This window comes from Lactuca sativa, chromosome 8, assembly GCF_002870075.4.
Source record: "Lactuca sativa cultivar Salinas chromosome 8, Lsat_Salinas_v11, whole genome shotgun sequence".
Taxonomy (NCBI): Eukaryota; Viridiplantae; Streptophyta; class Magnoliopsida; order Asterales; family Asteraceae; genus Lactuca; species Lactuca sativa.
In genome coordinates, this window is record NC_056630.2 from 19,995,862 (window position 1) to 20,140,040 (window position 144,179).

Below are 144,179 nucleotides of genomic sequence, written 5' to 3' on the forward strand. Positions count from 1 at the left end.
TGAAGAACCCAGTCAACAGCCAGCTCCTCACAGACAACAGATCGCAACATTCTTAACATATCAATGTGTGACTTTATCTCTAGGATGTGTGCACACACTGACTTTCCTTCTTCATGTTTACTTGCCAAAAGGGCTTGAGTGAGTTTGAAATTTTCAATCTTTTGAACTCGTGGTTTAGGGAGAATAATAGGAGGAGGTGGAGGAAGTGAAGCATGATCTCGTGTTCCTCGATCAAATCGTGGAATATCATCTTCATGTGAAAAACTTGTTCCATGGGATTTGGGAAGACCATAGTTGTCATACTTTGACATCTACAAGATGGGAGAAAAATTAAATTCAAGTTAGTTGATTGATTGAGTCCTTAATAAATCACCCAAATGAGATATCAAGGCTAGGACCCAACACAATACTCTACAACCTAGAAAAGGGATGCCGTAATCTAGTTGCATAATATTTGAAGGTAAGTGAATGACGATTTACTAATTTCCACCTTAAAAAACAAAAATGAAATTTAAGTTTTAAATCTATTGAAAATTCCTAGATCTTTTGAGATTCATTGAACTTTTCAATGGCATGTTTAAATCTCGATATGCCCCTCTAGTTTGTGATTGGGATACCGAGGATCACAAAGCGGCTGTGAATAACCATGCAGACTTACATGGTGCCCCCACATATTACAGTCACCTATTCGATGTGCCGGTTAACCACACACGCTCCACCGAACTATGACAAACATTGAGTCACCCTTTGCTACCTTTGCTTAGAACCATTTAGTGTGCCGGTTAACCACACATGCTCCACTAACGTCTTCGCAAGGGCACAAAGTGTAATTTCATGGAATTGCATCAATTCACTTTTGCCTAAAGTGACTAAGATTGAGAATTTGTAAAAGCATTTAGTTACTTTTATACTTCATTATACTTATACTGTAAGGTTTCTGTCCCATCCTACCCGTTCGGCTAACGACCCTCCACTAGTCAAGAGTGCGGTGGGTAAGAGTGGATACCCATTCAATCGCCATTTTATAGGCAATTTCCTTAAACACCCCTTATAGACCAGCTTCGTGAATGAGGCCTACTAACGGTAAGACTGACTTTTTACTCATACATATATAATATTAGACTTTTAATGATATATATATATATATATATATATATATATATATATATATATATATAATATAAGGTGTATTTTACACTTTTAAAATATTAGGTGGTCTAGTTTAATAAATTATACTTTTAATTTAACTAAATGTGAGCCAAAACTTTATGGATTTATTAAATCTCTTTTAATTATACACCTTAATTAATTAATAAAACCATACGGGTGTGATTTGAACTTTTCAAAACAATACTAGGGCTTTAGAATTTAACATTTCTAAATTAAACTTTTAATCAACTTTTAAATTCCAAAACTTGAGGGCAAGTTTTGAAACATTTCAAAACATCAAGGATCAAATAGCAAATAATTTAAATTAAAAAATTAATTTAATGATTATCTAAATTTGACCTAATTTCAATTTCTTGCAAGATAAGTTACCCAATTAATACAAATAATCAATCTTTAATCATATAAGGAAGTTATTATCTAATCAATTGGTAATTATCTTTTGTTTAATCAAGGATATGCTCAAATATAAGATAAAATTCGAATATTAAAGACCCAAAACAATTAAGGCAACTATCCTCAAGCAAAACAACAAGAAATCCCGAAATCTGCTCTTACTGACGCTCGAACTCGCCGAGTTCCTCTATGGACTCGCCGAGTTGGAGCAACTCCCCAAGTCCACATTGGAACTCGCCGAGTTTATCAGTCAGGGAGCCAAAAAATCGATTTTGAAGCTTGAACAAATAACCAAGGCATCAATACAATAGAAACCAATTAAGGCTCTGATACCACTGATGGATTTTGGCCATAAAAACATCCTATGTGCTCATGCAAACCCTAATGCTTGGATCTAGGTTTCTATATTGTACATGCAATTCATCCAAGACTTTAAACCCTAGTTCTAGCATACAATTAGTCATATTAATATGTGAAAGGGTTTTTAGATCTTACCTTGATTGTTATGTAGCAATAACAATCTCGAATCCTACTTGTAATGACTTTAGAAAGCTTAGAGTTACAAGTGTCACTCCTCTAATGGCTCACAAACACCAAGAGCAAGAGGATGAAGAATAAGGAGAGAGGAGGCTGCCCAAAACGTCTAGAAACCCTAGTGGAACTCTTAGCCACGTTTTTGGGGCTTAAGGGGACTATATATACATGTAGGCTATTAGGGTTTTCAACTAAGAAACCCTAATCTGACTGCTTAAGCCCTAAGCAGCCCATGGACCCTTTTAGAATATCCCTTGGACGGTTTCTAGTGGGTTTCCCCATAGAATTCGTCCAACTTATTATTCCAAGGTAATCCATAGCTCAAATGCAATTATCTTATAATTACAGTTCCAGTCCCTTAAGTTTAATTAATCTCTTTTAGCCACAAAATTAATTATCAATTAATTCTTGACTAATATTAATTAAACAATATGATTTCTCCTTTAATATATCATTCTCATAATATATTAATAAATCATAATTAATCCTTTCTCTTCATAATTCATCCTATCAAGTTGCTTTGGTGAAGGCAACCCAAAAGGACCATGCACCATTGGGTCAAGTACATACCAAAATAGTTATGGACTTAGACACTAATCCAACAAAATTGCCACCCCTAAGTTTAATTGCCTTTACACTCTTAATAACCCTTTCTTAATTAGTTTAACACAATGACTTAAGACTCCAAGCTTTAACATTATCTTTCAACATTTCCCACCTCTTAGTAGAATTTGCAAAAATGGTATCAATGCGTTGGATGAGTCCAAAAAAGCTCTTTCCTTTAACACACATGTTATCCATATCACATAATGTTAGATTAAGAGAATGACAACCGCAAGGAGTGTAAAATACTCTAGGATTTAGATCTAAAAATCTTTTTTTTGCACTCCTTGGTGTTTTCCTTTCATATTTGCTCCATTATCATGGTCTTGACCATGCATATCATCAACTTCAAGACCAAGAGACTTTAACTCAAGTGTAATATTAAATAGTCATTTTTCCAGCAGTATCATCAACATTCAAAAACCTTAAAAAGGACTCATCAACAATAACATAATTAGATGAGAACTTTAAATACCTCACTATTATACTCATTTGTTCTTGGTGAACTGAATCGGGAGTACAATCAAGTATGATTGAGTGGTACTTTGTTTCCTTTATCATTCTTGATAAACTTTTTTTTTTAATTTCTTGAGGTATCAAAAGTATTAGTTCATTTTTGATTGTATGCCCAATATAATGCACATGAAGTCAGTCACTTGTGATCCGCCGCCCATACTCTTTGATAACCGGGCCTGTCACAACTAGCATTTTAGGGCTAGTTCTTTGTGTAACTATGTAGCACTATGTTTAAATGAGAACCAAAATTCAATGCTATATCGGTTTATACATCCAAAACTTGAATCGAGTCGAAACTTCCTCATCAAAGCTCTAAACCTAATCCAATAAGCTATATTCACTCAACTTTGGGGTTTGGCCTTGGTTTCTCGGTTCAAACCTCTTAATGGACCAAAACTTCCCTATTGGGCCCTAATGGGCTGATAACCTCTCAACTTGGTTCTTTTGGGCCGAGAATCCACATTTGGGCCGAAATTAATTATGTAATAGTATTTTGGGCCATAAGACTCTTCTTGGGCCTTATTGGGCCGTAAACATCTTCCTTAGACTAAAGTGGGCCGAATACGTCCATGGGGTATTATGTCGGGCCGAAAACCCCTTTAATGGGCCTTCAAAGGCCGAAAACCCTTAATGGACCCCTATTTGGGCCAAGAACTCTTTCATTTAACCTTTTAGGCCGGAAACCTTACCATTTAGCATCATTGGGCCGCAAACCCATAAACGGGCCTTCATGGGCCAAAACCCTTATTGGGCCAATTAGTTCTCGGTTACACTTCAAACCTAAGCTCAACATTCTTTTCTTTCTTCCCTCTCCAAAAAAATCCGATCGGTTATATAAAAAAAGAAAAAAAGAAAAGATGATATTAATTTAAATTGTGACACCTCAAGTTTACATAACATACTTCTATGTTATATCCAACATGTATCAATGAAGGGGTTTGTTGTCCACCATGCATCCAAGACACTCTCTTTCTCTCCTCTCTTCCTCTTAGGCTATGTTTGGCGTACTAGCTGAAAAGCTAGTTGTTAAATAAAAAGCTAGTTGATAGCTGAAAAGCTAGCTGATAAAAAATGACATTTGGTAAGACTAGCTGAAAAGCTAGCTGAAATATATAAAATTACAAAAAAGGACATGTGAGAGTATGTGTTTTTATAATTAATTAAGGGGTGTATTTGGAAAATTTAAAAAAAAGCTCCTAAAAAGCTAGTCTAAGTAGCTTTTCAAAAAGCTAGTTTATAAGCTACTTTTTGGCTTACCAAACACGACAACATAAAAAAACTCGAAAAATAAGCTAGTTGTGGCGCGCCAAACACAACCTTAATCTGTCGATGCCAACTCCCCCATCACCACTTTTATTGCGAAAAAAATTCATCCTTACCTCACTTCCCTCTTTAACTCGAGGAAAACTCTCATTTTTCTTCTTCAATTTTCGTGGGTTGTGTGTGCATTCAAGAAGATCTTCTCAAACCTTCATAAACTTGGTAAGCTATTATCACCCTCAAGATGTTTTGTTTCCATCTTACACTAAGATCATTCATCATACAACTCCATTTTTCATGTTTTGCTTCCTAGAACCATCTCAACATCGAAAAATCTCTTCAAGAAGCTAGCTAAGGCCGAAAATTTCATTTTCCTCTTCAAAACCGATCAAACCTCAAGGTGAGCTTCATACCCCTTGTTTTCGTGATTTACTACCTTTTTTTTTTTGGGGGGGGGGGGGAGGGGGAATAAAGCTAGTTTTGTGTAAAATCTTAGTATGTATGCTTGTATGTGTATGTTTTGTATGATATATGTGTTGATATGTTGTGAAATTATGCTAATAGCTCCATAATTTTGAGATTTCCCAAGTCTTGAGTTGTTGGAATAACTTACCTTATGTAACTTTTGTGTTTGGTTAAAAATGCTAAGTATGCTTAAGCTCACTATGAAACTAAAGAAAGTATACAAAAGGGGTCATGTTTGACAATAAAGATAAAAATGGGCTTTTATTGATGTTCTCGGTATTAATGGGCAAAAAGTGACATTTTTGATAAAAATGAGCTTTTATTGACAATCTCGGTAATAATGGGCCAAAAGTGTCATTTTTTATAAATATGGGCTTTTATTGACAATCTCGGTAATAATAGGCCAAAAGTGTCATTTTTGATAAAAATGAGCTTTTATTGACATTCTCAGTATTAATGAGCCTAAAGTGTCATATTTGATGAAAATGGGCTTTTATGTCATTTTCGGTATTGTTGGGCTAAAATGGTTATTTTTAACAAAAATGGGCCATTTATGATATTTTAAATTAAAATGGGCCGAAAGTGTGTGAATTAAAAAATATGGGCCATTTTTGCATACTTAAGTAAAAATGGGCCTTATATGACAAACTTGACATTATTTGTGCCTTGGTGTAAATATTATGTGAATTGAGCCTCTCGTGAAAATATTGTTAACAATAGACGGTTTTGATAACAACAGTTAAATCACAAGTCATTCCGACACTCTCGATAAAATTGATTATATTTGTCATCAATGAGTTATAGTCAAAGGTATACACTCGTAACATTATTTTAACGTTAAATAATGAAACACACTGTTCGCGTAAATTTCGTTAAGGCTCTTGTGAGACACTCCTTCACTCGTACCTAACCAGAGTACATAGAAAGTCCTGTAGTTATAACCAGAGTCTCCTGGAGGGAGAGCGGTAATTTGAGTATAGATCTATATGGGGTTGACTCCCCACACCTAAGCTGCTCGCTACAGCTAGACAGGTGAGTCTAGGGTGACAAATGTCTTCTTAGAAATCGACGCCTGAAGAACGTCAAGACAGGCACTCCGTCATATTAGTATGGTTACAACGACTCACATAGAGAATAACAACACAATAAATTTACGAAATACACATACTCTACTCATGTTACAAAGTACAAACCATACATTCACTATTTTACGTTTAATTCTACCACTCGGGTCTCAGGGGTAAGACCACATTTTATTATATAAATCAGAAAATACAGGATTTTCTGGGAGACACCCTCTATACTCTATCAACAATGATACACATGCTATAATACAAGATTTGAAAGAAAACTCACAAACTATTTATTTTAGAAAATATCAGATTTTCTGGAGTTTACAAACCAATGCAAAGTTTTCATATAAACATGCTTATGAACTCACCAACATTTTATATGTTGACACTTTTCAAAATAACTTGTATTCTGGGGAACTCACTAAACAGGTTGGCAGCTTTGGACATTTGGGAATTTGCTGTAATTTGTTTTCACCATACACTTGTTAATTTTTGGGATGTAATTTATGAATGGTCACAAAGATGCAAACAATGTATGTTGTTATATTTTATGTATGGTGATGATGATTGTCTATGTTTCATTTATATACACTTGTTATGATATTATAAGATGAATTAAGGATGAGAGTGAGTCCAAGCCCGAGCCGGTAGACCCTAACCTGAAAAACCCGAGAACTGGTTAACGGGATTTTGTAGGACCGTAAATCGAACCGGTATATAGGAACCGATTCCAATTCAGCTTCGAGTAAGGTACCGGGTAATGGGGGTCTAGAATTGGAAAACCCGAAAACATTAAAGTGGGTCTGGTGGAACCGGGTAAAGTGGGTCTAGAACCGAAAAACCTAGGAAATCCGGAATTTTTTGGTAATTACTTAGTAGTTGAACTTTGAGAAATTTCAACTTTGATATCCCAACTTCGGGGGATTGTAAGTCATTGAATATTAAACAAAAAATGACAAAATTATAGTCTAAAATCATATACGGACTCTAAACTACATGTTTCAAAAAACCTCTTGTTAATCCGACTTCAAACGAATTAAATATGCATTTTTAAAATTTCACAATATATAAAAATAAAGCTGAAAAACAGAAAATTCACAACATTGATATCCCAACTTTGGCGAACTATAAGTCAATGAATATGAAACAAAAAATTACAAAATTATAGTCTAAATCATGTACAAACTCTAAGTTACATGTTTCAAAAAACCTCATGATGATCCGACTTCAAACGAATTAGATATGCATTTTTAAAATTTCAAAAAATATAAAAATAAAGCTGAAGCTTTGATATCCTGACTTTGGGGGACTGTAAGTCAATGAATATGAAACCAAAAATGACAAAATTATAGTCTAAAATCATATACAAACTCTAAACTATGCTTTGGAAAAAACTGCATGCTATTCTGACTTCAAACGAATTAGATATGCATGTTCTAAAACATTCACATAATACAAAAAAATATCTGAAAAACATAAAATGTCCAACTTTGATATCCCGACTTTAAAGAACTGTAAGTCAATGAATATTAAGTCAAAAATGACAAAATTATAGTCTAAAATTATATACAAACTATAAACTACATTCTAAAAAAAATCTCATGCCAATCCGACTTCATACGAATGATATATGCATGTTTTAAACTTTTCATAGAAACTAGTTCCAGCACCTAAAACCGGTTTCAATTCCTAACACGATCCCGGTTCTTAAACCCGGTTTACCCAGACCCGAAGGACCCGATATCCAAACTACCCGAAACCTGGATAAAGCCATTCTTTAAACCCGAAACCTGGACCGGTTCTACATATTATGGTTCTAACGGATTCGGTTTCGGTCCGATTCCGGTTCCGGTCCAAATTTTCAGTTCTAAATCTCATCCCTAATGTGAATAGTCCAAATGGAAAAATAACACATGGATAGTCATAATCAAGGTTGTAAAAGTCACTATGCGGTGGTCGGGCGTTCGACTAGGCTTAAGGGGACTAATCGGTTTAGGCGGTGATTAATCAGTGCCTAGGCAGAGACCCTTAATTGTAATCTAATTTATTTTTTAAAAATTAAATATTACCTGTATCCTAACAAAATAAGTAAATAACCATAAAACTTTGGCATATTGAGTCGTCTAAATATTTAAATCATCGTATATAAGATGTTTAGATTAATCAAGGATCTTTTTAACAATTTTAGTCATCAATCATCAAAATTTAGTCACCCGATATCATAAATTTGACTAATTAGAGATTTTTTTTTGAAAATTTTGACTGTCTGGTTTTTTTACCGTCTAAACCGCCTAGGACTGCCCAGGACCATCTAGGGCCGCCCAAGACCGACTCCGCCTAATTAGACTGACTAGAATTAATCTTAGATGGTAAGATGCCACCTAGTGCCTAGGCACCGCCTAGACCGATTTTTACAACACTAATCGGATAAAAAAAAAACAACACAAAAATAGTTCGTACGAAAAAAATAAAAAATGGATAATCTGACCTAAAAAACAATGCATAGCTAGTTGGAACGATCACAATAATATGAGGATAATCTGAACGAAAGAATAATAGATGGATAGTCCGAACGAAAAAATAATACAATACTAAATGAAAAAATAACACAAAAAAGTCCGAACGATTTTTTTTTAATGTTAATAATAATAATAATAATAATAATAATAATAATAATAATAATAATAATAATAATAATAATAATAATATGTATTAATTAAAAATATTAGAACAAAAAAAAACACAAAAATAAAAACAAAAAATAAAATAAAATAAAAAAGACAACATAAAGACAAAACCCCATTTTAGGGGTAAAGAAGCAATGAGAGGGGGGGGGGGGGGGGGGAGGGGGGTTGGAGTTTATGTGAAGAAAAGGGTAACTCTATACATACCTCCAATTGTTTTGTGTACCCACCAATGTGAGTGTAATAGTACTTGTGTGTCCCCACATGATGTGACGACTTACATGTGTGAGGGGATATATATAGTAGTAGGGGTGAGCATTTGGATCGGACCGAACCAGGCCGAACCGGCTCTTGGATCGGACAAGTTTCGAAGAATATTGTGGACCGTGTACCGGACTGGATGAGACTTACCGAGTCCAGGTCCATGTCCAGGTCCAAGTCTGATTTTCCGGTTCTTGGACCCATTTGGACCGGTACAACTTTACATGCATACGGTAAACTTGTTAAAACATGTTTTTGGGTCTAATAGAACTTGTTAAAATGAATATGTTGCTGGGTTTTATACATTACAACTCATTAAAATGAATATTTTTTTGGGTTTGATACATCACAACTCGTAAAAATGAATATGTTTCTGTTTCTTGTGCCATTTGGACCGGCCAAAGTTTGATTGTTTATACTTTATACCATTTGTTTAAAAGGTTGTAACTCATTGAATATAAAACCAAAAACAACAAAAATTATACTCTAAACTCATCTACAAACTCTAAATTAAACGTTGGAAAAAGCGGCATGTCAATTCGACTTAAAAAAAGATATGCTTGTTTAAAGAATTTCTCAAAATAAAAAATTTAAATTTCTTGCTAAAATGCTGAAATGTTTCAGCTTTGATATCTAATCATCTTTGAATGATTATAACTCATCGAATATAACATTAAAAATAACAAAGTTATAGTCTAAAATCATCTACAAACTCTAAATTACATGTCCATACAAAACACCGGAGAGTGCATGTCGCGCCATCATGCCGAGCCCTTGCCCTTAGGTTCTGAAGTACCTAAAACAACTAACAAACAGTAAGCTAATGTATAGTGAGTTCCCTAGAGCATACCCCACACAACCCAGATAATTATATAATCAATATTAGCTATATCAGCTACATAAACCACATAAGCCATGCATATAAACATATAAGGATGCCCTGGAAACCCTCCAGGGTGTTACTCTGGGTGCCATGGGATCCTCCACATGGTCTTAGTCCAATGCCTCGGGAAGCTCCCGATGTTTTGACTAAGGATGCCCAGGAAACCCTCCAGGGTCTTATACCCTAATGCCTTAGGAATCCCCCGAGGTGTTTACCTAGGATGCCGTGGAAACCCTCCAAGTTCTTACACCTAAATGCCTCGGGGACCCCGAAGGTCTTTACCTAGGATGCCATGGAAACCCTCCAAGGTCTTACACCTACGTGCCCCGGGAACCCCCTGAGGTCTTCCGTGCAAGTATCATAATGATAACTATCATATCACATATCACACAATCAACTAACTGAAACATCCTAAAAATACAACCCAAAAATTTCGTTCTTAAAACATCATTAAAACCACCATTTCATCACCTAAGTATAAAATCAACAACTAAGTGTTTCAAAATTTCACAATATCTATCACATATCAAATCTCATGTCAAATGTCATATCAAATATCAGAGTAAGAATCCCAGGCTGAAGACTATGGTGTGTGTCATGCGATCATCCTGAGCCTTTCCCTTTGCTAGTGGAAGTACCTGAAACCACAACTGAAAACTGTAAGCACGAAGCTTAGTGAGCTCCCCCAAACTACCATATACCATACAATAATATATATATATATATATATATATATATATATATATATATATATATATATATATATATATATATATATATATAAAGCAAATATTGGGCCTTGCCCACTGCATCGGACTAAAGTCCAGACTAACTAGGGCCTCACCCACTGCATCAGACCGATGTCCGGAATAACTTAGGGCCTTGCCCGCTGCATCAGACCGTAGTCCGGAATAAACTGAACATAGCATAAGATGATTATAACATATAACATAATCACATACACATGCATGAATCACAAAGACATCAAGCATTCAAACTACTTCTCGGGACTACCCCGACATCGGACCTAAGTCCAGAAACATATAGACTGTATCGGGCTAACCCCGGTATACTACCAATATATAAGCGGACCGGAATTGGTGCCTTAGACCCGTTCCTATTGGAGGAAAACTCACCTCACGTAGCTGACTGCTGAAATACTGAGCGGGAAATGTCTGACTGTAACATCCTGAAATTTAGGTATATCTCTTTAATCCTTCTTCTTTTCCAAGTTGTCAATTTAGCCCAAAATAGAAAATGGTGGCGAGTGGGTACGCTGGGCGTACCCATGGGCGTGCCTTTGACGCAGACTCTACCCAGGTATGCTGGGCGTACCTTAGCTTACGTTGGGCGTAATGGGCCCAGATTCAAAACCCTAAATGAAACATGAGCACTGTAAAAGGAATGTTATTGCCCCCATCCTAGCCACCATTTTATAGAGAGTGAAACCCTAAGAGAGCCAAACCTTCGTTCTAAGCTTGTGTGTGTGTGTTTTGAGGTTGAAAGTATCATTGTGTGCTTGTGAAGAAGAAGAGAGGGCCATTGTGGAAGCTAGAGTTGGAGTGCAACCTTTGGATCTGAGCTTTTCAGAGGTTGGGGCACCACTTGGAGGTAAAAAGCTCAAAGCTTTCTTCATCATTTTGGATTTGTGCTTTATGGACCAATTTTTAGGGTTTTTGTCCCAATATGGAGACATTATGAGTAAATGGTCTCCATAAGCCTTGATCTGCCCCATTTCAGTATAAAATGTGTTGTAGATCCATAAAAATCCAATATTGATCGTTTATATTGAGTCATGTATGAGATAAGGACTTAATGAGGAGAGAGGATAAGAGTTTGGAGTGATTGGTGACCTTTACAGCCATGCAAAGGCTTAAAGGTTTTGACTTTATGGGTTAAGAGGCATTGGAAGGACTAGATCTGGAATACGAGCTTGTATCTTAACCGAATCAGACCAAAAACATTGAGTATGAAAACTGATACTTAAGCTAGGCGTAAATCTCAGAACGTGCTGTGTAGGGGTTGAGATCCCCGATTCTGGATAAGCCAGGGTACGCCCCGCGTACTGCCCTCTGTTGACTTTCGTTGACTTTTAGGGTTTGGTCAACAATTGGACATTTGGACCATTGGAGGGGTAAAATGGTCTTTTCATCTTCTGAGAGAATATAGGAAGGGACTAGTCTAGCCTTTGAGAGTCGTTATTAATTAGAGGAATTTATTTTATGTGATTAGGCGGAGGCTAGATCAGTATTTCGAGTTCGAGATTATCCGAGTTTACCCGAGGTGAGTTTTCTCACTATACATTACTTGGAGTGGTATCTATGTGCAGACCGGAGGGTCTTATATGTATGTTTATATTGATATTTATGTTTATTGTGTTATATGTATGCGATGTGTTTTATAGACCAGACCAGAGGGTGCAACGACTCATGAGGCCAGAGGGTCCTCGATCAGACCGGACCGGAGGGTCCAACGATTTAGACCGGATCGGAGGGTCATACGAGCTACGGGACTGGAGGGTCCCGCTGAGACACATTGACTGGAGGGTCATACCGAGTTATAGCCTTGAGTGGCTTATGTGCTGTATGTGGTATTTTGGGGAACTCACGAAGCTTTGTGCTTACCATTTTATGTGTTATGTGTTTCAGGTTCTTCTCAGGATCGCGGGAAGGCGGTGGCTCGATTGTACACACTAGAGAAAAGAGTTATGAATGAGGATTATGGATTTGATAATTTTTTAAAACTTTGTTGAGTATTAAATGGTGTTTATTTAAAATGACATGTGTTTTATGAAATTAAAATTGAAAATTTTGGTTTGAAAATTCTCGGTGTTACAAGTTGGTATCAGAGCCTTGGTTTGAGGGATTCGGATACACCTTCGGGCATATCTGGACTCAAACTGAGGACTTGAGAAAAGTTTTAAAAAAGAAACGATTTTTCCAAAACGAGTAAAAGATTTCAAGAGGAAGCGGAAAAGAGCAGTGTGTACAATCAGCCATCGCCCGAACGGTAATTTTCCAAAATACCCTTAAGTTATGTGTTATGATATATTATGCATGCTAGAGTAGGCTAGGTATTCATATTTAGGACTAGAGTGGTATGATTTGTGATGCTTAGCCTAGGAGTTGCTGCTATCTGTGATGCGCTTTCGAGTATGTGCTGAGTGAGAATATCTAGCAACAATCGTTTTAGAGAGGGATTTGAGTAGAGGAGTAATCTTGGAGAGATACCTAGATGAGCATTTGTGGAGCCTATCGAGAGAGTAGTTAGACACCCGCAAGGGGTGGAGTTGCAGGGTTCGGTGATATCTTCTGAGTATGAGTAGAGCAAGTGGAGTTATCACCTAGATTGGGTTTTACGTGTTTATTTGATGCCTGAATGTTGCTTGCTTCATGCTTTGTGAAACTCTCGATGATGGGAGTCAGCTACCAAGTGAATGTGACGATATTCAGGAGGTAGATGACTGGCATCATAAGGAGTTTCTCAGCAGCTGATGGCGGAGAAGTATGAGAACCTAGGAAGAGCCTAGGAAGTGACCGTAGTCAGATGAGTACGCTGACAGGGTAGAGCATTTCGCTGGTAAGCGAGAACACATGTTGGGATTGGGGATTGAGAAGGTTGAGCAGCTACTTAGGGACTCTGGGATGGTACGTGTGGGGAGTATGGGTAAATGTGGCAGGTAGTATGGGCCCGTACTACTGAAAGCAAAGGACCCATACTCGATGAAGGGAGTATTTTGTAGAATCTAAGTAGCAGATCAAGAGGTGATGTCATGGTTCGAGTACCATGATAAGTAGCAGATCGAGATGTGATGTCATGGTTCGAGTACCATGATAAGTAGCAGGTCGAGAGGTGATGTCATGGTTCGAGGATAAGTAGTAGATCGAGAGGTGATGTCATGGTTCAAGTACCATGATTTGAGGCGGATTGAGAAGAGAGAACATGGTTCGAGTACCAAGATTTGTAGCAGATTAAGGGGAGATAACATGGCTCGAGTATCATGATGCATAGCAGACCGAGAGATGGTCACATGGGTTGAGTACCAAGACTTGTGAGGGTTAGTGCTTCTGGTTTACTAGTTATCCTGATGTGGTAGGTTAGACTGAGATCAGATATGAAAGAGTATGGGGACAGAGGGCCATGTTGAATGAGTTTCGGTGGAGCATCCCTTGAGAGGGAAATCGAGTTAGCTCCGAGGGATTGCTTGTGAGACGCCAATGAAGTCGCAAGACTCAAAGATGAGTAGGGACGGTGCGTTATGGGAGAATACAGTTTGGGCTGAGCGACCGGCCGATAATGGAGATGTCACTCTTTGTGACCTGAAAGGTTCTTTTATTAGTAGTTTCCGGTGGCTAAAAAGGACTATATCGGGGCAGTGGCCCTCGTGGTCTACATTGTGGATCGACAATGAGAATGAGGTATGTGTTTTATGGTTATTCCCGTTTTGGGAGGCAGGTAGAGGAGTTAGAGTGGAAGTGCGTGAAAGTGCACTATTTGCGGATTAGAGACAGATTGGATTCAGAGCTGTGGGGTTTCCGACGGTGTGTCAGTCTGAGGCCTCAAGGTGACCAAAGGCAGTCATGTGGGGAGGATTACGAGATTTTGTCAGGGACGAGATATTTGGAGATTGTATGGTTCCCTTTGGGAAGGCCCGGGGATGATTGTGTAATACGTTCAAGAGTCAAGAGTGACATGACTGATGAAACGGTCTAATGGTAGATTGTTGATGTGCCAATTGGTGATTGTTCGAACCCTGAGTGGGGGAGAACTGGTTTTCCAGTAAGGGGATCCGTGATCCATTCATGGGTGATCAGAGAAATGGTTATGGAAATATACGGTGCAGAGGCGTGAGCCCTAAGTTAGTGGAGGATGAGGCGAGGTGCCAAACGGGAAAATGTATGAGATTGTGTTTAAGAAAGGATGAGTGGATCTATGGTAGGTGGTCGTAGATTGGAGAATTGATGGTGACCTGGGATTTTCGGGGCTGGAATATGTTGAGTTCGAGTGTGATCAGGGTCGATATGAGTAGTTTCGTATGGGTATTGATTAAAAGAGGGGGAGCTTCGGGTTTTTGTCAACGTGTTTTGAGCCATTGACGATGCCTCCGTGTTTCCAATTGGGAGATGGAATAATCTGAGATTCGAGTGGTGCGAGAGGAAGATCGGTTGTGAGATTCTGAAGGAGCAATGTGGTATCTGAGTATGGTACCGTAAGTAGGAGATCTGTGGTTTGGGTAAAACATCATGAGATTCTGTGATAGTATACTGAGGTATCCGGGTATGATGTCCTTAGTTCCAGATTATCTTGAGTTCTGAGTTAAGAGATGGAAAGCGGTGTAGAAAGTATCTATGGTTCCAACGGGAGCTCTTCGACTGGTTGATGTCAAAAGAGATTATATAAGAATGAGAATTGCAGAGAGAAAAGAAGTTCTGTCATGACGGTTGCCGTCAGGAGTAGTGATACTTACTTTTGGATGGTGTGTGCATCTATCTATGTTGGGTCGCGGATCATGGGTTATCGGATGCAGAGTATGGCGTCGACTAAAGGATGAGACTGTGGGATGGTAAGAGAAAGTACTATAAGGCTACAGGGAGCTGCAGCATCCATGAGTTAGTGCGAGAGGAGGGTGTTGTGATACTACGGGGAGCCGTAGTACTCACTTGTCAGCGGAAGGGTGTTGTGATACTACGGGGAGCCGTAGTACTCACTTGTCAGCGGAAGGGTGTTGTGATTGCTATGGGGAGCCATAGTACTCACTTGTCAACGAGAGGGGAGTGTTGTGATGCTACGGGGAGCCGTAGTACTCATTAGTCAGAGAGAAGGTGTTGTGATACTACGGGTAGCCGTAGTACTCACTTGTCAGCGGAAGGGTGTTCTGATACTACGGGGAGCCATAGTACTCACTTGTCAGCGGAAGGGTGTTGTGATTGCTATGGGGAGCTGTAGTACTCATTAGTTAGCAAGAGGGTGTTATGATGCTACGGGGAGCCGTAGCATTCACTAGTCAGAGTATGGAGCAGGGGAGTTCTTAGGCTTGGGTAGCCTTACCGTTTGAGTCTTCGGGAGTCTGGTTGCCGAACCAGGGGCGAGACGGGGGTCTCCGTGTCAGTGAGAGTTGATATATCCCAAGATGAGTGGGGATTGTCGTAATTGGAAGGGATTGGGGAGAAGGTGTGTGCTTAAATTTGCGAATCTTAGGTCATGAACTGAGTACCATATTGGAATTGAGTGGTTCCAAGCCTGCTGTTGAATCAGAATCTTGAGCTTGAGTCTGGATTCGTTCGTGTGTTGAGTAGGCGAGATGAAGTTTCGGTTTTGTAGATGGGTTTCATTTTGAGGGATATTGCTCTTCATCTGATTTATTTGACCGAAGTGGGTCAGTTTCGTTGGTATTAGAATACTTGCAAAGCGCATGGAACCAATGGGTGGAAGATGATCGAGGGTCGGAAGCGAGACGATTTCAGATGAGTTGTAGCAATCGCTTGGGATAAAGCGAACTTCGTTACTTGTGTGTCGCGATGAGCCGAGATAGTCATCGTGAGAAGGAAGTCGGTGAGATGTTTTGGTCTGCGATGAGTAACCTTTGGAGGTTCATTTATTGGGTCGGGAGCTGACCTGGCACTCAGTATTGAAAGGGGAATCTGAGAGGAAACTGGGGCTTATGTCTATGGGAGTCAGAGAATACTTCCAGGTGAGTGTGGTCTTTTCCTGTGTTTGAAGTCAGATTTTTAGGATTTATTCTTTCCGATAAGTTCTGATAGTTGTTCAGGCGGTGGGTCATTAGTGGGTTATGACCTTTCTATTCCTCTTGAGTTCAACCAGGATCGATTAAAGAATCAAAGTTCATAGAGTATTCTTAAAGTCTGTTAATTGATGAGAGATTAACATGATATTTTGCGAGGGTGGTTTGGCAGGGAGATAGACCACTGGAGTTTTCAAGTTCGGAAAGAGACAGATCGAGTACCGCAACGGCATTCGGGGTTGTCTTTCTTCGAGGTCAGGAGTTCCTATTGGGATCAGGTGTCCTTGGAAGAGATTGTTGCATGATAAGAGGTCCTTTCGGTGGAGCTTTTCGGACTATCAGTTCGATCTATGTGTTGATAAGGAGCGATTTTGAGGGCGAAATCTAACTCAAGTGGGGGAGAATTGTAACATCCTGGAATTTAGGTATATCTCTTTAATCCTTCTTCTTTTCCAAGTTGTCAATTTAGCCCAAAATAGAAAATGGTGGCGAGTGGGTATGCTGGGTGTACTGAAGAGTACGCTGCGTGTACCCATGGGCGTGCCTTTGACGCGGACTCTACCCAGGTATGTTGGGCGTACCTTAGCTTACGATGGGCGTAATGGGCCCAGATTCAAAACCCTAAATGAAACATGAGCACTATAAAAGGAATGCTATAGCCCCCATCTCAGCCACCATTATACAGAGAGTGAAACCCTAAGAGAGCCAAACCTTCGTTCTAAGCTTATGTGTGTGTGTTTTGAGGTTGAAAGTATCATTGTGTGCTTGTGAAGAAGAAGAGAGGGCCATTGTGGAAGATAGAGTTGGAGTGCAAGCTTTGGATCTGAGCTTTTCAGAGGTTGGGGCACCACTTGGAGGTAAAAAGCTCAAAGCTTTCTTCATCATTTTGGATTTGTGCTTTATGGACAAATTTTTAGGGTTTTTGTCCCAAGATGGAGACTTTATGAGTAAATGGTCTCCATAAGCCTTGATCTGCCCTATTTCAGTATAAAATGTGTTGTAGATCCATAGAAATCAAATCTTGATCGTTTATACTGAGTCATGCATGAGATAAGGACTTAATAAGGAGAGAGGATAAGACTTTGGAGTGATTGGTGGCCTTTACAGCCATGCAAAGGCTTAAATGTTTTGACTTTATGGGTTAAGAGGCATCGGAAGGACTAGATCTGGAATACGAGCTTGTATCTTAACCGAATCAGACCAAAAACATTAAGAGTATGAAAACTGAGAGTTACACTGGGCGTAAATCTTAGAACGCGCCGCGTAGGGGTTGAGATCCCCGATTATGGATAAGCCGGGGTATGCCTCGCGTACAGAGTTGGTACGCCCCATGTACTACCCTCTGTTGACTTTCGTTGACTTTTAGGGTTTGGTCAACAATTGGACATTTGGACCATTGGAGGGGTAAAATGGTCTTTTCCCTTTCTGAGAGAATATAGGAAGGGACTAGTCTTGCCTTTGAGAGCCGTTATTAATTAGAGGTATTTATTTTATGTGATTAGGCAGAGGCTAGATCAGTATTTCGAGTTCGAGATTATCCGAGTTTACCCGAGGTGAGTCTTCTCACTATACATTAGCTAGAGTGGTATCTATGTGCAGACCGGAGGGTCTTATGTGTATGTGTATATTGAGATTTATGTGCATTGTGTTATATGTATGCAATGTGTTATATAGACCGAACTAGAGGGTACAACGACTCATGAGGCCAGAGGGTGCTCGATCAGACCGGACCGGAGGGTCCAACGAGTCAGACCGGACCAGAGGGTCATACGAGCTACGGGACTGGAGGGTCTCGCTGAGACACATTGACCGGAGGGTCATACCGAGTTATAGCCTCGAGTGGCTTATGTGTTGTATGTGGTATCTTGGGGAACTCACGAAGCTTCGTGCTTACCGTGTTATGTGTTATGTGTTTCAGGTTCTTCTCAGGATCGCGGGAAGGCGGCGGCTCGATTGTACATGCTAGAGAAAAGAGTTATGAATGAGGATTCTGGATTTGATAATTTTTTGAAAACTTTGTTGAGTATTAAATGGTGTTTATTTAAAATGACATGTGTTTTATGCAATTTAAAATGAAAATTTTGTTTTGAAAATTCTCGGTGTTACACTGACTGCTGCTCCGACGACTCCCCGGCTATAATTGCCACAATGACACTTAGTCAAAACACTGATAACTATTGTCAGGGTAAAATGACCATTTTACCCTTGGCTAGAGTCAACATCCTGGTCAAAGTAAACTTCCAGTTGACCTGACTCGCCGAGTTGGCCCTCCAACTCGTCGAGTCTCCTAGTCCTTCATTTGTGCTCAACCCGATTCTGCTCGCCGAGTTTAGCAAGAACTCGACGATTACTCCTTTATTCATGATATCGGGACAACCTTTAACCGACTCGCTAATTTGTATAAACAACTTGTCGAGTCTATCTTCATCATATGAACATGTCCAGTCTGTGACTCGCCGAGTTGTATGAACAACTCGTCGAGTCTATCTTCATGGGTTGGGAGATTGCCTTGGACTCGCCGAGTGTGTTCTTCCAATCGTCGAGTCCCATGGTTTCTAGGCCATGGCTATGTCCTAATACATTGAGTCTCTCCTCCCAAGCTGATTTGGGGAATCAACACATGACTCGTCGGGTCCCAAAACGAACTCATTGAGTCTACTAATGACCAATTCCATAAGTCGATTTTTGATGTACAAAACTTAACCAAAAGGTCGATCTGGGCCCCTAAGGCCGATATATCACGTAAAGTCATAAACTTTACGTGCTTGCATGAAGCTTTCGAGCTTAAAGAGTCAAAATGGGGGTTAATAGCATGCATGAGGGTTCTTATGGCCATAAAGATGGCACCTTTATGCCATGAGGACCCTTCAAGGTCCAGATCTGAAGGTGTATCAACTTGGGACGTCTAAATCCCAAGACTCAAGGTTCAAAACCCAAAATAGCCATAAGAAGATCTAGGAAATTATAAGTCAAGTGTGAAGCTTTATTACCAGAAAATGAGGAGAAGATGGTGCTGATTCTGGATCTGAAATCTCCTATTGAATTCCTCCTTCTTCCTCTTCTTCACCCAAACTTCAAACACACAAGGTAGCTCAAGAAATGACACACAAATACTCACAAGACTCAAAGGTGGCGGTTTAGGGTTTTCTGGACGTTGAGGGAGTGATAAGAGAGGTCATAGGGGAATTATGTTCTTTAAATAGGGAGACAAACCCTTGAAATTAGGGTTTTCATCAGACAGTGCCTACTCGCCGAGTCGGTCTTCCGACTCGTAGAGTAGACTACTTAGTTCCCGACCCAGATTCGATCTTACTCGACGAGTTGGGCCTTCAACTCGTCGAGTCCAAGGGTAAAATTATAAAATTGACTTAATTAAATGCATACCTGGAACCGGGTGTTAAACAAACATTCCATATAACATATAATGTGCCGACCTTGGTGCCTTCGACCCATTGGTATGGTGAGGAGACTCACATATCAAGAAATGATGAACCGATAAGATCAATCCCAATCCACAACTCCAACTCAACCGCCTACAATCACCAAGTGACTTATTTGTCAAAATCCCGAAACACCAAAATACTCTTAGAGGGTGTTTGTCATTGCTTTTAGAATAGCTTTTTAACTTTTAACTTTTTAAAAAAGTCAAAAAAGCAAAAGTTGTTTGGATAATAAAAAAGTTCTTTTAAAATGACTTTTTGCAATGAGGAAAAATAGGGGTTTCAAAAAGTCACATTTTGTGACTTTACATATAAAAGTTAGACCAAAAGTTATTTTATTAATCCAAACATATTTTAAATATCATCTTTTGCATAAAGTCCTATAAAAAGTCCTTCTACCAAAAGAACTTTTGATGTTCAAAAGCAATCCCAAACACCCCCTTAAATTCAAACCTAGTCAACCATGGTCAAAATCCAAGTCAACATTCAAGGTCAATAACCCATGTTGACCTCAACTCGTTGAGTGCATCTAGCAACTCGTCGAGTTTCTTCAATGTTCAGAAAACCGGGAAAAACCCTAACTAACTCATCGAGTTATCTCATCAACTTGTCGGTTTTATCTAGGATTCAAAATGCGGGAAAACCTGACTCGACTCATCGAGTTGGCTAAGCAACTCGTCGAGTTCCATCACCTATTTCATATTAAGTCCTTTCCAGTCGAATTAAAAGCTCCAAACAACAGATCCAGCCCCGTAGGGTGTAGTTACCACGTAAAGTTGCCAACTTTATGTGCATGCAAGGCCTCAAGAGTCTAAAACACTCAAAACTAAGCTTAGGAAGATGTTTAGGGCATGGAGAAGGGCCAAGACTAGATAAAGTCGACAATTTATGTCCATGGGGCCTAAAGGAGTCCAGATTTGAGACCATGTCTTCATGACAAGCTCAAACCCGAGAGTGACTCCACATTGCACTATAAATGACCATATTCTTGCATAAGGGAAGATCTAAGAAATAGAAAGCCAAGATAAAGACTTTTTACCTGCAAATGGTTGCTAACACATAGTAGATGTCGGATATACAACCTCTCCCTTTGCTCTAACCTCTTCAAGCTCCAAATTCCTTCACCACCACACCAAAATCACTCTTTTAGGCTCTCACACACACTTAAGAAGTTAGAAGGCTCGAATTAGGGTTTCTTTGGGCTATAAAGACGATGAGGGAGGCCACAAATGAGCCATAAGTTCTTTATATAGGGTGCAAATCCCGAAAAATTAGGGTTTTCCTTTCTAGCTTCTATTCGTCGAGTTAGGGCCTTCCAACTCGTCAAGTAGACCATTCATCCCGCGTCCAAAATGATCCCTACTCGACGAGTTGAAGCTTCCCAACTCGTTGAGTCCCAATCCAAAACCCTAAAATGCTAGAGGAATACATGATACCTGAATCAAGTGTTACAAACCACATGTCAATCCGACTTAAAACGAATGACATATTCTTGTTTAAAGAATTTCCTAGAATACAAAAGTTTAAATTTCTTGCTAAAAAGCTAAAATATTTCAGCTTTAATATCTCATCTTTGAAGGATTGTAACTCATCGAATATAACATTAAAAACAAAAAATTATAGTCTAAAATTATCTACAAACTCTAAATTACACAATGGAAAAAACCGCATGTCTATCCGACTTAAAACAAATGAGATATGATTGTTTAAATAATATCATAAAATACAAAAGTTTAAATTTTTGTTGAAAAGTTGAATTATTTCCGGTTTGATATCTCATCTTTGAAGGATTGTAACTCATCGAATATACCACCAAAATCAACAAAATTATAGTCTAAAATCATCTACAAACTCTAAATTACACGTTGAAAAAAAACCGCATGTGAGTCCGACTTAAAACGAATGAGATATGTTTGTTTAAAGAATTTTACAAATTATAACTTTTTTTTTAAATAAGTCGGTCCAAAACCGGTTTTTACCCAGAATTGGCCGAACCGGACCGGTAAAAAGACCGGACCGGTTTTGCTCAAATCCAAGAACCGAGACCCAGCCCGAGGATCCAAAAAAACGGTCTGATCCGGTCCGGACCATAGGTCCAAATGCTCACCCCTATATAGTAGCACCAGAAGAAAACCCTTATGTTTATTTATTTTCTAAAATGAGTGAAATCATCTCCACCGCTAGACAAAGACTAACAATTTCAGACCATCAATCTTCGACGATGGTCCTTCTTCTAATATGTCAAGAAATCGAACAAGTATTTTGTCTCATCCCATCCTTAAACTTGATTATTCTAAAAAGCAAAAAAAAAAAAAAAAAAAAACAGTTTCGTCACATGGATGAAATCCAACAAGATTTTTTCGGTATCCCATACATGAAAAAACGTTTTTTTCTTAGTTTATCCTGCCTCTCTTCACTCGTCACAAACCGCTTTCTAGATCCGATCGCTGAATCCTAGCTACATTTATGTGCAGTGGCGAGTCTAGAATAGAAAATATAGTTCGCTAACCGAGTTTAACCGGGACGGTTTAAGAGAAAACCGGGTCAGTTCAACTAAAAAAATAACTAGTTCCGCATGAATAAAAATTGGTGAAGAAAGGACTTAGCCAAAATTGGTTTTTCCTTTTTATTTTATAACAAAAACCAGACTAGACATCGAGAAGCTTATGATGTAAAAATATGTAAATGTAAGCATTTATTTATAATAGAAAACCTTTAGTAATCTTCTTACGGCCTCCAATGTGGTTATGTGGGACTCTTTAACGCCAAAAATATAATGTTTTCTATTATCTATAGTTTATATCTTTTTTCTTTCCTTTTTTTCCAAACATATTAGCTAGGTCCACCAAAATAATTAAGATAGGTCCTAAATACTTTTTATATATAAATTCTTGTTAACTTGTTAATTTTAGGTGGGTCAAGTGATCCACATTTGAATTATATAGGCTCACCACTACTTACAGGTCCGATTATGAGGATTCAAATGCCTAAGACGAGCCGGTAAAAAAAAGGCCCTTAAGGCCTAACGTGTAACGAATTAAATTATGTAAACTAAAGTTTTTTTAAAATGATGATAAACTTTATAGCATAACATGTCAAAATCATAGTATTTTAATGAGTAATTGCATATTGTAACAACTATAACAGCTAACCCAAAACCATAGTCACATAGTTCGCGGTACGCTTCGGTACAGGAACGCGGTTCACTAGGGTGGACGTATCTCGTACGGTGGAGGGTAGGTTCATTTTGGTACATCCGCTACTTCCTTGTATGGTGTACTATAGAATCTGGTACGGTGTACCCCTTTTGAAAACATAATTCCAACAACAATTGACTTAGTTTGTCACACTAATACTTCAACTCAAATTGTAACATTCTAGAAACTGAAACTTCAAATCAAATTGTAATTAAAAACCAAATAGTTGACAAAATGTAAAAAACCAAAAATTACATTGAGAGTCTATATACACTAATCCCATAAGTAATTAACATACACTACACTAATCTAACAAGTAATTACTAACTAGCACAAGTAATATAGGTTTTCTCAACATTCAATTAGAGTTAAGGGGTGTTTGGTACAGAGAATTAGGGGCAGAAAAATGGAATGTATTCACTTCTTTTGTTTGGTTAGTACTTAAAAAGGAGAGAATGAGAAATAATTTATTTCCATTTCCACCTAATTAATTCTCTATATTTTATAGAGAAAATGGGAGAAACAACTCTTGGAAAAAAAAGCGGAGAATTGATCTCACGCTTCTATGTGTCAATAGGGTATCACGTTCGAATCTTCTCGTCAACAATTACGTTTCAATATAAGTCGATCTATTCCCTCACTTTCATAAATCTTCACGATAAACCCTACTGCTGTGTTACTTCTACCCCCCATCACGTCCCATTCTTGTCGATCAAACGCTACTCCTATTTCTACTATTTCTCAATTGATGGTGTGGTTTTTTTTATTTCTTTTTCATCCATACAATTACTCGTGTGTACTTTTATTTGGTTGACGCCTGTGTTTTTTTTTTTTTTATTATTTTTTTTTATTTTGTTTCCAATTTGCTTTTTGGAAAAGCCATTGCTCATAGGAATACTTTTTTTATTAATGGTTTGCATATATACTTTTTTATGGTACATAAGATTTCACATGGTTGTTTTAATATTGCAATAATTTGGAATTACAATGATTTCGACAGAGGTGTTTTAGTATGCATTAATTTTCAAATTTATATGTGCACTTTTATACGAATACCTATAAGTAATTTAGGTTTTCAACTTTTCATATTTCATTCAATAATAATACATATATGGCAAATGACATCACTTTTTTGTTAGGATTGTTGTCTTTTGTATTCATTATTTGGTGTGACAATATTATGTTTAGTGGTTGAATTACTATTTCAAGCATCTACTGTAAATTTTTTTGTAGGCATGGGCGAAGCAAACACACATGGACCACGGAAGAAGATGCAAAGTTGATTGAAGCATTGCTAGAGTTACATGTATCCGGAAAGTATGGTGATGCTGACAACGGATTCAAACCTGTTTATTTGAAGGCAGTGCAACAATTACTAGATGTAAGTCTCCCTAACTCAGGTTTGAAAGCAGAGCCTCATATTAAATCAAGGATGAAGACATGGAAAAACCATTTCAACATCGTACACGATATGGTATATGGAACAAACACGAGTGGATTAGGCTGGGATACGGATAAATGTTGTGTTACAGCCGATGCTGAAGTTTGGGATGAGTACATAAAGGTACTATAATGATTATGTTTGTAGTATTTTTAGCATCATTAATATAGATTGGAAAGTTATACTAACCAATTAATTTTTTATATTTCTTGTAGAGTCATAAAGGTGTTGCATGTTTTCGCGATAAACCATTTCCCTAATTCGATAACCTCTGTAAAATCTTTGGTAAGGATAAAGCTACTGGTAATGGAGCTACTGATCTTGGAGACGAAGATGTGACTGAAGAGACACAAAGAAACTCACCTGTTGATGTGGAAGGGTTGGAAGATATTGTTGAAGAGACACAACAAACTGATCGTGTCAATAGTAAACGCAAAAGGCCTCCATCTGATGACACCAATAGCTCTTATAAGGAAGTAGCGAAAGAAATGAAAGATACTTTCAAGGAGGTTGGTGAGAAACTTACTGAAACAATATACAATATAGGAAGACAAGAAAATAAGGAAGCATATGATATGATACATAAAGTTATCGAAGATATACAACACATCCCAAATATCAATGTCAAACCACGAATTAAGGCGATTAAATATTTAGTAAAGATCAATTCCGCGCCCGATCATTTTTTATCATGACGGAAAAAGAAAAGATTTGTTACATGAAAATGATTGCGGATGACTCAATATCATGATTAGACTATTTTAAGTTATGTTTTTTTTAAACTTTTTTTACGAATATTGAAGTTGACCCTTTGCACATTCTATATTAGATATAATTATCTTTTTTTAGTTGTTAGGAATATTGAATTTTACTTTTCTGCATATCATATGTTGGACATAGTTTTTGAATAGTATGATTTTCATATTTCTCTAAAATCTAGTTGTAAGTTATTTATTTATATTAGAAATATGTTTTCCAATATAAGATGTATATAAAATAATATTAATTGATTAGAAAATAAATTATTTGGTAGCAATTAATGTTAAAATGAAAAATTAAAATCATAAAAGATGCATATTTTGACTGATTAAGATGTAAATCATAATCATTTTTTACAAAAAATGTTGTTTGAAAATGAATAAACAAGGTAAAAAAACTCATTCCCATTTCATTACTTAATACAACCAAACAAGAGAAATGATTCTCAAAAACATTTCTCTAGTGGACTTTCAGTTCTACCAAACATGAGTGTCAATCCTATTTCTCTAGCTTAATTATCTTTCTCTGTATTTCCATTCTCTGCTACAATTCCATTTGTCTGTACCAAATGCACACTTAAAAGCTAATTAAATTAACCATAGGCTTATATCAAGTTTAGTTTTATTAATAAGCAGAAATGGAAAAATTGTATTAGTGTTGACTAATTACTCAAATTTGAAGCTAAACTTGTGCAACCTGACATAAATATAGCTTTATGATCAAATTCAAGAACGTGGGGGTAATATGTGTTCTTGGTACAAGATATATATTAAATTATATATGCCTGCTTTACATGCTATTTTAATACATTTTGTACCTTTTAAGTGTTGGTTTTAAGTTTAAATAGAACTTTAAAATTTGGTAGGTCTAACTGCAAGACTGCATACTTCATTCGTATTCTGTTTATTGTCGATACATACTATTTATTCATCCCTTTAAAGACACTAAATAAATTCACATTATATTTTACACATACGACGCCTAAAACCTAATTATCATAGAATACGATGAACAAAATTTCTGAAGAAATCAAATAATCTATCAATTTGGTCTATGGAAGTGTGGAATAACAGAACATATACTTGAGAACGAATTTATTGATTCTATTCAATTGATTTACATGCCTTATATAGACCGAATACACAGTTGAATACAAGTTATTCTATAGGAGTACATATAGGAACTATATTGACTATATAATTGAATATACAACTGAATAACAACGGGAAAATGCTTGTGCACGTGTTGTATTCATGAGTTGGACTGTTGTGTATTATCACTGGGCTCTATATCCTTAATACGCCCCCGCAAGATGGAGGATCCATCGAATACTCCAATCTTGGATCTGTTACGTAGAAATGGTGCTCGAGTGAGAGGCTTGGTTAACATATCTGCAAGTTGGTCTTGAGAATGGACATGAAGAACTGTGAGAAGACCAACAACAATTTGTTCTCTAACAAAGTGATAATCAAGGGCCACATGTTTCATTCGAGAGTGATACACATGATTAGCACATAGGTAAGTATCTCTAGCCTTGTCGCGGAACAACGTTGGAGTAGTGGTTGTAGGTACCCCTAATTCAGTTAATAAGTTTTTGAGCCAAATGAGTTCAGCTGATACATTTGCAAGCGCCTTGTATTCAGCTTCCATGGATGAGCGAGAAACAGACTTTTTCCTTGTTGATTTCCAGGAAACTATATTGGTACCAAGATATAGTAAATAAGTTGTAGTTGATCTTCCCGCACTATGAATACCACCCCAATCAGAATCTGAAAAGACCGATAGTGTTGAAGAAGAGTTTCTATTAAGGAGAAGCCCATGATGAATGGTGCCTTTAAGATAACGAAGTAACCATTTGAGGGCTTGCCAATGAGTTTGTCGGGGATTATGCATGAACTGTGAGAGTTTGTTTATGGCAAATGAAATGTCGGGGCGGGTGAAGGCTAAGTACTGTAGAGAGCCTACAATTTTTCGGTATGGAGTAGCATAAACTGTGGGTGATTGATCTACAAGAGACAAAGGTTCAGTAGCACTTAAGGGTGTGGTCACGTCTTTAGCTCCGTCCATATGATACTGGAGTAGAATGTCTCAGATATGTCTGTGTTGGGAAAGGAAGAGGTCTGTAGGAGTAGGAATGACTTCTACTCCTAAAAATTGATGGATCATTCCAAGATCTTGGAGAGAGAATTTTGTGCTTAAGGCTTGAATGAAGGAGTCAATAAATTTTGAGTTGTTTCCTGTGATAAATATGTCATCGACATAGACCATAAAATAGCAAGTGACTCCTTGATTATGATAGATGAATAAGGAAACATCGGCTAGGGATTTTTTTGAAGCCGAAATGAAGAAGAAAGGTAGTAAGTTCGATATACCATGCACGTGGGGCCTGCTTTAAACCATAGATAGATTGTTTTAGTTTGCAAATATGGTTCAGATATTGAGGGTGGCTATATCCAGGTGGTTGGGACATGAACACTTCTTCATGAAGTGTGCCGTGAAGAAAGGCATTATTTACGTCCAATTGACGTAAGGGCCAGTTGTTTACAAGTGCTATAGAGAGAATAGTTCGAATGGTGACAGGTTTGGTAACAGGGCTAAATGTGTCAAAGTAATCCTTTCCATGTTGTTGAAGATAGCCCTTGGCGACAAGACGGTCCTTGTATTTAGAAACAGATCCATCTAGATTTCTTTTGATTCGAAAGATCCACTTACATCCGATAGGTGTATGATTGGAAGAGGGAACGAGAACCCATGTCTGATTCTGAGGTAGTGCATTGTATTCTAGGTTCATAGCATGTCGCCACTTAGGATCTTTAAGCACTTGGTTGTGAGTAGAAGGCTCAAGGGAGGAGGGTATTGGATGTAGGGTAGTAGTGTTAATGAGACTGGCATTAAAGTATTTTGGGTTGCGTTTTCTGTTTCGAATTGGGTGAGCAAATATAGTTGCAGCTGGTGGGGATGTTGGAGGAGCCATGCGAACAGGTGGTGGTAAGGGGGATGCGGGTTGAGGAGATGACGAATGTGGCGGTGATGATGGAAGTGATGAGTTATCATCATCTGTGGTAGTGGAGTTGGTTGGTAAAGTAGTGATGGGTATGGTGTTAGTGATAGAAGATGGAGGACAACAAGGTGGATTTGTGGAGGTAGGAGTCACATCAGACTCGATATAAGATGTAGAGCAAAAATTATCAGCAGTGGGTAGCGAGAAGGAGGTTTCAGTTTGGCACAGATAGATATGCTCAATAAACTTAACATGGCGAGAGTGATATAAGCGATGCGAGGTAGGTTCATAAAATTTATAGGCTGATTTGGAGGAAGAATAACAAAGAAAGATGCATTTCTTGGATCTTGGATGGAGTTTGGAGGAAGAATAAGGTTTCAACCATGGGTAACATAAGCAACCAAAGGGTTTTAGCTTTTGATATGTGGGAGATGTGTTGTGTAGTTTTTCATAGGGTGATTGAAAAGCAAGAACTGGTGCGGGTAGTCAGTTGATAAGATGAACAACTGTTTGGAACGCATGGGTCCAGAATGTGAGAGGGAGATTAGCATGATGTAACAGGGAGAGTCCAGTTTCAACTATCTGTCTATGGCGTTTCTCAGCTATGCCATTTTGTTCTGGCGTGTGAGGAGTAGTAAAGTGAGATATACCATGTTGCTGGAGGTATGAGGCGAGTTTAATGAATTCTCCTCCATTATCAGTGAATAAAGAGACAAAAGGGGTATTATAATATTTTTCAACAAGCGTTCGAAATTGTGGGAACCAAGTGGAGACATCAGACTTGTTTTTCATTGGGTACAACCAAATATAACGGGAGTAGAAATCAAAAAATGTGACATAGTAAGTGTAGCCATCATTCGAAGGTTGTACTGGACCCCACACATCTGAATAAACAAGTTCCAGTGGTTTAGATACTTTGAAAGAGTTTGTACCAAAAGGTAATTTGTGGCTTTTATTGATAGAGCATGAATCATAATGAAACGAAATTGATGATACTTTATTACATGATAATCCTAAAAGACTTAAAAGAAACTTCAAAACTTTGATAGACGGGTGACCAAGCTTGTGATGCCAGGAAAGGATTGATTTATTTGAGATGACCATTGAGTTTATTTGTGGTAGCTTGCGAAGGGAACAGATGGCTGCATAGTATACATCATTGACGTTCACTCTCCGCATGAGTATTGTTCCCGTGCGCAGGTCCTTGACATGAAAGAAAGTGGAGAAAAATTCAACAAAAACATGGTTAGATTTACATAGTTTAGCTACTGAGATGAGATTATTTCTTAACTTAGGAACAAATAAAACATTGTGAAGATTTAGAGGACGGGAGGAAGTTGGAAGAGTGGAATGACCAGTGTGAGAGATAGATAGGGCTTTACCATTACCCAACACAATTTCATCGGGTCCTCCATATTCTGATAATGTGTGGAACGATGCGGGATTAGATGCTACATGATTAGATGCATCATTGTCAAACATGCATGGCGGTGGAGACGAAGAGGAGTTTCTTGAAGTGGTGTTGACCACTGGACTTGATGAAGAGCTCATGTTGATTGTAATGTTGTTTTATTTGAGAAATCGTGCAAGCTTCCTACAATCTTTAGTTTCGTGCCCATGTATATTGCAAGATTGACAGTAGCTAGTATTGCGGTTACTTCTTTGATAGTTGTTTCTTCCATTGTGTTGAACAGGAGGGCGATATGATCTTTCACTTGAGTTATTGTACCTGTTTGAGTTTCGGTTGTCATAGTTGAGTCTAGGTGAATATTTGTTAGAGTACTTTTGAGTGTTGTTGACAGTGGTAATGACCGGTGTTGGTTGAGTGTCTTTTAGGTGGCGTTCATGATCTACTAGTTTATTAAAGAGATCAGGAAAAGTGATGGGTGTGTCTATGATTTTAAGAGCAGAGGAGATATGTGTATAGTCTTCAACTAGTTGTCCCAGTATGTGGACAATTAGGTCTTCATCATCAACAGGACTTTGAGCTAAAGCAAGATCATCTGCTATGTTCTTCATATCAAGAAGAAATTCAGTGATGGAGCGAGTACCTTTGGGATTGTTTTCCAATCTGGACTTCAATGAGATTATACAAGACCTGGAGACGCTTGCATAACTTTCAGTGAGGCGTTTAAATGCTTGTTGTGCAGTCTCAACAGATGAAACAATTGGTTGGATAGTTTATGAACAACTTCCAAGTAGAGCACCAAGAATAATTTGATCTTGGCGGAACCAGAGGAGATAAGTTGGGTTTGATTTTGTGTTGTCGGTGGATAGAACTTTTGGTGGCGGTAAGTTTGATTCAGTAGAGTCTTTTATATAGTCGTCAAGTCCAAGACCGATTAGGGTTGCGACCACTTGCTTTCGCCAGACAGGAAAATTGGAGGCTGTGAGTTTGATTGGGAAGTGGGTATGAGTGGTGACTTCAACAATCGACGTCATATTGCTTTTGATTTGAGTGGAAGTTTTGAAGGATCGAGATTTTGGGAAGACTCGAAGGAGCTATATGAGCTCTGATACCATAACAGAACATATACTTAAGAATGAATTTATTGATTCTATTCAATTGATTTACATACCTTATATAGGCTGAATACACAGTTGAATACAAGTTATTCTATAGGAGTACATATAGGAACTATATTGACTATATAATTGAATATACAACTGAATAACAACTGGACAATGCTTGTGCACGTGTTGTATTCATGAGCTGGGCTGTTGTGTATTATCACTGGGCTCTGTATCTTTGGGCTCTATGTCCTTAATATGGAATAAATATAAAACTATAAATTGATTACCTGATTAGCACGACTGCAGTAGTGGGCGATCGAATGATCGAGTGATTTCCGTAATCGATTAATCTAAGTAATCGACCCTTCTGAATGATCGCTTTGCTGCCTTCGTGTGTGGACTACGAGTGTACGATTGATCTCGATTAGAGGATTGGTCTGGAAAAGCTTTGCATTTGGGCCTAAAAACTGACTATAATATAAAAATAAAAAAATTGGTCCCTTTAAAATGGTGGGCCCTGTGCATATGCTCACCTTGCCCATGGTGATAACCGGGGCTGACTACTTATGTTCATGTTTAGGCTTCACAGTGGGTTCAGCGAGGAACTCGATGAGTCCTACGTGTGCTCGGCGAACACCGAGCCGTCCACTCGACTAGCCGAGCTCGAAAGGGCAACTCGGCGGTGGCATGCCGAGTTTGTTTCTTCTTCCTCCTTCTTCTCTCCTTCCTTCTCTCCCATTCGGCAACCATACCCTCCTCTCTCTTCTTTGATTATTCTTTTCTTAGCTGGAGCTGAGGTGGAGCTCGGTGCACTCAGCACCACTCCCCTCAGCCTTATTCTTATCTACAACCTTCTATGAAAAACAGAAAACTATGCCTTTAAGTTTCCCTAAAAATTTTGTATTTCGTAAATGAGAACAATTCATTACATTGGGATTGTCGCCAACAACGACGGAGAGGAAGTGCTCCAACGCCCACCTAATTCAACGTCCACCTAATTCCACACATGACATGAGTTCTTATTTTGTGATTTTCTATTGAATTTCACAAATAACTCGCATTCAATATAGTAAAAACAAAACAACCGCATTTATTAGCCTATATCATGTAGGTTATTTTTGTGATTATTCTTTTTCATTTCAAATGTAAGCTCTAGTTATTAGCCTTCCTAACCTCTCGTTTTTTTACCCATTATGTTTGGTTATTTTTGTGATTATTCTTTTTCATATCAAACGTAAGCTTTAGTTATTAGCCTTCCAAACCTCTCATTTTGCCATTTTTGGTTTAAGTTTTGCCAATTTTGCCATATTTGGTTTTAAGTTTTGCCATATTTTCTTTTTAATGTTTAGGTGAGTATAATATTTCACTGTAAATTCATATGTAGTTTGTTTTAGTTTATTCTTACCAACCTTCTATTATACACTTACTTTGTAATTGCATAAAAGAACTATTTAATTGTAGAACTTCTTAAAAACAGGTCTCGACGGCCCACTACAACTCTCCGCTTTGGGAGGATATGGGGATAGGGCTCGTGCTTGGCCATGATATTAAGCAACTTCTTTTCAGAACGGCTTCGCATACCCTATCCCCATATCCACCAAGGTACGGGTTAATTTATAGAACTTATTAATAACACTAATGAATAAATATCAAAATAAATTAATGCCTAAATTACAAAAATTGTCAATGTACTTGCACACAAGTTATGAATATTAGTTTATAGTTCGAAGCGTTTGGACAATTCGTCCCTAAATGACTTTTCCATAAGACTTTTATTCTCTCGGGCGTTTGAACGAATCCATTGATGAAATCAAAATTCTTTAATAGGAAGGATGTTTCTAGGGGTGATATTCATGTCATGTTCGGGTTGACGGGTCGAAATGTATCAACCCGTACACGACCCATATAATTATTTGTGTCACGCTCGGACCATAGTTGTCAATAGCGAAGCGACCATAGCGGTTGCTATAGCGAATAGCGTAGCGTATGGGTATATGGTCGCTACTGAGTGCTTAGCGATAGATAGCAGGGTAAATAGCGACATTAGGGTTTTTTTTTTCTCCTTTTTTAAGGGATAAATCAGAATAAAAGAGATAAGGGTTGAAGTTTTGAACGTTTTTATCTAGCTTAATGGTTGGTTTCCTTATTTATTGATTATAAATTTATAATAACTATAGTATTTGAACATAATAAATATTTTTAATATTTTTATGCCTATCGCTAAATATGAAATAGCGTTTGCTATTTTATCGCTATCGCTACATAGCTTATAAGTAGCTCGTCGCTATTTACCGCTATTCGCTATCGATAACTATGACTCGGATACGACCCATCTAACCTGTTTAATTATATGGTTTGTGGGTCAGATTCAGGTAATAGGATGGCAGGTTGACCCGTTAACATAAATACTAAATATTATTTTTAAATCTAATATAATATAGTTAAATCTAAAACGGACATATCATAACGGACAAAACAAACATATCATAATAAGACATAAGTATATAAACATTAAACATAATTTTTAAATCAAATATACTATACGGGTTGGCGGGTTAACCCGAAAACCCAAATACTAACCAGAACACGACCCATTTATTTGGCGGGTCAACCCAAACCCCTTTATTTAGATATCATGTTCACCCCTAGATTTTCCTACCACTAAATAGTGAGTATGGCATGTTTGTCAAAACTAATTGCTAGTTGTTTCATAGCCGAAAACTGGAACATGGATAACATCATAACAAAACAAAGCTAACAATTAATGTAATGATATCAACGTATCTCTATAGCATTTATGTTAAGAATTCAACAAACACCAACATAAAATGATCCTCAATCAAAATGAGGGAACTTTTCAAAAAATAAAATTAAAAGAATGATAAAGTTTTTACTCAACTTACAGAATTAACAACAAGCCATGCTATTTGCAAAACAATGTCTCTCGTGTATCATTGCCTGTTACAGAATTCACCCTGAAAATACAGAAGCAGTGAATCATTTTTAGAACTCCATACAAAAACATACTCAAACAAATGACAATTAAATACATTACCCATCTGCAATTTTACAAAGATATTCCTTTTGATCTTCTCTTAGAGGGACATCAGTGAAATCTGTCCAGAATAACAATTTTTTTATAAAACTGAAATAAAAAACAATCTTTTTTTACTGAATGCAATTGTAATTTAACCTGCGCCTGTTATGATTGATCCTTTGAATGATGTGTTCCCTGTAACCAGTGCTCCTTCCAAGTTAGCATTTGTCAAATTCGCCTGTCAAAATTAGAGAAAAAGGGCGTGAATTGAATTCGTTTTTAATAATCATGTAGTGATTGATAATTTGAAGGATTTTCTCACCTTTGCTACGTTTGCTAATGAGAAATCTGCGCCTCTAAGATCTGCATCTGAAAGATCAGCTCCTGAAATCATGAAACAGATCATCACTTTCAAAATCCCAAATTGACATGGTGTTTGTTAATGAATTGAAGATTAATAAAAAGGATGAAACACCTGTTAAATCCGAATCAAAGAAGCTAGCTCCAAGTAACTTTGCACCCTTGAAATTAGCTTGTCTCAAAATCGACTGGATCAAAAGGGGGGAGGGGGAGAGAAAAGTTAGAACAAAAAACTTTTTGAACAGATTCTAGATCATATAATTAACAATTTGTGTTTGTGAACCCGAATACAATGAACTAGAATTATAATTGAAGCTTATTAATTTCGAGTTTTGTAAGGAATTTGATGCGATTTCAATTGCGAAACTCGAATTTTTCATATCATGATACCGTTTTGAAATCCTGCTTGATCAAAGTCCTGCCGCTAAAGTCCTTTCCTGTAAGATCCTGGCCTCTCGTCACTTCAGAACCATATGGTCCTCCACCCTTAATAATAACATGTTTGTAACAATCAGAAGTTCAAATCCCAAAACTCAATTTCATGATTTCAAAAAATTATGTCACAATTAATAGAAGAGATGAAGTAACCTTGAATGCAAGAGCAGGATCAGCAGCGAAGAAGAGGGAAGCAGAGACTAGAGCTGTTATGCATACTTTGGACATGGATTCCGAAAAACTAATGGGGGAGTCATCAGTGATTTTGTATTGGGTTCGTACCTGTTCAAGTAATTTACTTGTTTCATGGATGTTAGGAAGAAGATTAAACATGAAATTAAGTGATAAAAAAGAAAGAGAATTAAACTGTACCTGTGGAGAAGAAGGGATTTGAAGAATTGGAGAAGAGGGTTTGGAAGGAGGGAGACAGTGAAGTTTGGAGCAACAGAAGGTGAAGTTGAGAACCGCCATTGTCAAGTTTGTGGGGGAGAAATCATATGAATAGATAATCCGTACATGACTAGGCACTAGGCAGGGTTACTTTTGATTTATTTATTTCTTTATATAAAAAATAACGTATATGTATGATTGTATGTATAGGTACAGACTACAAATAATTTGAAGCATAAACCTCAAATACAATATGTAATATAAAAGCAAAAAATGCAAACTTATGTTATGTGAATAAGGTAGCCAAAGTATGAAAATTGATTCCTACAGGTATAATGGCATATAAACAAAGTAAATATGCTTTAAAAGTAGTACTTTGGTCAACAAGTCCCAAACAAAGTAGAATGTTATTAATGGATTTGAAAAACTCAAAATGATAAGAAATGTTGTAAGAATTCTAATTCACTACAACATCACTCAAATCTCGCAAGAACACTATTAGAAGACGTATGACGCAGGAAAGTAATATGAGGCACCACGTGACATGGTTGTGAGATGGTCAGCCGTGAGAAACTCGTATTATGGACAGTGGCGGAGACAATGAGACGGCTGTCGGATGCCGGATGCCCTGCCCCCTCCAATCTTTTATAAAATGAGTCCATTAATTAAATATTTAGCCCACATTGTTTATTACTAATATGCAACCCCCTCCAATTTCTTTAAAAATCAATTATTATAATGAAAAAACAATTAGGGTAATAGGGTATAAGAGTTACAACCAAAATTGAGCCCATATAATCACATCACCTCCATCCGATTTATTTTTATTTTAATTGCTGATTTATATCCCATGTATATTAATTCATCAAATCTTGTTCATATTTATTTAATTTGACGATGACGAAGATAATCCATTACGGTTTTTATTCGTCGACGACTATATCGGTAAACCACTGCAATTTTAACTTTATAATCAATAAGCAGGTGAATTTTAATTTTGTATTACAAATTTTATTTTCTGTAACTTGTAATTAAAAGTTAATTATGAATGATAATTTGGTTTATTATAATAATAGCATAAAAAACCATCGATATTTTTCAAACAAATAAAAGATGTATATGACCTATAATTGCACCCGGTTGATGATAATACTAACGACGATGTTCACAATATACACCGACAAGCCAAAAGGAATTATACTACGGAAGAGCTGGTTAATATGGAACCTGAAAATAATGATGTGCCAAAATTTGGAGAAGTAACCAGAGAATGACTTTTAATTTTAAGATATTCAAGTCATCAACGTGATGATATTAGATAATTATCTATTAAACTTGGACCACACCAACTTTAAAAATCGAAGTATCACTCCAGTCGGTCCAAACGGTCATTATGTAATTTTCAACAAGCTTGTTTTAAAAACTATTGATAGATAGAAGCCCCCCTATACTAAAATTATGGCTCTGCCCCTGATTATGGACGTATTTGGCAAAATTAGTTGATAGCTGATAACTAAAAGCTGAAAACTATTGTTTTTATTTGTGTAGAAGTCTTCGACAATCTAGTTGTGTAACTTTTGAAAAATGTAAAAAAAACATTAAAACTAAAAGGTAAAAGTTCAGAAAAGCTAATGTAACGCCCTGTTCTGAATTGTTACTCATTTGGAGGTGGATGATGTAATTTAGATGATCCGGGTGTTCGGTTTGTGTTTTGGAGCCAAATAGTATTTTGGTAATATGCTAGCTCGGGTTTTTATGGAAATTGGGTTATTATTCGGGAAAATTAAGGCAAGTATGAGTTGATTAAAGCGTAGAGTTCCTCGTTACCTATTCGTGGATATAAGGATAGTCAAGATCGGGCTTAAAATGAAGAAGTTATGGCCTCTGGAAGGAATTAGGGTTTAAGGAAATACCCTAGCATGTGGGGCGTACTAGTGTAAGAGTTATTACGCGGGGGCGTTGTAACACCCAAAGTTTTGAAGGCCAAGAAAGGAAAGAAAACCTTGATTTTAAGGGGCGACTCGGCGAGTTCAAGGAGGAACTCGGCGAGTCCGAGCGGGATCCGGGTCGAGGAGTAAGTGACCGACTCGGTGAGTCGGCCAAGGTGACTCGGCGAGTCTGGTCTGTGCATGGAAAACCCTAAATTCGGGACTTGGAGCCTATATAAACGTCTTAATCTTCTTCCTAGGGTTCCTTACTGCCTCTTTAGCCCTGGATACCAAACCCTAGCCGTCATATCCTTTGATTGAGCCATTTGTTGCCTTGGAAGGTGCATTAAAGCTTGGAGAAGGAAGAAGGAACTTGGAGGAGCAAGAAGGGACTGTAGATCTGGGATTGTGAGTTCATTCTGAGCATTTGGAGGTAATAAACTAGTTCCTGGACCCTTTTTGCACCTAGATCTATGTGTGGTTGTCGGGGCTTTTTAGCCATAATGTTATTATTTTGAGTTAGAAGCCAGATCTGAAGTTGCTACTTCAGATCTAAGCATAATATGGTCTTGAGAAGCATAAAGTAGCAGCCCTTGAGTTGATTATGGAGCCTCCTTGCCTTAAACCCTAGTTTATGGTGTATTTTGCTTAGATCTTGTAACGTCCCAAAATTCAAGACTAAAAATTTCTTTTAATAAAACATTACGTTAAACAAATTCATCATTTCAAAACATAAACAAGGTATTAGTTTCCAAATTACATATTCGTTATCAAAGTAAGCATTCCCAGGTTGTCTAAACTATGGTGTGTGCCATGCGATCACCCCGAGCTCTTCCCTCCGCTACCGGAAGTACCTGAAACCAAAACTGAAAACCGTAAGCACGAAGCTTAGTGAGTTCCCCACCCTACCATATACCATGCATAACCACATACTGCACATACTGGGCCACACCCACTATCCTGGGCCTCGCCCCCTACCTCGGGCCTCACCCGCTACAACGGCCCCGCCTGGCTTCGAGCCCCGCTCGGATACAAATCTGTTTCACTTAGGCCTCGCCTGTCACAGGGCCTCGCCCACTAACATATCATATCACATCACATAAGCTAAACACATACTAACGGATCTGGTCCTAAGGCCTCGCCTATCTCTGGGCCCCGCCCTTGTCCTGCTACTGATGAGTCATGGAACCCCGTCCATATTCCTGCTGATAGTAAGGTACGGGCCCAGCCCACCCTCACTCCTTCCCTAACTTGGGCCTAGCCCCTGATCTGCTGCTATTGATATGTGGAACACCATCCACACTCTGCTATTGGTGAGATACGGGACCTCGCCCACACTCACCTCCCTACCAGGCACATACAAGTATCACACAGACAACAAGCATAAGCTATCACATAAACCATTCCTTGGGCACCCGCCCTCTATCATTGGACCTCGTCCTGAATATCATACTAGCATACTGCGCCTAGGGCTAACCCCTAGGTCTTCTACTCATAACTACATGGGCCGGCATTGTGGCCGTAGACCCATTCATACAAAGGGAAACTCACCTGCACTGGCTGATGAACCCACTAGCTGCTGCCCGGCAACTCTCTGAACTCCTGCTCTACTAGCTTCCCGAGCTATCAATATCAATGCAGCACTTAGTATAACTGACCCTCGACAGTTAAAGTCCTGGTCTAAGTCAAAGTCCTGGTCAAAGTCAACCTTTCCAGGTCAACCCTACTCGCCGAGTCCACTTACTGACTCGCCGAGTTCACATACTCAGGGTCCTTCCATTCGCGACATGACTCGCCGAGCCAGCCCCTGACTCGCCGAGTCTACTGATTCCCGATTCCTGTCCTATCCAACTCACTGAGTCCTTGCTCGACTCGCTGACTCGAGTCTTAACTCGAGGGGTTTGGGACTACGCGACCTGACTCGTCGAGTCCAAGAGCAGACTCGCCGAGCACAAGGAAATCTTCATCCTACTCGTCGAGTTGTTCATCCAACTCGTCGAGTTCATGCCCATCTTCATCCGACTCGACGAGCTGTTCATCCCACTCGTCGAGTTCCTCCTCATCTTCAAGCTACTCGTCGAGTCCATTTAGATCTACATACATGCAGAGGAATTTTGAGTCATGCATGGACTCCAAACTGTAGATCTACCCTTCCCAAGCATATTCCCCACGTAAAGTTGCAAACTTTACGTGTAGAGAGGGAGATCTAGGCAAAAAGCATCATAAACTAGGGTTTAAGGCCAAGGGGCTTCAAAATCGACTCAAGGGTTGATACTTTATGCTTCTCCAGACCATAATACACTTGGATCTGAAGTAACAAATCTAGATCCGGCTTCTAACTCAAAATAATATCATTATGGCTAAAGAGCCCCAACAACCACACATAGATCTAGGTGCAAAAAGGGTCCAGGAACTAGTTTATACCTCCAAAAGCTCAGAAATGTCTTCCCAATCCCGGATCTACAGCCCCCTTCTTGCACTCTCAAGATTCTCCTTCTTTCTCCAAGCTTAATGCACTCTTGAAGGCAATAAATGGCTCAATCAATGGATATAACGGCTAGGGTTTGGTATCCAGGGCTAAAGAGGCAGTAAGGAACCCTAGGAGGAAGATTAAGACGTTTATATAGGCTCCAAGTCCCGCATTTAGGGTTTTCCACGCATAGACCAGACTCGCCGAGTCACCTTGGCCGACTCGCCGAGTCGGTCACTTACTCCTCGACCCAGATCCCGCTCTGACTCGCCGAGTTCCTCCTTGGACTCGCCGAGTCGCCCCTTAACATTAAGGTTTTCCTTCCTTTCTTGACCTTCAAAACTTTGGGTGTTACAATCTCCTTCTCTACACGTAAAGTTTGCAACTTTACGTGACGAATAGGCTTGGGAATGATAGATCTACATATTTGAGTCCCTGCATGACTCAAAAGTTCTCTGCATGTATGAAGGACCAGATGGACTCGGCGAGTCCTTTGAGTGGACTCGGCGAGTAGCTTGAAGATGAGGAGGAACTCGACGAGTGGGACGAACAGCTCGTCGAGTCGAATGAACTTGGCCATTGAACTCGGCGAGTTGGAAGAACAACTCGGCGAGTTGGATGAAGATTGTCTTGGACTCGGCGAGCCTGTTTTTGGACTCGATGAGTCAGGTCGCGAAACCCCAAACCCTTCGAGTTGAGACTCGAAATAGTGAGTCGAATGGAGACTCGTTGAGTTGGACAGGTCAGGACTCGGTAATCGGTAGACTCGGCGAGTCATGGACTGACTCGGCGAGTGAGTTGCTAAGAGGAGGACTCTGAACATATGAACTTGGCGAGTCAATAGGGTGACTCGGCGAGTAGGGATGACCTGGAAGGTTGACTTTGACCAGGACTTTGACCTTGACCAGAGTTGACTTAGTTGACTTTCGGGGGATAGTTAGACTAAGTGTTGCATTGATATTGGTAGCTCGGGGAGCTAGTGGAGCAGGAGTTCAGAGAGTTGTCGGTCAGCAGCCAGAGGATTATCAACAGAGTTCAGCAGTGCGAGGTGAGTCTCCTCACTGTTTGTATGGGTCTAAGGCACCAATGCCGGCCCATTTAGAATATGCATGAAAGACCAGGGGGCGGCTCCTGGCACACAATATGTTATTATGGATGATAGGAAGACCCGGGGGTTAGCCCTAGGCAATATGTATGAAAGACCGGGAGGTGGCTCCTGGCGCATTGTATGCTATTATGTATGAAAGACCAGGAGGTGGCTCCTGGCGCATTGTATGCTATTATATATGAAAGACCAGGAGGTGGCTTCTGGCACACTGTATGCTGTTTAGCTAAGTAGAGTAGTATGTACAGTTGTCTTTGTGATACTTGCATAAAAGACCAGGGGGTGACCCTTGGCACATGTCTGTAAGACCAGGGTGTGGCCCTTGGTACTTGTCTGTAAGACCCAGGGAGCGGCCCGGGCTTGAGCAGGAAGACCACGCGCGGCCCGTGGCATAATGGCAAGACTATGTTTGGCACATAGCACCTTACTTGATTATGGATAAGTCGGTTATGTATGGTTCTTGGCTATGAATGGTTGTATGGTATGTGGTATCTGGGGAACTCACTAAGCTTCGTGCTTACGGTTTTCAGTTTTGGTTTCAGGTGCTTCCGGTAGCGGATGATGGAGCTCGGGATGATCACATGGCACACACCATAGATTAGTCAGCCTGAGAATGTTTTACTTTAATAACGAACATGTGTTTTGAAAACTAATACTCTGTTTATGTGCCTTATGTGCCTATTATATGTGTTTGAGCTGCATGATAGTGCTGGCTAGACAGTAGCAGGATAGCTTGTTTATGTTATGCCTGAGTTTATGAGTTTGTGTTGCATGCTAGTTCAGATTCTTGCTATTTGGATATGATTGCTTGAGTATGTTGTGGTTAGATTTCCCCCTTGTCCGAATGCTGCTTGCTTTGTGCATCATGGGATTTTGAGTGATGAGAGTTAGCCATTAGGTTGATACGTCACGTCACATGTGATCAGGGTTAAATAATCTCAGAGTACTGGATTTGGCCCTATTGCGCAGCTCTTGTCTGAGTCCAACCGTTGTAGGGACGAGTCTCTTACTCGAAGGATTATCTGAGCCTCGTCACATGTGATGGTATCCAGGTAATGGCTAATTGGCATCACAAGGAGACCTTCAGCAGCTGAGGACTGGTTTGAGCTGAGTTAGAGGTTTCCCTAGGGTAAGCCTAGGATGAGGTAGTGCTAGAAGCAGAAGTAGTAGAAAGGGACCTGGTGGAGTCGAAGCAGTTCCTGAGGAAAGTACGGATAGATTTGGAAGGTAGTATGGACCCGTACTACTGAAAGCAAAGGATCCATACTCGATTCGGGAAGGGCCGAGACAAGACCGGGAACCTGGTAGTGCGTGTGTTTGATCTTGCAGCAGTGATCCATATTCTGATAGTGGTTGCGTCATATTTTCAGCACGGTGACGTTGCGAGAGAGACCAGTGGGCGGGTCAAGATCCAGTTCAGGATCAGGTTCGGTCGTGGGATCCGAACCAGTTGATGATGGGTTGCACGAGTTCATCACATCTGAGATTACGAGAGGCATCCTTGAGGCGACCCCGGTCATTTTCGGGTCGATCAAGGAGGGGATCATTGAGCTGATGGAGGATCGCCTCCGAGCTTTCAGGAGTGATTTGGTGTCTGGCCAGGCAAGTATGCGCACGCTGTCCTTCAAGGACTTCAGAGGGTGTGGTGCGCCGGATTTTCACGGGGTGAAGAACCCCATTGCTGCCAGGAGATGGATCGCAGACATTGAGTCTGCACAGTTTACGAGCTTCTGCCCGGATGGGTCGAAGGTCCGCTTTGCGGCGGCATGTTTGAGAGACAGAGCTAGAGATTGGTGGGAGTCAGTTGAAGACTCATTGGGAGCCTCGGTCGTCGAGGCTATGACCTGGTCAGACTTCGTGACCAGGTTTAGGGCGGAGTTTGCGCCGGCAGTGGAGCTTCAGCAGCTGACCAGAGAATTCCTAGACATGAGACAGACGACAGAGTCGGTGGCGGAGATTACCGCCAAGTTTCGGGAGAGGGCCCTATTAGTTCCTCAGTATGCAGGGGATGATGAGATGCAGAGGACCCGCTATCATGACATGTTGAGAGCGGAGATTCGGGAGAATGTCAGCTTCTCGGCATGCCCGACCCTGGACTCTATGATTGCCAGAGCTAGGGAGAGGGAGATCAATCTGGAACACATTGCGAAGAGGAAGTCAGATCAGGCATTCACTTTGGAGGGTCCCGGGAAGAGACCCAAGACTTCATATCAGCAATTAGTGGGTCGGCAGGGCCGAAGTCAGTGCAGCACGTGCGGGAAACCACACGAGGGAGTGTGTCGTTCCAGGGGTTCCGGCTGCTACAAGTGTGGCAGTGATGGTCACGTCAGCAGGGACTGCCCACGGGGGGCAAGCCCATTATGTTTTCACTGCAATCAGGTGGGCCACAAGAGGACCGACTGCCCGACGATGAGGGGGGAGCAGGGAGTGCGCCTGCCCCAACGACTATGAGGTTTACGGATGGGCGAGAGGGTAGTGCCATGCAGTGATAGATGCGGAAGATCTGGATTATAGAAAGGAATGTTGCAGGTACGTATTTATGGCTATTTTCATTCGTAAGTGAGTTAGGGAAGTTTTTACCCTGGACTCAGGCGATTTTATGTATGATTTGTCTCTCTGCTCGTATTTGGATTGTATTTTGGAATTGTCACATGCCAATTGCATACCAGGAGCTATTAGTAGCTAGTGTAGGTCGTCTTTCACTTCGGGCTCGAAGTGTCCAGTATCATCTCAGTTACGGTTGAAAATGATTCGGGAGTGGTCAGCCACCATCATCAGGGTTTGATGGTTCTAATCGGGGCGTTCGAGATGAATTTCGGAAGCATCAAGGAAAGTGGCTTATCACCAAGGAGTCTGTGCCCAGTTATTTGGACTATAAGGACAGTAGTAAGAGCTTAGAGGATTTTTTTTAGCATCAGGGATGCGGGAGGTGTTCATCTAGTATTCGGTAATCATACAGTAGTTGGAGTGGGCTAGAGACAGATCGCTAGCAAGGATAGGGCGATGGTGGTTAGCATGCCTATCGAGTAAGGAAGGAAGGAATGTAAATCTTCGGGTTTTCTCAGGCAGTAAGGACTTAGCTGAGGCTAAGTGGGGGAGAAACAATCAGGTTATGGGAGTAGAAGGGGTTTTGAAACTAGGATAAGTTTCGCTCTCCTGTTAGGAAGAAAGATGGCTCAGGTGACTGTATGATTGGAGGATAGTGTAAATTGGAAGTTGGGAAAACTTGCCAATTGTGAGACCTCATTCTCGAAATTTTTGGTCGCGGATTACATAGGAATCGGTTGGGAGTTCCATTTGGGACATGAGTACCACTTGGGAGTACTCGATTGTGCTGTATGATCAACTATGGGTGATATGTGTATTTTTATATATATTTTTATGCACTTTATCTTAATATTTTGGCCTTATTTACTCTATTTTAGAACTAAAAAGTACTCATAATACTTTAAATTATGTTTTGCAGCTATTTGTTGTCGATAAAGCACAAAAGAAAAGACTGAAGTGGAAACCGGGCTTAGAAGCTAAAAGAAAGAAAAGAATGCTGAGGTAGCGAGTACGCCCCGCGTACCTTAAGGTTACGCCCCGCGTACCTGCTTGTGCCAGATATACTTGATCGCGTGATTATCTTGAGTACGCGCTGCGTAATCCTAAGTACGCCCAGCGTACTTAGGTCGGCCACAAAGATTATAAATATCGATTTTTAGCTAACCAGGAAGGGGATTCGACTTCTAACCTAATTTAGTCGACAATTAACTTCTGTTAAGCTGTTTTGAGGGTCTAGAAGGCGGCTGGAAGGCCGTTAAGCTAACGGGAGCGGAGATCGGAAGGATTGGAGAGCGGATACATGTCGATTATCATATGGATTGCTAACGTGACCATGTTTAACATTCCACTGTGGTACTTTTCTGTATTTAGTTTCTGATTTGGGTGTAAAAACCTTTTACTTTGTGTTTATGATTGAATGAAGCTTTGATTATTAGACTAATTGCTATATTAAATAGTTTATTTGTGTTTAATTTATCTTGCCAAGCTTGTTTAAAGATCCTCATGTGTTAATGATGATTATTTTCTGTTAATTGTTAAGTGAATTGAGTTGCTTGAACATCTGCTCGATTGCTTGTCTCTTATGATTTTTGATGACCATCGAGATTATAAGACTAGAAATAACGAATGTGAAACTAGGATTAACTGGAGAATAGGTAAGTTAATGTGTGAGCCTTGTTTGATGACCATCAACAAGAGGTTAATTAAATGTCTACATTGATTAACTATATTTACAAGTCTTGCTTGATACGAACTGAACACTAGGAAGCATGTTAGTTTAATCAACTGATCACTGTTTGAATTGACTTGTTTGCTAAAGGATTAGTTATAGTGAACATGAATCTAATCATTTTAGGAATCGGTGAACATGAATAAATGAATTTGTGTAAGCAATTGTCTAAGTTTTTAAGGTGTAATTTGTTTAAACCAAAGTACCTGAAGAGATGTGCTTTCCTGTTAGTTTATCGAGAGTTGTTAATTGTTAATTTGAGATTTACTAAACCATTTTCTTTATTATTTTCGTGTGATCTATAACCTATAATCAAATATATTAAATTAATCCACCGTTCCCTGTGATCGACACCCGACTTACCTAAGCTATACTGTAATCTGACTAGGTACACTGCCTATAAGTGCATAGATAGTCTAAGTTTGTTAGGTTATAAATATTAAAATTAGTGGGTACTTTTGTGCACATCAAGTTTTTGGCGCCGTTGCCGGGGAACGGCTTGTCATTAATTTATTTTATTTGATTATTTGTTATTTGTTTTTAGTTAGTTTTTAGTTAGTTTTAATTTTTAGTTTGATTTTCGATGATATCATTTCACTTGTCGGGAAGGTTCTTGTTTTTATTTTGCAGGAATTTGGGATTGTACACATTGCTTGACTTTACTTTTGGCATGGGTTTCGGGAATGAAAGCGACTAGGGAATTCTTGACCTGCTTAGCCTACTACTTTGTTGATTTGTCCTACTCAATCCATGAGGCGTAGTATAGCAAGGCGTATTGTGGTGGTTAAGTGGAAGACCGAGCTCTTGCTGTTCTTGACTAGTTAGGTCACTTCTTGTTCTGCTTTTAGTTAAAGGTGCAAGGAAAACAAGGGAAATATTCTAACGGGTCCCGAAAGCGGGTATTTTCGTAACCAATTCTTGCATGCAAAGGTTTTTTGATCAACCGTTGTCGTTTGATCTCGACAAAGATAAGTGGTTATGATGTCTCACATTTTTAATTTTTTTATCACTCATCGTGAAGTCATCATTAGCTGAAGAAATTAAAAAAAAATAAATAAATAAATAAGTTTTAAGTCCCCTAGATTAAATAATTAAAAAGAAAAGGAAGTTAAATTAAAGAAAAAGGAAGGAAGAAAATTAAACGTACGCCCCGCGTAAGTTATATTACGCCATGCGTAATGAGCCCCGAATCGCGGATGAACATTTCAGGGGGATTGAGGTACGCCCCGCGTATCCTTTTGTTACGCCCCGCGTAAAACGACGACCAGGTAAATATATCTTGACCCTTTGACTTCGCTGTTATTTTCAAACCCAATTTCTTTTCTCGCATAAGCTGTGAACGGCAACTCCCTTCCAATAATCTCGATTCTTTATCGTTTCTTGTCAAATCCAACACGCAAGTAAGCTTCTCGGTTACTCAATATCATGTATTTGTGTTTCAATCGGTGGAATAAGTTGCATTTAACTTTTGCTTGAAATCTAGGGTTTATATATTTCTTGAATAAGGACCGATTTCGCAAATGTATGTGTTGATTAGGGCTTGAATGGACCGATTTCGGTTAATACACTAAACCCTTGGACCTAATTGCGTCTTAATTCCGCCCCACACCATCGATTTGAGCTTGGGGTCGTACGCCTTGCGTACCCCTGTGACTTCGAGTTCTTGACTAGGCTTCAATTCTTGACTGCTACACATGGTTCCCTGTCAAGTATTGTCACTAGACACCAGATAATGGGGATTGATTCCTATTATTGGTCAGATTTTAAGGGTGGTCCTATTTTTTTTCTACTGCCTTTGGACCACTCGATTTGGACTTGTATGTTGCCCCTGCTGTTGTTATTTTGATGTGGGTTATGATTTTTTGCACAAGTAAAGGAACCGACACAGATTCGTGCATCTGGACGTACGCCCAGCGTACGCTGGACGTACGCCCAGCGTAATGCCCTATCCAACTCCATTTTTTTTGGTTTAAAAATCTATTAATGCTGTGATATTTGGTTTGGTTTTGTGTTTTTTTTTTTTTTTTTTAATATGTGCAGATTATGGCTCGAAGGACACAAAGAACCAACCCTCCCGAGGATGTGACTGATCATCGCTTTTTACAATTTCCGCAAACGCTGAACGATGCTACCCGGGCGCGTTATGTCACCAACTTGAGCTTGCTTCTCACAAAGGAGATTGATATTGCACCCTCATTCGACTGGGAGTTGGCTACCAGGACTGGACTTGCTGCATTGATCCAGGAATTTTTGCAATACACACACTCGGACGCGAGTGGTGTGGAATTGTTTGTGTGTCAGGGATGGGCGCGTTTGTTCAGGATCCAGGAGCCTGTGTATCGGGAATTTTTGCTGGAGTTCTACGCTACAGTTTCCTATGATCCTAGGAAGCCACTCGATGACAGGACAGCCTTTGCTTTCAGACTGGGAGGAGTGAGCAGGGAATGCAGCGTGATAGAGCTTGCGACTCGGGTGGGTATTTACACAGCCGACGAGACGAGGAGTGTCCATTTCCTGACATTCCTTGCTGACTGTATCACGGAACGGCCAGCGGACTATAATGAGAACACCTTTTGGGCCGAGATTACGGGAGGAGTTTATACACCATCTACCGCTCGAGGGGGGATGATTCGGTCCACTACATACCGAATGTTGCACCGGTTGATTTCTATGTCTCTCACGCATCACAAGAATAGTGAGAGAGTGCCTTCAACGGACTTGTATTTCCTATGGGCACTAGTTACTCCCGGGAGGCACCTGAACCTTCCAGTTGCTTTAGCTGCATACTTGGGACGGAGGGCCAGGGGACTTCGGGGAGATAGCCCGATATGCGGAGGGCATTTTATCACACGGTTAGCTCGATCATACCAGTTGATGACACGTGAGATCACGAGATCGATGGTGTTTCACGACATGAGGCCGATGAGTCTTCAGCTACTGGAGTCGATGCGCGTATTGGAGCGGGGTGGTGATGGTGTTTTGAGGGTTCGAGCAGATGATGAGGCAGAAGAGGAGGGTGCTGCCGAGCCACAGCCGAGACGGGTCCAGCGGCGTCGACCTGCTCCTCGGGGAGCGCAGCAGGGACCTGAGCGGGAGATTGATATGCGCTATCTGGCTCAGGGCATTGATCGTCTTAGCGAGTATGTTGCACATGTGGACATGCAACAGCGGTGGCAAGGGAATGCGTTGAACGCATTCTTTGCCCATCAGGGATTTCAGTATTCGGTTCCCTTTCCACCACCATTCCGGTCACGATTTGATGGGGCCGGTACTTCTGGGACACAGCCACATGATGATGAAGATGACGAGTGATCCTTTTTATTTTGTTTTATTTGTTTTGTGTTATTTTTAGTTTAGTTTAGTTTTTAGTATTTGGTATGTAATTAAACTTTGATTTAGTTTGATTTAGTTTGTTTTCCATGTTGATGCTCTTTGGTTGTTTAGATTTCTGCAGAATTTTCGCCTTTAGGAAGCTGGCAGTAAGTTCAGCAGCTAGGTCCGACTGTTGATAGAGAGAGCGGTATGAGAGTTGAAGGTTATAGTCGAGACCCACAATTTGTCATAAGTGTGGGGTGCATATTTATTTCGTGAGCGATCGTTTTGAAGATTGGCATTGTTACGATATTTTGACTCTTATGATATGGATGAGCAGTTCCCATACCATAGAGTTTTATTTCGATGCGAGGAAGAAGTATCGTCCCGGCTGCCATGACATGGTTGACACTTTCCTATGTTATGGGGGATTTTTCATCGCGAGTAGAGGATGTCATTCTTGACGAGACGACGTGGTCGACACTTTCCCACGTCATGGTTACTATGCTTTGCATTATTTGCACCACATTTTTGAAGACGGCGGTTTTGATTTTATTTTTCAGCAAATTCAGAGGCAGCAGTTCCAGTTTTCAGTCTTTCAGTGATATTTGAAGCAACTTGTAGCAGCCCCATTCGATCTCGCCACAACTACCCAGGGGAGTCTGTTCCTTTTTCTCCCTTTTTATGTTCTTAATTTGTTTTAGCATACAATGAGGGCATTGTATGAAATAAGTGTGGGGTAGGGGATCGGTAAAAGTAAATTAAAATTAAGAAAAAATGAAATTGCTAGAATTTACAAAATTTAAAAATTTGAAAAAACTTGAAATAATAGTTTAATTTAGAAAAATCTAGTGATAATTTAAAATTTGCTGATATTGTATGAAATGATCCGATGAGAACTCAAATGTTTAGTTGAGCCAATATACGTTATAGTGCATTTGTGGCCTCCCTTATTTTAGTGAAATCATGGAACAAAAACATAACCCCGCTTGGTTTGAGGGATGCAATATGTTTAGCAGCCTAAACCTGAAATGTATCCAGGAAAATTATTATCATTAACCAATAAAGGTTGAGGTTGAGCGCCTCTGCTTAAGCATGTAGGGTTTTGAGTGAAAAAAAAGTGAGTTACATGTGAAAAAAAAAGAGAGAATTACGAAAAGTTTGAAGAATTTTGGAGCAAATAAAGTGAAGATCAAAAGATTAAAATTCCAAGAAATCCAAAAAGTTGAAGATACCAGAAATCAATTCAAATAAGGTGTTGAATTCAAAGAAATCAAAGATCAAAATGCCAAAGAAATGAAGAATTCAAATAAAGCTCCATAGTGGTATCATAAATTGTAATTCTAGAATATGTATGCTTAGGTTGCTCAACTAAAAATACCTTGAGGTTAGGAGGTTTTATGCGGATGGATTCGGAGGGTTGCATAAAATGAGCATTGTTCGGAAAAAGTGGGCGAGTGTTTATGATGATTGTGAGTATTTAAAATATGGGGGGGTATTTTAGGAAAATGTTAGACACAAATGTACGCGTTGAGGTCTTGGCATAATGGCTGAGTTTTAAATGGATTGTTTAGTATGATATTGGTAAAATAAAAGTAAATTTGCTTGGGGGCAAGCAAAGGCTAAGTGTGGGGTATTTTGATATGTGTATTTTTATATATATTTTTATGCACTTTATCTTAATATTTTGGCCTTATTTACTCTATTTTAGAACTAAAAAGTACTCATAATACTTTAAATTATGTTTTGCAGCTATTTGTTGTCGATAAAGCACAAAAGAAAAGACTGAAGTGGAAACCGGGCTTAGAAGCTAAAAGAAAGAAAAGAATGCTGAGGTAGCGAGTACGCCCCGCGTACCTTAAGGTTACGCCCCGCGTACCTGCTTGTGCCAGATATACTTGATCGCGTGATTATCTTGAGTACGCGCTGCGTAATCCTAAGTACGCCCAGCGTACTTAGGTCGGCCACAAAGATTATAAATATCGATTTTTAGCTAACCAGGAAGGGGATTCGACTTCTAACCTAATTTAGTCGACAATTAACTTCTGTTAAGCTGTTTTGAGGGTCTAGAAGGCGGCCGGAAGGCCGTTAAGCTAACGGGAGCGGAGATCGGAAGGATTGGAGAGCGGATACATGTCGATTATCATATGGATTGCTAACGTGACCATGTTTAACATTCCACTGTGGTACTTTTCTGTATTTAGTTTCTGATTTGGGTGTAAAAACCTTTTACTTTGTGTTTATGATTGAATGAAGCTTTGATTATTAGACTAATTGCTATATTAAATAGTTTATTTGTGTTTAATTTATCTTGCCAAGCTTGTTTAAAGATCCTCATGTGTTAATGATGATTATTTTCTGTTAATTGTTAAGTGAATTGAGTTGCTTGAACATCTGCTCGATTGCTTGTCTCTTATGATTTTTGATGACCATCGAGATTATAAGACTAGAAATAACGAATGTGAAACTAGGATTAACTGGAGAATAGGTAAGTTAATGTGTGAGCCTTGTTTGATGACCATCAACAAGAGGTTAATTAAATGTCTACATTGATTAACTATATTTACAAGTCTTGCTTGATACGAACTGAACACTAGGAAGCATGTTAGTTTAATCAACTGATCACTGTTTGAATTGACTTGTTTGCTAAAGGATTAGTTATAGTGAACATGAATCTAATCATTTTAGGAATCGGTGAACATGAATAAATGAATTTGTGTAAGCAATTGTCTAAGTTTTTAAGGTGTAATTTGTTTAAACCAAAGTACCTGAAGAGATGTGCTTTCCTGTTAGTTTATCGAGAGTTGTTAATTGTTAATTTGAGATTTACTAAACCATTTTCTTTATTATTTTCGTGTGATCTATAACCTATAATCAAATATATTAAATTAATCCACCGTTCCCTGTGATCGACACCCGACTTACCTAAGCTATACTGTAATCTGACTAGGTACACTGCCTATAAGTGCATAGATAGTCTAAGTTTGTTAGGTTATAAATATTAAAATTAGTGGGTACTTTTGTGCACATCAAGTTTTTGGCGCCGTTGCCGGGGAACGGCTTGTCATTAATTTATTTTATTTGATTATTTGTTATTTGTTTTTAGTTAGTTTTTAGTTAGTTTTAATTTTTAGTTTGATTTTCGATGATATCATTTCACTTGTCGGGAAGGTTCTTGTTTTTATTTTGCAGGAATTTGGGATTGTACACATTGCTTGACTTTACTTTTGGCATGGGTTTCGGGAATGAAAGCGACTAGGGAATTCTTGACCTGCTTAGCCTACTACTTTGTTGATTTGTCCTACTCAATCCATGAGGCGTAGTATAGCAAGGCGTATTGTGGTGGTTAAGTGGAAGACCGAGCTCTTGCTGTTCTTGACTAGTTAGGTCACTTCTTGTTCTGCTTTTAGTTAAAGGTGCAAGGAAAACAAGGGAAATATTCTAACGGGTCCCGAAAGCGGGTATTTTCGTAACCAATTCTTGCATGCAAAGGTTTTTTGATCAACCGTTGTCGTTTGATCTCGACAAAGATAAGTGGTTATGATGTCTCACATTTTTAATTTTTTTATCACTCATCGTGAAGTCATCATTAGCTGAAGAAATTAAAAAAAAATAAATAAATAAATAAGTTTTAAGTCCCCTAGATTAAATAATTAAAAAGAAAAGGAAGTTAAATTAAAGAAAAAGGAAGGAAGAAAATTAAACGTACGCCCCGCGTAAGTTATATTACGCCATGCGTAATGAGCCCCGAATCGCGGATGAACATTTCAGGGGGATTGAGGTACGCCCCGCGTATCCTTTTGTTACGCCCCGCGTAAAACGACGACCAGGTAAATATATCTTGACCCTTTGACTTCGCTGTTATTTTCAAACCCAATTTCTTTTCTCGCATAAGCTGTGAACGGCAACTCCCTTCCAATAATCTCGATTCTTTATCGTTTCTTGTCAAATCCAACACGCAAGTAAGCTTCTCGGTTACTCAATATCATGTATTTGTGTTTCAATCGGTGGAATAAGTTGCATTTAACTTTTGCTTGAAATCTAGGGTTTATATATTTCTTGAATAAGGACCGATTTCGCAAATGTATGTGTTGATTAGGGCTTGAATGGACCGATTTCGGTTAATACACTAAACCCTTGGACCTAATTGCGTCTTAATTCCGCCCCACACCATCGATTTGAGCTTGGGGTCGTACGCCTTGCGTACCCCTGTGACTTCGAGTTCTTGACTAGGCTTCAATTCTTGACTGCTACACATGGTTCCCTGTCAAGTATTGTCACTAGACACCAGATAATGGGGATTGATTCCTATTATTGGTCAGATTTTAAGGGTGGTCCTATTTTTTTTCTACTGCCTTTGGACCACTCGATTTGGACTTGTATGTTGCCCCTGCTGTTGTTATTTTGATGTGGGTTATGATTTTTTGCACAAGTAAAGGAACCGACACAGATTCGTGCATCTGGACGTACGCCCAGCGTACGCTGGACGTACGCCCAGCGTAATGCCCTATCCAACTCCATTTTTTTTGGTTTAAAAATCTATTAATGCTGTGATATTTGGTTTGGTTTTGTGTTTTTTTTTTTTTTTTTAATATGTGCAGATTATGGCTCGAAGGACACAAAGAACCAACCCTCCCGAGGATGTGACTGATCATCGCTTTTTACAATTTCCGCAAACGCTGAACGATGCTACCCGGGCGCGTTATGTCACCAACTTGAGCTTGCTTCTCACAAAGGAGATTGATATTGCACCCTCATTCGACTGGGAGTTGGCTACCAGGACTGGACTTGCTGCATTGATCCAGGAATTTTTGCAATACACACACTCGGACGCGAGTGGTGTGGAATTGTTTGTGTGTCAGGGATGGGCGCGTTTGTTCAGGATCCAGGAGCCTGTGTATCGGGAATTTTTGCTGGAGTTCTACGCTACAGTTTCCTATGATCCTAGGAAGCCACTCGATGACAGGACAGCCTTTGCTTTCAGACTGGGAGGAGTGAGCAGGGAATGCAGCGTGATAGAGCTTGCGACTCGGGTGGGTATTTACACAGCCGACGAGACGAGGAGTGTCCATTTCCTGACATTCCTTGCTGACTGTATCACGGAACGGCCAGCGGACTATAATGAGAACACCTTTTGGGCCGAGATTACGGGAGGAGTTTATACACCATCTACCGCTCGAGGGGGGATGATTCGGTCCACTACATACCGAATGTTGCACCGGTTGATTTCTATGTCTCTCACGCATCACAAGAATAGTGAGAGAGTGCCTTCAACGGACTTGTATTTCCTATGGGCACTAGTTACTCCCGGGAGGCACCTGAACCTTCCAGTTGCTTTAGCTGCATACTTGGGACGGAGGGCCAGGGGACTTCGGGGAGATAGCCCGATATGCGGAGGGCATTTTATCACACGGTTAGCTCGATCATACCAGTTGATGACACGTGAGATCACGAGATCGATGGTGTTTCACGACATGAGGCCGATGAGTCTTCAGCTACTGGAGTCGATGCGCGTATTGGAGCGGGGTGGTGATGGTGTTTTGAGGGTTCGAGCAGATGATGAGGCAGAAGAGGAGGGTGCTGCCGAGCCACAGCCGAGACGGGTCCAGCGGCGTCGACCTGCTCCTCGGGGAGCGCAGCAGGGACCTGAGCGGGAGATTGATATGCGCTATCTGGCTCAGGGCATTGATCGTCTTAGCGAGTATGTTGCACATGTGGACATGCAACAGCGGTGGCAAGGGAATGCGTTGAACGCATTCTTTGCCCATCAGGGATTTCAGTATTCGGTTCCCTTTCCACCACCATTCCGGTCACGATTTGATGGGGCCGGTACTTCTGGGACACAGCCACATGATGATGAAGATGACGAGTGATCCTTTTTATTTTGTTTTATTTGTTTTGTGTTATTTTTAGTTTAGTTTAGTTTTTAGTATTTGGTATGTAATTAAACTTTGATTTAGTTTGATTTAGTTTGTTTTCCATGTTGATGCTCTTTGGTTGTTTAGATTTCTGCAGAATTTTCGCCTTTAGGAAGCTGGCAGTAAGTTCAGCAGCTAGGTCCGACTGTTGATAGAGAGAGCGGTATGAGAGTTGAAGGTTATAGTCGAGACCCACAATTTGTCATAAGTGTGGGGTGCATATTTATTTCGTGAGCGATCGTTTTGAAGATTGGCATTGTTACGATATTTTGACTCTTATGATATGGATGAGCAGTTCCCATACCATAGAGTTTTATTTCGATGCGAGGAAGAAGTATCGTCCCGGCTGCCATGACATGGTTGACACTTTCCTATGTTATGGGGGATTTTTCATCGCGAGTAGAGGATGTCATTCTTGACGAGACGACGTGGTCGACACTTTCCCACGTCATGGTTACTATGCTTTGCATTATTTGCACCACATTTTTGAAGACGGCGGTTTTGATTTTATTTTTCAGCAAATTCAGAGGCAGCAGTTCCAGTTTTCAGTCTTTCAGTGATATTTGAAGCAACTTGTAGCAGCCCCATTCGATCTCGCCACAACTACCCAGGGGAGTCTGTTCCTTTTTCTCCCTTTTTATGTTCTTAATTTGTTTTAGCATACAATGAGGGCATTGTATGAAATAAGTGTGGGGTAGGGGATCGGTAAAAGTAAATTAAAATTAAGAAAAAATGAAATTGCTAGAATTTACAAAATTTAAAAATTTGAAAAAACTTGAAATAATAGTTTAATTTAGAAAAATCTAGTGATAATTTAAAATTTGCTGATATTGTATGAAATGATCCGATGAGAACTCAAATGTTTAGTTGAGCCAATATACGTTATAGTGCATTTGTGGCCTCCCTTATTTTAGTGAAATCATGGAACAAAAACATAACCCCGCTTGGTTTGAGGGATGCAATATGTTTAGCAGCCTAAACCTGAAATGTATCCAGGAAAATTATTATCATTAACCAATAAAGGTTGAGGTTGAGCGCCTCTGCTTAAGCATGTAGGGTTTTGAGTGAAAAAAAAGTGAGTTACATGTGAAAAAAAAAGAGAGAATTACGAAAAGTTTGAAGAATTTTGGAGCAAATAAAGTGAAGATCAAAAGATTAAAATTCCAAGAAATCCAAAAAGTTGAAGATACCAGAAATCAATTCAAATAAGGTGTTGAATTCAAAGAAATCAAAGATCAAAATGCCAAAGAAATGAAGAATTCAAATAAAGCTCCATAGTGGTATCATAAATTGTAATTCTAGAATATGTATGCTTAGGTTGCTCAACTAAAAATACCTTGAGGTTAGGAGGTTTTATGCGGATGGATTCGGAGGGTTGCATAAAATGAGCATTGTTCGGAAAAAGTGGGCGAGTGTTTATGATGATTGTGAGTATTTAAAATATGGGGGGGTATTTTAGGAAAATGTTAGACACAAATGTACGCGTTGAGGTCTTGGCATAATGGCTGAGTTTTAAATGGATTGTTTAGTATGATATTGGTAAAATAAAAGTAAATTTGCTTGGGGGCAAGCAAAGGCTAAGTGTGGGGTATTTTGATATGTGTATTTTTATATATATTTTTATGCACTTTATCTTAATATTTTGGCCTTATTTACTCTATTTTAGAACTAAAAAGTACTCATAATACTTTAAATTATGTTTTGCAGCTATTTGTTGTCGATAAAGCACAAAAGAAAAGACTGAAGTGGAAACCGGGCTTAGAAGCTAAAAGAAAGAAAAGAATGCTGAGGTAGCGAGTACGCCCCGCGTACCTTAAGGTTACGCCCCGCGTACCTGCTTGTGCCAGATATACTTGATCGCGTGATTATCTTGAGTACGCGCTGCGTAATCCTAAGTACGCCCAGCGTACTTAGGTCGGCCACAAAGATTATAAATATCGATTTTTAGCTAACCAGGAAGGGGATTCGACTTCTAACCTAATTTAGTCGACAATTAACTTCTGTTAAGCTGTTTTGAGGGTCTAGAAGGCGGCCGGAAGGCCGTTAAGCTAACGGGAGCGGAGATCGGAAGGATTGGAGAGCGGATACATGTCGATTATCATATGGATTGCTAACGTGACCATGTTTAACATTCCACTGTGGTACTTTTCTGTATTTAGTTTCTGATTTGGGTGTAAAAACCTTTTACTTTGTGTTTATGATTGAATGAAGCTTTGATTATTAGACTAATTGCTATATTAAATAGTTTATTTGTGTTTAATTTATCTTGCCAAGCTTGTTTAAAGATCCTCATGTGTTAATGATGATTATTTTCTGTTAATTGTTAAGTGAATTGAGTTGCTTGAACATCTGCTCGATTGCTTGTCTCTTATGATTTTTGATGACCATCGAGATTATAAGACTAGAAATAACGAATGTGAAACTAGGATTAACTGGAGAATAGGTAAGTTAATGTGTGAGCCTTGTTTGATGACCATCAACAAGAGGTTAATTAAATGTCTACATTGATTAACTATATTTACAAGTCTTGCTTGATACGAACTGAACACTAGGAAGCATGTTAGTTTAATCAACTGATCACTGTTTGAATTGACTTGTTTGCTAAAGGATTAGTTATAGTGAACATGAATCTAATCATTTTAGGAATCGGTGAACATGAATAAATGAATTTGTGTAAGCAATTGTCTAAGTTTTTAAGGTGTAATTTGTTTAAACCAAAGTACCTGAAGAGATGTGCTTTCCTGTTAGTTTATCGAGAGTTGTTAATTGTTAATTTGAGATTTACTAAACCATTTTCTTTATTATTTTCGTGTGATCTATAACCTATAATCAAATATATTAAATTAATCCACCGTTCCCTGTGATCGACACCCGACTTACCTAAGCTATACTGTAATCTGACTAGGTACACTGCCTATAAGTGCATAGATAGTCTAAGTTTGTTAGGTTATAAATATTAAAATTAGTGGGTACTTTTGTGCACATCAATGGGTTAGTCGTAGCATCCACTAGCAGCTAGTCGGTGTGGAAAGGTGTTGTCAGACTACCGGATGGCCGTAGCATTCACCAGTGGCTAAATAGTAAGAGAAGTATATTAAGACTGCGGTGTGGTCCATAGCAATCGTATGTGAGGATGATTCGTAAGACTGCGGTGTGGCCCGTAGCATTAGATTAGACTGCGGTGTGGCCCGTAGCATTATAGTAGAAAGAATGCCCAGTAGATACTGGCGATAATGACCCGTACTGGAAGTAGCGGGAGTAATGGATTTGGTGAAGATAGGATCTTCACAGTGGCAGGGGAGATAGTTGTTTTGGGGCATCGCCTTGGGAAGGCAAGGGAAGCGCGTGAGGAAAGAAGGGGTGAACCCCTATAGGTTCAGTTGCAGTACTCGGAGAGTACCAGAAGGATTCTCGGTAGAGTAAGTTGTGTTTCCAGGATGTTCAGGGTCAGGGCTGACTCAAGATGATTATCTGCAAGGATTGATGCTAGTCAGAATGACCAGGCGGAAGACCAGCAAAGGTAGGCAGCTGGTGTGGGAATCATTGATGGGGTATTGGAGGCAGATCGCAGGCGATGGGCCATAGCAAACTTCGAGGATGAAGTTTAGTTTAAGTGGGGGAGATTTGTAACACCCAAAGTTTTGAAGGCCAAGAAAGGAAAGAAAACCTTGATTTTAAGGGGCGACTCGGCGAGTTCAAGGAGGAACTCGGCGAGTCCGAGCGGGATCCGGGTCGAGGAGTAAGTGACCGACTCGGTGAGTCGGCCAAGGTGACTCGGCGAGTCTGGTCTGTGCGTGGAAAACCCTAAATTCGGGACTTGGAGCCTATATAAACGTCTTAATCTTCTTCCTAGGGTTCCTTACTGCCTCTTTAGCCCTGGATACCAAACCCTAGCCGTCATATCCTTTGATTGAGCCATTTGTTGCCTTGGAAGGTGCATTAAAGCTTGGAGAAGGAAGAAGGAACTTGGAGGAGCAAGAAGGGACTGTAGATCTGGGATTGTGAGTTCATTCTGAGCATTTAGAGGTAATAAACTAGTTCCTGGACCCTTTTTGCACCTAGATCTATGTGTGGTTGTCGGGGCTTTTTAGCCATAATGTTATTATTTTGAGTTAGAAGCAAGATCTGAAGTTGCTACTTCAGATCTAAGCATATTATGGTCTTGAGAAGCATAAACTAGCAGCCCTTGAGTTGATTATGGAGCCTCCTTGCCTTAAACCCTAGTTTATGGTGTATTTTTCTTAGATATCCTTCTCTACACGTAAAGTTTGCAACTTTAGGTGAGGAATAGGCTTGGGAAGGATAGATCTACAGATTTGAGTCCCTGCATGACTCAAAAGTCCTCTGCATGTATGAAGGACCAGATGGACTCGGCAAGTCCTTTGAGTGGACTCGGCGAGTAGCTTGAAGATGAGGAGGAACTCGATGAGTGGGATGAACAGCTCGTCGAGTCGGATGAAGTTGGGCATGAACTCGACGAGTTGGATGAAGATTGTCTTGGACTCGGCGAGTCAGGTCGCGAAACCCCAAACCCTTCGAATTGAGACTTGTAATAGTGAGTCGAATGGAAACTCAGTGAGTTGGACAGGCCAGGACTCGGTAATCGGTAGACTCGGCGAGTCATGGACTAACTCGGCGAGTCGAGTCGCTAAGAGGAGGACTCTGAACATATGAACTCGGCGAGTCAATAGGGTGACTCGGCGAGTAGGGATGACCTGGAAGGTTGACTTTTACTAGGACTTTGACCTTGACCAGAGTTGACTTAGTTGACTTTCGGGGGATAGTTAGACTAAGTGTTGCATTGATATTGGTAGCTCGGGGAGCTAGTGGAGCAGGAGTTCAGAGAGCTTTCGGTCAGCAGCCAGAGGATCATCAGTAGAGTTCAACAGTGCGAGGTGAGTCTCTTCACTGTTTGTATGGGTCTAAGGCACCAATGCCGACCCATTTAGAATATGCATGAAAGACCAGGGGGCGGCTCCTGGCATACAGTATGTTATTATGGATGATAGGAAGACCCGGGGGTTAGCCCTAGGCAATATGTATGAAATACCAGGAGGTGGCTCCTGGCGCATTGTATGCTATTATGTATGAAAGACCAGGAGGTGGCTCCTGGCGCATTGTATGCTATTATATATGAAAGACCAGGAGGTGGCTTCTGGCACACTGTATGATGTTTAGCTAAGTAGAGTAGTATGTATAGTTGTCTTTGTGATACTTACATAAAAGACCAGGGGGTGGCCCTTGGCACATGTCTGTAAGACCAGGGGTGGCCCTTGGCACTTGTCTGTAAGACCCAGGGAGTGGCCTGAGCTTGACCAGGAAGACCACGCGCGGCCCGTGGCATAATGGCAAGACTATGTTTGGCACATAGCACCTTACTTGATTATGGATAAGTCGGTTATGTATGGTTCTTGGCTATGAATGGTTGTATGGTATGTGGTATCTGGGGAACTCACTAAGCTTCGTGCTTACGGTTTTCAGTTTTGGTTTCAGGTGCTTCCGGTAGCGGATGATGGAGCTCGGGATGATCGCATGGCACACACCATAGATTAGTCAGCCTGGGAATGTTTTACTCTGATAACGAACATGTGTTTTGAAAACTAATACTCTGTTTATGTTTTGAAATGATGATTTTACTTTAAGTAACATTTTATTAAAAGAAATTTTTAGCCTGGAATTTTGGGACGTTACAGGCGTACTAGTGTAAGAGTCATTACGTGAGGCGTAATTTGGTGTACGCTTAGCGTACTATGAAGGGTTGAACGGGAATGCGAGGCCTCATACGCTGGGTGTACGAGGAATATGCAGGGCGTACGAAGGGATTTAAGAAACCCTAATTTTAGATGTTGGATGATATATAAGCACTTTTATGTTTCATGAAACCCTCATTTCTCAGCCTCCATCGACCTTTTAGCCTCATATTCGAAACCCTAAGCCTCTCCTATGTGTTTTGAGCTCATTATGTCCATTTTGGTGTGTTTTGATCAATAATCAAGAGGTAGAAGCTTGGTGTAAGATTGTTGATCAAGGAAGAGCTTGTAGATTTTGATTTTCTACTCTATTTCTAGCTTGTTTGAGGTAAAAAGTTTTGATCTTGTTCATTGGTTGTTTAGATCTAACATATATGAGTTTTGGTGAAAGTATAATGCTATATCTTGAAGTTGGGTTCTTTTGGGGCATGCAAAGTCACCAAGTCAGTGACTTTATGGTTCTAGACACTTATTAGGACTCAGATTTGTGGTTTGGACTTCTGGACTTAAGCATTAAGAGCTTAATGAAGAGTTTGGCTTAATGGATGAGTACGCTGGGCGTACAAGTTTGTATACGCAACGTACAAGCCAAATAGCGTGTATGCTTAACATACAGCTGAATACGCCCCGTGTACTCAGTCGGGTGGGATATTGCATATTGGGCTTCAAGTTTGGGCTTTCTTTTGGGCTTGGGTATTTGAGTTCTTATTGGGCCATCTGAGTGCAAGTTTTTTGGATTAGGAAAAATGGTTGGGCTTTAGGGTAAGGCCCATGTAAGGGGTTTGGGCTCAATTTGGAAAATTAGGCCATATTTGGGCATTGGTTGAATAATTGGCTTTTGGGCCTTTTAGATTGTGAGTTTGGGCTTTAGTCTTGGACCAAGCTAAGTTAGGGGTAACATGGTCCTTTTACCCCAAATGTGGATTTATGGTTATGGATTGGAACCTAAGTGTTAATTGGGGTGTTGTTTTAGTATTGATTAGCTCGGGGATTCATTAAACCAGCAGCCATGGATTTTCAGTGAGATTCAGCAGTCGAGGTGAGTTTCCTCACTGTGTTTTAGTGGGTCGAAGGCACCAAAGTGAACCCATGGTTGATATGTTAGTATGTTAAATGTCTGCATGACACTTGCATGTGTTATGTATGGTATGCTTACCGGGGCAAGGCCCGATGCCAGGTGGGGCCTGATGAGTATATTGTATGATAGCTATCAATATGTGTTCTTATACTTACCAGGCGAGGCTGGATGACTGTACGGTATGCTATGGTCTTTGTGACTATTGCATGTGCTAGTAAGATTATAAGTTTATATGATTAGGTGTGTATCGGGTGGGGCCCAATGTCAGGCAGGGCTTGGTGATTGATAGATCTGTAATCTGAGCAGGGATTGATGTCGGGTGGGGCCCGAAGTCGATCGGGGCTCGATGTCGGACAGGACCCGATGCCAAGTGGGACTCGATACCGGGCGAGGCTCGATGGAGGGAGAGGGCCCAATATGTGATTTATGTATGTATGATATTTGGTATCTTGGGGAATGCACTGAGCTTTGTGCTTACGGTTTTCGGTTTATGTTTCCGGTGTTTCTGGTTTTAAAACTAGGAGCTCGGGATGATTGTAGTGCACACACCACATTGCTCCGTGTTTTGTGATTTACTTTGATTTTATAGGTCGATTGATACACTTGTTCTATTGGGCTTGTTTTGATGATGTTTTTTGAATACTGATTTTATTGAATGAAAATGAAAATTTTTGGTCTTTTTTTGGGATGTTACAACTAAAAATCCAAAAAATTACTTTGAACTATCATTTCAATCATGAGTTTATGTTTAAAATAAAAGCTTTAAGCTTGTACTTCCGAATGAAGCTATTCTCTAATTCGCTTTATTTTTATAAAAAAGTAAAAATTAAAAACTTTTAAAAACTTGTTGTCAAACACACCATATGTTATATTTTTAAGGGCAAGAAAAATATACAAGAGCCCAAATGCCCAATACATTATGGGATATTTACAAGAAAAGTTTTTGTCTTAATTTCTTTAGTGAACCCCCTATTAACCTTCTAAATTGTGTCTTTTTTATTCAGGCTCCGGAGTTATCATAAAAATTCAAATAAATATGCACAAGTCGTTGTGGTGTAACACCCGATTCCCAATTTGGGTATTTGGCGGATGCGTTTGCCAAAAGGTCTATTGGAGGTTTCGTGTTTTGTAGGTTTCTAATTGTATCATCCAAGTTCTGATGATGTTTCTTTTTCTACTCTTTGATTGGGGGTTTTATGGTTCAAGGAAAGGTAGAAGCAAAGACCGAACCTGAAGGAATTAATCGCAAAATCTAAAAAACTGAAAACCCGGAATTTATCGCATGGGACGCAAGGCGCCCTTTAAAAGGCGCGATGCGCCTCCGGCCCATGAGCTGATCGTGTTTTTGGGGGTTTTTAAAGGTCATTAACCCATGAGGTTTGTTATTTATCAGCCTTCATTAGTCCTAGAATGTTCCTTGAGAGAAAACCTAGCCTTCTAGAAAACCTATCCTTATTGATCCAAAATCATGTGATTTAAAAAAAAGATATGATCGAAAAATACTATTATTCAAAATAATTTGATCCAAAAATTTACGATCCAAAAATGGTATCATCTAAAAGTAGTATGAGCTGAAAAATACTATAATGATTAATATTTTTTTTTGATTCAGAACTTTTGTAATTGTTAAATATTAAAATACTCGAACCGATATTTAGTTCAAAAAAAATAAAAAAATATCAAAAAACAAAAAAACAAACAAAAAAAAACAAAAAACACTAGTAAATTCAAATATGTAGTAAAAAAGATAAAAATAAACAAAAAACAAAAAAAAAAGTTATTATATATATATATATATATATATATATATATATATATATATATATATATATATATATATATATATATATATATATATATATATATATATGAAAAAAATATACAACAACAAGACGAAAAAAAATTAAATAGAATTAAACCCATTTAAATGACACTCCATAGACGTTCGTCACATATGATTAAATCCTCGAGTCCGTATTACGTTTCACGGACGTGCAACAAATGCGAACACATCACGACCAAGTATTAAGTTTGTCAATTGTTCTCTTGACGAAGTGGAGGGGGGGACTATGTTCGCTGTCCTTACCATTTTTTGAGTCGTCATCGGATCCACACCTTAATATTGATATCAATACTAATTTTTATTTCAAATTTGAAATTTGAAAATTTTAAAATGTGATGTGAAATTGTAGTTTTTAAATTTTAATTTTATGCTAATTATTACAAAATAATAATAAGTAAAAAAAGAAAATGATATATGATGTGACAATTCATTGAATTATATGGAGTTTAAGAGCATTAAGTGTGGGTTAGGTTATAACATCAAATTCATATGCCACATCAACCATAATACCACCATAACAGTAAGGGGGAAATGGTGTTCTCCATGTCAGAACATGTTAAGAAGTAGAGAGAGAAAGAAAGAAAAATGAATTGATTGGTTGATAAATGCAACACCAATTAAACTTCCCGTTGCAACTTGTCTTCATCACAACGAGATATGTCATAACACCCTCTTAACAAGAAGGGGAGTGATGTTCATCTTGTTATAACTAGGTTATGAGGTGTCATATCGGCAATAACACATTTCTCGTTGCCCATACCATATTCTCTAATGGAGTATACAGTTTTATAGGTAAAATTATTTAGTGCATAGATATTGACGTGACAATCCACTGAACTCTTATAAAAACATATTTAATGGTAAGTTTAATGGGATGACAAATATAGGTGTTATTTAATTGATTGAAGTATACCATTGTGAAATGCCACATGTGTATTTAATTGATTTGGAATTCAATAACCATTGAACTTTTCGATGAAAAAAAAAGTTTTTAATTCTTTAAATATATATTATAAATTAATTTTTGTAATATTTTATTAAACTTTATAAAGTCATTTGTCTGCTTGGCTAGTTAAGCATGGGCTAATTCATAGATCTTTGGGCTTTGATTACCAAGGAATAGAGACTTTACAAATCAAACCGGGGGATTGACATTCCATTGCTGTCATTTTATATGTATATGGTTACAATTATCTCCGCTCCCAATGTGCCTATGATGTAGCACCAGGCGGACTATTAGCTAGTGTGTATCATCTTACTAGAATAGAGTATGGCGCGGATCAACCAGAAGAGGTATGCATAAAAGTATTTGCCCCGAGGAGGGATCCTAGAATTCCGTCTGTTTTTTGGGTTTGGAAAAGTGTGGATTTTCAAGAACGGGAATCCTATGATATGTTGGGAATCTCTTATGATAATCATCCCCGTTTGAAACGTATATTAATGCCTGAAAGTTGGATAGGATGGCCTTTACGTAAGGATTATATTGCTCCCAATTTTTATGAAATACAAGATGCTCATTGAATGATAAAAAACGAATCTTCAATTATACAATTCTATAGATTCCAGGTTCGATTCTAGATTAAACAGAGTAATTGAAGTCTCGTTTATGGTTTGTATTTTTATTATGTATAGAATAAAAAAAATACAATAAAATAAAATTAGGAATTAATCGGGATTCTCAAATTTGTAAAATACTTATTTCGGATGAGCCAAGTCGATAGGAGGAACCAAACGAATTATGCAGCATCAACTTTGGACTGCACACATCACTTAAGGGGAATCTATAAAGTCATGTAATGTAGGAGTAAATTAAAAATTGAAAAGAAAATACAAAACTGAATCTTATTTATTCGCATTAATATATTGTAGTGAAAAAATGATAGAGTTTTATGATTTTTGAAAAGATAACTTGATAATTCATTGAATTCTATAAGAACTTAGTGTATTATACCCTAAGTTCAATGCATCGGCGATAGTGTAACCCGAACTTTCTATCATGGGGCCGGTGCGACCATGTGAGTGGGTACGCGAGAATGCATGATAGTCACACATATGAAATGTTAATATTTGTCATATTACAGAATACAGAAAGATGAATAGATGATCGGTTAAAAGATTCATACAATCATATCTAAAACGTGGAAATAAGTTGGGCAAGAAGACACGTGAAAGTTAATGCGTTGAAGGTCACCGATGCCACCTGTTTCAGAGGCTCTCTGGAAAGATCAGACCGCAAATGTCAATCAACCGCCTACACCTTCATCTAGAATGCTTTTGTCACGTTGAAAGATAAAAAGATATATCAAATACCCAAATTGTTTTTTCAATAAACAAAATAGTAAAATCGGAATTGTTTGATATTACTATTTTAAGGATAACTTTACTCAAGTCTCAAAACATGCATAAGCTGGTGAAGGTGAAGCAAAAGCCAAATAAAAAACCACCAAGTTCATAAGTACACCCACTCACTTTCTTCCACTTAAAAGAGCTCGTTTATGTTATGAAACACGTGTAACAATTGAACTCAAACACCATATCTCGTTATCAATTTATCATCCCTCTCAATTCTCAAATTCTCTCACTCTCACTCTTCTCTTTGCTTTGCTCACATGATCCACAAATGTTGCTCTCACCGCTTCTTCTTCTTCTTCATCTATCTTTCTCAATCCCACCGTCCTTCTCTCAGTCGTTCTTCTATAATGGTTTCAAAAACTGCGATTCCACCAACATAACCATGAACGGAGTTGCAGAGATCACCGACGATGGTATTCTCAGGCTTACGGATGTCCGCTCTCGTTTGATTGGCCGGGGGTTTTACCCTGATCCGATTCGTTTCAAGAGCCCGACAACGGGGACGTCTCTCTCTTTCTCCACTTCTTTCGTCTTCGCCGTCGTCCCCAAGTACAGACAGCTCGGGGGTCATGGCTTAGCTTTTACAATCTCTCCGACCAAAGACCTCGTCGGAGCTCAACCCAGTCAATACCTCGGCCTCCTTAATTGCAGCCTCAATGGGAATTCATCTAATCACCTCTTTGCGGTAGAATTTGACACCGTTCAAGATTACGAATTCGTTGATATCGATGATAATCACGTCGGTGTTAACATTAATCGTATGAGATCGGTGAATTCGACCAGAGCTGGGTTTTTTGTTGATGGGGATTCAACAAAACAGGAGATTTGTTTACATAGTGGGAAAAAGATTCAAGCTTGGATCGATTATGATGCTGATATACCCCAATTGAATATCACTCTTTCCATATATTCAAAAAAACCCAGTACGCCGATCTTATCTCTCCCGGTGGACTTGTCGCCGGTTTTTCAAGATTTTATGTACGTTGGGTTTTCTGCTTCAACGGGTCTTCTTGCTAGCTCCCATTATGTCTTCGGATGGAGCTTCAACATGACCGGAAAAGCAAAATCGTTAAATCTTCATTGCCTCCCTTCACTTCCACCATTTAAAAAGAATAAAAGAGGTTTCATAATTGGGCTTTCTGTTTCGGTAATATTAGCTTTTTTCATCATCGCGACCGGCGGTGCTGTTTATGTTTTCAAACAATTCAATCACGTAGACATGGTTGAAGATTGGGAGCTTGATGTGGGCCCACAAAAGTATTCTTACAAGGATTTGAAGGATTCTACAAAGGGTTTTCACGAGAAAGAAATGCTCGGATATGGTGGATCCGGTAAGGTTTACAAAGGGGTTTTGCCTAATTCGACTACCCAAATCGCACTGAAGCGAATTCTGAAGGAATCAAAACATGGGCAGAAGGAATTCGCGTCGGAGATTTCAACAATTGGCCGGCTCCGGCACCGGAATCTTGTTCAGTTGTTGGGTTGGAGTAGAAGAAAAGGTGAGTTTTTGCTGATTTATGATTTCATGTCAAATGGCAGTTTAGATAATTATATTTTCAACAACCCAAAAACGATATTGAGTTGGGAACAAAGATTCAAAATCATAAACGATGTATCAAACGGTTTGCTGTATCTTCACGAGGGTTGGGAACAAACTGTGCTCCACAGAGACATTAAAGCCGGAAATGTGTTATTAGATTCGGAGTTAAATGGCCGTTTAGGCGACTTCGGGTTGGCTAAGTTATACGACCATGGTTCGCACCCCACCACCACCAAAGTGGTCGGTACACTGGGTTACATGGCTCCTGAGTTGACTCGAACCGGGAAGCCCACCACGAGTTCCGATGTGTTTGCTTTTGGAGCTCTGTTGTTAGAGGTTGTATGTGGCCGGAGACCCATTGAACTCAAAGCCTCACCGGAGGAGCTCATTTTGGTGGATTGGGTGATGGATAAGTGGCGAGAAGGGAGGTTACTTGAGGTGGTGGATTCAAGGTTGAAAGGAGAGTTCGATAAAGTCGAGGTTATGATGGTGTTGAAGCTTGGGTTAATGTGTTCTAGTGATGAGCCATCATTCAGGCCGAGTATGAGGCAGGTGATTAGGTACTTGGAGGGAGAGGTACCCTTGCCGGAGATTTTAGCTCCGCCGAGTGAGAAAGGTGGTTTTGTGGTGGGGTTTGATGATTTTGCAGCTTCCTTAAAGAAAATGGATACTTGGTCGGTTGGATACAGAGAAGGGGATGCTGATCTTGAAGCTGGTTCTGGTTTACCGGAGTTGGTTTCCGGCTAGCACATCTGCAGCAAATGTTTAAATGAAGATTAGACCACCGTCTAGTTTGTCTAGAGAATGTATAGCTTGTAACCTTTTCTCTTACTTTTTTAAAGCTTTCTAATTTTTGGTCAACCAATTGGAAAGCTTTTTATCAATGGAAAGTGGAAACAAGATACATGTACAACCTTTTTAAGGTTACACAAAGGTTAACACCAAAACTAGAACTCTAAAGAGAGGAGGGAGTAGGGATGCAAACTAGAACCCGGTTGACCCGTTTCAATTGGATATTCCCCGCCAAAACGGATAGCGGATACGGGACTTAAGATTCCCATTATGCTAAAAACGGGGATGGGGCCGGGGCCAGATATAACAATCCCCAACCCGTCCCACCCCCGCTTTGATGACTATATATATATATATATATATATATATATATATATATATATATATATATATATATATATATATATATATATCGATTATTTATTAAATTTGAATTAAGTCCACTAAAATGAATTGATCCATATTAGACCATCAGAGATAGAGTCCATATACAAAATTATGTTCCCAATTCCAAGAGTACATCAATCGTCACTTTGTTCAATGATCTGTATACCAAATCGTCACTTTTCGTTTTGATGCTTGTTAAACATTATGATTGATGTAACCAGAATCTAATTATGACATATGGTTTTGATCATTTATTAAACTTGGTTTTTTTAAGTTGAGTTTATTATATTGATAGATTGGGGATGGGTCGGGGATGGGCTGAGAAAAAGCCCAAAATACAAAGGGGAGGGGATTTGATTACCCACATCCATCGGGGATGGGGATGGGACAAGGTTAGACACTCAGGGATGGGGACAGGGATGGTTAACCCCGCCCCAAACCCGCCCCATTTCCATCCTTAGAAGGGAGTCTATCATAGATCGAATTACAGGTTTGAACCCTAAAACTGAAAAACCAAAAGCAAATCTAGATCGTCTGTTTTGGGCTAAGATTTTTTAAAACCGAAAAAAATTGGTTTGGGTTTGGTTTGCATAATACCCACTGACTATAAAACCGAACCAAACCATGCGTTTAGAACCAAACAGAAATCAATCTATCGCATGAAACTTATTTGTATATACTAGGTGTGCACCCACGCAAAGTCGCGACAACAAGTATTAGGTAGTGTTTGTTTTTTGTCTGTAGATCTACATGGCCTCCTTTGTTTGCGCCGCACAGATCACACACAGACATTAGCATTCGCAAATTGTTTGTTTTTTTGAAGACTACAGACCTAAAAATGTCTGCGCACCCTCTTCTTGGCACAGATGTGGATCAGAGTCTTCTAACATCTTCAGACATCTTCTACCCTAAAAAAACATATATATCTTTATTTTTTTAAGTTTTTTTTTTAAATTATTTTTTTCCAACTTTATTAATGATAAACAATTTGAAAGAAAAAATTACAAAACTTAAAAAAAAACGTTCGACAATACAAACATGATATTTTTGACAAATTTATAAATAAAGATTTATTACAATAATAGTCGTTGAAGTTGTTTATATAAATATGAAAAAAAAATCATAATATATTCTTATATTTTTTTGCCAAATTTTGTAAAACATTATTTAATACAGTATCGTCAACTTCTCGAGAAAATATTTATGGTACGTTTTTAATGGATTTAATTGAAAAAATCGAAGTTTATTTCCATCCATTTATGTATAAATTCTTTGATCACTAATTATAATGTTTAGTTATCACTTTGCAACCAAAATTGTTGGTTTTTATCAAGTATATACGTTAATTTATATCATTTTTAGTTTATTTTTTATACAATAATACATAAAAGTTGAACTACATTCGTTAATTATTTATAACAAAGTCATAAAAATATTAAAAAATCACTTTGAAATTTAAAAAAGTTAGTTTATTTAGATTTCAGTTTATTTTAGTAGCTCGCAGATGTTAAAAAAACAAACAATCTTCTTTTTTCAGACTGCAGACGTTTGGTCTACCTCTTCTACTGCAGAGGTCTACAAATGTGGTCCGCAGACTGCAGACATTTTGCCTCAGAAAAAACAAACAACACCTTACTGTTTTAATGACTACAAATGTTCTGGTTGATATGTTAGAAAATTTTCATGACCAATCTTTGGACAAACATCATGTCCAAGCCCAAATAATATAAATCGCTTCTCCACGTTGAGTCATAAAAAGATGATTGAAAATTAATTATAAAATAAAAATCCAAAATCGAAGCTTTTTCAGAGAATGTTTTGAAAGTTTAATCTGTGACAAATTATCTTGGACTATTTTCAATAGTAAGGTGAGGAGCGAACTCATATCCCTTGGAATGATGAGAGATAGAAAGAAAATGAAATAACAAAAGAAAATGCATTTTTTTCCAATTATCATTAGTTGAATACACACCGAGCATAATGCATCTTGTTTTGTTGTGTATTAATTAACAAACCGGTCATAAGTGAATTTGTTCTATAGAGAAAAAAGCCACTCGAGATGGTTTGGAAATTGATTTGCAACAAGTGTAAATCATTTTAAATTGGGACACAACTTCTTGTCCTTACATTCTTTATTTTCTGCCTTATGAATTTTATTGTGAAATATGTAGATTGTTATATTGTATTTACACTCTCAACAACAAAAACAACACAAATCAAAATTAAAAAAAAAAACATATTTATCTATTTTAGGTTTCCACATAGGATATAGAAAATACTTATGTTATGTTATGTGGCAAAGATGATCAATGTAAGTTGATAATCAACCATACTTGAAAATGCTATAGGATTTAGTAGCTTAACAACTTAGTCTTGCACCGGGCACAATTTATATGATATTTTCAAATTAGCATTTAATCGAATACAAATTTTATAAATTAGGTGGTGAAATTTTTAAACTTAAGTTGGACATGGAGACTGTCGTGCACAAATGGTTAAATTTCTTAAAATTAATAACATGAGAGCCGTAAATAGAACCAATAAAGAATATTAAAAATTAGGGTCAGAAATATACTATAGTTTATTACCTCTCGATCGGTGGTAAAATCACAAACAACTCTTGTAGTATTGACCAAAAATACCAAAATAAAAAAAATCAAAATCTATCATTTTCTTCATTCATCATATACCTAAAAAGGAACTGTGAGAACCTGAAACAAACCAAGCTATACAAACATTATGTGGAATTACAGTGATAACGAAAAGTAATTTTTCTTATTAAGAAAAATGATAAACTAAAATAAACTTCATGGGACACATATTCTTGATATTGAGCAACCTGAAAAAAAAAAGCTTTCAAAAAAATACATAAAGTTAAATGTAATAACCAAAGATAATTATATTTTATGAAGAAAAAGAGATCAAAGCAAGAAAAATAGATCCATATTCTTGAGGAGTTTGAACCGACCAACCCATCAAAAAGTTGGATGGATGAACGACCCTTAATAGCTCTACAGTAATACTTTTGAGAAGATAATAGATAATACTCATTGTTTTGGTTCTTATGCACTTTATCAAAATTTCACTTTAAGTTTTCCATAAAATTCGCTTAAGAGAAGAGAATAGGCCAACCATATACAAATTTAACATATACTGTAGCACCTGGTTCCTGGTACGTAAATCTTATTTGAGTATTTCCCTTCTTTTAGCCTTGGACTCGGCGAGTCATAGGTCCGACTCGCCGAGTGGATGCGGGACCCCGGACATATTTAAGTTGGCGACTCGGCGAGTCACAGCTGTTGGGTGAAACCCTAAGTTTCAGGGGTTTGCACCCTATTTAAGCGACTTATTCGCCCCAGGCCAGCCCCCATTCTCTCCCCAGAGCTCCCAACCCTCGTTTATGCTTGTTCTTTGAAGATTTGAAGCTTTGTTGTGTGCTTTTGAAGGTTTTGAAGGAGGAAGGAAGTAGATCCAGAAGAAGGGAAGCCATCCAGGCATAATTGTGTTCTTCCAGCAGTTTCTGTGAGGTATAACCCGTTTTCCTCTTGATTCTATGCTTAGTACTTCATTTAGGTTTTTCTTGGACAAATCCCCAAGCTTGTATGTGCATTATATGTCGTAATAAGATGTTTGGCCTCTGGATCTAGGCAAGATTGAGCTCCAGGAGCTCAGATTTGTTAGCTTTATGGCCCCATGTTGCTTGTTCACCCTAGATATACCCTTTTGAGGCATTTTGAGCCCTAAAATCCATTTTGGTGAATATCCACACGTAAAGTTGGAAACTTTACGTGTGATTCGTGTCCTAGAAGTCCAGATCTGTGAATGGCATGGACTGGAATCGAGCAAATATGTGTATTTAGTGGGTGCATGGCAACGACTCGGCGAGTCGTTCATGTGACTCGGCGAGTCTGTTCGCAAGTCTCCGAGTTTGTCCCCTTTTCGTAGTGTCGAGTGAGCAGTGAGTCACGGGGTGTGACTCAGTGAGTCAGAAGCTGAACTCATCTATGGAGGTACTCGGCGAGTCAATGCCCTGACTCGGCGAGTTCAAGGCAATCTCCTTAGATCAAGAACAGACTCGACGAGTTGTTCATACAACTCGGCGAGTCGCAGCATAAGTGTTCATCGGATGAAGATGAACTCGACGAGTTGTTCATACAACTCGACGAGTAGGATGAAGGACTTGAATATCAGTTTAGAAGGAGAACTCGTCGAGTCGTCGCCTAACTCAACGGGTAGGAACGGGATCCAGGACAATCGTTTGGGTGGTGACTCGGCGAGTTGGAAAGCCAACTCGGCGAGTCGGGTCAACTGAAAGTTGACTCTAACTTTGACTTAGGGCATGGTCAGGGGTAAAATGGTCATTTTACCCAAAGGTCAGTGAGCAGTGTTTGATTGAGTATGTTGTGGGAATTGCAGCCGGAGGATTTCCGGAGCAGCAGCAGCAGCAGTAGGCAGTCAGTTCCCAATCAGATCAGCAGCTACTTCGAGGTGAGTTACCTTCCAGTAGCGGTGGGTCTACGGCCACAATGTCGGCCCACCAGTAGGAGTTGTATGTTAGATGATTGTCTTTGTGATATCATCTAGGTTGCTACTACCTGATATGTTGTATGCTAGCATGATATGTATATGTGATAGTTGTAGAGTTTGGTTGTTAGGACCGAAGGGTAGGTCGGACACCCCAGATATGTCTGACAGTACGTGATGATATGATTGCATGCTGGCTTGTTATGTTATATGAGATAAAGGTAGTAAGAGGGGACTAGTCCCCGAGGATCGGTTGTTAGGACCGATGGGTAGTCAGCACCCCAGAATGGCTTGACACGGGTAGTCAGCACCCCAGAATGGCTTGACACGGGTAGGACGGCACCCCAGAACGGCCGTACCGGGTAGTCAGGCACCCCAGAATAGCCTGACAGTATGTATGTTATGTGTTCGTATGGTATGTGGTACGATGGGGGAACTCACTAAGCTTTGTGCTTACAGTTTTCAGTTTTGGTTTCAGGTACCTCCTCAGCTAGGGGAAAGGAGCCGGCGCGGTAGTAGCATGTCACACACACACTCTCCGGTTTCCGCATTTACGAGCTTCACTGGGATTTGTACTCTGATATTTTGATTGGGTGTATGAATTGGCTTTTAGACATGGTTCACTTTGTGTTATGGTTTGATCAAACAATGTTTTTAGTTATTAATATTTTCTAAAGTAATGTTTTAAAACAAAATTTTTGGTCGTGAAAATTGGGTCGTTACAAGTTGGTATCAGAGCCCTGATTTGAGGGATTCGGACACATCTTCGGGAGTGTCTGAACTCAAATCGAGGGATTAAAAGATTTTCTAAAAGAAAATGTTTTCTAAAATTGAGAAAGGAGTTTTGAGAAAGAACGAAGTGTGTGATGTACGCGACCGACCGAGCTCAAGTAAGTATTCCCCAAAGTACCCATACAAGTTTATGTTATGTTTATCAGCTTTTGTAGAACAGCATGCTAGAATAGGACTAAGGATCTAGGAGTGATGCCTTATGTGCCTGCTTTATGTGTTTCAGTTGTATCAGAATTGCATGCTAGATATTGAGTAGACAGTAAGTAGGATAGCCTGATTAGGTTATGCCTGGTAGTATGAGCTTAGCACTAAATGCTAGCTCAGTTCCTGAAAGTAGATAGAGTTAATTGAGATTGTTACCCTTATCTGAATGCTGCTTGCTTCGTGCTACGTGGGACTCTGAATAATGGGTGTTAGCCGTTAGGCGAATGCGTCACGTCACATGTGATCAGGTTTGAATAATCTTAGAGTGCCGGATTTGATCCTACTGTGCAGCTCTTGTTTGAGTCCAACCGTTGTAGGGACGAGTCGGGTACTCGAAGGATTATCTGAGCCTCGTCACATGTGATGATATTTGGGTAATGGCTAATTAGCATTACAAGGAGGTCTGCAGCAGCTGAGGACTGGTTAGAGTGGAATTAGAGATTTCCCTAGGGCAAGCCTAGGATGAGTATAGCAGTGATCAGCAGTAGTGAAAGGGATCTGGTGGAGTCGAGGCATTCCTTGAAGAAGGTACGGATAGATGTGGAAGGTAGTATGGGCCCGTACTACTAAAAGCAGAGGATCCATACCCGAACCAAGGAAGGCTAAGATAAGACCAGGGAACTTGTAAGTAGTTGTGATCCCTCAGGAAGTATCAGTATCACTAATGATTGTTGTGATGTATTGCAGAATGGTCGTACTTCGATCGAGGCCGGTAGATGGCGGTTCAGGAGAGGGGTCAGGTTCGGGATCAGGTTCCGAGCCGGTTGATGAAGGACTACGCGAGTTCATCGCGTCAGAGATCACCAGAGGCATCCTTGAGTCGACCCCCATTCTCTTTGGGTCGATCAAGGAAGGGATCATGGAGTTGATGGAGGATCGCCTTCGGGCATTCAGGAGTGATATGGCATCTAGCCAGTCAGGATCTCGCACACTGTCCTTCAAGGACTTCAGGGGCAGTGGTGCGCCGGATTTCCATTGGGTGAAAGACCCCACTGCTGCCAGGCGATGGATTGTAGACATCGATTCTGCCCAGTTGACTAGCTTCTGCCCCGAGGGGTCGAAGGTGAGGTATGCAGCAGGGTGTTTACGGGACCGAGCCCGTGATTGGTGGGAGTCAGTGGGTGACTCGTTGCGAGCCTCAGCTATCGAGGCTATGACCTGGTCGGACTTTGTGACCAGGTTCCAGGCAGAGTTTGCGCCGGCTGTCGAGCTTCAGCAGCTGGCCAGGGAGTTTCTAGACATGAGGCAGACGACGGAGACTGTGGCGGAGATCACCGCCAAGTTTCGGGAGAGGGCTTTGTTGGTGCCCCAGTATGCTGGTGACGAGGACATGAGGAGGACTCGTTATCATGATATGCTACGAGCTGACATCCGGGAGCATGTTAGCTTTTCGGCTTGCCCTACCTTGGACTCTATGATTACCAGGGCAAGGGAGAGGGAGATAGATTTGGAGCACATCCGGAAACGGAAATTAGAGGAGGGTCAGGCAGGAGGGGCTTCGGGGAAGAAGCCCAAGGGATCAGATGGTAGGCCAAAAGGCCAGTCAGGACCGAGCCGCTGCAGGAAATGCGGCAGGCCACACGAGGGGGCGTGCAGGATGAGATCATCAGGCTGCTACAAGTGCGGCAAGACTGGGCACATCAGCAGGGATTGCACTGCTCCGGCAGCAGTCATTCAGACATCAGAGTTGCTGTGTTTCCACTGCAACCAGAGGGGCCACAAGAAGGCCAATTGCCCCCAGTTGACAGTCTCAGCGCCGGTGAAGGCGCCAGCTCCAGCGACCCTGCGGATCACGGATGGCCGATAAGGCAAGGCAGAGGCTCCAGTGGTGAGGAGCCGAGCATTTCAGCTGACTACCGAGGAGGCACGCGCCGCACCCGATGTGGTGACGTGTATGATTCTTTCCCTCTATCTTATTTTTATGATGTTATGTTATTGATATGTGCTCTGTATGTATATGTATACATTAGGATCATTCCATGTGAACGGCCTCCCAGTTCAGGTGTTATTTGATTCGGGTGCATCCCGATCATTCGTTTCCCTTGCGCTTAGCAAGAAGTTTCATGAGTCATCAGGCGAGTTAGATTGCCCTTTGGAGGTGGAGATTGTTGATGATCGATTGGTGTGAGCATCGATGGTATTTCGAGATTGCGTGCTGCGTTTGTTCGAGGAGCGCTATTTGGTGGATTTGGTTCCCATTCCGTTGCGTGGGAACAAGGTGATTATAGGCATGGATTGGCTGAGCCCTAATGGGGCGGTGATAGATTTCGCGCAACAGCTAGTGCGGGTCAGGACCCCAAGCGGGGGAGAGTTAGTGATTCATGGTGAGAGGCCTCAGTATGGACCCGCTGTATGTTCAGCAGCGAGGGCTAGGCGCTACCTTCAGCAGGGATGCGCATGATATGTCGCGTATGTGATGGATACCCGGGAGGCGGGTAAGGTGACAGTGAGCGAGGTTCCGGTGGTCCGAGACTTTGTAGATGTTTTCCCAGAGGAGCTTCCTGGGATACCTCCGGAGCGACAGGTGGAGTTCAGGATTAACCTTGTTCCTGGTGCGGCTCCGATAGCCAAGGCGCCGTATCGGTTGGCTCCTCCCGAGATGCAGGAATTGTCTACGCAGCTATAGGAGCTGCTAGACAAGGGATTTATTTGCCTGAGTAGTTCGCCCTGGGGAGCCCCGATTCTGTTTGTGAAGAAGAAGGACGGGTCGCACCGGATGTGTATAGATTACCGGGAGCTAAACAAGGTAACGGTGAAGAACCGTTACCCGCTTCCGAGGATTGATGACCTCTTTGACCAGCTTTAGGGAGCATCTTGGTTCTCCAAGATTGATTTGCGTTCGGGTTATCATCAGATGAGGGTCAGGGAGGAGGATATGCAGAAGACAGCGTTTCGGACGCGCTATGGCCATTATGAGTTCGTGGTGGTGCCGTTTGGGCTCACCAATGCTCCTGCCGCGTTCATGGACCTCATGAACCGCGTATGCAGACCGATGAACACTTATGCGACGTCACATTGCCAAAATAATCTTTGTCTTCAACATATCACAAATCCAAACTCGTGAAACCATAAGATCTGAACCAAATGCGAACACAAAATCATCCTGTGGTAGAGTCCGAATAATAAATAATCTGAATCGGAAAACATCGAGTAGTGCCAAAAATTTGATCCGTGAAGACCAAAAATAAGTGCCACATCGCATCACTAAATAAATAATCGTCTTCAGAAGTCTTCAAAATCCAAACTCAAACAATCATAATAACCAAATCCGGATGATATTCTCTCCCTATTTTTGATAACCAATGACCGGATATCAAAAATCATTAAATCAACGGATGTAGAGTTTCGGATACCAAGAGCTAAGAGAAGCTCTCCCTAGATGTATGAAGGGTCTCGATAAGAAACGACAAAGAGTAAAATAAATACTCTTGTGGTCATGAGAAGGCGGGTGACATAGTTGCTGAAGCTGTGGTGAGAAAATCTATTGTGCCAAAAATATATCCAAATATCCAAACTGCGGTGCCGGAACACTTGAAGTGGCTTCAAAGAAAATAAAGTCCACACGCTCAAGATACATGATTCATCAACCAAAAAATCAAGAGCACGAAGTCATAATATTCCATAAACTGAAGAATGCGAAACAATTTTGTTAATCAATCGTCGTTGCGGTGCAAGCATCACAAAAAGATAACATGAAATCCGACTGCGGTAGGAGTATTCTTCCAATAATAATAACCGGCATGAAATAAATAACCAATGTGACAATCCATGGGTAGGTGGTGGCAAAAATTGGTGTTAAAAATGGTTTTAATAAAAAAATTGGTTAAAATAAAAAAATTAGTGTTAAAAAAAATAATTGGCTAAAAAAAATTGGTGTTAAAAAAATAATTGGCTGGAAAAAAATAAATTAATTAAAAAAATCATGTAGAAAAAAAATCTGAATTAAAAAAAATAAAGTCTAGAAAAAAAAGGGTTTAAAAAAAAAAGAGGGGAGGGGAGGAAAAAGGTGGGGGAGGAGGAAGAAGGAAGGAGAAAGAAGAAGGAGGGGGAGGAGGAGGAAGAGAGGGAAGGAAGGGGGAAATGGCTGAAGGCTAGAAGGAGGAGGGAGGGAATCCGAAGTTGAGGAGGGCATTGCGGGTGAAAAGGTGATGGATGCGGGTCTAGGAGGTGCTGATGGAGGGTGACTTCGGATGGAGTGGTTGCGGATGGAGAAGGGACGATTGCGGATCAGATGGTTGGATGCGGACGAGATAGCTGCGGATGGAGCTGAGTCAAGGAGACTGCGGTGGCGAGGAAGCAGGTAAGTGATTGCGGTCTGAAGGAAGAAGGCGGGTACCTGCGGATCCGAGCTGCTGATGGCCGCTGCGGTCTGAGACTGCGGTCCGAGCCAGCAGAGATCCGAGATTGCGGTTGGGCTGAAGGACTTCGGTCCGAAGGCAATAAGGGAAGGCTGCAGTCTTAAGCTGCTGACCGAGGCTGCGGATAGGACCTGAGAGGACCTCGGATCAAGGCTATGAAGTGGCTGCGAGTAGGCTTCTAAGGGGACTCTGGTAGACAGTTTTTGGCTGCGGTTCGGGGGGCTGAGAAGAGCTGAACAGATGAAGAAAAATGCTATTTTTCCATGAAAAATGGTATCGCAAAGGCCATTTATTCATATTTTAATAAGGGAAATATTTTATAAAGCATTTAAGTCAACAAGTGAGTCTTGGGAAGGCAAAAAGAAGAGTATGCTGGGGGTTTTTAGGGACAAAAGGTGATGGGATTGGACATTGTCACATGGTTTTTGTCTTTTTGAGGGAGTAAATAGTGGAGTATTCTTTACCCAAAAGAGTAACAAGGACAATATGTTTTTCACAAGCACAATTTACATCCAAATTTCTTCACATTAAAGATTCACAACAAGAAAATGAGGAATAAAGAACTTCATACCTCAAGGAGATTTCCATGTTGCTGGGTAAAAAAAGAGCTCCACTTCAAAGAATATAAGCCCATTAATTGTGTCTTCTCATCCAAGAATAAGAGAACTTCCTGGAGAATATCTTCAACATTTTAGAGACCACAAAAATAATTTCTTCTCCCATTTTTTTCTTCATTTCTTCAACAACAACAAAATAATAACATTTGAGAACATCTTCTTCCAGCAATAAATAGAACGAGCAGCAGCAGCAACAATTTATTTTATTGAGTAAGAATCACCCAGAAAATAGAACTAAGAAAGAACTCATTAAAAAAATTCCGGTAAGAAACCCGAAATTTTTTTCTTGCAGAAACACGGAAAAATCACAGGATAATCACCGAACGGGAGTCGTTCCCTTGAACTAATCGTGAGATCTTCAAGGTACGGCTCTGATACCAATTGTAGGAACCCATTTTATAATGAACGGTGAATGCGGAAGTAAGATATCTCGAGATTAATCGTGTTTTTATAAGTATGAACACGAAGAACATAATATGAGTTCATGAAAAAGACTAAGAACAAGAGAGATAAAATATATTGCATGAAGAACATGGTGGGAGAGAAACTCTCCCTGGGTGGGAGAACCCACCAACTTTCTCTCTCTTTAGAGATTACATTTTGAGAAGTATAACTCTTCTAAGAAAAGTAAAAGTGGCTAGCTAAAAGAAATACATGACCAACTATCCCTTTATATAGGAGGGAGAGTATTTACACCAACAATATAAAATAAAGGGAAAATACAACCTAATTATCACTCATTATTTGTGGAGCATTTACATGCACCAACAGTTCAAGCAGCAAGGTTATATCTAGGAGACACGTATAGTTGGTCTACTACTGGAGTTCAGCAAGGAATCCCATTGGGACCACTTCTCATTGCCCTTGTGTTGCAACCGCTCTTGCATAATATTAGAGACATTTGCAAGCTTCTTCTCCATGCATGGTACCTTGATGATGACACACTTATTGGATATTCTGAGGAGGTAGCCAAAGCGTTAGACATCATTAAGGTTATTGGCCCAAAATTGAGCCTTCAGTTGAATATCAAGAAAACGAAGCTCTTTTGGCCCTCGTATGATGGTAGGAAGCTACGTAAGGGGCTATTCCCGGTTGGCATCGAGAGGCTGCCATTGGGGGTGAAACTTCTCGCTGGAGCTGTTAGTAGAGATGCTAGTTTCATTAGCAGTTTAGCCATAAAGAGAACAAAAAATGTTGTGAATTTGATGCGCCTTCTTCCACAGTTCTTTGATATGCAAAGTGAGCTCCTTCTACTTCGGTCTTGTATGGGTATTGCTAAAATTTTCTTTGGGCTGAGGACGTACCAACCCGTTCACATGGAGGAGGCGGCGTTGCTCTTCGATAATGGGTTGCACAGGGAGATTGAGGATATTGTGGTTTGTGGTGGCCCTTTCTTTGGTGACATACAGTGGCGACTTGCTTCCCTACCCATTCGGTTTAGTGGTTTGGGTTTATACTCGACAGTAGAGGCTACCTCATATGCTTTTGTTGCCTCAAGGGCCCAATCTTGGGTAGTGCAAGACCACATCTTACGGGATAGCGACATTTATGGTATGTATTTTGATTATGCGTGCGCCTTAGCTTCTCTTCGTAAACAGCTTCCGGACATTAACCTTAGCAGTTTTTCTACTAAGGACACCGCCCCCTAAATCCTAGAAGATACTGACGAGTGCCCTTTTTAGTAAAATTGTCCAAGATATGGAAGTGCATTTCCACATGACGGCTCGACAAAAAGAATTTTTCCAATGTTTACGTGCACCACATGCTCAAATTTTTCTTCTAGATATCCCTATAGATGGCCTGGGCCAACATATATCTCATGTGGAGTATCATACCATCCTTAAATATCGACTCATGATTCCAATATTCCCATCCGACGAGATATGTCCGGTGTGCTGCAAGACATGTTTGGACTCTTTTAGAGAGCATGCAGTTCATTGCAAAGAACTCTCAGGGTTCAAAAACAGACACAATATGGTTAAAGATGTTTTGATCGACATATTAAAGCGTTTCGTGGTTTCCGCTAAGAAAGAGGTTGTTGTGAATTTCCTGAATGATAGAAGACAGGTAAACCCTTAGACCGGCTGACGTTTTGATTTTTGGATGGGTTGAAGGGAAACACGCATGTGTGGACCTTACGAGGGTATCCCCTCTCGTAGGCTTGAGGGCTGAGGGTTTCACGGTGGGACGTGCTGAATTAAAAACTGCTACATTCAAGGTCACCAAACTTGAAAATCCGTGCATGGAAAATCAACACGTGTTCATACCATTTGCATTTGATACGTTTGGTTTTCTTGCGCCAGATGCGGTGGAGCTTCTTAGTAGAGTACGATGGATCATGCAGAACAATGTTATATCCCTAGATCTATGGATGTAGTCTTCAAAAGAATTGACTTTACCATACAAAAAGGCTTAGTGGCGCAATTTTTCGCTCGTTTGTCTTCTCATTCGTTGTACGATGATAACTAAGTTGTATTAAAAGATATTATGAAAAATTGAAGATTGAATTTGAAATTAAGCAAATATATATATATATATATATATATATATATATATATATATATATATATATATATATATATATATTTGTTGATTATTCTTTACCATAATTAGTTTTTTTTTCATAAAAAGATGGGTGGTTTGTGCATAAAAGATTTGTATATTATATTATCAAGCATGTATCTCTTAAATTTCAAGAAAAGTTCAGTATGCTTTATAACATAGTTAACACACACACACACACACACACACACACACATATATATATATATATATATATATATATATATATATATATATATAATGATTTATCCCTTTAAATCCATAATTTTTTTTAAATATAGTTTAATTGACTAAAATGCTCTAATAATGAAATTTGTGTGATTATATTATACATGTTATTTCATTGTAATATCATTAACCATCGGATCATAATCATTCATGTTTTTCATCAATTAGTCTAGAATTGTTTTTACGATCACACGATAGATGTCATCCACATTATAACCTAGGCATATATATATATATATATATATATATATATATATATATATATATATATATATATATATATATATATATATATAGATCAAGGTTGTAAAAAATATTCGACGTTAGCCAGTTGGTGGACTGGGTTAAGGGATTAATGGGCTAGGTGAGGATAAATTAGGGGATTAAGAGGGGACTCTAAATTGCTAATTCGTTGAATTAAAAAAAATATATTACTAATATCATAAAAAGTTCGCAAATACTAGTAATATTATAACAAAATAGGTTAATATGATTAATACAATACCGATCATTCCTTAAATAGTTTCTATTGAAATAAAATTTCTTTAAAGTGTTAAAATTTCATTGATTGTTGTTGCTTCGCTCATTTTGTAGGCAGAGATTAATCGTTAGACGCCTTCTAGTCGGTCAGGTAGCGCCTAGGGAGTAATAAGAGATTAATCGGTTCCTACTTGGGATTTTTACAACACTAGTATATATATATATATATATATATATATATATATATATATATATATATATATATATATATATATATATATATATATATATATATATGATCCGGATTTGGTGATGACTCAAATGTTAGTAAGGACCGTAAGGACAATTCTTGTCCAATCGAGCTCATAAAAGGAATTTAGGTGAAAATAATATTTTTAATGAGTTGGGCCAAAATAGATACGTCCCTGGGTTGAGCTGAACGAGAATTCATATGAAATTCTTCTGTGCTGCATACACCTTTAGTAGATAGTCAATCATACATGAAACAATTTATTTCGACTGAACAATGTAATTTCTTCATAAATCAGAGATTTCTCATTCAATCAGGTTAGTATCGTTCATCGATTAAAGATTCTTTCATCAACGATGTTGAATTGTTAATATATGAACTTATTTTTCAAATCACAAACCAAAATGTTTTTTTTTCTTATGATTTTTTGGTGATGATGTTGAGTAAAACTGAAAACGTTGTAAATCTATATAATTTTTTAATATCGATATTTACATTGAAAATCCAAAAATTCTCGAAACAATTGATTGTAAGAACTAGTATTTCAAATCACGAACTAAAAATGAATTTTTTCATTTGTTTTTTCTTTTGCTAGTGATGTTACTTTTGTATGGATTACATGTGCCTATAAGCAGATTCAATGCGTAATCTAATTGACAAAATAGTTATCAACTAATGAAAAATGATGTCTTACAAGTGTTTGATGTAATGTCTATGAGAATTAACAATTTTTGTAGTTGTGTTCATCTTTCCTAGTTTAATTTTTTGTTTAGTCGGTGCCTTTGGTATGGATTTTCTTTTAGTGGTGTGCATATGTGTTGGTGGTGATCTTATGGATGGTCTGATGGTTCAACTTGTTCTATAGTTGATTCTTTTATGTTCAAAAGGTTATTAATGTATTTGTCTGTCTGTAGTGGCTTCCTACATGTGCTATGTTCGGTATTACATAAGATCTTACATTTTTTAGAATTAAGAAACATGCTTCATAGTTAAGTTATTCTATAATAGTGATAACCTTCATCAAACTCTAATTTTAGAAAGTTAAATATTACATGGAAGAATTACTTAAAACTTAACGTGGAAAAAATGTTATACCATAATCTTTGTTATACATGATGATACAATTTAAAACACTTTATGTAGTGATACTAACTCTTTTGTTATATTCTTCGTCTTGAAAACAAAAGCGTCAATGATGGATCAAGATTTAGAAGATATCAAATCTGCATTGGCTATTTATAATGATATGAGTGGAAACAAAAAAAAACATAATAAAAAATCTATATAAAAGATAATTTTTCTTATTAACGACTTCTGATAACATGATTTTTAAACATTGAAATATTGATCTTCATTAAGAAATATTAGTTCTTCATCCTTGAAATATTAGATCATCATCAGGAAAGATCGGATCACCGTCAACAAATATTGGATATTCATCTTCTTATACACTTGATCCAATTGAGCATAAAACAAATTGAAAAATATATTGGACTCCAAATGTGTATAAAATTTTGTATGTAGTAGCCTCCTTCAGATGATCTAGTCGGTTATTTTAGTATTTCATGTCATAGATCATAATTCAGGGTGTATTATTGCTCATGAGGTTTATATTGTTTGAATTAAATTCTATCTTTGGTTGGTTTGACTCTGTAAATTGGAACACTTTTATGGTTTATAACATTTTTGAATCAATATTGCTGGTATCAACTCCATATTTTGACATTTTATGGTTTATCACATGTATGAATCATAAAATTGTTGGAATATAAGCATTTTCGAATTACAAATCATAACAAGTTTTTGATCTTAATATATTTAAATCATAATAGTTTTTCATAATATCATTAATTTATTATACTCTTAGAGATCAGATAAAATGATTTATTTCTTTATCACCTTATTTGTAGCATTGGATCATGAAATATTGGATCACAAAACTATTTAGATAATAAACTGTTCATATTGGATTATTATAGAGTTTAGGATCATAACATGTTTTTAGATATAAAATTGGAGCATTTGTGGTGCTTTTAATTATAATGTATTTGTATCACATAATTTTGGATCACAAAAATCAATTTAATTATTTGCATTTGGATCATAAAAGTTTTTGGATTATAACGTATTTTTATCATAATAATTTTTAGATCATAACAAGTCATGGTTCATATAAACGATGTGTGAAGAATGAATAATGTGGTGTGAAATTCTTATAGGTTTTACAATACATAACTAAAGAAAAGTACACTATATAGTTTTTAAATGTTTGGATCATAGTAAATCATTTGCATCATAACATTGGAAAGTATTAATGTTATAGTTATGTAGATTTTGGTTATTATAATGCATAAATAATGTTGTTGGAATAAAGAAGGATATTTTAAATCATAACATAGTGGTGGATTTTGTAAGGTCAAGTTCTATGATTGGATGAGTCTTCAAAAGTTCAATGTTATATATATATATATATATATATATATATATATATATATATATATATATATATATATATATATATATATATATATATATATATAGGGCTAGGTTATAACGTGGATAATGTTATTTTATGAAAATTACTAAGAGCATATGTTGTTTAGTAATACGAATACGTTCAATCTCACATAACTATTTTTATTTTAATAGATTCTCACTAATTTTACTTCATTTTTGTTCTCATTCATTGTTTTTTATTTATTTTAATTCTTACAGAATACGACTCAATAAACATCCTGATAACATTCTGACAGAATGAAAATAATTAAAAAAAAAGTGTATAATAACCTTATCGACGATTTAATTAGTGGAAAGTCTTAATAATTAAAATAATTATATAAGATTGAGTGTATTCTTATTATCAAACAACATATTTTCTTTGTAATTCTCACAAAATAACATTATCCACACGTCCACACAATAGATGTCAATCTACATTTGAACCTAGCTCTCTCTCTCTCTCTCTCTCTCTCTCTCTATATATATATATATATATATATATATATATATATATATATATATATATATATGACTATAATGTCATTGTTTTAAATAATTGAAAGGACAATGATCCTTAAAGTATGTTTTGGATCAAACAATAATGACTCATGTCATCTTTTTAAGTTATGAATCATATTTTAACAAATAATATTTTGGATCACTCACAAACTCATGATCAAAATGGTTGATCCATAGAGTTTTGTGATCCAAAAATAATAATAGGATTCAATAAACTATTAGATCATGACTACTGAATTAAAATGGACAATTATGTTATGTATGTACATTTTTTTCAACCTAGTTAGCATGATCCATAATTACGATGATCCATGAGAATAAGATCCAAAATATGTGATTCATAACATAAAAATATGACATAAATTATAAAATGTAATATGTACAACTACTATGTTTTATATACAAAATTTTATTATAAAAAACTAAAAATATACATTAACCAATGTTGTAAAAAACGTTCGACGTTAGCTAGTCGGTAGACCGGGGTTAAGAGATTAATCATGTAACGTCCCAAAAACAGTACTAAATTTATTTTCATTTAAAAATCATTAGTTTTCATTCGTTGGTTGTATCAAAATCCATCATTCATTACAATATTCCAAAACATCATAGTACAAATACATCAAGTGCGGAAATCATGTGGGGAGGATGTTGTGCCATCACGCCAGGCCCTTCCCTTTTGAGCTGGAAGTGCCTATAACCATAAACATAAATTGTAAGCATAAAACTTAGTGAGCTTCCCAAATTACCACATACAACATACATATCATATAACAATATGTGCATGTGTCAGGTCCGTATCAACCCCCAAGTACGTATAAACCCAAAATAACATCATATAGCTATGTCCGGTCCGAATCAACCCCCACGTCTGTATCTACCCTGAGTCCATAATGACTCCGAGCCGATATAGCTCGATACAAAAATCATACAAGCACATAAACAAAATCGTAGGATAACATACAGTTCTATTCATATAATACAGTGGGTCGGCCTTGGTTCCTTCAGCCCACTTAAGGTGGTAAGAAGACTCACCTCATACATAGGCAAAAAGCTGAATTGACACGCTTCTCCGAAACCCACACTACCAGTCACCTTTATGAACAACAGTAACAAAAAATCAGACTACTATTCAAATACCTAAAATACCCCTAATCAAAATCCAGGTCAAAGTCAATTGAGTCAACTGAGTAGACTCAATTAGTACTTGGGGTGTACCTTGCAGTTGACTGAGGATCGGGACACTGACATCGTACGCTCAGCGTAGCCTTCAGTACGCCCTGTTTACTAGGCTTCTTGACAACCTCCTAAATAAGTGCTTAATCCATTAAGCACCTACGTCCAAACTTCAGATCTAGGTCACAAAAGATGTTCTAAACCATAAAGTTTCCAACTTTATGGTCTAATATGGCTATTAAGTCCTCAACACCAAAAACCCTTGTCTCTTAACCCATTAAGACCGTCTAGCACTTGCATAAAGGGAAACTAGTGACCAAGAACCCAATTTTATGACTTAATAGCCCTTATAACCTCTAAAAGGACAAATCAAATGCCTTGGAGTACCTTTTACTAAAAAAGACCAAGTTTGGGACCAATCCCAGCCGATGTGGGATCAGATCTAAACCACTTTCACCCCTAACACATCGGCTGGGAAGGAGAACTAAGCATTCCTTATAAGGGGTGTGGATACCTTTCCTAACACAACGCGTTTTAAAGTCGTGAGGGCAGCAGATCCCATAAGAACTCTGCAGTTAAGCGTGCTCGGGCGAGAGTAGTACCAGGATGGGTGACCCCCTGGGAAGTCCTCGTGCCGAGTGGCCAAAAGCGGACAATATTGTGATACGTGCCAGAGGGGGATGTTACACTTTGGGTTTACGAATTTGCCACTGGGAACTATACTTGCAAATTAAACATAACTCAAGGGTTAAAACGAATACCCGAATTCTAGGTGTTACTACTTCCCCCACTTGAACTAGACTTAGCTATCGAAGTCTGTTGCTGCGAATAAATCCGGGTAGTCCGCTTGTAAAACCCAAAATGCTACGATGTATCAATCGGATTCACTTGATGGTGCGGAATCCCAATCAAGTGAATTAGACAAGAGGAAATATAGAATAAGAACACAACGATTAGTCTTCAATGCACACTATTATTGAATAGTCAGGTACATAAGATTCTTGATTACACTTGGTTCTCTTTTTTTTCTCTCTCCAAATCACGTTCTAAGCATATGGCAACCCTTAAAACGTCCCCCTTTCAATACAAGGCTCAAATGACACTATTTATACTTAGACCTAATAGCAAAGGCCCAACCCAAAACCCAAACAAAACAATATTAAGCCTAACCGAAATCACATGTGATTTCGGTCCAAACAACACCAAAACATGGTGTTTTCGGTCCTAGACCGAGACCTCTAGTATCTTATGAAAAGCAAAGTATAAAACACAATGTATGACCTAACAATCTCCCTCTAGGTTTGTAGTTTTCTTTTCTTTTAAATCTTCTCTTCGTTCTTGACTTAAGGTTTTGTCTTCCATTTCTTCACAACTTCAATATGAACATATGAGTTTCTACATGAATGACTTTATATTGAACAGTTGGACTTCCTTCAAAGATTTGAACTTGAACGCACATTGGTGTAGGGGCTTTTTGTAAAGATTCTTGAAAATCAGCACTTTCAGCTTTGAAATACTTCAAAGAAAATAACAGAGAGACCAATTCTTCTGGATCACTTTAGCAAGTTCATAAATAGCAGCAAATTGATTGAGGAATTTTCAATGCAATCTGTCACATAGCATCTAGTACAGCTTCACCTTGCTTCTGGGGTTGAAAGTTTGAATGCTCAAAAATAATCTTCACTTCCAGTTCCTTCGAATGAGTATTCTTTAACAATCACAATCGCACCTTGAAAAGTAATCATGACTAAAAAGTCCTTGTGGATCACAGAATCAAAAAGACCATTCTCACCACAGTTGTTTCAGGACCCAGCCTTGGCTCAGAAGAAGACTACTTGCAGTATTTGTGTGAACACGGAGGAACGCACTGCGATTTGTTGAGTATCGAAGAACTACTCATGGCCATTTTGATGTTAGCCACTGTATATCCTAGATCTAAGATCTCAATACAGTTTTTCAAGTTAACAAGTTAACTTGGCCCTTGGCGAGACGTTCATCGATATCTATTTCCCGGTGGAGTAAATCGCCCTGGTGCCATGACAGTTCTTAGGCAAAGATAACTGACAAGACCAACTTTGACAATATGTATAGTTTCAAACTTTAAATTATTAAAGAAACTATCTAATTGACAATTTGTACAGTGTCACACCAGGTATGAACCATTACCCGTCAATTTCATGGGTGAAAATATCTACAACATTAAAATGTTCACCGTCAATTCAGAAATAGATGGATTTCGGATTTTGGGTTTCACTTAAAGTCATGTTGATAATGACAACCAAGATCATAAACAAAAAATTTTCGGGAACCGTCAGCCAAAATTTTATACTCGAACCTCAAGGGGTACCGGTAGGTGCAAATGGTTTAATGGAGAAAGTTTAGATATGGGTGAAGAATGGTTGGGTGTTTAACATTAGTCATGATGAAAATGACTTTTGATCATTAACATTTGATGCGAAGACTCCTATTACAACTGGTATATGTCTCAATATAGAAGAGTCTATCATTCCTATTGGAATCCTCCATCAATTCCTTTCCAAGTTTCTTCTCCTTGCTCATAAAAATCCGATACAATCTCCTTGAGTCTCTTCTTCTTAAGAATTCACATTTCAAGAGAAAAGAAATTTTGAGATAAAAACAAAAGTAAAAATAAATTTAGCACACAATCAAAGTAACTAAGAAATAAAATTAAAATTAAAAATACACTCAAAAGTAAAAAAAAAAATTTGGATTTTTTAAATTTTCTGATTTTTGTTTGATTTTTTAATTCTCCCCCTAAATTTGTGCACAGAGCAAAAATATGAATAAATTTAACAAAAAGAAAAATAATAACTACAATTAAAACTTTTTGGGATCAAAGTTGTCAGACAATTTAACTTGCCCTGTATCACTAAATCTCATATCACTTCCCAAGAATACTTACGAACGAAAACATATTTTGTAATTTTGATTGATATACATACATATATATATATATATATATATATATATATATATATATATATATATATATATATATATATATATATATATATATATATATATATATTATAAAAACCTTACTATTTTTAAAAATAGATTTAAGACGTCCAAATGTTTAAGCTTAAAGTACAATAAAATACTAATATTATTATACTATAATTTAAATTGTCCAAATAGTAATGAAATAGATACATGCAATGTATAATAAATCTCATAATCTTATTAATCTATTGAACCCGTGAAATCTTATCTTTCTTAATATATTCCTCAAATTGTTTAAGACTTATTCAAATTTCCTGTATTTTAGCTAAAATAAGTCACTCAAATATAAAAATCTAGACTTATTCAAATCTAGAAGAAACCATAAATACTTATGTTTCTCTCTTCCCTCATCCGTGACCTTCCCCACCACAACCATTTCCGCCTCATTCACCACCATCATACACCTAACGCCGCTCATTGTTCCCATCACCACCCCACATTTCCTCTCAAAACCCTAGATGTCGTCGTCCCACCGCAACTCTGTTTTGTACGACAATCGCATCCACCATCCATAAGCCCTAATGTTGGTGCACCGACCATTCCCAATAACTTGCGCCTGCCCCAATGTTACCTGTTACAAAATCGTGAATCCCAGCTACTACAACCAAACACCGTCTCCGAACATCCTCCACTCTTTATCTTTGTCTCTATCTAAAAACCACCGCACCACCACCATTGTCGAACATCCACTTTGTATCTACTCAGTTTGAATCTCTTTACCGGAAGCAAAATAAGGTACCAAAAAATTTGGTTTGGCTAATAGGGGGATTTAGGGCGCCGATAGTTTCCAGTGTCCCAACTTTTGCAAAGGTAGAGGCGGAATGGTGGGGATTGGGGTTTCGTTGTACAACCACTTGGTCTGATATGGTGCCTCCTATTAATATGTGGAATCCTTCGTCAGGTATTTATATGTTCTAAACACTATTCTCTCCTGTAATCATATGTTCTTTTATACACAACTACCACCTCCACCACTCAACTTACAATGGTTTGCAGCCACCACCTTCACTACTCTCCGCAACAAAAGCAGCCCTGGAAGCAAGCACTAAAACTCGGTTAAGAGGAGAATTAGATCATGTTCGTGTTTCCCTTTCCATTTCCTTTATCCATTGTACATAAAAACCCTTATTTTTTTTTTTGTTTTTTGTTGAAGGTATTATTTTAGTATGATGCTCATGGCTTTTTCTAGGTTTACAGGTGCATCTTTCTTATTTTTAGTTGAAAGGGTATACACAATCAAATTATGAAAGGTACCATGTGGAACCTGGAAGTTTCTGAAATGTAGAAATGGAGATTAGGAAAGACTACCCAAAGCCTTGATTATCACAAGGAAGGAAGGTTAGATTGGTCTTTTCCCATAATTATTTTATCATATATTTTAATTTTAAAACACATAAATGATAAGTTTTTACCTGTTGATGAGGATCATTGCAGGTTACGGGATGTTAAAGAGAGTGTACATGCAAGAAAACTTAAAAGGACATAACAAGGTTTGCTTTTTTCCATAAGGACATAATAAGGTTTGCTTAGTTTCATCAATATGTTTTTATTGTGACAAGCAACTAAACCGGGCTGATTTAAAAATTCTTGTAGTCCATTTCCTCATTGAGATGTTCATGTTTTTTGTTTTTTATTTGCCTTGCATTATCATTCTAGCCCTTACCTTTTATGTCCATGTTTAGTTGAGTACATTTAAGAAAAGTTTTGATGAAAATAATGAGATGAATTCAAATCTTATAAAGCAAAATTGTTAGGTTTTACACCTTATTTTGTTGGTCTTCCATTGCTTTCTTCTTTTCCACTTTCAATATTCCTAATTTTTATATCCGATTCAATTAGGTAGAGATGGAAGTAACCAAAAGTTCTTGAATACAATTCTTTTTTAATTGAATTTGTTTTTTTTTTTTCGTTTTTTTTGTAAGATTTAGGGTCAGTTTGCATAACATTCTCTCAGTGATGAACACTATAAGTAGGTCTCCTTCCCCCATTGTATGTTTTCTGAATAATACATAATAATCTTCGTAATCCACCTATCGTTCCCCTTTTTTTTACTTATGTTTTTTGATTGCTTCTCTTTTGATTTGGTGATGTCAGACCTCTGGAACCTGGATTCAAATGGTATGTGAAACCAATTCTAGATTTTCACCCCTCAAAGTTTCAACTTTTTTGCTTATAATATTTGAAATGTTGCAAAAAGAGGTTCAAAATAAATGAGCTTGAAGTTTTAGTTAGGTACATTTTCATACAAAATGTTGCAACTTTACTTTTAATAATAGTTACTTTAATTTTTACCTACAATAGAAAAATACTTATATTTTTTTACACTGCAATACACTCATTATGTTCATCAGTTGATGTGCATTTGTCACATTTGTTTCTTTATACATTGCAGGGAATCACTTTCGAGCATCGATGAAGATGTATAGATCGATATGCATTGTTTCTTTCATGGGGGTTGCAGGGGATATTTTAAATTTGTGAAGTATAAATGTTAAAGCGGCAACACCTTTGCATTTGGCTGCAAGTGAAATACGTATTGAATGTATTCATTTACATCAAGAGAAATGTGTTGAGAAAAGAAACAAAAAAGTAATATCAAATACTCCATTGTGGGATTTGTGTGAAAACTATATTGTTAGAGATTAACAAAATAACATAATCCAAATAAAATGTGCTATTTGTTTTACTTAACTGGTAATTCTTGTATCAAGCAATAAGTCGTTCTATTTGTTTTATTTAATTTGTAGTTGTTTTACACCAATTTCAAAAGACTTCATGCCTAATGGAATGCCCTGCCTCGTGAAATATCACCATGTATATTGTGATGGTTTAAATTTTACTATGTTCATACAAAAATTTTTAAAACCATACATAATATTTGAGAAAGGCGTATTAAATAATATTGACATTATTACGACAATAAATATATAGAGCAATATCAAACTAAATAATACTAAATTCACATAAAACCATGAAACCTTTAATTATCTCTTTATTAAACCTGATTATTTCATCAAATAGACTTTTAAAAATGGAGATTGAAATTACTTAACTTTTTTTAGAAAAAAAATTTGTCACCTCTTTGGTTCATTTGTTAATAATAAATTCTTTCATTTTTAGCATATTTAAAAATATTGAATTGTATCATAAACCGATTAAACCCATGAAAACAAATATATAATTATTATTATACCGTGAGAAATACAATTGATCGAGTTTACTAACACCAAAACTGGGATCTTTAATTACATGAATAATTAAAATGGCCTTGAGACTAATTCATGTATTAAAATAAAATAGTAAATACTAAAGTCTAAACCTTAAGCACTAAATCCCAAATATCAAAATTTAAAACCCAAATTAGGAATGTACTTTTATTCAACGCTCAATGTCAATCACACCATCTTCTCCGCATTGAACACCTAAACCTAAACCTTAAACCCTTAACCATAAATAATAAACCTTATACAAATCCGTAAAACTTAAACCTAAACCCTAAGATCCAAAACCTCAAACAAAATTATTTTCTAATACATTACGTGTTTTTGTTTTGTAATGTATCATGTTTTATAAAGAAATTATTCACCACGTGACAAAAAAACAACTATTTACCCCCCCCCCCCCCCCCCCCCCCCCCACCCAACACACACACAGACACCACGATCCTCCCATGTGGCGTAAAAATGAAGTATGTGATTTGCAATATAGATACTATTTCTCGTTGATGCTTAAATTTTTTCTGAATATAAAAAGATGAAACTCCAACCAAAATGACATTTTGCATTACAAAAATTAATAAAAAACAATTTTAGACTTCGACTACAATTTGTACTTATAAATAGTAATAAAACTTCACATTTAGAAAATACTAATGCATACCTTAAACCCTAATCATTAAATTTTAAACCTAAACTCTATAAGAAACTATTAAATTTTAAACCTAAACCCTATAAGAAACTACTTACCGAAAGAAAATTATTCGCCGAAAAATAACTATTCATTGTCCTTGCCTACTGCCCGTTGCATTGCACCAAAAAATAACTATTCATCAACAAAAATAATACGCAATAAAAAACTCTATTTAGATGTGTTAAACTATTTGCGCAAAATAAGTAATCGCGTACAGAAACTAATTTTTGAAAGAAACAATTCGTCGCTTGCTGCTTTTCTCATTCCTTATCGGTTCATTACTCTACCATTTTGACATGAGACCGCTTCCACAAATCAATTATTCCCCAAAAGAAAGCTATTATTTGTCTAAAGAAACTAATAATTGTCCACAAAAAAGAATCTATCCGCCAGAAAAATTATTCGCCACCCGCCGTTTTGCGCGGGTAATGACTAGTGTATATATATATATATATATATATATATATATATATATATATATATATATATATATATATATATATATATATATTTGATTTCCCCCCTTAATTTGTGCATGGGGAAGAAAGAAAATAAAATAAATCAGATGCGCAAATTTAAAAATTGTCTTCAAAACGAATCATTTTAAGAAAAATTTAGAAGTATCAAGAAGAAAACTCAAACCGTAATTCAGCAATTGAAGTTGCATCCAGATGATCTGAGAACAACACGCATAGGCAGCAACATGTTCAACCTTAACTGTGTTTCAATTCTGGATCAGATTCAAAAATTCTTCACCCCTGTTAAGTACAATCCCCATTTGTGATCCTCTTTTTCTTCTTGTCCCGCAAAGGACACATACCCTCAAATAAAGTTTTGAATGTCGTGTAGTTGAAATATGTCTCCTGTCATGTGCCTGGAACAACCACTATTAACAAACCGAAGTCTGATGATATTCCTCCATAGCTGCTCCAGCACAAAGTGCGGGATCAGTTGCCTTTTGGAACGCATTCCATTTTGAAACTAGGTCGACCTCTATCATCTACACAAGGTACTCTCTCCCATGAGATATCCTGTTTATCAGACAAAGAACATGAAGAAATTACAGGACTGTGAGGTGATTGGGCTGTAGGACTTTTGGGCACCCATTTGTAATTAGGTTTGAGCCTTTTATTGTTTAAACAGATGGGAGATTCACCGCTTGATCTTGAAACATTAGTACTCTTTGATTTTGTTTTATGTTTCAAGTGTGAGCTAGTGGATGGTCTTTGAGATGAATTCGACCTCACTGATTTTGGTTTGGCTGAACCATCTCTTGAATTAGGCTTCTTGTCCGACATTCCCTTTTTGTTCTTGGAGGTTTGATTCTTGTCCTTATTAGCATTCAATCATAATCACTGGAACGTGACCTCGAGGAATTTCTTTTGAAAGATCTTCCTCTTGATACATTCTGCCTACCTTGTGCATAGTAGGGAACATCTGCACGATTCGGACAATTTCTGGCAATGTGTCCAGGTGTTCCATAGTGAAAACATGTTTGTTTCTTCACGTAGAAGTTGTTTCTGCTTGTCGCTAGTAGCAAGTAGTCTATTTCGCTTGTTTTGGTGGCCTGTATTTACCAACAACAGGTTTATTAGAAGTAACATAATTAGAAGCAACATATTCAGAGTTCAAAGAGACATTGGTTAGACAATCAACATAATTAACAGAACTAGAATTATTTTTGTTCTCCTTGTTCTCATCTTCCACTACTTTACCTGCACACGAAGTAGAAGCATTAGTATCGCTCACCTTAATACTCTTAGTTGGGCCGGATTGTTCAGTCTTAAATGAAGCTGGTACAGGGGGCTAGCCATACTGAGTATGTGTCTTTACCTCATTGGTATCAAGGGGTAGGGTATAGTTATCATTGAAGGGAGGTGGAACATTATGATACCCTAAACCCTTACTCTGGTTGTCTTTCCACTTTAATTGTTTCTCTATCATAGACTCGACTTTCTCACTTGACACATCAAATTTCTTAAAAGTAAAGTCAACATCCTTAAATTTAGCCTTTAATGCATCAAGTTTAGCAGTTAATTTGACAATTTCCTCTTTGGCATAACGGTGATGGACACATTTGGTGCTATATTCTTCCCTCATTCTAATTAAATCTTTGTTTTGAGCATCTAGTTTTTCTTTAAGAGGTTTGTTGACTTTTCTAATTTCATAAATGTCATTTTTAAGGTCAAAAACCTCTCTAACTAATAACTCATTACGCTCACGATATTTATTAACTTTATCTACACAGGACTGAGAGCATGAAGCTTCATTAACCTTGGTGATTGAAGTACTCATTATTCACCAAAAAGAATAATTTACCAAAAATAGATCTGATTATGAAGCCAAGAAAAATGTCATTTGACTTGAAACCTCGAAAGTCAAACTTGAAAGTCAAACTTACAAGTCAAAATTGAAAGTCAAAAGTCAAATTTGAAAGTCAAACATGAAAATCAAACTTTTTGTCCAAAAAAATAACCTTGATCGAAAACAAAAATTTATAAACCGAAAACGAAAATTTCTAGACCAAAAACGAAGTTATTTGACCGAATATGTGGCCTTTTGACCAAATATGAGGCCTTAGATTCGAAAACGTGGTTTTTGGACCAAAAACAAGCCAAAATCTTGAAAATCCGAAATTACAGCCGAAGTTGCGAGGGCAAAATCTCAGACCGAGAACTGCTGACCGAAATTGCAAGGCTGAGAAGTCCGATCGAGAACCTGCGAAGCCGAAAACAGCGAGACCGAGAACTTCCGAAGCCGAGAACCTCGCTCCGAAAACCCTCGCATTGAGAACCCTTGCTGCCGCCGAAAACTGTTGCTGACCTAATCCGAGAGCGAATCTGTCGCTGAGATTTCCGAGGATATGACCGAATACAAGGCTGGCTTCCGAGATTTCGTAGATTTTGACCAAATATCACTCAAAACTTGCCAAAGACACAAACTTTTTTAATTTTAAGACCAAATTCGATAAAAACTCAAAAAATATAAAGAACACGAAGAACAAACAACCATAAATTCGTAAAATATAAATCAAAAACACCAAGAAACTCCAATAAAAACTGTTTGCAATGACCCGATTGATATCGATCCAAGCTTTAATACCAATTGTAAACCCCAAAATACTACGATGTATCAATCAGATTCACTTGAAGGTGCGGAATCCCAATCAAGTGAATTAGAGAAGAGGAGATATAGAATAAGAACACAACGATTAATCTTCAATGCACACTATTATTGAATAGTCAGGTACATAAGATTCTTGATTACACTTGGTTCTCTTTTATTTTCTCTCCAAATCACGTTCTAAGCATATAGCAACCCTCAAAACGTCCCCCTTTGATTACAAGGCTCAAATGACACTATTTATACTTAGACCTAATAGCAAAGGCCCAACCCAAAACCCAAACAAAAGAATATTAAACCTAACCGAAATCACATGTGATTTCGGCCCAAACAACACCAAAACATGGTGTTTTCAGTCCTAGACCGAGAAATCTAGTATCTTATGAAAAGCAAAGTATAAACCACGATTTATGACCTAACATCTCTCGCATCTCCGCCTCCGGCTCCCACGTCCATTTAGAATCTTTCTGATGTTGCCATTGGACCTTGACCAATGACACTTCCTTGTTGAATAGATCCTTCGTATTTCGATCTAAAATCTTCATCGGTCTCTCCACATAATTAGATGATCATCAAACTATATCTCATCCAGAGGAATAACTGCAAACTCATCGGCCACAAACTTCCGAAGCTAAAACACATGGAAGGTGTTATGAATCTGGTTGATCTCATCTGGCAAATCCAACCGATATGCGACCTTGCCCACCCGGGATGAGATCCTGAAAGGCCCAATGAATCTGGGGCTCAACTTGCCTCACTTCCTGAATCGGATGACACCTTTCCAAGGTGACACCTTCAGAAGCACCAAGTCTCCCACCTGAAACTCGAGATCTGAACGCTGTCGATCTGCATAACTCTTATACCGACTCTGCACGACCCGTAATCTATGGATCAACTATGTAGTCTTGAGTACAACCTCTGTACTACCCATGACTCGATGCCCAACCTCTCCCCCTAGCAAACCGGAGTCCTACACTTCCTTCCATACAACATATCAAATGGTGGTCAGTCAATACTGGCATGATAACTGTTGTTGTAGGAGAAATCAACTAATGGAAGGTAAGTATCCCAACTCCCTCCAAAATCCAACACATAATCCTAGAGCATATCTGCGAGCGTCTAAATCGTTCGCTCGCTCTGGCCATCGGTCTGAGGGTGGTATGTTGCACTAAAGTGCATTGAGTACCTAACTTCACATGGAACTTCCTCCAAAATCAAGAGGTGAACCTAACATCCTGATCGGAAATCAACAATACCAACACCCTGTGCCGAACTACTACCTCCCGAACTTAGATGTCCGCTAACTTCTCTGCGGATATACTCTCGGCAATCGGTATGAACTATGTACTCTTGGTCAACCTATCAACAATGAACCAGATGGAGTCAAAACTTCATGCCGTCCTACGCAATTTTGGGATGAAATCCATAGTAATTTCTTCCCACTTCTACATGAGAATGGGTAAAGGTTGTATCTTTTCATGGGGTCTTTGATGCTCGGGCTTGAATTTCCTACAAGTCAAGCACCACTCCACAAACCAAGCTATTTCTCTCTTCATGCAGGGCCACCAATTGCTCAACCTAAGATCTTTGTACATCTTCGTGGCTCTTGGGTGGATAGCAAACTTTAACTTATGCACCTCCTTTAAAACCATCCGCCTCACCCCACCCAATGTTGGAACCCAGACTCTACTATACCGAGTTAACAACCCTTGGCTATCTCTGATAAATAAGGGAACCCGTCCTCTGATCTACTCGGTCTTCCAGTTTTCTTTTTTCAACCCCTCTACCTGAGGCTTCTTGATTGAATCCATCAAAGGCAAAGTGACAATCATCCTCAAACAGGTATATCTGATAGATGAACTCCCAACCTTGTAGCTCAAAGCATCGGCCACCATATTTTCCTTCTCAGGATGGTATGAGATCTCGCAATCATAATCCTTTCCGACATCCAAGCATCTCCGCTACCACATATTCAGATTCGGCTAGTCCATAAAATACCTCAAAATTTTGTGTTTCGTGTAGATAGAGCATCGAAACCCATACAAATAGTGTCTCCAAATATTGAGGGCAAAAACCACGACCCCTAACTCCAAATCATGCATAAGGTAGTTCACCTCATGAGGCTTCAGATGCCTCGAGATGTAAGCAATCATGTGACTTATCTGCATAAGCACCGCTTCCAAACCCGAAATAAAGGCATCACAATAAATTACAAAATCATCCAAGCTCTCCGGGAGCGTGAGAATTAGGGCCTCACACAATCTTTGCCTCAGGATCTCAAAAGCTAACTGTTGGCCATGCCCCCACTGAAAGGTCAAATTCTTTTTCATCAAGCGGGTCAATGACATTGCAATCTTGGAGAAATCCTGGATAAAACTCCGAAAATACCATGCGAGACCTATGAAACTCCAAATCTCAGATGCGGTCCTCGGAACCAAGGTTGTCAAGATCGGGATCCTATGTAGGATCGTTTTTGGGTTTGTAAGATCGAGATCGTAAGATCGGGATCGGGATCTGAAGATCCTACAAAGTAAAACATAATTTTAATTTATAATTTTTAATCGTGAAAAATATTTCAAACATTCAATTTTTCGTTCAAAAGTTATAAAAACTTCGAAATATTAGTCATAAGTCATAACACAAAATGATAAACGGTAAATTGGTAAATGGTGAAAAACATAAAGAGGTAAAAAAATATTCATGCGCAAAAAAAAACAAGCGAAGGTAGGATCGGGTTGGATCTCGATCCTACGATCCTACTTACGATCTTACGTTCCTACCCCAAATACGATCTGTTTACGATCTGAATCATTTTTCATACCTAGGATCGTAGAATTGTATGATCCTACGATCAGGATTGCAATTTTGACAACCATGCTTGAAACCTCCCACCGCATCACAACCTCGATCTTGACCGGGTCGACCAATATACAATTCTAGTTGACGCTGTGCCCCAAAAATTGCACTTCGCGCAACTAGAACTCACACTTGGGGAACTTGGCATAAAGCCTCTCCTTCCTCAGGGTCTCCAACACATCTCGTAGATGATCCTCATGCTGCTCCTTGGTCTTGGAGTAGACCAGAATATCATCAAAGAATACAATCACAGATCGATCCAACATCGGTCTGCAAACTCGGTTCATGAGCTCCATGAAGATTGCTGGCGTGTTGGTGAGCCCAAATGGCATCACCACAAACTCGTAATATCCATAGCGAGTTCCGAAGGCCTTCTTTTGAACATCATCACTCCTTACCCTCATCTGATGGTACCCAGATCACAAATCTATCTTCTAAAACGAAGAGGCACCCAGAAGCTGATCAAACAAGTTGTCAATCCTCAGAAGTGGGTAACGGTTCTCACCCTTAGCTTATTCAACTCCTGGTAATCGATGCACATCTTGTGTGAACCATCTTTCTTCTTCACAAACAGGGTTGATGCTCCCCACAGAGAGTTGCTCGGATGAATGAAACCCTTGTCTAGCAGCTCTAGAAGCTGCATAGACAACTCCTGCATCTCAGATGGTAGCATAAGATACGTTGTCTTGGCTATCGGGACTACACAAGGTACCAGATCAATCTGAAACTCTACTTGCCTCTCAGGAGGCACTCCTGGTAAATCCCCAATAAACACATCAGGGAAATCCCGAATAATGGACACTTCACTCAATTATGTTGTCTCCTCAACCCGAGTGTCCATGGTATAAGCCATAAACCAAGAACAACCATGTTACAAATATCTCCCGGCCCTTGCAGTTGAACAGAGAGTTGGACCATGCAAAGCATGTTGGATTAAATGTCTAAGCTCATAACTATAATTGGTATGTACTTGACTCGATAGTAGCATGATCCATTTGGGTTGCCTTCACCGAAGCAATTTGATAGGATGGATATTTGAGAAAGAGGTTATTTGTGATTTATTAATATATTATAAGTATAATATATTAATTGAGAAATCATATTATTTAATTGGCATTGATCAAGAATTAATTTGGAATTAATTTAGTGATCAAAAGAGACTAATTAAATTAACGGGGACTGATTATGTAAATCAGTGATACATATAGTTTGGGCTAATGATCCATGATTGATTAGTAATAGACTAAGCTTATATGAGAGCTCACGAAGTGTTAGTCCAAAATGAATTATTGGATCAAAAGCCTAAGTGAATGGATTAGGGTTTACAAGTGACCCATGTAATTCTACACTATATATGTAACCCCTAAAGCCCTAAAATCGGCACACATGAGTATTCTAAGAAGAAGCTAGCCGATTTAGGTGCCTCCAAGCTCTCTCTCATTGTCCTCCATTGTTCTTGGTGTTTGTGACACATTTGAAGCATCACACTTGAGGTGCTAAGCTCTTGTAAGGACAAGTTCTACAAGCTACAACAAAGAGGTAATCATCCAACTTGTTTTTTTGTTTCAATTATCAAAGTTGTATGTTAGTTAGGCTTCATGATTTGGAAAAATCAAATTGCATGTATAATTAGAGAAAAATTAGATCCAGAGCATTAGGGTTGTATGTGCACCATAGGGATGTTATAGTGCTCAAAACTCATCAGTGGTATCAGAGACTAGGGTGTTTTCTGTTATATTGTTGCATTGGTAATTGTTCAAAGCAAGGAAATAGTTTCTTTTTTGGAATCTGCCTTATGACCACGACGTGGTCATAGTTACCATGACGTGGTGACTGTTTAGTGGGCAGATTTCCAGGTTTATGGCCAAGTTTTGGATTAGAATCATTACCATAAACTGTTTTGACTAATAAAAATCATTTTTTATGATAAGGTAATGATTATCTTCATCCAAATTAAAAGATAATTGTCAAAATTTTAAGATATTTGCTAGTTGATATGATTAGCTAATTATTTGCATTATTTGATTTGAAATTATCTTGCTATATGAATCAGAAACCTTGGGCTTCTTGCTCTGGCCCACAACAGTCTGTGCCTACTATGGCTTGCGCATCGACCTAAGCTCCAACTCAATCTCCCACTCACGGGCCCTCTCAATCATATCATTTTGGGTCTTGCACGACGAAAATCTCACAAACCCCCAGATGTCATCTCTCAACATGTCATGATACCTCGTCTTCTTCATCTCCTCATCCACAGCGTACTGCGGAACCAATAGATCCATCTCTTTAAACTTGGTGGTGATCTCCGCCATAGTCTTAGTTGTCTATAGAAGGTCCTAGAATTCCCTCACCAGCTGTTGCATCTCGATATCTGGTGCAAACTCCCTTTGGAATCTCTGAACAAAATCCTCCCAAGTCATCACTGCCACTGCCGCTGTCACTACGGCTCGGGTAACCTCCTCCCACCAGTCATGTGCTCTGTCCCTCAGTAGGCAGGATGCAAATCCTACCTTTTCCTCCTTAGGGAAAAAGCTCGTCATTTGATCATTCTCCATGTCAGCAATCCATCGATGGGGTCCTTAGCCCCAAAGAACTCACGAGCTCCACAAGCCTTCAACTCTCGAAATGAGAGAGTTCAAGCTCCGATCTGACCCGCTGCAATCTCGGATCAAAAGGACCTGAGCCTCTTATCCATTAACTCAATAATTCCCTCCTTTATGGTACCAAACAACATAATGGTAGCATCCAAGATACCACGAGTACCATCGTCCGAAATGAACTTGCACAACCTCTCATCAATTGGCTTAGCACCGAAACCCGAGCCTGAACCAGAACCCAAACTCGAACTAGAACCCGAACCTCATCGAGTAGTCATCACCATCCTCAAACTGAAACATAACTATCCATGCATTACCACCACCCCCACCTCCAACCACCACCCACCCACCACTATCCATCATCATCACCTGCCTCCACCACCCATCATCACCATTCGCCGTCACCACCACCATCACCCATCACCCACCAAAACCGCCACCTGCCACCGTCCACTAACCACCAAAACCACCACCCGCCACCACCCACCAACCACCACTCACCTACGCACCACAATTACCCACTACCACAACCCATCACCAGTACCCGTCACCACCATCACCACTACACGCCACCACCCAACCATATCATTACCACCTACCACCATCACTACCTACCGCCTACCACTACCACCAACACCAAACGTCACCACACGCCACCACCACCCGTCATAACCCACCCATCAACACCACCACCACCAACCCATCCACCACCCATCATAACCACCACCTAACATCCACACGTCACCCTTCACCACCACCACCACCTATCACCACCACAACCACCACCCACCACCACAAACCAACTATCACCCTTGACCCCCATCAATCACCATCCACAACCACAACCTGTTGTAATTACCTACCACCCTCCACCACCACCATAACCTACCATGCACCACCACTCATATCTACCACCCACTACCTACAACCACCAACACCATATATGATTAAATGCATATAATGGCATAAATCATATGTGATTATATGTATTTAATCACATAAATAACATGTAATTAAATACATATAATCACATGTGATTATATGTATCTAGTCACATATGATTTATATAAATAAGATTCGTTTTCATGTTTTCCATTCAATAGTTTTTCTCATGTATTTAATAATATCTTATTATATGTATTTAAAACGTATGATTAATGTGAACAAAGATTTGTTTTTGCGCTTTTTATTTAATGGTTGTTCTCATCTATATAATCACATATAATTATATGTATCTAATCACATATGATTTATATAGACAAAATTCTTCTTGTCCATATAAATCATATATTATTAGATACATATAATCACATGTGATTAGATGTATTAAATCAAATATGATGAAAGGTTACAATGAACAATTATTGAATTGAGAACGCAATAATAATTCTTATCCACATAAATCATATGTGATTCAATAGTTGTTCTCGTTTATTTAAATACTTATAATCACATAATCATATGTGATTATATGTATTTAATCAAATAAATCATATATGATTAAATAAATATAATCACATGTGATTATATGTATCTAATCACATATTATTTATATTGACAATATTCATTTTCGTTTTTTTCGATTCAATAATTTTCTCATGTATTTAATTACATAAGATTATATGTATTTAATCACATATAATTAATATGGACAAAGAACAACCTTTGAATCAAGAAGAAAAAAACAAATTGTGCACACATAAATAATATATGATTTGATACATATAATCATATGTGATTAAATACATGAGAACAAATGTTGAATCGAAAACGCAAAAAAATTATTATTCATATAAATCATATGTTTAAATAATGAAAAACAACTATTGAATCAGGAAACCAAAAATGAATATTGTCCTCATAAATCATATGTGATTTTATACATAGAATTACATGTGATTATATGTATCTAATCACATATAATTTATAATTACATATGATTAAATACATATAATCACATGCGATTAAATCATATGTGACATAAAAGGATATTCAAAAGAATAAGTTTTTTATAATTAATTAAGTAGTATATAATCACATGTCACTAGATTTATTTAATCACATATGATTAAATTTAATAATGAACAACTATAGAATCGAGAATGTGATGATGAATCTTCTCCACAAAAATCATATGTGATTGGATACATATAATCAAATGTGAATATATATACATGACAACAATTATTTAATCAAGAAAGAGATTATGAATATCGTCCAAATAAATCATATGTGATTAGATACAAATAATCACATGTGAATGTGTGATTACATGTATTTAATCACATATGATTTATGTATATAAGATTCATTTTTGTGTTTTCGATTCAATAGTTGTTCTTAAATCATATGTGATTATATGTATCTAATCACATATGATTTATATGGATACATATAATTAAATGTGATTATTACATGAAAAAAATTATTAAATTAAATGTGACTAGATAAATATCATCACAAGCGATTATATAAACAAGAAAGACTACTGAATGAAGAACATGAAAATAAATCTTTTCCAAATAAATCACATATGATTAAATACATATAATCACATGTGATTAAACCCACACGTGATTATATGTATTTAATCACATGTGTTTAATGTTTTTGTTTTTTTCATATTAATCATGTGATTAAATATAAATAATCACATGCAATTAAATGTATTTAATCACATATGATTAAAGTAGACAAAGAAAATATTGAAATGCAAATGCGAAAATGAATTTTGTCCACATAAATCATATGCGATTTGATACATATAATAAAATTTGATTATATGTATCTAATCACATATAATTTATATTGATAAGATTTGTTTTCACTTTCTCGGTTCAATAATTTTTTCATGTAATTAATCACATATGATTAACATGGACAACATTTTTTTTTCGCAATATGTATTTCTTATTTGTCCTCGTGTATTTAATTAAATGTGACTATGTTTATTTAATCACATGTGATTTATATTGTCGATTTAGTACTTGTTCACGTGTATTTTAATCACAACTGATTATATATCCTAAAAAAAGTTATATTCATATGGTATATCTTTTATAAATATAAAGTGTTTTAAAAACGATCGTTTTCTATTCATAAAACTAGTTGTGAGACCCGTATATTATACGGGTTGGATAAAACAAAAAAAATGTGAAGTTTTAAACAAAGATTTATTTAAATTTGAAATTTAAAATTTGAATTTAAAAGAAAGCATATTAAATACTATATTAGTTGTAATATTGTAATTTATTGGTTATTTTCAATTAAGGCAATTATTAATTAAGGTGTAAATATGATGTGTTAATTAAAAAAGATAAAAAAATAAGAAAATGACAAATAGAAAAAACATTTATTAAAAAATACCACAAAATGACAAGTGTCAAAACTCATAAGATATTGACATGGCAAAAAAACCTTCATTTATTAAGGAGGATACATTCTTGTGAACTAATAAACTCTAATCTATATAACTTTATTTATCTTATTTATCTCTTAATATTTAAATAATTCCAATAATTAAAATTACTAATGGATTCAAGATGTGAAAAATGATTTAACATCATCAAAATATTAGATATTAGGTGTATCTAATAATTTTTTCATTATGCCCCTCAACTGGAAATATATATGCATCGACAAATATCTTGTATTTTATTATTGGGATAATGACTTGAAAGGGTAACGAACTTTCGACTTTTGTCATATTTAGTCACTAAACTTTTTTTCGTTATCTATTTGCCACTAAACTATTGAAACTGTTCACATTTTACCCTTATGATTGGCTGTTACCGGTCATAAGGGTAAAATGTGAACAGTTTCAATAGTTTAGTGGCAAATAGATAATGAAAAAAAGTTTAGTGACTAAATGTAAACAAAATTGAAAGTTCGTTTCCCTCTAAAAAGTTCAATGACTAAATGTGAACAAACTTCTTATTGTATTATGTTTTAGCAAAATTATTTATTTTTGTTTAATTGTAGCAACATTTGTTGATGAAGAAATCTATGAAATAAAAAAACAAAATGTAACATCCGGATTTCCAGATATCATCATTTAAGTATTTTTCTTTTGAGTTAAGAAGAGAGACTCGACGAGTTGACGCCTCAACTCTTCGAGTAAGGTCGCGACTGATGACTCGGATTAATGAATGGACTCGACGAGTCCGCGCTGTTGGCAGAAACCCTAAATCTTTGGGCCCGAGCCATATTTAAAGGCACTTATGGCCTTCAATTGCGACTACCATTCCCATAAGTGAGAACCCTAGCGAGCTTGAGTGTGTAGAGTGAGAGGAAGAGCTATCTTGAGCTTTTTGGTGTGATAGATCTGGACCCTTCTAGGTTCAGAGAGCCGAGAATATGAATCTTTAGTAGAGTAAACCTTGGGGTTCGAAGTTAGGAAGCATTTATGGGGTTTTTATGGTATATATAGTTACTTTCATCTTACACATAGATATGAAGTATTTTATATAAATTACGTGCTATGTGTGCATATTATTTGAATACTTGCTGTCTATGCTGGATGAACGATTTTATACATGTTTTAAAATATTTAAACGATATATTTATTTTATATCTACAAATATATTGCGGATGAAACATGGATAGATGAAATAGTTGGTGTGTGATGAAATAAAATGATGAGAGATAGGTGATGATAGAAAGGTGGTTTTAATTAGGTAAATAGACGACGATGAATATGTGATGTAGGATGAAAGGAGATACCATAACCTTAACCAACAATGTGGCGATGTAGTCATCTAGCAGAGTATAGATGGCGACCACGGACTATTCTAGACAACCCAGTGGAAACACCACCAGGCCCATAACCTGTAGGTGATGAATTACGAGTTCAGACGATGTTGTAACTACGTATTCATGCGATGATACTCTAACCCCTTACTATGAACTACGAGTTCAAACGATGTTGTAACTACATATTCATGAGATGTCACAAATTTCGCATGCCAAACCAATGGTCATAATTCACATCAGTGAGAATGGTTCATTTTTTTGTAAAACCAAAATCATATTGGAAATTTTGATTTTTTATTTTGGAAAATGTAAAACCATTGGTTTTTTATTTTGGTTTTGGTTTTTTGTTTTTTTTTTAATATATTTTCAGGGTTTTGTTTTGTTTTTTTTTATTTCATAGATTTCTTCATCAACAAATGTTGTTACAATTTAACAAAAATAAATAATTTGATAAAACATAATACAAGAGGAGGTTTGTTCACATTTAGTCATTGAACTTTTTAGAGGGAAACGAACTTTCGATTTTGTTTATATTTAGTCACTAAACTTTTTTTCGTTATCTATTTGCCATTGAACTATTGAAACTGTTCACATTTTACCCTTATGACCGGCAACAGCCGGTCATAAGGGTAAAATGTGAACAGTTTCAATAGTTCAATGACAAATAGATAACGAAAAAAAAATTTAGTGACTAAATATGACAAAAGTCAAAAGTTCGTTACCCTTTCAAGTCATTATCCCTTTATTATTTAAATAATTGATTACGATAAAGGAAACTTTTTTTTTTTATATAAAAATTAGCTACTGAATTACCATATATTATCAACGTAATGGTTTTTTTAGTATTAGCATTAGCCCAAAAACTTATGTCCTTTAGTTAGCCCAATAGAAAACTAACTTAACTTCAATATATAAAAGTCATAATGGAGAGTTTAACCTGATTTCAATTCACACGCAAAAGTAGAGGCAAGAATTCCATCGTAGTAGCTGATTTCTCTTCCGGCAACTTCATCTCCGAAGGCTGCTTCCTCCGGCGGATATTTCTTCTCCGTCTAAGGCTAAGACTCAAATCCATGTTGCAGCAACAACACAATGGTGCCGATTAATCGGACACCACCATTATCTGAGCTAGATCTTCTTTTCTAGTTCAATCATTCAAATCTCCGACCTTCAAAGAGCCCGGATCTCATGTGCTTTCTCTTACGTTTTTTTTGTTGTTTAGTAGATCTTACTCTTAACCACTCTGTCACGGAAATTGACTGGTGGCCACCGCCAAGCTCATACTTTTTAGTGAGATGGGAGGCAGCGAAATGCCACCTGTGGCGGAGTCCGTGATTCGCTCCTTCGGTTCTTTTATTCTCCTCCCAAACAGAGGGATGCGGAGGCATATGATGATAAGCGAAGATGCGGTGTTCCGGTTGTTTCAGTGGTGTTTCAACAGCTTTCCGGTTGTTTTGGCGGTGTTTCGGCAGCTTTCCGGTCGTTATGGCGGTGTTTCGGTCGTTGCGGCGGTGTTCTGATTGTTTCCTAGCAACGATCGACGATGGCGGTATGGTGGTTTCGACTATATATCGGTGGTTTCTGTGGTTGTCTAATGGTGGTTAGGTGTAGAGAGAAATAAAAGATATTTATATGGTAGGTGGGGTGTGTTGGAAGAAATTATGGATAAACAAGAAGAAGAAGAAGATGATTTATCACACCTAAATGTTAACTGCTTTATTAATTCACAGAGTTTACATATTTATACATCCCTAACCATCACGTCCATTCATTAGGACGGTTACATAACTGATAACGGCTTTTACCAACTAACTAATTATAATTAGATAATATTTACAAAGTATCTAGCTTAATTCTAACATTCCCCTCTTAAGCTAGATTTCAGATACTCCAAGATTCTTCTTCAAACGATTGAAGTTACCCACTTGCAAAGCCTTGGTAAATACATCTGCCAACTGATCCTTTGTTCCACAAAAACAAACTTCCACATCTTTGTTTGCAACAAGTTCACGGATGAAGTGATATTTAATTCGAATATGCTTACTTTTACCATGGAATACGGGGTTTTTTGACAGAGCTATGGCAGATTTGTTATCACAGAAAAGCTTTGTTGCATTGATTTGGTATTTTCCCAGTGTGACCAAAATACCCCTGAGCCACAAAGCTTGGCAGCCAGCCATTGAAAGTGAAATGTACTCCGCCTCAGCAGAAGATAGGGCGACTATATTTTGCTTTTTCGTTTACCATGATATGGCTCCAGAGCCAAGGTTAAAAACATAGCCTGTGGTGCTTTTACTATCATCTATACACCCACCATAATCACTGTCGCTAAAACCTCTCAAACTTGCATCCTCAGTTCTAGTATAGATAAGCCCATGATTGAGAGTATCATTTATGTAACGCAATATATGCTTACCAGCTTCCCAATGACTTTTCTTGGGATTCTCCATGAAGCGACTAATAACACTTACAGAAAACATGATGTCGGGTCTTGTTGCAGTTAAATACATAAGGCTGCCTACCATACTCCTATATAGACTAGGATTCACATCATCTTCGGAAGTATTTTTTGAGAATTTTGATCCAAACTCCATTGGTGTAGAGACAGGTGACGAACCCACCATGTTGAAGCGTTTAAGAAGTTCCTTAGCATACCTGTGTTGGGAAATTGAGATCCTCTTTTGCTCTTGCTTTACCTCTATTCCCAAGAAGTAATGCAATAGTCCCATGTCAGTCATTTCAAATTCTGTTTTCATAGATTCCTTAAATTCACGAACCATTTCCTCTGAGTTTCCTATAAAAACCAAATCATCAACATACAAACAAATAATTAAGATTTTTTTATTAGCCTCTTTGACAAAGAGGGTATGCTCGAAGGGGCATTTCTTGAAGCCATTTTCCAGGAAGTATTTTTCAATTCTACTGTACCAGGCACGGGGTGCCTGCCTTAAACCATACAAGGCCTTTTTCAAGTGACAAACTTTATACTCTTCCCCCTTCTTCACATATCCAGTTGGTTGATCAATGTACACGTTTTCTTCAAGTGTACCATTTAGAAAGGCTGATTTCACATCCATCTGATGCACATCCCATTCATTTTGTGCTGCTAAAGAAAGAACCAAACGAATTGTTTCTAGTCTGATTACCGGAGCAAATACCTCTTGGTAATCAATTCCCAACTTTTGTTTGTATCCCTTGGCGACTAAACGTGCCTTATATTTTTCAACCTCTCCTCTTTCATTAAGTTTAGTTTTATATACCCATTTGACACCAATAGATTTATGATCTTTGGGTGGACCAACTAGTTCCCATGTACCATTCTTCAGAATTGACCTTATTTCTGCATCCATTGCATCTCTCCATTTCTTATCTTGAATTGCATCTTCAAAAGTAACAGGATCAGCATCAGCAAAAAGAGCATAGTCAGCCATGTCTTCAAAGTCCAATCTTTGAGTGTTTTCATATAGGTCTGTCATGCTTCGTTTTTTCTTGATCCTTCTAACACAAGGTGGTTCTTCAGATGAACTTGAAGAGTCATCGATGGATTGTTCTGAGTTGTCATTGACAGGTGTGTGTGTGTATTCATCTCATTTCCCTCCTCATTGATTTCTTTTCCTGAACAAATGGTCACCGGGATGTGTGGGCTGTTCTCTTCACTTCTTAAAGATTCATTCCAAGCTTTTGCTTCATCAAAAATAACATCTTTGCTTATGATTACCTTTTTTGTTACAGGATTATAGAGCTTGTATGCTTTTGTGTTTTCACTGTAACCCACAAACACTGTTTTTTCGGATTTCTGGTCAAGTTTTCTCCTTCTTTGGTCAGGAACATGTGCATAGGCAATGCACCCAAAAACCTTTAAATGTCCTACACCCGGTTTAAGACCACTCCAAGCTTCCTGTGGTGTCATGTTGTTTACACTTTTTGTTGATGTTCTGTTGATCAGATATGCTGCACATGCTATTGCTTCAACCCAAAATTCCTCTAGTAATCTCTTTCCCTGTAACATGCACCTTTCCATCTCTCCAAGAGTCCTATTTTTTCTTTCAGCAACCCCGTTTTGCTGGGGTGTGTAACTTGCAGTTAGTTGATGATGTATGCCATTCTCTTTCAAGAGAGATTGAAGACAAAGAGCAGTGTATTCCCCACCACGATCAGACCTTAAACATTTGATTTTGTGTTCACTTTGATTTTCAACCAAAGCTTTAAAGATCACAAAGTAATTGTAGGTCTCCGATTTTTCTTTAAGAAAGTAAATCCAGATTTTTCTGCTAAAATCATCTATGAAGGTTAATACATACCTACTTCCTCCAATTGACATTGTTTTCATAGGACCCCAAATGTCCGAGTGGACCAATTCGAGAGGCTTTGATGCCCTCCATGCCTTGTCTTGAGGGAATGACTTCTTTGAATGTTTACCCAACGCACATGCTTCACATACATCGTTTGTAACAACGATAGAGGGTAGCCCATGTACCAGTTGGTGTTTATGCATGTAAGTAAGAGCACCAAAGTTTGCATGGCCAAACCTGTGATGCCACAGACGTGACACATCTTTTGTGTTTGTGTAGAGAGAGAAAAAATTGTCCCCATCAAACTTGATAGGGAACATCTTGTTCACAGTCATCTCTACTCTCCCGATCAAATTATTATTCCTATCTTTTATCTCACAGAATCCATTTTTAAACCGTAAATCATACCCTTTCATAATAAGTTGTCCCACACTCAATAGGTTATGTCTCAAACCTGGTACGTAGAACACATTAGAGATCTTCTTTTCATTATCTCTAATCTTAATGGATATCACTCCATTCCCTGCCACACTAAGCTTGTTATCGTCCCCGGTTCGGACTTCCCTTTTCTTTGAGTCTTCTAGACTAACAAACAGGTCTTTATTCCCTGTCATATGGTTACTGCAACCACTATCCAGATACCACAAGGTATCTTGCACTGAATCTTGAACACTAAGCATCATGAACATCATGTCATCATCATTGCTTTCTTCGTTGTGAATGAAACTAGATTCCGCTCCTTCATCTGCAATTCTTTTTCTACAGGCTTTTTTGACATGACCGAACTTATAGCAATAATGGCACTGTATTTGTGTTTTTCTTTGATTCTTTCCTTTGTTGGTGTTTTCGGGTTGATTATCTTTGGCCTGAAAGGCGTGTTCCAGTATAGGGGGTTCAAACTGCTTCATCCTAAGTTCATGGGATTGAAGCGTACCCAAAAGATTTTCTAATGAAAAATCCTCCATGTTTTTCGACTCCTCTATAGCCACAACGACGTATTCGAATTTTTTTGTGAGGCTTCGCAAGATTTTCTCAACAACCCTCCTATCTTCAAGGATTTCTCCATTTAAGCGCATTTGATTTATCAGGATTATTACCCGATTGTAAAAGTCTTCTATGGATTCAGTTTCCTTCATTCTTAATCCATCGAATTCACAACGAAGCGCCTGCAATCTAACAATCTTAACCTTCTCTTCTCCTCTGTATGATTTGTGCAAAATATCCCAGGCCTCCTTTGAAGTGTCAGAGGATGAAATTCTTTCAAATATGTTTTCATCGACTGCTTGGTATATTAGAAATAAGGCCCTTCTATCTTTCTTCCTCAAATCTTTCAACTCTAATGTCTCAAGCGCAGTCAATACGGTGGGTTCTGTGGGTTCATCGATTCCGTGTTCAACAACATCCCAAAGATCCTGGGATTCAAACAACACTTTCATTTGGATATTCCAGTGAAAGTAATTCTTTCCACTTAGTTTTGGTAACTGCGGTTGAGACTGTAATCCGTTCCCAGAAGTTGATGCCATGAAGATTGGCTCTGATACCAATTTGTTGGAAGAAATTATGGATAAACAACAAGAAGAAGAAGAAGATTTACCACACGTAAATGTTAACTGCTTTATTAATTCACAGAGTTTACATATTTATACATCCCTAACCATCACGTCCATTCATTAGAACGGTTACATAACTGATAACGGCTTTTACCAACTAACTAATTATAATTAGATAATATTTACAAAGTATCTAGCTTAATTCTAACAGGGTGGATGGGTATAAATGTGGTTGAAAATTGTTCTCGTTCTCATTTGAATATATATATATATATATATATATATATATATATATATATATATATATATATATATATATATAATTCAAATAAAAACAGTAAATACTGATAACGTAAAAATACTATGATTATGTTGTTACTAGGCGAGTGCCTACGCGTTGCGTGGGATATAAAAAAATATTTTATATTAAAAATACTAAATCATTGTTATTAACAATTAAATAATAATTTCATAAACAATATAAAAAATGATTTATAGTGTTGTTATTATGTTGAACTATATTATAAGAGATAAGGTTGGAACTTGAAAAGAGATAACATTGGAACTTGAAGTTGTTTTGCATATACAAAGTTATATGATTAAAATAGAAAAAAAATTAATTTTTAAAAATAAATAAATCGTTATTGTTATCTATTAAATAATAATTTCATATTAAATTAAAACGTTTATATTAAATATTATCATTATGTAGAAAATACGATAATAGAGACATCTTTTTATCTATCTTAAATTTTATCATTCTGTACCACATATGATAATAGAGACAACTTTTTATCTTAAATAGTAAAAAAAATTGTTTTGTATCATAAATATTACCATAATTATGTAGAACATATGATAATAGTGACGTCTTTTATAAGGTTAAATCTTTAAATTGTATTACATACAGGGTTGTAAAACTTGGCTAACACATCCAAATACTTGGCATGTTACTTAAACTCGGCCTGCAATGGAAGCGAGTTTGCCTAACTCAGCCAGAAGACACTCGGATCCTTATTAAACTCGATCCAAATCTAAAAGATACGGTCCAAAATCATTTTCAAAATTCTAAAATTTAATTGGTCACTTGTCGACAAAGACAATATCACCAAAGAATACACTCAACGTCCTACAAAGTTATATGCAATGAAGATCTCATGGCTTAATCGCTTTGAAATATTTCACAACCTTTCCTATTTATAGAGGAGAATACATTCTGTAACACCCCAAAATATCAAGAGTAGAGTGGAAGGGCTAAAAGTGTAAATTGGGAAAGAGTGACTCGGCGAGCCCATGGATGGACTCGGCGAGTAGAGTCGCGATTTGGTCGCGTGTTAAGTAGCCGACTCAGCGAGTCAATGAGGTGGACTCGGCGAGTAGGCGCTAAGTGGAGAAAACCCTAATTCTCGGGGTTGAGCCCTATATAAAGAACATTATGTTTTCTTCCCAACCTCTTTATTCCCCCTTGAGTCCCATAAACCCTAAAATCGTGGAGAAGCACCATTGTTGAGCAAATTAGAGCTTGGAGAGGTGTTTATTGAAGAGATCTTAGAGAAGGAGAGGCTTGGAGCAAGGGGCTTTGCTTGGATTCAACTTTCATTGCAGTTGGGGCGTTCTTTTGAGGTAATATCTCGTCTTTGAGCTGCCATTTCCTTGATGCATCATTTTGGGGGTATTAGAGATTAGATAATTGGATGTGTTGGAGTTTAGAGGTTAGATCTGAGGTTGCTACCTCAGATCTGGAATGGAGAAGAGTTGGAATGCATGAAAGTCCCTGTGTTGAGTGTTGGATGAAGCTATCATGTCCCAAACCTTAGCCCTAATGTGCAAAATGCATAGATCTCTTTGGATTCACGTAAAGTTTGCCACTTTACGTGATGGATGGGTTGTAGGAGGCTAGATCTATGTTTTGGATCAATTGCATGGCCTGGAGTGCTTCTGTATGGATTCAGACCGGTGGTACTCAGCGAGTCACATGGGTGGAATCGACGAGTTGCTTGAAGATGAGCTGGAACTCGGCGAGTTGGAAGAACAACTCGGCGAGTTGGATGAAGATGGCCTGGAGCTCGGCGAGTTGTATGAACAACTCGGCAAGTAGGTTGAAGATAGCCTTAGACTCAGCGAGTCTGTTCTTGGACTCGGCGAGTCTTGTCGAAGAGTCCTAATATTTTCTGGTCGAGTCGAGAATCGGTGAGTCAATGGATGACTCGGTGAATGGTGTGCGAGTGGAATCAGAGTTGTTGAACTCGACGAGTCTCGGGGTGACTCGGCGAGTTAGGTCGCGGATTGAGGGAAGTTCTGAGTATGGGGACTCGGCGAGTAGAGTCAGTCAGGGGTTGACTTTGACCTTGTCTTTGACCAAGGGTTGGCCTGTGGTTTCCAGGGGCATTTTGGTAATTGTTAATTATTGTTTGGAGTTCAGTGCATTGGTGGTTGTCCAGTGGTGGAGATCGTATCAGTGATCGGAGCAGCTTGGGTTATCTGTTCAGTCGGCAGTTTCGAGGTGAGTTATCCTCACTATATCAATTGGGTCTAAGGCACCAAGGCCGGCCCTTATCGGATTGAGATCCGGGTAGTTGTTGTTATGTTACTGCTTTGATATGTTTGCATCCTGAGCGCTAGGATGGTATATGTTAGAGACCTAATTGAGATCGGTATCTTGAGAGATAGGGAGATGTTTTGCTAGTGACCTGTTGGGTCGGTATCCTGGTTAGGATGATGATATGTTATGTGACCTGTTTGATCTGCTTGTTGACTGTGAATTGCTATATGATTGTATGTATATGTGCACATGGTTGTTTGGACTGGAGTTGGGTTGAGGCGGGTCCTGCTTTGTGCTGTAGGCCAAGATACCCAGGGCGGACCGGTTGTTCTGAAGGCCCAGCGAGCGGTCCGGATAGGCTGTAGGCCCCAAGAGGGCGGACCAGACGTGCCGAGGCTCGAAGAGTAGACCAGGCCGACTGAAGGCCCGGTGCGGGCGGACCAGTCATACTGTAGACTCAAAGAGTGGACCAGGTGGATTGAAGGCCCGGTGCGGGCGGACCAATCACACTGCAGACTCGATGTATGTGGTTAGATTCGGAGAGTGGACCAGGTGGATTGAAGGCCCGGTGCGGGCGGACCAATCACACTGTAGACTCGAGGTTTATGGCTAGACTCAGAGGGTGGACCAGGTTGACTGTAGGCCAGTGCGGCGGACCAGTCACACAGTAGACCCAAAGTGCATGGCTGTTCTGTGATCGGATATGTTATGGCATGTTATGCGTGTGTGGTATTTGTGGTTGGTGTTTTGGGGATATGTCAATAAGCTTTCAGGCTTACAGTTGTGGTTTCATGTTTTTCAGGTTCTTCAGGAGACTGTGGCAAGGCGAAGACGTGATCGTACCGCTCCTCATGATTTTGTAGTAGTGATTCTGGGAATACGCTAAATGTTTTGTATTGAAAACCTTTTTGTAATGATTTAATGGAATCGAGTTGTTTTTGAAAAATTTAAAATTGGTTGTATTTTTCGGTCGTTACACATTCTCTTGTTTACTCTCACGATCAATGTGGGATGAAAACATTTTAATTAAACTCATTTCTTTATTTGCCAATAATTTCATTTTGTTAAATAAAATATTAAATAATAAAAATAAAACGTTATCCAGAAAATTTATTGTTCAATAGTTCCATTTTTCAGTAATCTCGTAAGTTGCTATAAAAAATTAAGTTTTTATTGAATAACTTTTTGTTAAATCCTAAAATCATAAATTCAGTTAGGTACTTAATACAGAAAGTTTGTTTATATGTATTTTCATGATTTAAAATGTCATTATAAAATGAATTCATTTATAAAATATAATCGAGTATATACTTCGTGCTTTCGAATCAAAGTGATTTTTCAAACAATTATAATTTTATGTTTAGGTAGATTTTTTTATATTTATATAACATTATGTAACTTATAATATTATTATAAACAATTTGAATAATCATGGGAGTTTCAAATGTATGTGGTGAAAGGAAAATGCTTCATTAATCGGTCCAAATTGATCAAACTCAGACGGATTCACCTTAATATACGAAACTACATAACGTTTTTTCTATTGAAACCCGGTTTGTATATATTTTGTGTTTTTGAATCAAATTTATTTTTCAAACAATTATAATTTTATGTTTAGGTAACTTATTTATAATATTATTAGAAACAATTTGAAAAATCATGGGAGTTTCAAATGTATGTGCTGAAAGGAAAATGCTTCCTTTATCGGTCCAAATTGATCAAACTCAGACCGATTCAACTCAATATACCAAACTACATAACGGTTTTTCAACTGAAACTCTGTTTGAACCTAAAAAAATCTTGTTCAAAACCATTTCGGGATTCTAAAACTTAAATGGACAGTTGCCAATAAAAGACAATCTCACCAAAGAATACCCTCAACATCCTAAAAAGGTAGGCATAAGGAAGTTCTCATGGTTTGGTCCCTTTGAAATATTTCACAACCTTTCCTATTTATAGAAGAGGAAACGTTCTCTTATTTACTCTCACCGTCGATGTGGGATGAAGACATTGTACTAAAACACGCTTTCTTGTTAATAAAACGTTATTCAACTTATTTAGTAAAACTCCCTTTCTCTTGTTTACCCTTTCTTTATTGTTCAATAGTTCCATTTTTCTATAATCTCGTAAGTTGCTATCCAAAAAAGTAAGTTTTTATTGAATAACTTTTTGTTCAATTCTAAAATCATAAATTTAGTTAGGTACTTAATATAGAAAGTTTGTTTATAGTATTTTCAAGATTCAAAAGTTCATTATAGAAAGAATTCATTTATAAAATATAATTTGCGTATATATTTCGTGCTTTTGATCAAATCGAATTTTCAAACAATTATAATTTTATGTTTAGGTAGATGTTTTTTTATATTTTATATAACATTATCTAACTCTTTTAAAATATCATTGGAAACAATTTGAAAAATCATGGGAGTTTCAAATGTATGTAGTGAAAGGAAAATGCTTCTTTTATGGTCCAAATAGATCAAACTCGGATCGATTCAACTAAATATACAAAACTATATATTTTTTTTTCTAGTGAAACCTGGTTTGTATATATTTCGTGCTTTTGAATCAAAGTGATTTTTCAAACAGTTATAATTTTAGGTTTAGGTAGATGATTTTTTATATTTATATAAAATTATGTAACTTATTTATAATATTATTAGAAATAATTTGAAAAAATCATGGGAGTTTCAAATGTTTGTTGTGAAAGGAAAATGATTCCTTTATTGGTCCAAATTGATCCAGCTCTGGTTCAACTCAATATACCCAACTACATAATTTTTTTTAACTGAAACAATGTTTAAACCTGAAAAAATTTGGTTCAAAACCATTTTTGGAATTCTAAAAGTTAATTGGACACTTGCCAATATAGACAATCTCACCAAATAATAGCTTCAAAATCCTACAAAGGTAGGCATGAGAAAGTTCTCATGGTTTGGTCCCTTTGAAACATTTCACAACATTTCCTATTTATAGAAGAGGAAACATTCTCTTGTTTACTCTCACCATCGATGTGGGATGAAGACATTGTAATAAAACACTCTTTCTTGTTTATAGAACCTTATTTAACTTATTTATAATATTATTGTAAAGAAAATGAAAAGTCATGGGAGTTTCAAATGAATGTGGTGAAAGGAAGTTAAAAAAGGGGGTTTCAAATGCATGAGATTCAAGAAAAAATGCTAGCTTTATAAGTATGTATGATCTTGTAATGAATATTGTATATGTGTATTGTTGAAGTAATTATATATATATATATATATATATATATATATATATATATATATATATATATATATATATATATATATATATATATATATATATATATATATATATATATAGGGAAAAGTGAATATATCCTTAAGGGTATATAAGCTTAGGTACCCAAACCCATCAGAATACGTCGTTTTGTTTAATATATTCATTATCGTACTCTTTAACTTCAATTCCTAACTTGATTTACAATTAAGATTATCGAAATTTCACTATTATCTTCTTTTATACCATGTCTTTTTGCCAAACACCTAGTAGGCTATATATATTATAGTTGAAAATGAAAATTATGTAAGAAGGAGATAAATATGAAATTTATAAAAATCTTGGAAGTAAATCTAGTTATAAGTTGAATTATAAGAACACTGGATAATTATAATGTATATATATGATATAAAACGACGTAGTATTATCTGTTTGGGTACCTAAGCTTATATACCCTTAAGGGTATATTCATTTTTCCCATATATATATATATATATATATATATATATATATATATATATATATATATATATATATATATATATATATATATCAGTGTTGTAAAAATCCCGATTAGGTCCCGATTAATCTCCGGTTAATCCCTAGGCGCTACTCAACCAATTAGAGAGCGCCTAGTGATTAATCCATGCATACACAATGACTGAAACAGTAGAACCCGATGAATTTTTAACACTTTTAAGAATTTATATCTCAATAAAAACTATTTGAGGTATAATTAGTGTTGTATTTATCATATTAACCTATTTTGTTATGATATTAGTGGAATTTACAAACTTTTATATGATATTAGTTGTATTTAATTTTTTGAAATCTAACAAATTAGCAATTAATGGTCCTCGATTAATCCTCCGATTAATCTCCGCCTAGCCGATTAATCCCTTAACCCCGGTCCACCGACTAGCTAACGTCGAACGATTTTTACAACGTTGATATATATATATATATATATATATATATATATATATATATATATATATATATGTTCAAATAAAAACAGTAAATAGTGACAACCTAAAAACACTATGCTTATGTTGTTATATTGTAATGAATATTGTATATGTGTATTGTTGAATTATATATATATATATATATATATATATATATATATATATACATATATATATACATATATATATATATATATATATATATATATATAGAGAGAGAGAGAGAGAGAGAGAGAGAGAGAGAGAGAGATAAAAGATCAAATGAGAACCAAAAAAGATTAGGAACTCTAAGAACAACTCTATTTTAAGTTATATTAAGTGTATTTTTTTTATTAATTCCAAACATTTCACTTTTTCTATGTTTTGATAAATAGAAAAAAAAACATTAAGGGCATTATAGTCATTTTGATAACATAAATATTAAAACAACTTATATGTATTAGATTTAAATCACATTTTTAAACAACGCCTGATACTTTAGAAATAAATATCTCAAACTCTCTCAATCTCTCCCACTAAAGTTGAAGAACACACATAACTTACCACCGGTTGCCACCAACCACCATCATGTACCATCGTCACCTCCTACTGTTGGCAAAAAACCGTTGCCTCCTACCACCATCGAACCGCTGTCATCAACTCCACAAGCTCCGACGGTTCCAGATCTACGATTCCAGCCTCAGATCTATGCTTTTCACCTATGTATTTTTGCCTATAGATCTATGACAAGATCTGATGAAAACACTCACAACACTTCCATCATCGTTGAATTAACGTGATTGCTATGAATTTTCTTTATGTTTCTTGTTCAAATATAGTTAGATCTAAATGATTTTGTTGCTTTTTCTCATCCCAGGTCTTCTTCCTACTCCAGATCTGTCCAGATCTAGAATCTACGCCTTCAGATTTGCCATCACCGCCACCTCCGCCTTCAGATCCGCCACTTTCTTCGCTGGAACACTAAAAAAAGTCACATTATATTTCTTTTGGTGATGGATCTATGATATATGATGACAAATCTATGATACTTTTCTCTAGATCTACGAGTTATGGCTCTATATCTATGAGCTCCGACTAGATTTGAGACTGCCATCACAGTTGCTACCTCGCCACTCCAGTGAAAACCACCAACTTGTCTCCATCTCTTTCTCCCTAATTTTCGGTGAAAACCACCACATATATGCATCACGTACGTCGATTTTTTTTGTTTTGATTTTTATTCCTTCTGTTAAGCTATGAATTTAGTGTTTTAATCTCTCTTTTGGTCTTTATTTTTGTTAAAGTAATTTTAACTGTTATTAATTTGTGAAATCATGCTATTAAGTTATAAATCCAAGTTTGTTTTCTTATTTGTTATTATATTTGCATAAACTCTTACGTTGTGAATCCACTGTTATTAAGTGGTGAATCTAAGTCTGTTTTTTAATAATATCTGCATAATGTTAGTGTTTTCTAAAATAAATTGAGTTTAGAATGTGTGTTATTATGTTAGTGTTTTCTAAAATAAATTGATATAGGTTTTTAAGCCGTGAATTGTAATGTTTTAATGTTTTAGTTATTCTTTAGTTATGTTAAGGTGAGCTTTAATTGTTATTAATAAAAAATATAAGTTTTAAGCAGTGAATGCATGAATTTTTATAAGTTTTAAGCTATGAACGTATGATTTCTATAATTTTTAAACTACAAATGCGTGCTTTTATAAGTTTTAAGCTGTGAATATATGATTTTTTATACATATATGATTTTTTTTTCAATGAAAGACATTAGTTTGAAGCTTTGATAAGTATTAAGTTTGAATGCATGACTTTTTATATAGATATGACTGCTCCAATGAAAAATATAAATTCTAAAATGTGAATATTGTGAATACATGATTTTTTTTTATGTTTAATACTTTCTTATATTAGTATTTTCTCAAATAATGTTACCTTAGGTTTTTAAAATAATGAATTGTAATGTATTAATGTTTCATTTATTGTTTATTTATGTTAATGTTAGTTTTAACTGCTATTAATAAGAAAATAGATGGTTAAAATATTGAATATATGAGTTTTTTATAAGTTTTAAGTTGTGAATACATGATTTTTCTATATGTATGGTTGTTTTAATAAAATGAAAATGTTTTAAGTTGTTAATGCATGCGTTTTTTATAAGTATTACGCTGTTAATGCATGATTTTTTATACATATACGATTGCTTCAGTGAGAAGTATAAGTTTTAAGTTGTGAATGCATGATTTATTATGATTTTATATAATTATGAATAGAGTATCTACAAATTAAAATATAAATATTTATGTAAATAAACTTTGAAAGAAGCATTACCTTATAGATCTAAAGGTATAAATGTAAGTGTTAAGTTGAGAATATGACTTTGTATTTTTTTTTGCATTAAATTGTGAATTTATTATATTATGTTGTGAATTTTGTGTAGTGCACTATGAAATGATTGTATTAAGATGTGAATTGATTGTACTAAATTGTGGATTTTTCTTGAATTTTGTGTTAAAATATGAATGATTTATGTATGATTTTTTGTATTTATTTTTTTGTGAATATAATTATTTTTTGTGTTGTATAAATATGTAAGAATGTATTAGTTGTTATAATTATTTTGCATTAAACTCTTATTAAGTTAATTAATTAGTTTATTAAATTGTTAATATGATATTTAAGCTGCCAATCAATGATTTTATATACACACCTGATTTGGAAGGAAGGTTGGTTGTGACAGTAGCACATGTGGCTGGTGGTGGCGTTTGGTAGTAGTAATAGTCGGTGGTGGTAGAGTTTGGATTTTAATTCTTTGAATATGTGAATTAGTGTATAATGAATTGTATTGTGTTATGGTTTGAATTTTATGAAATCAACTACAAATGGAATGTATTAAGTTGTATATTTTATATAAATTTTGTGTTAAAATATGAATGAAGATATGTTTGAAAATATTAAATTGTGTATTTGTAAATTATTATGTTTATTAAATTGTGAATATTTTTTATTTACAATATATTTTTAAAGAAATCTACAATTTAGAAAAATGAGAATTGGATTTTTCAAGACAATAATCAATTTTTTTACAAAATTTTTGTATATTTTGGTTGGAAAAATAAAATATTACAAAAGAAATTAGAGCTACAATGTTTGTTTTATTAAGCTGTGAATACGACCATAAAATGTTACTGAATTTAATGTTAGTCTAGCGACGGTCCGACGACGATCTGACGGTGGTTTGGCGACTGTCCGATGGTGGTCCGACAATAAATGACAAGTAGTTTGTAAGCCAGGGAATAGAAAAGTTTGTTTAATACAATATAAATGTTGGATTTGTTGAAAATAATTTTAATGAAAATATTTTAAAAAATAATTCTTAAGGTTCTTAACCTTTTTGGGGTTCATATTTAAACCACTTCCTCTCTCTCTCTCTCTCTCCACATATATATATATATATATATATATATATATATATATATATATATATATATATATATATATATATATATATCAAGGTTGTAAAAATCGTTCGACGTTAGCTAGTAGGTGGACTGGGGTCAAGGGATTAATCGACTAGGCGGAGATTAATCAAGGACCATTAATTGCTAATTTGTTAGATTTTAAAAAATTAAATATGACTAATATCATAGCAAAATAGGTTAATATGATAAATACAACTGTAATCATACATCAAATAGTTTCTATTGAGATATAATTTCTTCAAAGTGTTAAAATGTTATCGGGTTCTACTATGTCAGTAATTTTGTATGCATGGATTAATCGCTAGACGCTCTACAATCGGTTAAGTAGCGTCTAAAGATTAATCGGAGATTAATCGAGATTTTTACAACACTGATATATATATATATATATATATATATATATATATATATATATATATATATATATATATATATATATATATTTATATATAGTTAGGGTCAGGATCCTCAAATATTCAGGATCCTCAGTTAATTCAGGATCCCAACTATTATTGTTATTATTTTTTACTAACTTTTATAACGGTCATATTTTGTTCACAACTAATGCATGTGCAAAAATAGTTAAGGGAAGACCAATTCTCAACGAAGAATCATCTCAAACATGCTAGAGACCCGGAATACTTGGTCAAATAACGTTCGTGAAACTGGTCATAAAGGATCCCGAAAATATTGGATATCTTGTTGGCTAGTTTAGACTATAAATTGACACTTGTATTTTGCACACAACACACTACGTTTTTCTTCTAGGATTTCTCTACAAAATCGCTCACTTGTTCTTACTAAAATATTCTCTGTAATCGTCATTTTAGATTAATAAAATCATCAAGGCAGGTGATCATTGTCACCTCCCAATGTTTTGTGCAAGAGATCCTAGCAAGGATCAAGGGCTTTCCTTGTAAACAACAGTGTCACTCACTTTACCTTTCTCTATTACATAATTCGAAAATCACAGCCTCTCATTCAATTTGGTTGATTAGTACTTGTGTAATTTTTGACCAAAACAATTTGGCACCCACCATGGGGCCATGGTGTTCAAAATCCTCGAAAAAAATCATGTCTACACAACCGATCCTTTCTTCGTCCTCCGCTACTTCCATTCCAAATAAAAACCTACCACCTCCTCCGAGTGGGCCCCCAACTCAGAGGAAAATTCCTGATACTTCCAAGAAAAACACCCCTCTTGTCACTAACCAAGGAAGTTTGGGATCTTCAGGACTCCAGGATCCGACCGTCTTGGTCACTACTGCAGAACTCTTTGCTATGATGAAGAAAATGACACAATAGGTGGCCCAACAGCAGGAGGAGAATAAAGCACTGCTCAAAGAAGTGGAGAGGAGGAAGGCGGAATTTCAGAAATTCCTGGAGGCAATTCCCATAGTTGTACAAGCAAGGATCCTGAACTTTGACCATGCAGGATCCTCAAAAAATCACCAGAAGGACATAGTTTCCACCACTGTGGCGTCGCCCTGAGGGACAACTATGAACAACCAAGCATCCATGATCAATAGCCTCAATGAACCTTTCAACACTCCTAGAAACCTTGATTCTAGTGACTTTTTAAACAGCAATACTATTAATACTAACTACACTAACTGTGATGCAGGAATAAACCCAAACATGGCCAGGGAACTTCAACAGTTGAGACAAATGATCTCAAGCATACCCGGGGTGGTCCAACCCATACCGGAAGCATCACCAACAAGTCACATGATCTCGAGATTCGCTCCCGCGATAGCCGATACCGAATTTCCTAAGAGCTTTCAAACTCCTAACATGAAGCTTTATGATGGAACTATGGATCCTGAAGAGCACATAACATAATACCGAGAAAGGATGGAGATCATTCCTATCCCACAGAACTTAAAGGAAGCTTTTCTATGTAAAGGCTTTGGCTCAACCTTTATTGGATCAGCTCTCAAATGGCCGCTAAACGTTCCCCCATACTCTATTACTTCTTTTGCACACTTAGTCAATATTTTCAATAACCAGTTTTCTTGTAGCAGAACCTTCGAGAAGATCACTAGTGATCTCTATCGAGTGGTCCAAGATCCTAAGGAAAGGCTTAGGTACTTCGTTAATAGGTTCGGCAGGGAAGCTATGAGCATCCCCAACATCGACATGGCTATTGTCATAGAGGACTTCAAGATGTGACTAAGGAATGATTCACCCTTTTATGAAGACCTTGTGATGACCCCATGCAAAAGATTGGATGAAGGCAGATACTGAGCGTTAAGGTTCATAACACTTGAAGAGGACAAAGAAATCCAGAAGTGAAGCAACCCTTCAAGTCAATATGACAACCCCAACAGGAAGGCCAAATCCTCAACCTCAAGAACCTACAAATCGAAGCCCTATTCGAAACCGGACCATCACAGAGCCAATGCCCTTGAGGATGAAGGAGAAGAAGAGGAACTTCCTAAGATTACTCACTATTGTTTTTCTGTGGATGTTTCTGTCGGGTTTTGAGCAGTCTAACACTCCTATGGTGTACATGCAACCCTATATACCATGGATCTATGTTTTCTCTATTATACATGCAAATATCATTTTTTCCAAGGTATCATCCTAACTAGCATATTATGGAGTATATACAATATAAAATATAGTTGAATAACATACCTTTTGTTATAGCTTGATTCCTTGGACCTTAAAGAGCTTAGTGCCCAAAGTGTTGCACCTCAAATGGTTCACACAACACCACCAACAATTGGAATAACTTGAGAGAATATTATTTACTTCACAAATCGGCTAGCCCTCATGCATATGCCTTAAGTACCGATTTTAGGAACCATGGAGTTTCTTATATAGTGTGGACATTGGGGTTACACCATGTAACTCATGATTTTCCATATTCCTCATGATCCATGGGTTTTAACCTCCATGGAGTATCCACGGGTCACCACATGGGTTTAGCCCAACATGAAGAACTATGGATCATAAGCCCACTTTATAAGAATGAATGATTTACCAAATCAACCCCCATTTATTTAATTAATCTCTTTTGATCAAAAAAATAATTCCAAACTAATCTTTGATCAATACTAATTAAATAATATGATTTCATATTAATATATTAGAACTTATAATATATTAATAAATCATAAATATCCTCTTCTCATAAAAGTCTATCCAAATTGTTTCGATGCCATGCAACCCAAATGGACCATGCTACTCTCGGGTCAAGTACATACCAATAATAGTTATGGGCTTAGACACCTAATCCAACAGTCTCCCACTTGGATAAGTCTAATAACTATTATTGAAAGTATGACTCCAACCCGACTAGCAATCGTAGCTCTTAAAAGCCGTTGTCGAACTCTGATCTAGTCAATGACGTGTCCATTAGATAAGGGATCATATATTCCTCCATTCTAGATATCATATGGACTGAGTCATGGATTATAATCATTCTATCCGTCCATCTGTTGTTTCCTGATTTCTGATTTATGATGACTAACTAATTGAACAAATGAAATCAGTCCAGGCCTGATGTCATCACTAAATCATTGAGGGGCCCACATATATCGCTTTTATCCACGTGGGGTAAAATGAATGGATAAACTTCGAACCAAATGCTCGCTTGTACTCACTCATCAAATTACACACAACAATATGTTTTATAACATCCAAGTTACTGATGCATTTACAAATGTCAATGTGCAACCGACTCGCAACTACAACTCACACGTCTCCATTTGAAGAATATAAGATATTATCGTCTCATGATCACTCGTGATAAAATCCATGAAGTGATTCAAATGAGAATGGGAATGATCAAGGAAGTGAAGTTCCCAAGATGACTGGCTAACATGGTTGTAGTACAAAAAAAAAATAGAAAATGGCGAGTATGTGTAGACTACACGGATCTTAACAAGGCTTGTCCTAAGGATCCTTTTCCTCTACCTCATATTGACTGTATGATAGACGCAATGGTTGCCCATGAAGTCTTAACCTTCATGGATGCTTCAGCAGGATTCCAAAAAATCCAGATGGAACCATCCAACCAAGAAGATACAACATTCATAATGCCAACAGGTGTATATTGTTGCACTGCAATGCCTTTTGGTCTTAAAAATGCAGGTGCGACATATCAAAGATTGGTGAATTGGATGTTTAAAGACAAGGTGGGGGACACCATGGAAGTCTATATTGATGACATGGTGGTGAAGTCAATGAAAGCTGAAGATTATCTCATGGATCTTTAAGAAGCATTTGACATCCTAAACGAATACAATATGAAGTTGAATCCACTCAAATGCCACTTTGGAATGAAGTCGGGCAAGTTACTTGGATATATCGTAACCAAGAGAGGAATCGAAGCAAGCTCAGAGTAGATTAAAGCAATCGTCGAGTTGAAATCTCCATCTTCAACAAAAGACATCCAAAGGCTAACCGTAAGGGTAGCGGCACTCAACAGGTTCATTTCAAGATCCTTAAAAAGATGTAAACCCTTCTACAACATATTGAAGAAGAACAAGAAGTTCGAATGGACTGAAGATCACGAAAAAGCTTTTTAGGAACTAAAAAAATACTTGAGTTCTGTGCCATTACTAGTAAAGCCCATAGACGGGGAACCACTTCTCCTCTAACTCTCAGTATCCTCAAACGCGGTAAGTGCAGTCCTTGCCAAGGATCTTAACGGAGACCAAGATCATATCTACTATGTAAGTAAAACTCTCCTGGATCCTGAAACCATATACTCCCACCTCGAAAAATTATTTCTTGCCTTAGTAACTGCTTCTACTAAATTAAGACATTACTTCGAAACACACACTATACATGTAAAAACTAATTATCTTATTAAGAATCTCATGAGAAAAATAGAAATGTCGGGAAGGATGAAAAAATGGTCGGTGAAGCTAAGCACGTTCGACATTAGATATGAACCAAGATCCGTAACAAAGTCACAAGCATTAGCATAACTTTTAGCTAACTTTAGTGATGATCTACAAAACGAAGTAGACATGGAAGCTAAGCAACTCCTAGAAGATGAACACATGGGAAAATGGACAGTGTTCACATATGGAGCTTCAAATAAAAAAGGAATAGGGCTAGGGATCATACTAAAGTCACCACAACAGGACATCCTACCCCAGGTAGTCAGTTGTGAATTCAACACTACCAACAACGAAGCTGAATACGAAGCACTCATCAGGATCTTCAGGTTTATTACTAACCAATCACTTCAATGGATCTTATGTAGTGAAAGGTGAAAGATTAGCACTATATCTAGAGATCCTCAAAAAATTAGCTTCTGGATTTGAAAATTTTAGCCTAACTCAAGTTCCCAGAGAAGAAAACACAGAAGCAGATGCATTAGCCAACTTAGGATCGTCCCTTAGGATCCCACCGGAGACAATGATTCCTATAACCCATAATAATAACCCCAACCATAGAAACCCTCTCCGACAAATCTGGTGATCATGGACGACCGACAAGCGTAGCAACTATTCAAGATCCTGACTCTTGGATCCCTCCTCAAAAGGGCCTCGACGAACAGGATCTTCAAAAAGATCCGCGATCATGGACCCAACCCATTATGGAGTATCTCCAAAATGGCACGATCCCACCAAAAGAAAAAAAACGAGAGAGCATTCAAAACAAGAGTCTCAAGATTTGTGATAATACAAGGTAAACTCTATAAAAAGTCTATGGCATTGGCAGGTCCGTACCTTAGATGTCTAGAAGATCCTAAAGCTGTTGAAATCTTGAAAGACATACATGAAGGAGACTGTGGCAATCATATTAGGGGCAGATCCTTATGCTCCAAGATACGAAGAACATGATACTACTAGCCAACCATGAAAAGAGATTCTTTTCTACATGCTCAAAAGTGTGATGCTTGTCAAAGACATAGTAACATCCTGGATCAACCAGCAGAACCTCTACATCCTATTATCTCTCCATGGCCATTCATGAAATGGGGGATGGATATAGTGAGAAAATTACCAATGGCCACAGGAGGAAAAGTCTTCATGCTAGTGATGACCGATTCCTTCTCAAAATGGATCAAAGTTGAATCCTTTGTTCAGGTAAGAGACAAAGAGGTAGTCTCTTTTATTAAACATAATATCTTGACCAGGTTCGGGATCCCGACTAAAATCATATGAGACAATGGATCCCAATTCATAAGCAAAAGGACATGAGACTTTTGCATGAGTTGGGGAATCAAAACGATAATGTCCACTCCTGTTCATCCCCAAGCTAATGGTCAAGCATAATCTAGCAACAAAATCATAGTAAACAACTTGAAGAAAAGGTTGGACAAAAAGAAGGGGAGATGGGCAGAAGAGCTTCCTTTCGTCTTGTGGGTAGATAAGACTACTTCCAAAATAGCCACATGTCATACCCCTTATTCTTTGGTGTTTGGGATAGAAGCAGTGATCCTTGCTGAAGTAGTAATCCCGACGACAACATACTTGCTGCAAGACCAAGAGAATAAAAACAAGATCCTAGCACAAGATCTTGACATTGTTGATGAGCTTAGGGATCTTGCGAAAATATGCATTGTTGCTCATCAACAGAAAATCATCAAGGCTTACAATAAGAACATAAAAGCCAGAAGGTTTCAAATAGGAGACTTGGTATTAAGGAAAACATTCCAAAACACCAAGAATCACAGTGCAGGTAAACTAGCTCCCAAATGGGAAGGACCATATATTATAGATGCTAAAGCAGGGAAAGTAGCATATTGGCTAGCAAAATTCGAAGGAGACGTTCTACCAAGATCCTGGAACGCTATACACCTCAAAGCATATTACATGTAAGTAGGATCGATTGATCCACAACAAAACTAAGGTACACATATTCTTTACCTTGAACTTTTCAGAATTACTTATTTTTTCCTCGAATACGTTACTAACTTAAGAATCGGAGGGGCGTTAGCTAGACTAATGCCCACCCCTAGCTAACGTTTATTATGCAGAACGGAGTACAACTAAGGAGCTCCATAAGAAATGATCCTGAAATTTTAGGATCCTCAAGGTTGAAGATTCTAAAACATAAGGATCTTGACACGCGAATATCTTAACATCTTAACACTCAAGAAGCTCCATTATATTTAGCGGTGTAACCCCTAAACTACCACATACACAATCTAGAGACTGATCATCTCTCCTAAGGTTTAAAGAGCTAATTACCTCTTTCACATGAATTATGGTTTATACACCTCTCTTGGACACACAATATTTGACTATGGGATACAGATAAGGGGATCATTTCATGATTCAGTGTCTTGGCAACCCTCTTATCTTTGAACATAAGTTGAGATCCTTAAGGTTTATAACATTTTCATGTTATCAAGAACTGGGGTCCTACCTTAGTGATTACTTAAGGTTTATAACATTCTCATGTTATCACACGTTGGGATCTTACCCCAGAAATTACTTAAGGTTTATAACATTTTCATGTTATCAAGAATTGGGATCTTACACCAGAAATTACTTAAGGTTCATAACATTCTCATGTTATCACATGTTGGGATCTTACCCCATAAATTAATTAAGGTTTATAACAATCACTAGTTGGGATCCTCCCCATAATATAACATTAACATGTGATATATTGAACCTATATTGTTACACAAGAATTTCGTCAAAGTCTATAACTTAAATAGGTTATCCTAAGAAGGGAAATCCTCCGTAGGATCTTATCATTAAGGATCCTAATTGGTAAGGATCCTCATCAATGAATAACCTTATCATCAGAAGTTAAGAGAAATCCTGAGTTCTTTCCCAAGTTGAGATTTATCCTCAGTAAATTCTAAGGTTGGAGAGCTCATGAAGCTTAAGGAAAAACTCGAAGATAATCAGGTTCCATCTATCCTTATTCTCGAAAAACTCTAAGTAAAGTTTAAGGATCCTGAACTTTCTAGGATCCTAAGAGAAAATCATTTGATTATCAAAATTCAAGTATACTAAAGATAATTCACGTGGAGAATTTTGTCTGAGGATTGTTTGTAGGAACAAGATTTTTCGGGACCCTGATTATTTAAGGATCCTAATATCGTAATAATTGTGCAGAGAAATCAAAAGAGAGATATAAAAGGAAAACACAGCCATATCATTCAAAAAAGGTTTGCATATCAACCCATCCAAATGGTTAATTGTCTTGCATCACTGATAAAAACAAAAACTACTTAAACTAATTTTTTGCAGGCCTAGACCTTACCCTGGTCATCAACGGTCACATCCTTCTTCTCCCCTCCCCCGGTTAGTAACAACACAGGATCCTGATTGGCGATAACAGACTTATCGATCAGTTTAGCCAAAGCCTCGCACCATCCGTCCACATCCCAGTAACCTGCATTTTCCAGATCCTCTGCCAGCTTAATCTTAGCCTGTAGAATAGCTATCGCAGCGCTTGTCTTTGCATCAACGATCACCTCCTCGAGATCCGCGAGATGCTCTTCCTCCTTTTCAACTTTCTGTTTACTCAACAACTCCACCCTCTGGAGAAGATCCTCATTGGTGGCCCTCCATGTCTTCTCCTGCTCTTTTAGAACAAACTCGACTTTATCGACATGGACCCTGAGATCGTTGGTAACATGGGAAACGTGAGCGCAGACCTAGAAGAAACAAAAACATCAGCATGAAAAGGAACAGGTATGATAGATTAATATAAATAATGCCTATACACAAAATACTTACAGCTTGGGAAAATAAGGAAAACTTCCCAATAGCATCCTCGATGTTGAGGTTCTCTAGGCTGAAGTCTACAGCCTCAGAAGTCTTTCATTTTCTGGATCCTAAAGTCTTAACTGTAAGATCTATATGAGATCTCTTGGGAAGAGGAAGAATGAAACCTTTTCCCTGCTTGTCCTTAATCGAACCGCTGGTCATATCATCTTCAAGATCGGCCAAACCAAAACAAGCCTTGGACCGGATAGTCTTAGAACCTACCAAAGATGCCTATCAAATCAGGATCCTCTAAAAGATACATCCGAGAAAGATAACGTTACCAATAGCCATAGTGGCAGTAGTGGAGGAACTCTCTTGGAGACTGGAATGTTCGAGCTTGAACGACCTCTCGAGTGCAGGAAGTGCAAGAAACTTGGAAATATTGTCCTCGAAATCGTCAGCAGCTGGGGCAGGTCCTCGAATTTGAACGCTGCATTAAGACAAACAAAATAAGGGAAGTAAATTTCAAAATCCTTAAAAATCTAGATTAAATCCTACCCTTTTTAATCCATGTTTTTGGCATGGAATCCCCTTTAGGAATCGAGTCACGTCTCACAAAGAAGTATTTTTCCTTCCAAGTGCCTTCATTTTGTTTAGATTTTAGAATGAGGTGGGGTTTGTTTGTCTTGACTCTTAGCATGAAATGGGAAGAACAAAAAGTAGAAATATCATAGATGAGAGCCAACTCAGATGATCCAATATCCATATTTTTGGACTGATTTAAGCGGTCGATCCAAAATAGGATCCTCCAGACCACAAGTATGATTTGGATATAAGAAATCTGGGTAGTCAGAAAGAAATCGTGAACGATGCCAGTGAAAGGATAGGTTAACCCTAGAGTAAACGGGTATTCAGGAAAACAGATCCACGTCGGAGACCTAAAATCAAGTTGGACGGTAGCTTCGAAAGGACGGAAAACTACGTCGGAAGAAAAAGCCCCAACAATTTTCATCGATTCTATATCCTCATCGTCAAAGGATCAAACCTCATCATAGGTTAAAATTGCTTGATCGCTAAAATCATTATAGGGAGAGGTAACAACACTACCTCGAGAACGAAGCTTTCTTGGCTATGACGAGGGGAATTAAAGGGACAAAACGAAACAAATAATAAGAAAATTTACCTTCGCAATAAGATAATGACGACTGAGGAAAGTAAAGAGGAAGTTACCGAAAATTAACATTTATAGCCATGAAAAGATAACATAGATGATTTGACCATTTCCCGATTATCTCGATAAGGATAAAATCTATCCGTTAAGGAATGATTTGAATTTCCATTTTATCTATTTAATTTAAGTTATTCTTTTAATATTTTCGAAATTAACTCTTACATTTTCAGGAATAACTTGGGGAAATTCTTAGGGCCAGGATCCTCAGTTAATTCAGGGATCCCGACTATTACTGTTATTATTTTTTACTAACTTTTAGAACAGTCATATTTTGTTCACAACTAATGCATGTGCAGAAATAGTCAAGGGAAGACCAATTAACAACGAAGAATCATCTCAACCATGCTAGAGATCCGGAATACTTGGTCAAATAACGTTCGGGAAACTGGTCATAGAGGATCCCGGAAATATCGGACATCTTGTTGGCTAGTTTAGAGTATAAATTGACACTTGTATTTTGCACACAACACACTGCGTTTTTTCTCTAAGCTTACTCTACGAAATCGTTCACTTGTTCTTACTAAAATATTCTCTGTAATCGTCATTTTATATTAATAAAATCATCAAGGCAGGTGATCATTGTCACCTCCCAAGGTTTTATGCCGGAGATCTGAGCATGGATCAAGGGTTTTCCTTGTAAACAACCGTGTCACTCACTTTACCTTTCTCTATTGCATAATTCGAACATCACAACCTCTCATTCTATTTGGTTGATTAGTACTTGTGTAATTTTTGACTAAACCATATATATATATATATATATATATATATATATATATATATATATATATATATATATATATATATATATATATATATATATATATATATATATATATATATATATATATATATATATATATATATATATATATATATATATATATATATATATATATATATCAGTTTTTCTCACCTACATTTGCAAATCTACATATTTCCTACCTGTTTTATACACGACCACAAGTTTCCAAGGGTCAAGCTTTATGTTACCATACGTTATTTGATTATTTACTTAATCATAACAAAATACTATTTAAAGGCATTTAGTTAAATTTAAACACTATGCTACAAAATTTCAAGACCTTTCCAAGTAAGCCTATTTTATTGAGAGTATTCATCACATTTTCTGTATTAGTTAGTTGTTTATTTGCTTATTTGTTATGTTAAATGTGCGTATGGAAATAGATGGATTTAACTACTATGCTGGATTAAATAATTCAGGCAAGAAACTGCATCTTATAAATCGTTGATTAAAAAAAAGTCATCTCGTAAAATAATGTGCATACATGTTTAACCTAAGTTTGTCTGTTTAACGAAATAGTCAAATAAACTTATTTTTAGAAGAGATAGTCACATAATAACCTTTTTTTTAAAAATAAATTCGGATTTTTCTTAACATTTATTTTTAACATTAAAATAAAAACTTTGCAAGTTATTTATTATTTTGCCTTGGAGAACTTTTATATCAGGTTTCAAATGTACCATTAAATAAAATTTACAAAAAGACTATACTCAAATCTTTTATGTTTTTAATTTAAATATGTTTTTTTTTCAATATTATAAATATAATATTTATTAATATAGAAAAAACATATTTGTATGCCGAAAAAAATGCTTAATTAAATATCGTATCTACGTTTTACTATTACTTATGTATATCTATTTATGCTGTTTAAAATTTAATATGTAGGGTTATTGTCACTGTAGCCCAACCATCTTTCGTATATTAGTTTTAAGGGTCCTTCATGACTATTTTTTGCTTTTAAAGGGCTTGTACTTGTAAATGACCGGTCACTATGGTACTTTAACCCACAATCGAAGGTAAAACTACTGTTTGACTTGCCAACTAAGCGGGTGACTCAGTATTGACTTACGGACGGGTGGACTCGTCTTCTACCTAAGCCTCCAACTGACTTACGGACGGGTGGACTCGTCTTCTACCTAAGCCTCCAACTAATCATGTTTAATCCTTTCATTAATTGCTACCAACCCACAAACCACCCTTAGAGGACAAGGAAGCGTCAGTGGTGGGGGCATAATGCAACATCACAAATCGTTGGGGCTTTAACCTTGCACAAATCGAGAGCTTTTTACCCTAATAAGCCAAACACGATTCCGACCAACAACCTAAAATCTGGCAATGTCGGCTCCACCACCTCCTTCACCTGACTCAATAAATTCACGGGAGTTTATCAACCACAACGACCTGCATTCCATTTTTTACGACTGTGGAGACAACATTGTTACCAACCAGATCGAGATGCAGAAGCTCAAAGATCAGTCGGGTAAAGATTTCGTTGTGTGCCGAATTGATCACATCAGTCTCCAACACAAGTTGGAAGATCATTAAAGGAAGTTAAAAGTGATTGTTGTGGTGATGGGTGGCGTTATGGTGGCAATGCTTGGGATGATGGTGGTTGGATTCAAGGTGGTTATGAAGCTTGGATAAGTTGTTTGGGGTACATTACGACACATATATATTATAGATATAATAGTTATATATTTTCTGTTCTTAGTTTTACTTTTATATTTTGGTTTGGTATCTAAGGATTATGTGAAAAGACTTGTGTTGTTGATGACATACATTTTGTTCGTTTGTTAAGGTTTTGAATGGAAAAAGACCTGAGTTGGTCTCAGGCGTTTTGTATCTCATGTTTGATCATTTGAGATTGGTTGAAATATCATGCAAGAACGAAGAACATAACATAGTTTGGTCCACTGTAGTACCCCACGTGCGTTGCACGGTTAGGGTAGTTTTGTCATTTGACGTTTTTAATGGCTGTAAAAAGGGGTGTCTCATTTAAAAGGGAACCTCTTTCATTTTTTTTCTTGTCTCTTTCAAAGCAACTGTGGAGTGAGATCCATAAAATTCGACAAGATGATGTGGGTGTAGAAGTCCGACAATAATTCGCACATCTCGGACTGTCAATAAACTTGGAAGACCATTTTATGCATGTCCAAACCAAGTAAATGTAGTCATATGTTTAGAACCCTAATTTCACGATTGCTTTTTTAATGTAACCTTAATTTCTTATGTAGGGAGCACGATCAGGTATCATTTCTTGGGTTGATGAATTAAAATGCAACAATGGAGAAATAATTTTAAGTGTACTGATGAGGTTGTAGAAAAACATGGAATCAGAAGTGTTGAAGTTGAAGTTGATTTTACTTTATAGTTAAGTTTTTTTTTAGGTTTAATCATTTATAAGTTGTAATCAAATGTTCTTGGTTAGTTGAAGTAAGAACATTTTGTAGTTATGTGATGTGACCTTGATGTATTGTTGTGTTGCTATTACCCTTAATTACATATAGGGATGCTTCTTAACCATAATCTAGTGAAATTATGCCACCTGTTATCTCATTGTGTATAGTACATTGCTAAAAAGCATAATAAAAATGTTAACAATTTTTTTTCCACCAACATAACAAGGACCACATGTTCTTAAATGTTGGAATTAAGTATTAGTAGCATTCCCTTTTTTTTTAACAATAATTGTCTATTTTGTCCAAAAATAACACAAGGACCACATGACAAAAAAATGGAATTGCATGCATGCAAGGTGCAAACAATTAGGGATCCCAAACTCTTAATATATTAGGACAACCAAAGCATGATAATAATACAAAGCAAACAAGTACAACTTAATGTCAAATCAAACATACTAACTTCAAACAAATAAGTAAATGTCAAAGCAAAAAAGTACAACTTAATGTCAAACCATTGTCAAACATAACCACAGGAAACCATCAAATTCCACCTAATCATTAAGGTCTATCGGGTTTGCACTAGTTTCTCCTTTCCCATACTTGGTCTTAACCTTCTTTGCAAGTTTCTTTTTTATGATTCTTTCAGATTTTTTTTCTTTTACCACCAATTTTTGGTCTGCTACTTCCTTTATCAACTGTATTTGGTCCACAACTTCATTCACCATCTTTACCGTTGGACTTGTTTTCCTTTTGGTGACCTTTAGTTTTGTGGGCCTTTAAACCCTTGACCCTTCTACCTGTGGACTTTCAACTTTAGGACAAGTAACCTTGTTATGCCTTGCTTGTTTACACACACTACACGAGATTATTTTCCCTGCCTTAGACACAATGTGCCTTGGAAGCTCATCTGATGCATCTATTCTTCTGTTTATGTTTGGTATACCTGGTATTCTTCTCTTCATTGGTGGTAGGGGTGGTGTAAACTCAGTAGGTGGCCACGTGTTGCTACCATTCATCCCATGTATTTGGTATTTGTATGTGTTCTTATAGAAGGAAGAATACAACATTGGATCAACATAAGTGGCTACATCTCTATTCAAATATGATATAGTAGCTACTGAATGCACGCATCCATACCCATTAAGTTGCCATACTCTACAAGTACAAGTCTTCTTGTCCAGGTCACCAACATATGATTCTGATATGTTTCTGGTTTCAAATTAATTAAGACCATTTGGTAAAACCTAACAATACCTATTTGAACCACCACATAAAATAGTATGTAAGGTAGAGTAAGAGAGTAAAGATTACACAGTACCTTTAAGCTCTTTTCAGTTTGTTTAGTAGGAGTGTAATTGATGGGCAAGGTTTGTAATCAGGAAATGAACTACCTTTCATCTTCAAATTGTATAGCCTCTCCATAACATATAATCTAATCTCCTCTAACATGGTGATGATTGGCTTTTTCCTTGCATCCCTGATGACACTGTTAAAGCTCTCAGATAATCCATTCTCCACTGCATCACACATCTTTCCTTCTTGAAAGAATGCTCTATTCCAAGATTTGGGGTTTGTTTCCATAAGGTAATCATAGGCTGCAGGGTTAAGCACTCGAATCTTCTTCATGGCAGCATTGAATAAAGGCTTAACGGATGCTTTTCTTGCCTTCCAAAACATGGTATCATAGTGTACACCACTTAATCTTTTCCTAAAGTTGGCAACAATATGCCTTGCACACTGCCTATGTTTAGCAACAGGAAGCACTTTTTTGATAGCCTCTAACAACACCTATCAAATAACAGTGATATTTTAGACATAATGTAACCTAAATGTAAAATATATAAAATTTGAAAGTATAGGGCATCCCTTATGTTGATCTGATATCAATGATATACCAAAACCATCCTCTAGATGAAGGTCATCTTTTAGATTTTCTAAGAACCATTTCCAAATTTGCTTTGATTTCTACTCATACAATTGCCCGTGCAATTGGTAATATGTGATTATTAGCATCCCTTCCTACAACATATATTAGCTCTCCTGAACATAAACCCTTTAGGAAACACCCATCCAAATTTATTACCCTTCTGTAGCTCCCTCTCCACCCTTGCTTTAGGTCATCAAAACAGATGTAAAACTTGCTAAAATAAGTCTTACCATCTGGCATAGCATTGGCATCGATTTTGACTGTTGATCTAGGATTTGATGTTCTTATCTCCTCACCATATGACCATAGCTTTTCATAGTGCTCCACTAGTGTTCCCTCAATCAACTCAATTACATACTTCTTTGCTCTTCTACACTGTCCCATACTTACATCTATCCTAAATTTCTCTTTAACCTCATCCCTAAGGAGCCTAACACTAACTTTTTGCTTCTGTAAGAATTGGGTGGTGTAATGGGTACCTATCCAGACATAGTTCATAATTGAACCTGATTTGAAGTTTCTTGCATAGTTATGCTCATTTATGAGACTCTTAATTTGTAAAGATTTTTGCTCACTCGTCCAAGATGCCCACAATCTAAACTTGCAAGCACTAGAACAACATTTCACTAAAAGTCTCTTGCTATCATTTTTCTTGTAGCATAACTGATAACCATTTTGCAAGAACATGGTTACACAGCACGTGTTTCAGTTGTTTAGGACTCACAAATTTCATACCTAATATAGGCTTCTTCTTTTCCAATGAACTTTCTCATTGTAAATATCTTGGTCATTAGATATTACCTCATCCTCATCTATATGATCATATGGCTCTTCATGAGGAGGACTGTCAAGGGTAACTTGGTCCTTTGGGCACAACTTGCTCAAAACTCATCATCTTTTGTCTTGTTCATAGGAATACACTCGTCAAGTTCATTGTCAAATTCCAAGTCAATGCCATCATCTTCCTAACCTTGCCAATCATCCCTAGTACCTTGCAGATCCTCCCTATCACCTTGCACATTGTCAACTTCAATGTCAATGTGATCATCTTCCCCATCTTGAAAATCTTCCATAGTTCCTTGCAAACTATGACCTAGCAAATCCTCAATGTCAATTCCATCATCCATATCTATACCACCTTCCATGTAATGTTTGGTTCCTGATACACATTTAATTATAATTTATTCACTTTTGTAGAGCTAATCGACGAGTTGGGAGCCCCAGACTTGTTGAGTAGAAACGAGATTTGCCGCGGGATTTTAAGTCGCCTACTCGATGAGTAGGGCTGCCAGGAAGAAACCCTAATTTCGGGGTTTTGCACCCTATTTAAGCATCCTAATTCGTACTTACTGGCCTCATTTCAGCCTCCAAGTCCCAAAACGTAATCCACGAAACCCTAGTGCTTTGTGTGAGCTTGTGAGTTGTTTTGAGTGAAGATTGTGTGTTTTGAAGCTTGTTGAAGAAGGAGGAGCTTGAAGATTCAGAAGGAAGCTAGTAGATCTAGAACAACTTCTCATCCTCTTCATTTTTGGGTAAGCAAGTCTCAACCTTGCATAGTAGCTTGTTAGATCTCTTCTTTGTCACTTTATGGGTTTTTTGGTCCAAGAAGCTTAGTCCTTTGGAAATGGACGTCCCAAGTGATCTACCTTTCAGATTTGGGGTCTAGAAGGGATTTCATGGCATAAAGGTGCAAACTTTATGATCATGGAAGCCCCATGCTAGCTTTAAGGTGTTACTTTGGCATTTTAAGCCCAAAAGGCCTTACATGGAAAGAAAATTAGGAGCTTTACATGTTCAAATGATGTCTAAGGCCTAGATCTATGTTATTATGCTTTAGTTTGGAGTATTATGGCTTTTGGACCAAGATCTATGTCATAGAGAACTAGGGTTTTAGCTAAACCCATTAAGAAGGACTATTACTGGGTAAAGTTGGAAACTTTAACCTTAAAAGGGCATTTCCAGTATGTGGATGAAGTATGGAGTTTGGATCTGAAGAGTAGGGGCTAAATCCTTTAAGATGGCCCAAACAGACTGAGGGACTCGACAAGTTGAGTCGTTTTGTCCCGATTTTGTACAAGGTAGAACTCAACGAGTCTGTGAAGGGACTTGACGAGTTGATTCGCCAAATCGTGACTATAAGTAGCCAAGGAACTCGGCGATTCAGGGGGATCACTCGATAAGTTGGATAGCGATTTCAGGGATTTTGAGTTATAGAACTCGGTGAGTTGATGAGTCAACTCAGCGAGTTGAGTTAACCCATGACGTTGACTTTGACAAGAATGTTGACTTTAACCAGGGGTAAAATGGTCATTTTACCTTAAGAAGGATTATTAGATTTTGACTAAGTGTTATTGTGATAATGATAGTCGTGGAGTCGTTAGGGCAGCCGTCAGAGATTCCTCACCGCGAGATTTCACAGTCAGCTTTGTGAGGTGAGCTTCCTTCAGTAAGAACGGGTCGAAGGCACCAAGGTCGGCCCATGTAGAGTATATATGATGATTAGTAGATTGGTGTCGGCAGGGCCTGTATCTTAGATTTGTTTATGGTTAGCAGCTAAGTGTGGGCAGGGACCGTATCTTAGTATTATCTGAGTATAAATTATGAATTGGTAGATCATGGTATACTTGTTTTCTACGTGATGCTTGTATGTATGTTTAGATAGCGGGATGTGGGCGGTGACCCGTATCCTCTAGATAGAGGAGTGTGGGCAAGGCCCGTACCTCCTAGCCAGCTGAGTGTAGGTGAGGCCCGTATCTCATAGATAATTGAGTGTGTGCGAGGCCTGTATCTCATAGTTAGCCGAGTGTGGGCGAGGGCCCATATCTCCTTGAGTGTGGGCGAGGCCCGTATCTCCTAGTTGCATGTTATATGTTACGTGTATGGTATATGGTAGTTTGGGGAGACTCACAAAGCTTCGTGCTTACAGTTTTCAGTTTTGGTTTCAAGTACTTCCGATAGCAAAGGGAAGAGGTCGGGATGACTGCATTGCAAATACCACAAATTTTAGCCTGGGAGGAGATACTCTAATGTTTTGATATATGATTTGGATACAATGTTTTGACATGACGTTTTGAGATATTACCACTTATGTTTTTATGTGATGATTGGATTACTATGATTTTATAGTGATTTAAAACAAAAATTTTGGACTGTATTTTTGGGATGTTTCAAGTTAGTATCAGAGCCCTTGTTTGAGGGATTCGAGCACACTCTCGGGTGTGTTTGAACTCAAACTGAGGACTTGGTATAAGAATTTTCAAAAGAAAATCATTTTCATAAAAAGGATTTTGAAAAGAGAAAAGAACTTTGAAAAGAGAAAAGGGTATGGTGCATGCAATCAGCCGAGCTCAAGTAAGTACTCCAAAATTACCCATACAAGTTTATGTTATGTTATGTTATGAGAAATGCATGCTAGATTAGGGCTAAGGATCTAAGAAGGATGCCTTATGTGCTTGTTACATGTATATCAGCTTTATGAATTGCATGCTAGTACAGATTAGTCAGTGATATGATGGCCTGATTAGAATATGCTTGATTATGTTACTCAATGCTCGAATGCTGCTTGCTTTGTGCTTTTAGGAGTTCTAGTTATCTTTTATTAGCTAGTAAACGAATATTTTAAGTTACATATTGGTAGGACAAAATAATTTCAGAAGGTTAGGTCTAGCTCTATTTCACAGCTCTTGTTTGAGTCTAACCATTATAGGGTAGGATTTCTCATTCAAAGAATTATCTAGTCTTAGTGATATGTAATGGTATTCGCGAGCTAGTTAAAAGGAGATAGTAGGTACTTCTTATGCAACTGATGGCGGAGAGTGGGTTGGTGATTACCCTAGGGCAAGCCTAGAATGTGATTAGCGTGAGAACAACAGTAGCAGTAGAAGGGACTTGGTCGAGTCAAGGCAGTTCTTGAGGAAAGTACGAATAGATGTGGAAGGTAGTATGGTCCCGTACTACTGAAAGCAGAGGATCCGTACTCAAATCAAGGAAGGCTGATATGAACCCAGGAAACTTGTAGTGTGTGAAATCCCTCAAGTGGTGATATGTATACTGATGTTTGTCATGGTGTATTTTCAGTATGGTGATGCTACACACTAGGCCAATCAGTGGTTCAGGTGTCGATGAGGGATCAGGCTCGAGCTCTTAAGCCGGGCAGCTAGACGAGCAGACGAGGGAGTTCATTTCGTATAAGGTCATGCACAGTATTTTGGATCAGACTCCTGTGATCTTCAGCATGATCAAGGAGGGTATCTTAGAGCTTTTGGATGAGAGAATGAGTGCATTCCAAACCGAGGTGGCGGCCATGATGGGGTTGCACACACTAACATTCAGGGAGTTCAGGGATTGTGGAGCTCCCGATTACCATGGGGCATGGGACCCCATTGATAGCACTTGATGGTTGGCTGATGTCGGCAACGCTTTCCATACCAGAAGATGTCCCGAGGAAGACAAGGTCTGACTTGCTTCCTGTCTTCTGAAGGACAGGGCACGTTATTGGTGGGAGGAGGTCGGACAAGCCATTGGAGATGATGCAGTTCTAGATGCGACGACCTAGAGTGATTTTTCGGCCAGGTTTAGGGTCGAGTTTGCACCTGTGATTGACGTGCAATAACTTGCTAAGGATTTCCAGGATATCCAACAGACGACTGAGACGGTGACCGAGATCATCGCCATGTTCAATGAGAGGGCCCTTCTCGTTTCGTAGTACATGGCGGACGAGGAGATGAAGAAGGCCCGCTATCATGAGAAGCTGCGGAATGATATCCGCCAGTTTGTGAGCCGATCCAGCTGCAAGAAGTTGGAGGATATGATTGTTAGGGCTAGAGAAAGAGAGTTGGATTTGGAGATGGAGAGAAAGAGGATACCCGAGGAGGTTCAGTTAGGGAGTTCGGGCAAGAAGCCCAAGGTATCATACCACAGACCTAGGAGCTAGCAGGGTCGAATCTGTTGTGGCAAATGTGACAAGTTGCACGAGGGGACGTGAAAGACAGGGAGTTCAGGTTGCTTCAAGTGTGGCCGAACTGGTCACGTGAGCATAGATTGTACAACTACTACCACCACCACCACAGTATCATATCTGATTTGCTTTCAGTGCAATCAGAGGGGACACAAACAGTCCCAATGCCCGAGTTTAGCAGCGGCAGGGCAAGTGGCAGCACCCGCTCCTGCTGCATTGAGGATTATAGACGGACGTCGGGGTCAGGAAGAGGCACCTGTGACTAGGAGTAAGGCCTTTTAGCTGATAGAAGAGGAGGCACAAGCAGCTCTCGACGTGGTGGCGGGTATGTATCTTCTCCTTATCTCTTTACTTATATGTTTCTGGGTTTATCATAGGATCGTTCCTTCTGAACTGTATATATCTTTTCTGGTATTGTTTGATTCGGGGGCTACCCGATCTTTTGTATTGCTCGCTCTCAGCAAGCGATTTGTAGGGGTGCCGAGGGAGCTGGATTTCCCACTTGACGTGGAGATAGCCGATGATAGGACCGTCAAGGTTGCGAGGGTTCACCGAGGATGTACGCTGCAGTTGTTTGACGAACAATTTTCTGTGGATCTAGTCCCTATTCCCCTTCGAGGGAATAAGTTTATCATTGGTATGGAATGGTTGATCGCCAATGGGGTAGTGATCGACTGCGAGCATTAGCTAGTGCGAGTTCAGACTGCCAGTGGGGGAGGGTTAGTGATTTAGGGTGAGAGGCTGCAGGGTGGACCGACTCTATGTTCAGCAGCGAGAGCAAGGCGCTACCTTCGACAGGGTTGCACATGTTATGTCGACAGTGGATGATGTACCGATCATGCGAGAGTACCCAGACGTATTCCCAGAGGATTTGCGTGGATACCTCTAGAGTAACAGGTTTAATTCACGATTGACCTAGTCCCTGGTGCGGCTCCAATAGCCAAGGCACCATATCAGTTGGCTCCTCCCGAGATGTAGGAGTTATCTACACAGCTTCATGAGCTGCTAGATAAAGGATTTATCAGACCAAGCAGTTCGCCATGGGGAGCCTCGATCCTGTTTGTAAAGAAGAAGGACGGGTCACATTGTATATGTATAGACTACCGGGAGCTGAATAAGGTGATGGTGAAGAACCGTTACCGCCTCCCGAGGATTGATGATTTGTTTGACCAGCTACAGGGTGCATTTTGGTTCTCCAAGATTGATCTACGATCGGGTTATCACCAGATGCGAGTTAGAGAAAAGGATGTGTAGAAGACAACTTTTAGGAATCACTATGGTCACTATGAGTTTGTGTTGATGTCGTTTGGGCTCAACAATGCTCCAGCCGTGTTCATGGACCTCATGAACCGCGTATGCAGACCGATGCTAGACCGGTATGTGATAGTCTTCATTGATGACATCTTGGTTTACTCCAAGACTTAGGAGCAACATGAGGAGCACCTGAGGGAGGTGCTGGAGACACGGAGGAGGGAGAGACCTTTCACAAAGTTCTCCAGGTGTGAGTTCTGGTTCCGCGAGGTGCAGTTTCTGGGGAACCTTGTCAGCCAAAAGGGTATTCTTGTCGATCCGACCAATATAGAGGCCGTGATGTAGTGGGAGGTTTCGAGGTCTCCAACTGAGATTCAGAGTTTTCTTGCTCTAGAAGGTTATTACCGGAGATTAATCTAGGATTTCTCCAAGATTGTTGTTCCTTTGACTCGACTGAACAAGAACTCAGTGACATTCTGCTAGGGGCCTGAGCAGCA

At 37.8% G+C, this 144,179-nt stretch overlaps 4 protein-coding genes, 2 long non-coding RNA genes and 2 pseudogenes across 9 annotated transcripts; 5 read left to right on the plus strand and 3 right to left on the minus strand.

The window, feature by feature from the left end:
• Positions 1 to 24,332: 24,332 nt before the first annotated feature.
• Positions 24,333 to 25,357, plus strand: LOC111919636 (uncharacterized protein At2g29880-like; annotated as a pseudogene).
• A 4,634-nt stretch (positions 25,358 to 29,991) lies between these two features.
• LOC111919794 (uncharacterized) lies at positions 29,992 to 30,441 on the minus strand. The gene has a single exon (XM_023915383.1). It carries the CDS (start codon positions 30,439 to 30,441, stop codon positions 29,992 to 29,994), a length of 450 nt encoding a protein of 149 aa, XP_023771151.1.
• A 3,236-nt stretch (positions 30,442 to 33,677) lies between these two features.
• On the minus strand, positions 33,678 to 35,298 carry LOC111919795 (thylakoid lumenal 15 kDa protein 1, chloroplastic). The gene is made up of 8 exons (XM_023915384.3): positions 35,141 to 35,298; positions 34,922 to 35,050; positions 34,724 to 34,819; positions 34,449 to 34,521; positions 34,296 to 34,357; positions 34,130 to 34,211; positions 33,992 to 34,052; positions 33,678 to 33,911 (listed from the first exon to the last, which is right to left on the minus strand). The coding sequence occupies exons 1-8, from the start codon at positions 35,237 to 35,239 to the stop codon at positions 33,860 to 33,862; spliced, it is 654 nt and encodes a 217-aa protein (XP_023771152.2). The 5' UTR covers positions 35,240 to 35,298; the 3' UTR covers positions 33,678 to 33,859.
• Positions 35,299 to 63,888: 28,590 nt separating this feature from the next.
• On the plus strand, positions 63,889 to 64,688 carry LOC122195612 (NAD(P)H-quinone oxidoreductase subunit J, chloroplastic-like; annotated as a pseudogene).
• Positions 64,689 to 65,027: 339 nt separating this feature from the next.
• On the plus strand, positions 65,028 to 67,643 carry LOC111919763 (L-type lectin-domain containing receptor kinase S.4). Its single transcript, XM_023915357.3, has one exon. The coding sequence runs from the start codon at positions 65,459 to 65,461 to the stop codon at positions 67,475 to 67,477; it is 2,019 nt and encodes a 672-aa protein (XP_023771125.1). The 5' UTR covers positions 65,028 to 65,458; the 3' UTR covers positions 67,478 to 67,643.
• Positions 67,644 to 77,689: 10,046 nt separating this feature from the next.
• Positions 77,690 to 80,053, plus strand: LOC128127655 (uncharacterized). Its single transcript, XM_052766313.1, has 2 exons — positions 77,690 to 77,729; positions 79,176 to 80,053. Exons 1-2 carry the CDS (start codon positions 77,690 to 77,692, stop codon positions 80,051 to 80,053), a joined length of 918 nt encoding a protein of 305 aa, XP_052622273.1.
• Positions 80,054 to 89,419: 9,366 nt separating this feature from the next.
• LOC111919764 (uncharacterized) lies at positions 89,420 to 91,828 on the plus strand. Of its 4 annotated transcripts, none has more exons than XR_002859602.3 (5): positions 89,429 to 90,043; positions 90,139 to 90,219; positions 90,332 to 90,480; positions 90,577 to 90,632; positions 91,535 to 91,828. It is a non-coding gene; the product is annotated as an uncharacterized LOC111919764 (long non-coding RNA). The 4 variants fall into 4 exon arrangements; XR_002859600.3 differs by having other exon boundaries at positions 89,431 to 90,043; positions 90,340 to 90,480; XR_006185741.2 differs by having other exon boundaries at positions 89,420 to 90,043; positions 90,139 to 90,480; positions 90,577 to 91,374.
• Positions 91,829 to 95,019: 3,191 nt separating this feature from the next.
• LOC128128089 (uncharacterized) lies at positions 95,020 to 108,068 on the minus strand. Its single transcript, XR_008225701.1, has 2 exons — positions 107,317 to 108,068; positions 95,020 to 102,549 (listed from the first exon to the last, which is right to left on the minus strand). It is a non-coding gene; the product is annotated as an uncharacterized LOC128128089 (long non-coding RNA).
• Positions 108,069 to 144,179: the final 36,111 nt, after the last annotated feature.

Coding starts and splice junctions, on each gene's coding strand:
- LOC111919794 (XM_023915383.1), bottom strand. CDS start 30,441: ATGAAGAACATAGCAGATGATCTTGCTTTAGCTCAAAGTCCTGTTGAT.
- LOC111919795 (XM_023915384.3), bottom strand. CDS start 35,239: ATGGCGGTTCTCAACTTCACCTTCTGTTGCTCCAAACTTCACTGTCTC. Junction 35,051..35,140: donor AAATCCCTTCTTCTCCACAG/GTACAGTTTAAT, acceptor TTACTTGAACAG/GTACGAACCCAATACAAAAT. Junction 34,053..34,129: donor ATCAATCATAACAGGCGCAG/GTTAAATTACAA, acceptor TATTCTGGACAG/ATTTCACTGATGTCCCTCTA.
- LOC111919763 (XM_023915357.3), top strand. CDS start 65,459: ATGTTGCTCTCACCGCTTCTTCTTCTTCTTCATCTATCTTTCTCAATC.
- LOC128127655 (XM_052766313.1), top strand. CDS start 77,690: ATGGAGCTGAGTCAAGGAGACTGCGGTGGCGAGGAAGCAG. Junction 77,730..79,175: donor CTGCGGTGGCGAGGAAGCAG/GTAAGTGATTGC, acceptor ATGCACCAACAG/TTCAAGCAGCAAGGTTATAT.